The 143,675-nt window shown below is 47.6% G+C and overlaps 1 protein-coding gene across 3 annotated transcripts; it reads left to right on the top strand.

Annotated features, from left to right (window-relative positions):
- The first annotated feature begins 13,067 nt into the window (after window positions 1-13,067).
- Window positions 13,068-76,446, top strand: WNT9A (Wnt family member 9A). Of its 3 annotated transcripts, XM_067530392.1 has the most exons (5): window positions 13,068-13,205; window positions 53,876-54,135; window positions 60,791-61,053; window positions 72,443-72,726; window positions 74,124-76,446. In XM_067530392.1, the coding sequence occupies exons 1-5, from the start codon at window positions 13,111-13,113 to the stop codon at window positions 74,155-74,157; spliced, it is 936 nt and encodes a 311-aa protein (XP_067386493.1). In that variant the 5' UTR covers window positions 13,068-13,110; the 3' UTR covers window positions 74,158-76,446. The 3 variants fall into 3 exon arrangements, with proteins under 3 accessions (XP_067386493.1, XP_067386491.1, XP_067386492.1); XM_067530390.1 differs by having other exon boundaries at window positions 72,443-76,446; XM_067530391.1 differs by having other exon boundaries at window positions 13,074-13,205; window positions 53,920-54,135; window positions 72,443-76,446.
- The last annotated feature ends 67,229 nt before the right edge of the window (window positions 76,447-143,675 follow it).

Genomic DNA, 143,675 nt, shown 5'->3' on the forward strand with positions numbered 1-143,675 from the left:
CTTAACAAAAAGAGACAGTTAAGGAGTGATTTGATTGCAGTCTGTTAAATACTTGTCCCCTGTTTAGATACGTACAAATGGGGTCTTCAATCTAGCAGAGAAAAAGAATAACATGATCCAGTAGCTGGAAGTTGAAGCTAGACAAGTTCAGACTGGAAATAAGGCATACATTTGAGTGTAATTAACCACCGGAAAAATTTATCAAGGTCGTGGTGGATTCTAGATGATTTCAACCAAGAGCCAAAGCTGCCAATGTAATTCAAACAGATTAATTTAGGGAAGTCCTATGGCCTGGGCCATATAGGAGGTCAGACTAGATGGTCACAGCGGTCCCTTCTGGCTTTATAAATCAAGGATTATTCACATCTGACCTCTTTTATAACACGCTAAACCTTCCCAAAAAAATCAAACCAAACTATTGCTGCCAAAAGGATATAAGGCTATTATGTGCCACAGGCAGAAATCAGGAGGGACCAAGGTGCATCAGTGCCTGAGGCCCGTGCAATGGCAGGGAATTGATTAAGTGCGTTTCTCCTGGTCACCTAGAGGAACTAGTGGCAAAGATTGGATCCAGAACAGAGCTTCCCCAAAGCTCAGGTGAGCTGCGATCAAGGTTTGTTTTGGGCTCATTTCTCCCTCTGGGCTTGACTGGGACTTGCAGCCAGAGGGCAGGTGAACACAGAACTGCACCATCCTGGCAGGTGCTCTGGGAGCTGTTAGAACCTCTGACTTTCCCATGCAGGCTGTGGCCATGGTCAGCTGGGAGCACCTAAGCCTCCCCTCCGAGAGCATTAGCAGGGCATAATTGTTGTCCCCCATAAGTGGAGAGGGTGCAGAAGCTGGTTTCTACAAGAATGGGAGGGGGGACTGCTCCTTGCATGCCCATGGAGTGGGGCAGGAACAATCTCCCCCGCAGATATTATATTTTGGATTGACACACAGTCAAGGGACTCCATTTACTAAGACCCATCTTGCAGTTCACACGCTCAGGGCTGAACTCCTATGCACCAGCCCCGGACTGGGGTTTTGGATACCGTAGCAGAGTCATTTGTATGCTTCACGCCTACTTAAAACAAGTCTACTGAAGAGGAGTTCTTTATTAGGCCGAAAGGGATGAAAGAAACAACATGACCGAAATTGCCCTCTGTCTGAGTGAAGAGACTTCAGCAGCCCTGGAAAAATACTCAGCCCACATTCAATGGGTGGGCTTGATAGTGTGACTACAAAAATATTTTTGCTCCATTCACTTCTGGCTGTTTTGCAGCTGACGAGAAGCCAGATCTCTTGGCTGGATCCCGTACCCCTGGGGATGTGTGGGACCGCGTGCGAGCTACGCCAGCTGACTTGAACAGAAGCAGTGGATGTGGGAAAGGCCTCCGGTAGTTCTGCTACAAGCATTTCAACATTAAAAGCTACCAAACTATTCACAGTTTCAGAGGAGGAGGAGCGGCCCACAGCTGTTTGAAAGACATCCCAGGGCTCCTTCTTCTGGCTTTGAAGTTTGGAGCAGGGTGTTGGGGGGGGGGGGGAAGAGAGGAAGGATAGTTTCCCCCACGTTCAAATAAATGCATCTATCCAACAGGCAGAGCATAGAAGGAAGAAGGCCCGATCCCCTGGTGAAGTGGTTGCCATCCAAGCCCTGACACAGAGTGCTATTTAAAAAGTTCTCCATTCTCCTGTCCCAAAAGTCAACCCAGCTAACAGAAGCTCAGTGCTCACATGCCAAGTCTATCACTCCTTTCCAGAGACAGCTGGTTAAGGGAGGGGTAGAACAGTCTCCACTCTCACTGAAGCCAATCGGGGAGCTGGATAAGAATGAATAACAGCAGCTCAACAAAATCCATTCTCTCCTCTCAGTGCAGATCTGTAAAATCCCAGTGCAACACACATGCTCGCTTCATTCTCCCTCCCTCCCCAACATACATATACAAATCATGACTGGTCCTAGAGAAGGTAAATCAGGTACTGTTATCTACCCCGTCTCTAGGACAACAAGGGGATATCCAGTGACAGTGGGTAAGAAAATAAGAACTGATACAAGGAAACACTTCCTTTTTTTACATGGTGCACAATTAGCCAGGGGAACTCACCACCCCATGACATTACTGTGGCAAAGACCTCAGAAGAATTCAAGGAAAGGGCTAGATGTTTCTAAGAGAAATGCAAGCTTCCACTGTTCCATTAGTCTGGATCAAAGTGTACATAAACCCATATTACATAGCATAAGCCAGCTAACTTACCAGAAATATGAAGGAACTTCTCCCATGGATAGATGTGGCAAAGTTGCTGTTCCCTTCTGACTGGCTGTGGAACTTTGCATGTTTCCCCCAACTTCTTTTGACCTACTCCAGCCATAAGCGTGTCCTGGCCCTTCAGCCAGACCTCTTTATAGTGTCCAGCATCTGGCAGGGCCATAGCATCCTTTATCAACACCCAGCCCAAAACATACACAAACCCAGCTTTCAGCCTGGTTGGGCTCAGAAGCCAGTCAGCTCAGGGCAGCTGTGCCTGGATTGCTACTGCATTTCCTCCTCTGGGGTTCGATCAATCCCAAGAACTAGCACACATCTCCTATTACTCAGGCTTTCCAGCTGGCTGGAGCTTATCAAGGTCCCTCTCTCAGGCAATTTTCCAGATCACCCCTGCAGGAGCTTCTCTAGCCTTCTGCTGCTTAATTTCTCCCCAGCTGGCCTTTATTTCTCATGAGGCTGGGCCCACCCACCCGGTGCACCCAGGCCCATGTTAACCCTTTTGCATCCTGTGTGGAGTGAACACTCCATCACAGCAGGTTATTCCATTATGGGGTTTCTTGCTCCTCAACCCAAAGCATCTGGTATTGGCCACTGTCAGCAGTAGGATAATGGCATAGCTGGACCAAGTATCTCATCCAATCCAGCAATTCCTTTTCTAGCCGTTGGGGTTTTTTTGGGTTTTTTTAAATGTATTTATGGCTCTTCCACTCCCTCTTTCCCCCTTTTTCCACTTCTCTTTTCCTTTCCTTTCTGGGGCCTTTGCATGTCCTTCAGTGAGCTTGTTTAATACATTTTACAGGTCAGTGACCCCTGATTTTGTCATTGCCATCAATAACTGAGATATACAGGCAAGGTGGGTGACCTGAAGATAAAGGTCTGAGTTACCAGGGGCAACTGTCACTCTTACAGATGAGTTAAGCAAGGGGCATCCTGAGATACGTCCCTGTAAATATGTGTTTTATTTTTATTGGGGTAGAGCAGAAACACATTAAGGCCCCAATCCAGCAAAATGCTCAGCGACATGCATAACCCCACTGAAACCAGGAGCATTACGTACTTGCTTAACGTTGAGCAGCTGCTTAAATACTTTGCTGAACTGGTACCTCCAAAGCCCTCATGAGGCTTTCCATAATGAATAAAACTCTGCTTCCTTAAGTCAGTGAACATGATAATGTTAATAAGGACCCCAGCTTGCTATGGGGTTAATCACTGCAGAAAGCATTATAGACTAGATTTTTAAAAGGTATTTACATGCCTAATTCCCATGAATGTTAATTTCCTATGTCTAATAAGGGCTGTTTGAAGGATTGGCTCCATAGAATGTGCTAATTAAGACCCACCCCATCCTGCAAAGATTTGTGCACCTATTTAACTTTAAAGAGAGGAGTAGTCTATTACACTTCAGTGCGATTCCTCACGAGCTTAAAGATAAGCATGCGCATAAGTCTTCGGAAGATCAGGGCGTGAACCAATAAAGGACCTGATCCGAGCTCGTCCAAGTGAATGGGGGGGTGTCTTTCCTTCCACTCCGACAGGCTTTGGAACAGCGCGCTATCATCCATCGCAGTAAATGGACTTCAGTCTTGCCTTCAGAGGGACTTGAATCTGGGCCGAAGAGCCAAGATCCAGCTTTCGCCATGCACCGGTGGGAAGCGTTGCATTTCCAAGTGGGGTACAATGGCTTCGGGGGGCTCGATTTTAGGTTTTTGCGATTTAAAAAAAAACAAAACGGAAAGCGGTTTTTATAAGCTAAACACACCCCTGCAGTGGCGCAGCCCAGCGGCCTGGGCTCATTGAGGCAGGGGCTTAACTCTGAGTGTGTGCTGCAATCCTGCGCTGGAACAGGTGCTGGAACAGGATACTCTGCCCTTTTATGAGCCTGGGACCAGCCAGCCCTGTTCTGATGTAGAGAGCCCAGGTAAGAATAGGTTGGGGTCTGGTAGTTTCCAAGGGGTCAAGTGATGAGCGCCTGATTCCTATGAAGGCTGAAAGCTCAAGTGAGAAGAAGAGCTGTTAAGAACCACAGAGACTCTGGCAAGGAAACCCTAGGGCAGGAGAATTGTTTAACTGTTGGATTCAATGTTGAATTGTTTTATTTCGGGGTTTGGCTGAAAACTCGTTGGGGCATTAAAGGAACGGCCTGGATACACTCTGGCCGTGGCACTGGTTCTTTGCTGGGCTGGGAAGACAGCCTACAGGGACCAAACTCAACAGCCTACGGCAGGTCACAAGGACCAGAAGTGAAGCTAGCTAGAAACTGTCACAGACTAAACGAGTTAAGGTTTGTAATTCACTTTGATCTCTACAGGTGCAAAATATGGTTTGGGTTATTACTGGAGATTAGCCTAAACCCTGAGTGAAATACTTTACAGTAGTAGTGCAGACTCCTGTTCCAGTGTGAAGTTCAACTGAATTAATTATGGCTCTGCTTGAGCACAGAGGCCCATGCTAGAGGATCTCATGTAGGATCTGAGCCTATACTAACTGAAAGGGATCAGTGTTTGCCTGGTTCCCTAGCCTTTCAGCAGGTGTTGATCTTGCTGGGAAGCAGTAAGTGTATGCTGCTGACTCACTATTGTAGATGACACAATTTCTCCACTTGGCTACAAGGGAGACGGGAAATAGCGCTCTACACGGAGAGGACCGAGGGTGTGGGCTGAGCAGTCCTTGAGGAGGACCCCTAGGAGCAGGTAAGCCTTGGGGTGGATTTTGTATTCCTTTCTTTGGAATCTGTGTACATCTCAGGGGAAGGCATAGTATGACCCTGAATTCATTTTTTAAAACAAAATAAAAACCCGATTAATACAATTTCAAGCTGATGGTTTCATCTTAAAACACATGATGCACAGGACTGTCCTTCTCAAGGTGGAGAACTGTTCTTTCTGGGATATAGCTGAAATGGAAGGTTGGAAATCAGGATGGAGTAGCTAAACATTCTCAAAGGTAATATGTCCCCGCCACTCCAGACTCCATAAATGTAAGGTATGATAAATTCCAGAGCATCTTTGGGGAATCCAATAACACCCCTCCTCTCAGTCTCTCTCTGTGACGCACCAGGAAAACGACATTATAAACAGCTGTTCACAAATTGTGAGTCAGACCCCTCTCCAAAAAATAATGAGATTGGCTTAAAAATCATAAGCCTTTACAAACTTTTGGTTCTCTTGATTTGCTTCCTGGTTCGCATTTTCATGCCTTTCTCTGCAATCATGAGAATGAGAAATTTCTGACTTTAAAAAACCAGAAACCTGAGGATCAAATCTTTTAACTGTGTCTGACTCCAGGAACTGGGGCTTTACAAAAAATCATAATTATTGAGAGACTTGGGATAAAATTGAAAGAGCTTGCAACACTGGGAAAGGATCTGAGGGAGACCATTATGGTGTGTTAGGAATAGTGATTGCTTGTCAGCAACATTTAATGAGGGTTAACAACTGTGTAACAGACACTCATTTAGGAGTGCAACCCAGTAGTTAAATCTGTTTAGATATGTCCTAATATTCACCCAGTAACAGCTGCCGTAACACATGGTGATGGGCAAAGTGGTGTGCTCAGCCTTCTATGAGCAGGGCTAGTGAGACGAGAGAACGCTTCCATGGTGAAAATTAGGGATGGTCAAACCTGTTGTGCTTTGAGGTTGTGTGAATGAGGATCTTGCGAAACGACTTAGAGTCCCTGTAGCTTTGTCCATGTTATGTGCATGTTATAGCCTGGTTCCACTTACAGGAGTCGGACTTACACCTGTGCAGGTGAGCTCAGGGTCTGTATGCATTGTTAACTAGAGGCAGAAGAACCAGCACAAAATCTGGGTTGACACAACTGGAGGATCAGATTGTACCCGCTGGATCTGCTTCGGGAGGGTCCCCTCCCCAGACAAAAAGAGGGTAGGGGATCCTGGAATTTCCACAGAAGGTGACATTTGCTCCTATGCAGAGGTCTTGCATAAAGGCACTCTAATATCCCACTTTAAGTCCTTAAAATGGGGAATGGGGGGCAGTTAAGTGATGTAGAGTGGTGAATTTCAATGGGGAGGGCAGACTGGGGAGGCGTGAATGCTGGGCTGGTGCAGGGAGTGAAGAGGTTGGAGCAACTGGGGAAGGTGATGAGCGGTAGCCCGTTACAGCTCCATGACTCTCAGGGCAGATTTGTACCATCCCTAGCCCTGGCATAGGCTGGAAAAGCGTGGCTACTGCTCTAACTTCCACCAAACTGGCACGGTCCCTTAGGGACTGTACACCAGCTGGGTATAACTGGAGCACAGCACATTCTGATTGGGTCCCCTCCTCACACACGCCCACCTGGGTATTGAGTGTGTCTGGTGGAAGGTATAGCACAGAAATATCCTAGGCTGGCTTTGCGCCAGTTCCAGGCTCCCTGCACTGGGGAGAATTCTTAGCTATGCAGATCTGGCTGCTTTCTGGCTGACGGGGGCTGGAAAAGAACTGAGAACTTTTTCCCCATCAATACCTGTCCAGGAATATTTGAATAGTGGAAACACCCTGGGGGGAACAATTGTTCAGAGGTATGAGCAGGCGTCACATGGTGAAAATAAGCAAACAGATATAGGATGAAGATCAGGGGGGAAAATTCCTAATAGTGAACTCTATTAGACTGTGGAATAAACACTAACAACGTTAAAATGATTACTCAGTTGTCATGTGTAGGCTCACTGACACCTCAAACACAGCCTGTGAGATAGATAACTGTCATCTCCATTTTCCAGCGGGGGAAACTGAGGAAGGGAAGTGTGCGTGATTTGCCTCGTAGGGAATCTGTGCCAAAGTAGAAATGATAGGCCAACTACCCCACACCACCCCTCACTAGACTGCATCGCTAGAGTCTTTGCAAACTGGAACCTAATACTGAATATCCTGCAGGAAACCATGCTGGATTGGCAAGTGGGGATGAACTGTGTGACCTCATAGGTATTTTCCTTTGCTCTGACTTCTGTGACTCAACCCCCGCCTGGAGCTGGAGTCATTGAATCAGGGAGGTTTGGTTCACGCTGTCAGGACTCTGACTGAGTGGCTGCTCGGAAGAGCTGAGCGGTTGGCGCTTTGGTTTCTGCCAGGAAATGCCTTCAGAAAGAGAGAATGTCTCGGGTGAGCTCGACGGAAAATAAACCCAGGTGAAAGGAACGAAATCGGAAGTGAAAATAAAACGATGAGAGTTCAGGCTAATGTTTTCCAAAGGTAGGACAGGTCGAGTTTCGTGCAGTAGAACAGAGCTTATCCTCTTTGGAACAGACCACTAGACAGCGATCACAAATAACTGAACAGAGCTGCCATTCCATCCAGTGGAGGGCAGGTAGGATATGTCTTCTGTGAAGTAGGAAGTGAGACAAAAGGGGGCGGGGGGTAGAGGGAGATTCTAGGCAGAATTTCTAGCTACACTGAAGTAGCGTGGGAACATGGCGAGCCGATCAAGTTCCATGCCGTTGTCCCAGTCATTCTCCATAGACCCTTCTGGCCCCAGTCCATTATTCCAATGATAAAGGACTGGTTATTTATTTTATAATTCCTTAGCGGCGCTACTGGTGGCTTTAGATGTGGTTGTAAGTGTGTTTTTTTCTAAAAAAAATGCTGTTTCTCGAAATGCTGCGTGGTTGTTTGCTCAGGCATTTGTTTCAGGCCGGCTCTTGTGCGCCCACTGAAATGCTGCAAAATATTAGACATTAAAAGGCTTTTAAAAAAAATGGACGTTCATTGTTTTAATGGCTAACACCTCTGTTAACACCTTGTCATATGTTTGTGCAGCACTGCTGCCCTCTGCTGGGTGGAATGTCAGACCTGCTCAAATGAGTGTCCTATATGTGCTGCTATGGAGCTGGAAGCCCATCATTTAGTTTAGGACTGCAAATTCCTAGGGCAGTGATACTTTGAAAATCCTGGGTAGCCATAGGTCTGTTTCAGAATGGCCCTATTCCTGCTATCTATATGTGCTGTGCATACAATGCACCCTACCTGTATTCATCAGTGGGTAGGCTCACCAAATATACGCTATCACACTGCTATGTGCTAGACTGAAGTCATTATACACTTCTTTTTTTAATAACACACACTCTAGTATGGAAGATCTTTGGGTCTCAATAACAGTCTTATGAACAGGGGACTCTGTATAACTGGAACATCAGGAAAAGGGTTCCAATAGATGGCTTAAATCAGCAAGTGATCACCAGCACAATGCAAATCCACCACCTAACCAGTCAGCAGAGTATTCAATCAGGAAAGACATTAGTTTGGGCAAACATGGAGATGCCTTGCATGTGCTTTGCATCTGCTTCCTGAAAGCAGAAATCTTCTTGTCAGCCCCCGTTTTGCAACTCCTGAAAATGCCATCTGCTGTCTCAGTCATAAAAAAGTCATGTGTCGTCTGGACTTTAAAGTGAATCGGCTTTGTTTCCTTACTCAGACTCAAGTGAGAGAGGAAACAGCTAGATGTGATGGCCACTCCCCTTTTCCAAGCCCTCTTGCCATTTGCATTGACCGCATTGCAGATTATCATTCCTTTCTGCAATCAGAATCTCTCTCAAACGCACAGGTCTGTTTCCTTATTCTTGCTCCTGTTTGGGATGAAGATGGAGGATGATCAAGTCCTGCCATGCGTGCAGGGGACTGGACTAGCTGACCTCACAAGGTCCTTCCAGTCCTACGATTCTATGAGTCTATGATTTTTAAAGCATCTTGTCCATTGGTTGAAGGATTTGTGCCAACCCACCCAAAAGAGGCATCTGCAGCCTCACTTGCAGCTTTTTAAATGTCAGCTGTTTTGTAGACCTCTCTCACTTAAATGATGAGAGGTCAGCAGCACTGTGGAAGCAGAGGCTCATGCAGTATTTCCCAACCTCTTATACCTGACACCAGCCTTTGGACCTCACGCCTTTCCTTAAGACTCTTTGGTGGGGCCTAGGGTGAAACTACTGCCTGCTTCTCCACTGGGCTCTGCACATTGCAATTGGCTGTGGAACCTGGGCTGCCCTGAACTTGTCCCTGGAGAACTGAAGGGGGTTAGCGCTTAGTGGGGGGCAGCTGTCTTGAGTTTCTTTAGATAACAAGGGGAGATGGAACATTGGACCATGGAAGAAGGTTCCATGACACTTAGAAAATATTTTTGTTCTCTGTGGCGTCTCCAGCTAGGCAAAATGCAGTTGGAATGTGAACTGCTCTGAAAGTCACTGGAAGACTAGCTGAGGTCTGCAAAGCTAGGCTGACGTTAGGAAAAGCTCAAAACCCAGAAGGTGTGTGTGTGTGAGAGAGAGAGAGGGACTACCTAGTGGGCTGGTTTTCCATGAAACTATGCATGCTGCAGGAGTTCGCTTGGACCGGTCTGATTTGTGCAGCCTGTTTTTAGCTCATGAAAATAAAAGGAAACAAAACAGATTGTTTGCACAGTCCTAAATGGGAGGGAGACAGTGCTGGAGCCGGCAGATTCCCAAGTGGAAATGACAGATGGGTGCATAGCTTCCTTTGTCCAGAGGAGGTATGTAATCGTGGCCAGTATAGTACATGTCCTCATCTGTGCCTGAATCACAGACAATATGGGTCATATTCAGCTGTTATGGCATACTGGCACCTTTTTCATATTGCCTTTTTATTCTCCAGTATTTAACCTTTCATTGTATTAAAAAAAAGTATCTAGCTGCTGAAAGAGCCTTGAAAACAAAAGCTGGGTGTGACTGACACAGCGACATCTGCCTGTGTTTGCAGAACCTGAACCGATAACTGAGAAGTGTGACCTGCACCGTTCATCTCAGTGAATTCCAGCTCAGATACCTTGACATTAAGGGATTCACTATTTCACTGCTCATCTAAGCAAGTACAGAAAGAGAATGGAGAATAGGCTGAAAATCCACCCAAGAGCATGAATAATCATAGTCTGAACACTTGCATAATCTACTGGAAGTGGTGTCTTGTGGGTGGAGTTTATTTTGTAGGTGGAGCTTGGAAATGTATTTAAACCCCCCTCATTAGCTCAAGCTGCAGAGACTTGTGTTTTCAGCTCTGGTTCAATTGTTGGTGTGTTGTCCGAAATGGCAGCCGCTGTGTGACCCCTACGAGAAGCTGTAAACGGAGGCAAGGCTTGGTTGCTGTGGCCAATGCTATTCCAGTGCTGCTCGCCCTATAAGAACCCTTTTCTTGAGCCTTTATGGAGGTAGGATTTGGCTGGCGTCTGCTACGTTCAGTCTGCATGGAGATGCTTCCTTCTAGGCCCCCACTCTGCCAACTCCCTCTTCAAAGCACTTGTCTTCCTGAGGACCGCTAGAGAGCCGAACTAAGGTCAAGAGTAAACCATGCAGGCTTCAGGGACAGGATTTGCCAGGGGAGAATGGCTGAGGCCTGAGTGGAGAGGGAAAGGGAGAGAGTGGAATCCCTTTGCCAGCAGCTGTGCGGGGAGTCCCTCGCTCAGGTGTGAATCAACCACCTGACGCCTACACGCTCTCAGGGCACGGGGTGAAGCAAAACTTTTCCCAATAAAGTTCCAATTCGGAAATCTCCTGACAGATAAATGGCAGGGTCTGAGGGTTTTGTCGGTTAACAATACTGCAGACCTCAGCCTGGCAGTGAAGTGAAGGGGATGGTTAAACTTCTGGGCACTACTGCATATGAAGCGGGGATTAGCTGGCACTGCAAGGATCTTAATGTAGAGCCATACGATTTTCTAAAAAGTTTCCCGCTCCTTTACTATATAGCAATTGCACACATGTACACGCACACAGGTGCATGCTCTCACCTACACTCGTAAACATGAAATCATCACTGACAAAGTTTGCAGAGGACACAAAAATCAGGGGCGTGGTAGATAATGAAGAGGAGAGGTCCAATCTCTATAACTCGTTTTAAACTGGGCAAAAGCAAACGACATGCATGTGAATACGGCTAAATGTAAACGTACACATCTAGGAACAAAGAATGCAGGCCATACTTACAAGCTTGGGGGACTCTATCCTGTGAAGCAGTGACTCTGAAAAAGATTTGGGGGTCCTGGTGGATAATCAGCTGACCATGAGCTACCTGTGTAACTCTGTGGTCAAAAGAGGGAATGCGATCCTGGGATGCGTATACAGGGGAAGCTCGAGTAGGAGTAGAGAAATTATTTTACCTCTGTATTTGGCAGTGGTATGACTGCGGCCGGAATCCTGTGTCCAGTTCTGGTGCTCACAGTTCAAGAAGGATGTTGATAAATTGGAGCGGGTTCAGAGAAGATCTACAAGGATGATTAAAGTATTAGAAAACATGCCTTAGAGTAACAGACTCAAAGAGCTCAATTTAGTTATCTTAACAAAGAGAAAGTTAAGGGGTGATGATTACAATCTATGGGTATCTACACGGAGAACAAATATTTAATAATGAGCTCTTCAATCTAGCAGAAAAAGGTAAGACACAATCCAGTGGCTGGAAGTTGAAGCCAGACACATTCAGACATAAGAAATAAGGTGTCAGTTTTTAACAGTGAGAGTAACCAATGGCGTAATTTACCTAGGGTTGTGGTGGATTCCCCATCACTGGCAATTTTTAAATCAATATTGGATGTTTTTCTAAATGATCTGCACTAGAAATTGTTTTGGGGAAGTTCTCTGACGCGTGTTACACAAGTGATCAGATTAGATGACTACAGGGTTCCCTTCTGGCTTTGGAATCTATGAACAGGATATAGTTTGGTTAAATGGGTCTAGTTGCCCCCAAAAGTTGGAAAGACCAGAACATTTTTTCTATTTGGATCTCAAGGAATTTCTTTTTAGTTGTTATGCTGACAATTTTATGATTATTTTATTTGGACAATTTTTATATGATATGTACCTGTAGGTTGTAGAAGGTGCATTTTACACATGGAAAAAATAAGTCCATTGAAGTATAACCCCCATATCCCTGGACATCATGCTTCTTACTACACCAGTACGTTCATTCACATAATGTGTTCACTCTTTGTGTCTCATTCACACTCATCCACCACATTCATGGCCATTCATGCTTATTCACATATGCAGTTTCCGTCTAACTCTCACTTATTCACACATTTCATACCCATATTCACACACACTCCATCCACGCGCCTGTCCACAAACTCACATGCCCGTTCATTCAAACACAGGAGGGACACACGTCTGCACAGTGACGCTCCTGCACAAGTTCCACCTGCTCAGGCGCACAGCCACGCAAGCATCCGGTCTCACATGTCCACATCTATCACACTCCTGCAGTCACACTCAAGCCTACATGTGCACTCCACGCTCATGCTCACCGTCATGCTCAGGCAGCTGATTCTCTTGCTGATGTGCACAGTCCCGCTCATGTCCCTGATTCTCACGCAGGCACAATCACACTCATACAGCTGATTTTCACACTCATGGGCACAATCACACTCATGCACCTGATTCTCACGCTCACGAGCAGTCTCTCTCTCTCTTCTTTCTCTGTCTCTGTCTCTGTCTCTCTCTCACACACACACACACACACACACACACACACACACACACGCACGATCACTTCCCTCCCGCCCCGCCCGCTCTCTCCGCCCGCCCCTTTCCCTGGGAGCTCCAGCCTACCCTGTCTCAGCTGCTCCCGTCCCGCCCCTCCCCGCCGCATGTGCCGGGCCGGCCCCTGCTGGGGGGGCGGAGCCTGAGCCCCTAGCCCCGCCCCTTCCCCCGGCGTCCCCGCCCCCTCCTCGCAGAGCCCTCTCGGCCAGTGGGCGGGGCTTGTAGACGGGGCCCCGCCCCTCTCCCGGCTGGGCAGGCCCCGCCCTGCCCCGCTCCCGGCTGGGCACTCGCTGCCTCCCCGGCTATAAGAAGGCGGCTCGGGCAGCCGGAGCCTCGTCGGGCTCTGCGGGGAAACGAGATGATCGGCCCTGGCGCTGCAGCAAAATGCTGGATGGACACCTCCTTCTGGGATGGCTCTCCTCCTGCGCGCTGCTGGTGCTGCTGACCGGCGCCCCGGCCCCCTGCGCCGCCTACTTCGGGTAGGTCCGCCGGACCCCCCCGCACCCCTCGGCGTCCGCTTCCCCAGCGCGGCTTCCCCCTGCCTGCACCCCCGTGTCGCTCTCTGTGCGCCCTGCACCCCCAGCTCCCCATTGCACCCCCACTTTAGCGCGCCCTGCACCCCCGTATAGCTCCTGCACCCCCTCAGTGTCCCCTGCACCCCCACCTCACACAGTGTAGCTCCCCTGCACCCCTACCTCGGTGCCCCCTGCACCCCCGCCTCCCCAAGGCAGCTCCCCGTGTCGCTCCCCATTGCACCCCATCTGTGTCCCCTGCACCCCCACCTCTGCCTCAGTGTAGCGCCCCTGCACCCCCGCCTCCCCAAGGCCGCTCCGCCCTGCACCCCCTCCCCCTGCGCCCCCCTCTGGGGGCGCCCTGAACCTCCCGCCTGTCCCCTGGGCTGCATTCAGCCTCCCCTGCACCTTCGCGGTGCCCCCTGCACTCGCCGCCCTGCACCTGGCACCCGGCCCGTGCGCGCCGGGAGCTCCCCTGGCTGCACCTTGCGCCCCCCCTCCCCGGCTTTGGGAAGCAGGCTGGTCCTCGCGCTGCTCAGCTGCGCCCCGGGCCCCCTGCCGTCTCTTGCGGGCTGGCCAGCCGGGGCGCCCCCACTCCCTGCTCTAGCCCCCCCCCACACCCTCCCTGCCTTTGCGCCCAGCAGCTGCCCCATGCACCGGACTGGGCGAGCTACCCTTGCAAGCTGGGCGAGGTGTCCCAAGCGTCCCCCCTCCCTGCCCCGGCTCTGGGGCTGGGCTTGTGCTGACGGGATGCAGGGGTAGCCAGGATCTCTGCCCCCCCGGGGTCGGGGGCAGGGGGAGAATGCCCCGGCTCTTCGCTCTGGGTGCAAGGACTGTGACCGTGCCCCCCTTTCCTGACTGCCTGGGGTGCATCGGGGCTAGCGATGCAGCCCAGATCTCCTGTCTGGGGGACCCCCCCCCCGGTGAGCATCTCACCTCTGGGCTAAGAGGCGCTTGTTATTCCTTCGCATTTTGTTCTCGGTGCGGCTGATCCGCTCCGTACCGAGCCCCTCCGGCCCCTCGCCCTGCAGCGCGGGCAGCCGGCTGGAAACTCGCCTCCTCTGGCCCCGGCGCTCAGGACACTGCTTCCCCCCTTGCGTGGCCGGGTTGTCACTCCTCAGCGGCAGGCTGGACGCGGCAGGCTGTTGCTTGGAAGCTGTTTGTTTGTGTTTCAGTGGGATTCCCCCCCCCCCCATTTCTTCTAGTAATTGCAGCCGAGTTGTATTTATTGCTCTCTTATTTGGCGTCTGCTTTGCATCTCTCCCCGTTGCCTGGGCAGACTGACTGAGATCACTTCAACTGGGGTTTATTTAAAAAAAAAAAAAATGGTGCTGATTCTGGAGAGTCGGACTGTGTCTGTCCTGTGATGTTAGTGGTGGGTAACAGGGTAGTCTCCCAGCTGACATTTTTCTTCTGGTTGTGGCCCACCCTCCCCCACCCCCTTTCCTCTCTTTCTGCATATAGTGCAACTTAAGGGCACATGTTCTACAATGGCAAAAGGCGGGTCGGTCTGTCTGTCCTAGGGATCCTGTCTGCGTTGAGCCCTAGATCTTTAAAATCAAGTTACTCTTTATCTTCACAAACCGGGACTTAAACAATTGGCAGTAGCTGGGAAACGGAGCGAGAGAGGAAGTGGATTGCTTGGGAGTCGAGAAGATGAAAATAGATGTGCACACTCCGTTAGGTGTCGATTGGTTGTTCAGTTGTACTAGCAACTTGGTGTAACATCAGGGGAAGCCCCATAAACGCTCTTCTTGGAAGGGGGAGTGGAGGAACAGAAGCCATGTCTCTTCCCAGCGAGATAATGACACTTAAAAAATGCACTTGCAAAATCCAGATGTTTGCAAACTGTTGCATAGAAAAATAACTCGGAACCCTTGTTTTATTTTCCTGGCTTGCTGTTCTGCAGGAAGTGTCAGTTGTTATAGCTGTTATGCACCTCCTGTAACTGATTTTTTGGGTAGGAAATGAAAAGAGCAAGAACAAGTTGGTTTCTTCCTGTATTTCAAGACTCCCCAGTCTAGGAAACGGGGGGGTTTAACGTAGTCTTTGAATTGGGATTTTTCTCAGGTTTGTGCACACCAGATTTATCGGGTTCAACTTTCCTAATTCTAACTTCTTAGCTTCCTTTTTTAAAGAACTGATCTGCGATCTATACTCGCCAGTGCCATCAAAACCCTTTCTAGTCTGCAGATAACGAACCGTGAGACCTGGGGCAGGGGGCTGATGTTTGCAGCTTTCACTGTTCTTGCACGCAGCTTCATTTGCTTCAGGCTTAGGAAGCACAAGACTTGTTCCTGTTACTGCAGCTTCCCCTGTAAGAGCAACGTGTGGCTTTTGTGGCGTCCTTTCTTCACTGCTCTCTTGGAATACACGTTTGCAGTGTGGATTTGGTGTGCTGCTAGCATGGGCCGTTTGTAGTCTAACTTCCCTCCGCTTGTCACCTGTTACCTCTTCTCCCCCCAGTTTCAACACAGAGCTGTGCATGCAGTTTTACCATTGCACCAGCAGAGGGTTCCGTTAGCCTATTAATGACGGCTCTGGAATTGACTGGTGCAGATCTGCAGGTGTATCCTGTTCTCAAAGAAAATAAAATATTTTCATGGGAAAGCTTTTTTTGGGTACTCTTTTTTCTTTTTTCTTCTCCCCTTCTCTGGGAGGATCCATTCTCTCTCTCTCTCTCTCCATATGCTGAATCAGAGTTCAAAGCTAACCAGACGAAAGGAGGACAAAATACACTTATCCTACTGGAGAAGAAACCAGATGCAGAAGACCTGCCTTTCCATTTTAGCCATCTATATGGCTCCTAGTCTTGCTTCCCTTTGCGTCAGTCACTGGGCTAAAACCTTGTAGTAGCAAGATCAACGAGTCTGTTTCAATGTCTGAAGTCCACATTTCTCTACCATCTGGGCGGTTTAAGTCTTTCATGCTTTGTCAGACCTGGTGTGGTTCCACTCCACGTGACTGGGGGAAGCTTTGTGGGGTTATTCCTTGTCTGTCAAAGAATCTGTGTGAAATGGGATCCTCTTGTAAGGAGGAGAGGGAGTGGGGTGCAAAGAGCCAGTCCAGTAAAGTAACATGAAATCTATAGTGACACTCTAGGTTCTGCCTGGAGGTTTTTATATTCCTGCATCTTCAGCCACACAATCCCCATTGGTCTGTTAGTAAACCACTCGGTTTTCTTCTTCCAGTCAGACACACTCTTGGCTTTTAGACTTGTCTATTGTCTTGCTCTGTGGTCTGGCAAACTTCTTGGAACACGATAGTTTGCACACTTCCTTCCTAAACCTGTGCATTTAACTTTTTTGTTACTGGGCTAGCGTAGAGAAGCTGAGCCATCTCCTTTTGTGAGGGTCTTGTGGTAAGACTTTGCAGTCCCATGAGCTCACTGAAGTGTTCGTGCATTCTGCAAACCACATGATGCATCATCTAAAATAGCAGACGGCACGAAGCGTTTGCAGTCTCTACTGGCTGGGGATTGTGGTGAGAGAGAGAGAAAGTTTGTTTGCCTAAACCATTCATTGCTGATGCTGTAATGCAACAGGTAGTCTACTGCAGCTGTTCAGCTTCAGGAAAGGTCAGTCCTACCTCCAAGGGTTAGTTTAGATTATAGGTACTTCAAAACAAATAGCCTGGGTCAAGTGAAGGGCACAGTTAACATTGCACCTGACTTAATTCCAGATTCCCTTCTTGATCTTGGGAACTTCTTGCACGGCTGAGCAGAGAGGGACTGTTGTGTTGCTACCTGAATTCTCCAGACTTGGGGTTGATTCCTAAGCCTCTTGCAGGGTGGGGTGGGGGGAATGCCAGCTGTTCTTTCCTGCTAGATGAGCATCCCAGTTCCTTGGGATTTTGCTGTGCAAAATGAAGTTGGCTTATGTTAATTAAGCATCTTTTCTGTTTGGTTGGAGCACTGCAAAAGATTAGCATCTGCTGCTAATCTCGTCATTGTTCTTTAAGAGGACTAAAGCAGAGATCATGCTCACTGAGCCTTCTTACACACAAGAATATTCAAGGCCATGGTTCATGGTCCTTCTTAATCTACAACAATGCCTGATTTATTGTGTGTGTGTATGGAAGGTAAACTTGAGTGTGCTGCACTCTTTAGTCCAGGCATCCCCACCGAGAACGGAAGTGCTTCTGCTTTCATCCAAATGCTAGCTTGTAAAAGACACCCAGCCAGGCTCTTGGTGGCTCTCCCGAAGGCTGTAATAAGGGCACAGACCCCAACCTCTGCTGCTGGGTGCCTGTTGATGACAGCCTGGCTGCAGCAGCTGCTGCTCTAATATGATTATACAGTCTTCAGCCACCCTGACAAACATGCATGTGATTGATTCCCTGGGCAGGCAGCCTGGGCAGCATGGTCTCACCTTGGACCACCTCAGAGAGCTGATCGCCTTCCTTTGTGCAAACGTGCTTGCAAAGATCTCGTGTGCGACTCTTCACTTGGGTGTGAGACGGAAGTGAAAGCTGCACTAAGGGGGTGTGTGTGGGGGAGGGGGGAGGAATTCTCTGGGTCAGATTCTGCTCCTGGCTCTACACCAGATTAACCAACATACTCTGGATTTACACCTATGTAGCAAAGCATAATCCACCACCCCCATCTTCAAGCAGCTGCTTTTAAAGCACCAAGGTGTCTAGTGTGACTCTAGCCTGGCTGTCAGAACCCATCCCGAAGTGGCAAGGCTCCTTTCTTGGCTGTTAAAATTGACTTCACTGTTTTTGTGGAGCCTTTCCTAGGAGCCTTAAACACTTCAGCAGCGACTGTTTAACGTCTCCATGTGCTGGGCAGGGAGAGGCAAGCAGCCGAGTTAAACAGATGGCACCCTAGAGCGCCAAACTTGGCTGCTCCATCCTGCAGTCTGAAAAGGCATTGAGACAGCTGCAGATGATGTCTTCTCTTCTCCCCTCCCCACCCTCTAGTCCATCCAAACTTATTGTTTCAGGGAAAGAATTCAGTGTTTCCAAATGTGTGGCCTGCCCAGGAATTAGCACACTGGGACAGAAATTGTGCGTGGTTATGTGTTAATGTGATTGTGTCAGCATGGAGTAACGCTGGTGTCTGCCTGCTTTGGCTGGTAGCAAAGGAGAGACTGCAGCAGTAGCAGGGTGGCCTAGCAAGGATGGTGGGGATCCCTCTCGAATGTAGTAAGGACATTACTGTAGTCATACCATCAAACTAAGAATAGGGCTCCTTAATTTTCTTCTCTGGAGCCATGAAGGCCCCTCTCTCGTGAGACTGATGCATCGGGAATTGTAGAGTATCTGAAAAAGTGGTTGGAGTGGGAGAAGGGGGTAATAAATAAAGCCCTGTTTTTCCTGATCTCAGTTAATCACAGTGCCTTGCTTTGTGTACATGATGTGAAAGAATCTTAACTTGTTAGAAGTGCATAAGATAGTGGAGTGGTCTTTTGGTTATTCAGCGCTCTGTCCATAAAACTCAAAGCTCTTTACAAAGGCAGAGTCAACATCATCCTATAACAGAGGGAAAATGCATGAGCTATGGGCTGGCCTGAGGTTGGACTGCAAATCTGTAGCAGGCTGGAGCTTGGATCTCTTGACTTTCCCTGTCCCTTTAATCCTAAATCTCATCTTCCACTTGGAGGAAAAGCAGGTATTTGTCAACTGATGTGCTTGGGCTGAGACTAGATCGGAAGCGATGGGTCACAAACACCATTCCTGCAGCGGTGTTAATGTGCTTCCCAAACAAGTCTGAATTCAGACACTAGAGATGGGGGGGGAATACATTGTGATGGCCTGAGGAACTAGGAGTAGCCATGCTCCATGGAATAAACTTAGACAGTTAAACTGAATAATCTACTCTGTGGTGATAAGGCTTCAGTTGGGTATTGTCCCATTCTGCGCACATTTCGGGAAATTGGACTTTCTCCCGTTTGTCCACAGACATGAGGAGAGCAACAAAAATTATGAAAGGTCTAGAAAACACAACCTAAAAGGAAAGATTGCAGGGGGAAAAAGTGGGTTTATTTTAGCCTGGAGAGGAGAAGACTGATGGGGGACATACCTTTTCAACTATATAAAAGGTTGCTTCTTGTCCTATCCTCAGAGGTTAAGGAGAATAATTTTTCACCCTAATCCTTGGAGCAATGGTCTTAGACTGCAGCAAGCTCAGTTTAGATTGGATACTTGGAAAAAACTTCCAGTGCTTAACTACCCTGACAGGTAGGAACAAATTGCCTAGGGAGACTGAGATTTCACAGTTGAGGTTTTTAAGAACCAGTTAGGTTGAAAACCACTAGTTTATTTACCACTGTGGGCCACATACAGCTCTGTTTGTGGGCTGCATCCACACCATCTGTATACTACCTGCATGGTCCTGAGGCTTTCACATGGGCTGCCGCTGTGTGCTGATCAGGCTGCAGGCTGAGAACCATTGGATTAGATGAACACCAGTCAGGAATGGTCTTAATTCTCATGTAGTCCTGCCTTGACTTAGAGGTTCCTTCCAGTCCTACACCTCTATGAATACAGAGTAGGGGGAGTGTGCTCACTCTCCTGGAAAAAGCTTTGTAATGTACAAGATCAATGTGTCATCCATATGCCCGTTTGTTCGGAGACCGGCTAGGGCAGGGCTCGACAAACCGTGGGCGCCAGGTCGCCATGGCGCCTAGAAATTGAGTTCTGGCACCTAGTAGTTCTCTGCTGGGACCACGTTGTCTGGCTCCTTCATTTTTGGGCTGACTCCTAGCTCAAAAGCAAACTTGTCAAGCCCTGGGCTAGGGTTTTTCTGCCAATAGGCTAACTCTTCAGATCTGTCCCTTTGCCAACACTCAAGCAGACAAGGTAACCACAGATGTAATGGTTTTGTTAGTAGTGTCCCTCTTGACAGATCCCAGTGTACTTAAAGCTAGCTAATGTATACTCTAGGCTGGGATTGCTCCAGCTACCCCCAGAATCAAGGTGGCTGGCTGGTTACAGGCCAGTGCTGCAGATGCTCAGGAATGTCTTCTCTGCTCCCAGATGCAGGCTGACTCTCCTTCCACACCCCAGAGGATGTCCTGTACCTACCGTCAGTGCTTCTCCTGGGTGCAGCTGGGAGGTGCTTCTGTGATGTGGAGCAATCTTTTTTAATATTCCCGGTCCAGTCCAATGTTCAGAGCCACTTACTGGTCCAGAAGTATGTCTGTCCTGGCAAGTCCTGAAGCACTGGCCCTGTAAAACTTGGGTATTGCCTGATTCTGCCACTCCTACAGAATGGCCCCCCAGAAGTCAATGGGGCTACTGTCTGGGTACTTGCATAATTTTCTTCACTGTAGCATCTTGGGTAATGAACAGAATCCTTAGTCTTGTTTCTTTGCGTTTCCAGTTGCCAAAGATAATGTAAAAATACTCGAAATGCTACCCCCAATATTGCCTGTCCATGTAGGGCATCTTCGCAGCAGACACGGGATGGTAGTGTGATCACGTTGGTTGGTTGGTCGGAGAAGTGGTGCGTAGGATCAAGGAGTTGCCCGTGCTGCAGGTTCTCTGGGCTATAGACTTGGGACTAGACACAAGTACAGGTCTGAATGTTACAACAAATGCCATAGGCCGGTGAGTCCCAACCTGTGGACCAGGGGCCAAAAGTGGCCCACGGTCTTTCAGAGTGGCCCACAGCTCCCCTCCCGCTGGCTGCAGAAGGGAGCCACTGGCTAAGGACCCAGGCAGAGCACGTTGCCATGGGGCTACAAGACCAGTGCAGGCCCCTTGCTGTGCCCACGGGGACAGGAGATAAGCACTTCCCTCCCCTGGCTCCAGCAGGACAAAGCACTCTGTCTGTGTCCCTAGGTGCTGGGGTCCCTGCTGGAGCCCAGGGGACTGGAGCACTGATCTCCCGTCCCCCTGGCTGCAGAAGAGAGCCACTGCCTAGGGACCCAGTTGGAGCACATGGGGCTACATCAGGTGTGAGGTTTCCCTGCTGCAGCCAGAGGGACGGGAGATCAGCAAGAAGGCAGCCTCCTTGCTAAATTCCTTTAGTCTGGCTGCAGTGGGGGGGGGTTCCAGCAGAGCAACCAGGACTCAGCGTGGTTGAGGCGGGGCAGGACTCTAAAAATCAGGGCCTTCTGCTTTGGCCGGCACTTAGCAGGCCACCCACCATGACTTAGCTGCCAGGCTGCGTGCTTCGGTGTGTAGTGACTGTCACTACACACCAGAGTGCTTTGTCTGTGAGTGTGACGTGCTGTAGTCATTTGTAGGTGTGAAACAGTGAATGTAAAAACAAGCACAATAGCATCACAATGTTTACTTTAAATACGTCGTGATTTGCGGTCCTCAACTGTGTAGACGTCAACTCATTTTTATGAGTTGATAGACGGGTGGCCCTTCAGGGTTGTAAAAATATTTGTGGCCCTTGAGCCAAAAAGGTTGGGAACCCCTGAGAGAGGCTATTTCATCCTCCCCCTGCGTGAAATGCAGCAGCTGTTCAGAAAAAATGAGCTATGAGGGCAAGTGATGAATCCTGGATCCAGTTGAAACTACAGCTGGAATTTACCTAGGCAGAATGCGATTTCCCCAAATTGGAATCTGGCCCAGAGTACAGGTCTAACAACTCTCAACACTGTCTAATGCTCCCCATGGCTAGAGCCGTGTAAATCTGTGGATATAATCTGCTCATGTAGATATTCATGGACCATTTTTGCAGATCAGATGCAGATGGATATTTTGTAGCCAGACAGGGCTCTACTCATGGCACTTTTTAACGACCCCAGTGGTCCGTACGGAGTCCTCAATCCTTCAGACCCACATGTGTGGTCTTGGAATCCAAACAAAGACCACAATCAAAAGTCGCAAAAGGGACTAGGAAAAGGTATGAGATTCTCAAACACTTTTCTCCATGGGATGCCAGATCAATACTGCGTTTCTTCTGTGAAATATGAGCAGGAGTAAATGTGACCAAGTATTAAGCTTGGTCCTCAGTGGGAATAGTGGTTTCTTCACCCCTCAAAATAAGTGAGATGTGGTGGGTTTTTTAATAGAGATGAGCACCAAATCATGGTCTCCGGTTCCCAAACCGTAGGCTGTGACCTGGGTGAAATCAAGCAGCAGCTTTTCCCCCTTTCTGCAGAGGGAACTACTTACACCAGAGCTGCTGCTGATTATGATGAAGCATTTGTTAGCCTGCTTAATATGAGTACTGGACTGCATTTGCAAAGTGCCCTGAAGACAGACCAGCACCAGAAGGGCATAGAAGGTAGCTCTCAACCATACACCCAAACCAGTCTGATCTCGTAACAGACTTGCTGTTGCTGCAGCAGAAAGCCAAGGCCATGCTTTCAGACCTGGCTGCATAATCCATATGTGCGTGCTTTAGTTAGAGGGAACCTTAACTTCCTGGATATCAGCAAGGAGGCCAGGGAAAGATTGCCCTGCAGTCTTTGGAAGGGAAGCACGCCCTTGCACTTAATGGGTTCAGGAAGCTTGATTTCATTCCTGGCTCTGCCACAGGCTCCTTTTTTGCCCTGTGACTTAGCCCCATGTTACAGAAGGGAAACTAATGCATTTGTCTGTTACTTACCCTGATGCTCACCGTCTTATAACCTTGCTCACTAGGTATGTACAGCACCTAGCACAGCTTGGCCCCAAACATGAGGAGATCCTCTGCGCTGAGGACTTTAGTGTCTGACTTGGCAGGCATTCTTTTCTCTCTGCCTTTCATGGGACTGGCTGTGGAGAACCTGACACTTGAAATCTATAGGAGTCTAGCCTGCTAGTGAAGGGGCAGGTCAATGATTAACTTGCTTTTTGGAAGCTGCTAACCACAATGAAAGGAAATCCAGTTCACAGCCCTACAACCCCAATACAGAAAGCTGACGAGTGTTTAATTATTAAAGGGCTCATGCTTTATCACCAAGGGGCCTGAAGCTTAGTCAGTGGCTGGTAATTGAATTAGGTGGTTTTTTGCAGGGGAGGGGTGAATAGAAGGGGTTTACATTGAACAAAAAGACAAATCTGATACACTGTCTAGGGAACTAGTCCACCAGACTCTAAGTCATGTCAATGTTTGCTTGTTCCCCCTCCCCTTCCAGCCTGTTCATTGCCAGCTCCGGGGATAATGTTCATAATACAGGGTGCTCCGCTGGGCTAACCAACGTAAGTGAGCTCCTTTAAGGGCAGAAGAGAGGAAAATGGGGGTCCTTTCTGGGATAGGTTTTGTCAGTTCTGTTTTTCTCTATCCCATATTTGAGGAGAGGGTGACTCTGAAAAGCAACTGGGGAAGAAAGGAGGGATCACTCATGATCAGTTGATCTGCAGTTCCCAGGACGATGCTTTGGCCAAAAGGACATACTGGGCTATATAGATAGGGGAGTACTAAGCATGCCATCTGTACGTGGTATTGGGGATTCCACTACAGGAATGTGTCCCATCCTAACATCAACTTTTTAAAGATGTTAAATAGGAAAAAGTTCATGTGTAGCTCTTCTGATGCATAGTCTGGAAAATGCACCTTGCATCTTACACAAAACTAAGAGCTCAAGCTTCTCAAATCATCAGACGGTTAAAAGATGAGTTGACCCATCTAGAAGTAACTACACAGGGAGAAGATGTGCTCAATCCAGAGGATGCTTTAACCTAGCGGACACAGATAAAGGAGCCAATACATGGAGGGCTTCACTTGCCAGCCAAACTGGAAATATGGTGCAAACTTTGGGTAACAGTGTAGCAGCTTACCAAGGGATAGGGTGAATTCAGTTATTGGACTTGAGGTAGGAATTGCTGGGTGAAGTTCTCTGGTCATGCCAAATCATAATGATCCCTCTTAGCTTTTAAATCTACAGGCCTCAGATAATGCAGGCATCTTTAGCTGTTGTCACAGGGCAGCAAGAGGTTGTCTCCTCCTGAATGGAGGTGACTCAAACCAAACTTGAGACTTCTAGGGTCCAATCCCAAACCCACTGATGTCACAGGAAAGGCTTCCATTCGCTTCAGCATGCTTTGCATGAGGCCCATAGTGAACGTGAGTCTGCTGGAAGACTACCAGACTCAGTCGACCACTTGTATTCAACTCTGATTAGCATGGCACAAATCGGCAGAGCTAACTCTCCACTCTGATCTGGAGTGAAAGATGGAAGAACAAAAATCCCAGCTCTCAAACCCAATGGGGGAAACAGGCATTCAAACGCCTACTCCCTCTCCCTCCCGATAAACACAGGGGGAAGAAACCATGTTAAGCATCCATATTAATTCTCAAAACTGAGAGCCCAAGAAGTCTTCCAAGACCACATTTTCAGACTGAAACTTGAGCCTTTGGACCTAGCTGTGAAGAAACCCCCTTCTGTCACCTGAGGCTTGTTCATTGCTGGTACCGTGCCATGCCACACACCACTGTCCTGATTCTACAAGGGTGACAGTACAGAATGCATTAGGGCGGGCAGCCCTGAGGTTCTAAGTGGGGCAGATGCAATTGGACAATACAGTATCTAGAAGCTTACGATCTAGAGCCTCTGTGCATCTTGGACCACGTGGTGGCAGAGACCTTGTGATGTGCTCTGAAGACTCTACCACCACTAAATAGTGAGCATGGGGCAGCTCTGGCCGGAGCCAGCCAGTATACACCTAGATCAGGATGAGTAAGCTGATCCATTTGAATTCAACTCGTTCTCCAGCAGTGGGGTCGGATGGAACCCAAAGCAGTGGAGTGTGGGAGAGCTAAAGATCTCCAATGCAACTGTCTTGGTCTAAAACAAACCTTCATTTGGGAGGCTGGAGAGTGGGAGGATAAAGGCTGGGTTTTGATGGTTTCTGGATGGAAGGGGTGAAGTGTTAGCCTTTTTTAGACAGGGCTTTTCAAAGGAGTCTATTGTTGCTAGACTGGCTTGAAAATCCTGACTAGAAGTCCTACTGAGTCATCTCTTTAGGTAGCCGCAATTGTTTCATGACTTTTTATATTAAAAAGGCACTGCTACTGCTAGTTCCAGTGTCTAAGGTGGATCAAGGTGACCTAGTCTAAAATTTAGTTTGATATCTCATATTTTTAATGTCAAAGATGCTGTCCTGTTTCTACAAAATGTAGTTGTTGCAAAACTCCCTTTTACTTCTATAACGGAGACTGCAAAATAAAAAGCTATTTGTATCTTCACACTCATGTGGTCCCCAAGTGCAATCTAGATCCAGAATCTGACCTCTGCTGGATAAAAAGTTGATCTTGGGTTAAAATCTAAGACGTTTTTTGTCTACCGCAGTAGGCGCTACTCCTTATGGTAACAGCACAGTGCAAAGTAATAACTAGAACAGGGAGCATTTCATGATTTTTACATAGATAAATATATTGGTGAAACTCAAGGGACTTGCTCTGGCTGATGGAAAAATCAGTAGCTTTTTATAAAGCTCTTGCAAACACCATATTTGAAATGGTCAAAACAACTTTCTGACGTGCGGTTCTTTGCTTCTGCTTCCAATAGTAAATCATTCTTCCAAAAGAGTCAAGGGAGGGTAAGCATCTTTATGAGAACTTGAGGGGTGAGGGGAATAATTAAAAAAAAAAATATATATATATAATATATAATCACACATATACACACACACTTCAGCTTTTCTCACTATTGAAACTTGGCAACCGTGTACTGTATCAGATATATGGTAGATATTCTATGAACTTTTGTCAATTGGAGTTGATCTGGTGTTAAAGCTCTGTTTGTACTAACTTTGAAGGCAGTTGATGACATCTATACTAGTAAACCTTACGGTATTACTACACATTCCCAAGTCAACCTTTATATTGAGTAGCAAGCCTTCATTAGAAATCCAGGTTGCTCATTCTTGAGTAGCTGTTACAGGAAGAGACTGGTAAAGAAGTCTCATTGGTGTCTTTCATTGACTGACTTACCCATCCAGCACAGCTACAAGATCATTGATATCTTGGGAAGACAAATAAACTCGCTTTTTGACCATGAGTAGCTGCTGCAAAAATGCTTCCCTACACTGAAAGGCTGTGCTTGAAGGCTCCCAAGACTGAAATTACTTGCACTATGCCTTTTTAGGTTAACTATGTAATGACCACTTCTCATTGCCCCACCACTGTTGTAGAAGGATGTGTCGACCTGGAGGCAGTACCTCCAAGGATGGGTCATTAAGGAGCTAGCAGGACTAAATTCTGACACCTGTGTTCTTCAAATAACTGTAGAAGGTGTGAAAGAGGACTAGCTTAACCTGGTACTGGGAGTAATGGTCTGAAATTGAGCAAAAGGGAGACTTTGCTGAATAACAAGAGACTCCCCAATGAGACTGCACAAAAGTAGACTCCCAAGGGAAGTAAACCTAAGACATGGGGGTTCTGGAATTCTGGACTAGAGAAGATCTTGCATTGGCACTGGGAGGGTGAATTAGTTCCTTTACTGTGACTTGACCCACATAATCCTTGGCCCTTCCATGAAGTACCAACGAGGTTACCACTTGAGTGCCTTAGTCCACTTTAAGGAATAACTGTCAATAATTCTAATCTCTTGAAGATCTCGCTACTCAGGGAAGACTTTCTAAAGTCCCTCAGTGATTTTGCAACAAGTCCTCTTGTGAATCTGGGATTTGTTCTCATATTTTTAGATAGTCCTGAAATATCCTCTCTCCCCTCCCCTTCCCCCCACCCATTATCCTCACCTCAGGCTGTTGGTCATTCTCATCTGGCATAAGCAGATGCTCCCACTGACTTCAACTGTCCGTTAACTTGTGCCTGGATTGAATTGGCTCAACTCAGACATTTCTTAGTAGGTGATCCTATGATAACCTCCAGTCAGACAAGCCTTCCAACTCCACCTTCATGAGGTGCCTTATTGAAGGCTGGCTGGCTGCCGATCAGGTCTATAAAATAGACTCTTGAGGGCAATATTCCCCAGCTTTGTGGGACCATACAGTGCATTGTTGGAGCTTGTGTTAACATGCGGGAGTGGTAGCTGACTCCTGCATGGGGAAACATACAAGAGCACGCCTCATAAAAGTGCTTAGTTGTCGTCTCCTGGATTTGGGCATGCTTAACCCAAGTTATTGTACTGAGCTGTGTTCAGCACCTGGCAAAAATCAGGCCATACCTTCATGCGAGCTGCTGGAAGCCTATATCTGTTCTGCACAGCTTGTACTACTTTCCATCGACTTCCATGTGCAATTCCAGGTGTTGGTTCTGCTCTTTGAACCCCTCTCTGGTTTGGTTTCTGGTGACTGAGCCATGCCTTGAAGTGGGTGCTCCAGGCAAACAAGTGTTGCATAACAAATAGCAGCTGCCTTTAAAAATCTCACTGGTTGTGCCAAACATGCCTGGACTTCAGGTACCTCTAGAAACTTGCCTTTTACTGGAGAATTCAGATTGAATGCACAGCATCCTAACCAGCCTGGTTCTGTTCCCACAGCCCCTTGTGGACCCCTACGGTCAAAGGCTTTCTAGCCACTGTCAGCTCTGCTTCATAACTGCTGGAGCTATGTGAAGAGACCTTCCCCACCAAGCACGCCTTTCATAATTGCTGGCAGATGCCAGAGAGCCTGCAGGTGACACAACCCTTCCTAATCTATCACCCTAGCTTGGCCCAACGAGATCCCTTCTATAAGACGCACCTGTTTGCATTCAGGCTCATAGGTGGTGTGCAGTCAAGTTGCTATGGTCTTCCCTGGCCTCTCTTGAATGGGCACTACCAGCTTTTGGTGGGTCTGTTGGCTTGAGGGATCATTAGATTGGGTCTCTGGGCCAGGAGAGAGGTGAAAGAACCCTTCTCGAAGAGCATAAGATGGAGCAAACAAGGGTTGAGCAGGTTGGTCTGTCAGTGCAGTGTAACCTCCTCCTCACTTCTCTGCAGCTAGAGACCTCATGGTTCAGTGCACTACAAACTGTCCAGGGTGAAGAACCCAATGAGGGGATCATATGCACTTGGGAAACTTGGTCTCCTAGCTGGCTATGTACTCCACCACTTGGGTGGAGGAGAGGTTCTCAGGGTTGGGGGGAGGAGCAGGCTACAACTTGCATCCATGCACGGACTAGTCTCAAAACTTACGCACGTAGCAAGTGTGTGGCGAAAGGAATCTGACCCAGATCTTGTAGGCATTATGCCTACATTAGCGACTGCTCTTCGTTGTACACACATTCTCCTGGTACCTGAAGCTTTTGGGTCTTGGTGATTATTTCCCTCGGATTTACCCCTTGGTTATTCTTACCTTCTTCTACCACATGCCCACACAGCTCCCAGCTATGTCCGTGGGAGTTGTGGGTGTCGTCCAGGTGAGAACTTTTTGTCTTTAAACACTTGTGCATGGGAGCAACTGTTACACCCGGCTGGTCTTATCAGCAAGCGTCTGAAGTGAGCCTCTCCGCAGTGAGTGCAGAAACACTCCCGTGTGGAGGGTGCTGACCAGGAGGAGGAAGTGGGGGGATTGCTAGGGTGGCATGTGGCCGGGAGAGCTGACTGCTGTGCTCTTCTACTTAGTCAGAGCACTCATTCAGGATGGTCTCCGGAAGTGACTTGGCTCCCTTCTGGAAGAAGCTCCACCGCATCTGAGGCTACTAGACCTGCTGATGTGCTGTAGTGGACTTAAATGGTTGGGTGTTTTTTAAGGCCAGAAGGGACCATTGTGGTGATCTTGTCTGATCTCTTGCATAACACAGGCCATAGGAGTAAATTCAGAGAAGCCCTGTGTGAACTAGTGATCTCTTGACATTTCCAGTAGTGGACTTCAGGGCATCTGGACAGGAAAGGATGCAACATTAAGATTCTGAATTGCTGTCTTGACCTGGTTCCGTTTATTCCTGAAGTCACTTGCATATCCCTTTTTTTTTTTTTTTTTTTTTTTTTTTCCCTCCAAGGGTGGAGCTGCAGAGGGGGTCCAGAATAACACCCCTATCTTTGTAGCTTATTTGCCATTCCTGTCTGAATTTACAGTAGCTGTGATTGGGCCCCACTGGGCAAGGTGCAGTACAGAGTCCCCCAGCCCAAAGAGTCTGCGATCTAAATAGACAAGCTGGATATAAAGAGGGGACATGGAGGCACTGAAGTGACTACCTGAGGTCAAAAATGGGTCTGCAGTGGGGATCCAAATTAGGTCTGAGGATCTGTTACCGATGCAGCCCTCTTCCCATGGGGTAATGTGGGATTATATTTCATTGAGCAATTCTCTACTTCCAGCCCTCTGGATTGGGCAGACTGGAGCCGCAGTTGGCTGCCCTATTCTGCCACAAGAGAGCACGCTCCAGGCTGTGAAGAGTAAGGATGCTGGTGGCTCTGTCTGTCATGCTCTTGTTCTTGCAGTTATGTGGCACAGCAATGTAGGAGTAGTCAGACTTGCGCTGAAGTCTGAGGGACAGGGCTGAACAGAGAGGAGGTGACCTGGAGCTGAAGGATAGCTTGGAAGCCTTTAGGCCTCCTGAAGCAGCACGTGCTGGCTTGCTAACTCCCCAGTAACTGTCTACACGCCAGGCCGGGTGTCCCTCTTGTGGCTGGGTCCCACAGTGAAGCACCTCCGAGGTTATGGGGCTAAAGACTGAGGAGCGGGCCCCCGTCTCCGCCCGCCAGCGGTCTGGGGGGGGAGCGGGCCCCCGTCTCCGCCCGCCAGCGGTCTGGGGGGGGAGCGGGCCCCCGTCTCCGCCCGCCAGCGGTCTGGGGGGAGCGGGCCCCCGTCTCCGCCCGCCAGCGGTCTGGGGGGAGCGGGCCCCCGTCTCCGCCCGCCAGCGGTCTGGGGGGAGCGGGCCCCCGTCTCCGCCCGCCAGCCCGCCAGCGGTCTCCGCCCGCCAGCGGTCTGGGGGGAGCGGGCCCCCGTCTCCGCCCGCCAGCGGTCTGGGGGGGGAGCGGGCCCCCGTCTCCGCCCGCCAGCGGTCTGGGGGGGGAGCGGGCCCCCGTCTCCGCCCGCCAGCGGTCTGGGGGGGGAGCGGGCCCCCGTCTCCGCCCGCCAGCGGTCTGGGGGGAGCGGGCCCCCGTCTCCGCCCGCCAGCGGTCTGGGGGGGGAGCGGGCCCCCGTCTCCGCCCGCCAGCGGTCTGGGGGGGGAGCGGGGGTAGCGTTGGCTAAAGAATACCAAGACAGATCACCACAAAGCAGGCGTTCAGTGTCAAAGCAGCACTCGGCGCAGCCTTCGCGCACTGCGGACTAGGGCGAAAACAGCCTCCTGCGGCAAGAATGAACCCTGTGTTTGTTCTGTAGGGATGGCGTTGTCTGGGCACGTTCGAAGGCATGGGAGGGAGGCGGGAAGGGGCTGGAGGTGGCCTGTTGCTGCCTTGTACCAGCTGTCATTTTGTTCACCTCAGAGGTGAAGAACTAGCGATCAGACCGCTGAGCCACCTGTTGTCTGACTAGGTGGCATTCTGGAGCAGAGACGGGAGGGTATGTGCAGGTTGACCCTGTCGGCATTTTGAAGGGACACCACTGAACAAGTACAACCCAACAGCCAGTTGACAGCTGTAAATTCACCTTCCCTGAAACAGAGGGAGACCAGACCTCTTAATCACAAGACTATCCTTCCTCATGTTAAGACACTGCATTTGGACTCTGGAGATGTGGGTTTAGTGCCTAGCTCTGCCACAGATCTGTGACCTCTGGCAAGTCGCTTAATCTCTTGTAAAACAAGAATTCTGTTGTGTACTTAAACGCTGAGCTCTCTGCATTGGGGACTGACTTTGTATATCTAATGAACTTTGCATAGGGCTCTAGTCTCACGTGGGAGCTCTGGGTGCTACTGGAATAGCAGTGCCCCCCTCTCTATATGCCTTGCGAAGCAGAAGCATGCCGCTTGCCGACTGCAGCTACTGTTCCCATCGCAGCATCTCACGGAGTGCCAAGAAAAATACTGGAAGAGTTTTATCTATTGTTAGCTTAGGCCACATGATCAAAGCCGGAATCTCCCCCCAGCCTTGTCCCAAAGTATTTGGCCTTGCATCAAGTCTGATGTTTAAAGCTTCCGCTGCTGGGGTGTAGCAATGAACCTACTTATGGGGAAATGCATGGTTGCGATGATGGAGATGGTCTTGCATAAGACCTAAGCCAAGGCTTGCTTTTTAGCTACTGTCAACGGCCTGAGAGCCTCTGTTTAGGTATCCTAAATTTGAAGGCTGGAGAGAAGAAATCTGACCCGTGCAATGGAAACCTTCAATTCTTTTCAGTCTCATGAGGAGAATAGTTTTCAGACTGTAGCTAGGAATGAACTTCAGTTGTACACTACCTAGCCCAGCCAGGAAGACCAGCCAAAAAATATATCAACAGTTCCATTAAAAAGTCTGCTGGTTTTGCTAAAGTAGTGAAATAAACATACCTGTAGGTTTAAAGGACTGAAGCACACAGGAAACTTTAACTAGCATGAACACACACAGATGTGTCCCTACACCCCCTGTATATCTACCAGGAAAAAAACCCCACTGGACTTGCATGGTAATATGTAGATCAAACAGCAGCCGTGTGGATTATGGTGTAAACATAACTTGGTGGTCTGAATTGGAAACTGGATTTTGTAGTTTAGGTCCATCTGAGCAGTATTTCCAGCCCAGTTCTGCAGAGCTGGTTGCTTTAAAAGCACTTTTGGTGCTCATAAAGATTAAGTATCCTGTTCTGTTCCCCATCACTATTTCACTCTTCCACTGCTGGGCAGTGATTCCCAGTAAATAATAGGAACGCGCCACAGAGTGGGCACATGCCAGGCTGAATTCTCCTGGTCGATTACAGACCCTGTTTAGGTCAGGTTTGTCAAAAGGCTTGAACCTTGCTTTAATTTAAAAGCCTTAAGTGGAAACTGCAATCCTCTGAAAGCAGCTGGAGTGATGTGGAGTTTGGGCCAGTCCTCCGTTTGAGGATTGGTAGATGAGATTTAGGCATGAGGGACAAGAGACCTACAAATCTCGGAATGAAAATTTTGTTGGCACAAATCTAGTGTCCAAATGACTGGCATTATGGTGTGGAGAATAATGTATGTGCACGGCACTTGCATCTGACGAAGTGGGTTGCAGCCCACAAAAGCTTATGCGGGCAGAAATTTGTTAGTCTTTAAGGTGCTACAGGACTCCTGCACTTAGAGTCGCTTCCATCTGCTGGAGTCAGGAATACGTGGTGATTCCCTACCCACAAAAATGTTAATGTTGTTGCTACCCTCCCTGAAGGGGATGACCTGCCCCAGATGTGTCCTGCTCTCTCTCCTTCACACAGTAGTGAAATAAGCTCCCGTGCAGCTCCATCCCCAAGCAGATTAGGCAAAGTGATCTGACTACTGCAAATTAAGTAGATACACTGTGATGATGGTATGTGCACATCCAGGTGTGGTCAGTGTAGTCGGACACTCAAGTACATTTATATGAAGACTTCCTAGCCTAATGAGAGGCCGATGAGCAAAATGCTCCCATATTGAAGCAGCAACTAAAATTTAGATGGTATGGGGTGGCTTTTTTGGAGGTGTTCAGTCACTTTCCTCTTGCATTCCCACTCAGTTACATGTTCTCTCTTCCAGATCCTGCATCCTCTTGGCCACGCTACTTGCATTTTCACTTAAATCTAGGGCAGCAAGACACCGTTTCACTTCTCTGCTGCTTTAGCCTGCTGGAGTAAAGTGAGAGTAAAGTGCTCCAATACCAGTACAGGGCCCCTCTTGAGCCAAGTGTCGTATCAAACTGCAAATGGAGGGATCATTAAAAGGAATCCTGGTCACTTGTGTTACTGCTTAGCCCAGGGGTGTCAAACATCTGGCTGACAGGCCAGACACAGCCCACCAACCTTTTTGGTCCAGCCCCTGGCAGCAGCGTGCTGCCATGACATCTCATGGCATTCTACTCTCTTGCACCGCCACCGCCAGATCTCACAGCGCCAGATCTGTGTACTCTGGCAGCAGTGCGTGGAGCGCTGTGTGCACGAGACACAGCGCTCCAAAAGCGGGAGAGGGACAGTGTGGTCTTGGAGCATCACGCAGTACTATAATTCTTAATCCTTGATCGATTCTTTAAATTGTAAAATAGTCGTATTGTAGAAGTGAGTCTACTGCAGTTTTTATATTGCTGATATCTAGCAAATAAACTAGAATACTACATAAAAACAGTTGTGCCTAGTATTTCAATTTATAGTCTGTACGGCCCACTTGAAGTACATTTAATTCAAATCTGGCCCGCCAAAGCAAATGAGTTTGACACGCCTGGCTTAGCCCTGGTCGTGGTTTCCACATTCGAAATACCGGTGAAACTGACTCTGATGGCTCCTAGCTTCAGACAGCTGGTGTGAGGGAACAGGATTTCTTTCCTCTGAAATCTTACTGAAAGAGCTGAGAAGCAGGGGAGGCGGTGGTATCCTGTCAGGTATGGGGTAACTTTCCAGAAAAGTGGACAACTTAAACTTCAGCTGCTGTCACAATACCTAGCCTTTAATGGTATCTCTCTCTCCCCCCCCCCCCCCCAAAAAAAAAAAAAAAAGTCTGTGGAACATTGAATTCACCTAAGTCTGGGAGAGCAGAGGTGGCATGTGATGCTGTGGGAGATTTCTCGTCCTAGTCTTAGCAGAGGTTCAAATTCAGAAGTGTCTTCTGAGATACAGCTGTGAACATTGGCAAGAGACAATCCATGTCCTCTAAGATGTGATGGCTGCCATGTGAGGGGCAAGAATGAAAGGAGTGAGGTTTTCAGAGCAAACGCTTCATAATGAGGCTGTTTCCTGACATCTAGCCTTGCAACAGATGGAATCTTACTGAAAATCCTTCGGTGTTTAACAGCCACCCACCTCCCTGTGCTCTTGAGAGAGCTGCCTGGGCAGGAGAGCCTGCCTGTGAGCAGCAGTCCAAATTCCTGGAAGGTGGGCCGTCAGCAGAACAGACAGGCGTTACTCAGGAGCACTCCCCCTTGTTTCGATGTTCAAAGGGCAGCAAAGTCGTTGAGAAACCAAGTGTTAAAACCTATGACGAAAGCATCCGCAATCCTCATTGCTACTGTTCCTTCAGTCTGCCAGGACCGAGGTTTATTTTGCCAATAGTTCTGTCACTTTCCAATCTCCCATCTCTTCCCGCCTGACATATCTCAATTCCTGTTCTCTGTTCAGCCCCATTTAAGAAATATGTGGACTGTTTGGGTGCTCATGGGAGCAGCTGGCAGTTGCACAGATGCTCTTCTGGGAACAAACTGCCAGTTTGCTTCGCTCAACCTCTTCACCTCTCTAAAGAGCCCCCTACAGGCATGACATGCTATGAAGAAGGGAACAGACACTGGGAACCAGTAACCCAAAGATTCCATCATGTTATCTTCTCTTGGGGGGGCCTTGAATTGCCTCTGCGGAGTGATCTTTAAACTCAATGCTCTGTAATCTCTTTGAGAATCTGCTGCATACCCACCAACAATGTGTTGCTTACTCATGGGCGTGGGGGGTGGATGAGGTTACCTTGTGGACTCTCTTTAGTCAGGCTTTAAGAAATGTTCTGGTCTTGACCCACATCTTGCTACTGAAGTTCTTCTAACTCTGTCAGCTTTCTTGACTATGTACACAGCATGACTTAAACTTTTGGCTTCAGGGGTTGAAATTCCTTGGTGGGATTCATCAGTGCAGAAATGGGTGGGTAAACATGGTCGTGATGTTAATACATAATTGCCTGGGTGACTTTGTTTCTATTCATGCTCAAAGCTCCTGAAGATCTTTGGTTACTATGAACAATAGTGCCTTGAATGTCCACTTTTGCCGTGTTCAAGCTGTGTTGGGTCCCAGCATCTGAGAGATGCAAGGTGTGTGTGGAGGGGTAACATATCTTTGACCAAGAAGTCGGTCCAATAAGATATTACCCCACTTTGTGACAAGAACATCTTGAGACACATGGGAGGCCAAGAACAGGCTTGGTCTCACTGGAGTTTGGTGGCAAACCTCACTGGATTGAGCAGGGTCAAGAGTTGGCCCAGCATGTGTCAGAGCTTTGATTAAACGAATGTTGGGCTGGAGATGATGATGATAGATGCGGTGGAAGGGGAGGGTCATGCCCCCTCAATCTGCAGTTGGAGTCTCCTTCCTAGTCACTGACCTTCTTCCCTCCTCCCAGCATGCACAGGGGCTGGGCTACATATCCAGCATCTTTAGAGATCCCTCAAAGGGTGTCGCATGGGGCCACAGTGTCCTGGGGAATGAGGAGGTATAACAAAAGCAGCAGGACCACGGGGCAAATGTCAGTTCTCCCTTCCCCCCACAAGAGCTGCAGAGCTTCATTGCAAACACCTCTTGATATCTTCAGATCAAGACTGGATGCCTTTCTAGAAGCTAGGCATTAGCCATACACCAGTTACTGGGCTTAGTGCAGGGGTAACCGGGTGGAAATTCTAGGAGGTGTGATATACGGGAGGTCAGACTAGCTGATCAGCTGGCCCTAACCTTTTGAGAAGGTAGCATAGCCTGGGGCGGTTGTAGTGGCTGACCTGCAGAACCGCCTTCCTGCAGTGGGAATCCCTGGGTATGGCAGCCCCAGGACCAACCTTCCCTCCCCGCCCACTTAAAACCAGTAGACCATAGGCACTGGGAAAATTCCACCCTACTGGAACCCTGTAGGAGAATCTCTAATGGGATTTTCTAATTAACCCCCTCCCCCCTGTAGTCCCTCTTAGGACAATGGGAGGGAGTGATCTGTATCTGCTGACTGAGTACTTTTCTATTCTACGTAAGCGGTATCTTACTGATGTGACCTGTCTAGATCTGGGCTGCCCTGCTTGGCTGGATGATGCAGATATAAGGCCCAGGCTTGTGGTGGTTTCAGCTGCCTTCAGTCTGTTAGCTTGACACAGAAATGACCTGCTGTGCTACACCGCTCCCTAGATGGCAGGGAGCGTGCTGGCTGTGCCACAGACACTGAAACAGAGCTGCTAGGCACGCAAAGCCCTAGCCTTCTCGCACACCACTGCTTGATGGGGTCCCACAGACGGAAGGGGTGGTTTTCCATTGCTGCAGTAAATAATCCCCCTCAAGAGATGGTAGCGAAGTCAGAGCAGGCAACTGCTCTCTTGGAGGCCACTGCACCCTGATGTGCCGGTTCCATAGCCCAGTCTGGCCTGTGGCTGTGTTGGCATGAATCCCCTGCCTGCAGGTTTCCCTTGAATTGCCACCTGTCGTGGCTACCACTGGAGCCCCTTGCTAGCAACAAACTGCTACTTGGCCTTTCGTTCCTAGTTCCCAAGTTGCCCAGCCTTCTTAGCAACCTGCTTCCAGGCTGCTACCACTCGCCTTGCTGCTTCTGTTCATGCAGCCTCCGGCTGATAGAAATTCAAAATGATGTGGAGGAAATGGTCCAGAGTTACTGCTTCCCCAGGCTAGGCCATACGTACAGGATGGGAGACTACATTCGTTGTTCCCATTGTATACGTTCACATTTAGACACATTGGTTGCTTGTGCCCCACTTACCGAGCAATCCAGATGGCTCTGAATCCAAGTCCGGTCCTCTTCGTTATGTACCGTTGAGCCAATTTTTGTGTCCTCTGTAAACTTTATCAGTGATGACTTTTTATTTCAGTGTTTTCCTCTGGGTCACTGCTAAAAATGTTCAATAGAATAGGGCCAAGAACCAAGCTGAGACCTCTTTGTTTGGCCAACAATACCCCCAGAGTTACTGCTAGGCCATACATACAGGATGGGAGGCTACAGGCAACAGAGGATCCCTGCAGGAAACCGACCCGCTACATGCCCATTCCCCATTTACAATTATGTCTTGAGCCTATCGGTAGCCAGTTTTAATCCACTTAACGTGTGCCATGTTCATTTTAGGGAGTTTTAGTTTTATTAATCAAAATGTCATGTGGTACCAAGTCAAACTCTTCACCGACGTGGAAGTGTGTTGCATCACCCCGATTACCTTTATCAACCCAACTTGTCATCTCACCTTGGGAAGGAGCTGGGACTCTGTCACTTAAGAACAGCACGCTGTCACTTTCCAGTGTGTTCAAATGGCTCCCTACCAACAAATAGCCATGTGCAGGTCTTTCCAGCTAGAAAAATCTGTCTCCTGTGGAAACCCTCCCCCCCCCCCCCATGCTCCCTCCTTTCCCCAAAGGGTGGGGGGGCTACAGAAACTGCCTATCTCAAGAAGATCCTTCAGTCTGTAGGGCAATAGTACAAATCCAGCCTCAATTGGTAGGGATGGTGGGGTAGCTGAGCACGCTGTTACTTTCCAGTGTGTTCAAGAAATGAATCCACTGGTAGTGCCTGTGCAGTCCAGTGAATAGGACGCTAGACTGAGTGTCTAGATACCTGGGTTGTTTCTGGCTCTGAGACCTTTGGCAAGTCACTTCACCTCTCTCCTGTACCTTGGCTTCCCCATCTGTAAGCTCTGAGGGGTAGGGACTGCCGCAATATCCTGTCTGACACATTGGGCCGTGGTCTCTCTCTGCTCTAAGTGCTGCTGTAATGCAGATAATTCAGACCAGGCAAAGACTAAACTGGCCTGAATCTGCCACTCTCCCATAGGTGGTCTGGGCATAAAAGGAAAGGATATAGGAGAAGGCTGGAGGGTTGTACTGTTGCCTATACTTGGTTGGAAAAGACTTATTTCCAGGGCTATCCAGATTAACTTGTAGTGCCTGGGTGCCCTAGTCCTAAACCAGGACCTCGTGGTGCTAGGTGCTGTACAAACACAGAACAGAGATGACCCCTTCTTTGGGCAGAACAGATACCCTGCTTAAAATAAAAGTTGTGAACCAGTTTGATAACCCAAGGGGCAGTTTATTTGCAGGCTGGTGACCAGATGACTTTACCTTGGTCTTGTAGTACAAGGCTTACCTTGTGTCTAAATGATCTCATCCCACCATATGACAATCTTCCTGGAATAGTGTCTCCTTAGAAACAGTTTGCTCCGCACACAACCTAAGTGTATTAGATGCTGTGTTATAGGAAACCCTGAGTGCTACACATATTGACTGACCACTCAGTTGGATCACATGCATGACTTTTTCTGGTTTTCATAGCTCTTTAAAATCTGAGCAAACTACAGGTCTGACTTATTTTCAAGCTGTCCACTTCAATTTTATCACTTAAAATACTCTGGAAATGTAGAGACTTGTATTTAGTTGAAAGTTCTTCAATGTGGAGGAAAATTCCAACTTGGCTAATATTTGGTTTGTGCTTGGATTAGCTGATGGGGAGGGAATAGATTTGATAGATTTGCCCTTTATCTGTTCACATGGATGCATGAATGATCCAATAGCAGAAAGTCTCTGCTGGGATGGAACATCCTCACCTGGGTCCCAAAGTATAGCAGTAAGCTTGTAACACACAAAATCAATGCCTGGGAGTCTCAATCCTGGCTATTAACTATAACCTAGGGTTTAACTATTCACTTGACTCCTTTTATCAACTCCAGTTCCATTCATTCATCCAGTTGCCACTCAATACTGCTTGTTATAAGCTGCCGGGACACTTTCAACTTCTGCTGTTTTGAGGTTGGGGGCCAATGACAGATCCCTTTCTCCACCTGGAAAACCTGGCGTATAGCAAATGGGCAAAGTGGCTGAGGTGTTGCTGTTGGTTTTTGCTTGGTCTGTGATTACAAGTGTAACTTGCACTTGCAGTGCTTTGAGGAAGTGAGGGGGTGAGACTTGTAGGTGAACTCTTGAGCTTGGGGAGCAGGGTAAAGAATATTGGAGGACTCACTATCTTCAGTGTAAGGAGAACCCAATGAGTGCTGGTCCTTGGAAGACCTCAGCAAATCCAAGCACCACTATAGGGAGGAGAAATGAAGATGGGGCTGACTCACTGAACACCAGTTACACTGGATATTTTCCAGTCCAAGTGAAGAAAGAAGCCCATCTGGTCCAGGTGACCAGTGACTGATACAGAATCAGAGCTCTTTGGTGCTAAAAGAGCATTGTAATAAAACTGAACTATTGAGTTGTACTTCATGAATCAAATAGATACACTAGTTTCTAGCAGTTTGTTTTAAAGCAATGAGGCTTCTACCATTTCCTTGGCCTTGTCTATAAACTCGCAGTATCCTCCCTCTGGTTTTTGCTTTTTAGCTAAAACTTGTTCAGTTGGTAAAACTTCCCCTCAACCTGTATTTACACCCTTGCTCTCAAATACCACCGTACCATTGTGCTACTAACACCCTTCAAACATGTCCATTAACCAGCTGTACTACGTATAGTTAAACCTTCCCTGTGTCTCCAGCCCCTTGACCTCTCCTGTGAACACGCTAGCTTTTTTCTGGCGTTGACCCGAATGCTATGTTCCACATCTTGTCATCCTAGTCCACGCAGGAGGATAGATTTCATAGATTTGTTTTTAGGAGGGGGATTGTTTCACGGCTTCTGGTTACTTCCTTTTTGGCATTATGGCTTTCCAGGTTTTGCCCTTTTTAATCATCTTTCCCTAAATGCATGGTATAACTAATCTGAATTCCTGCCACCGTCTCCAACCTGTCTAGATTCCTTGTCATTGTCCCTTGCTTGCTGGGGGAGAAGTGGGAGAATTCTACCTTCTGCCCCACTGAAAGGAGGGGAATGTTGGTATCTGTCCAGCAGCACACAGCAGTGACAAGTACAGAAGACCAGTGAAATGCCGGCTCAGATTGCAGTAGCTGACTGGACGTGTCTCACTGTACCGTGTATCTGTTATTGTAGAGCTGGTATTTGCAGAAATGGCATCCCTTCTGGGGAGAGTGGGGAGGCATTTCACCCATGGGTCTAGGGTAGTGATTTTCCTCTTCCCATACTGTGACCCAGCTTTCCATTCCAGGAGTCCCTCCCTCTTGCTAATATTTAGATGGTAGAAATGAGGACAGCAGTACAGGGTGTCCAGACAGTTTTATCCCCCCATTGCTTTGTGGCTCACCAGTAGTCCATGGACAACAGCTTGTTGGGTGGGTAGTTTTGGGGGCAGGGAGAACCTGCACATATCAACATTTTAGGCCTTGAAATCTGAGGGAGGTGACTTAGGCAATGGGCTAAGAAAATACTCATGTGAAGTGTATTTAGGTGTAACCCCCATCAATCCAGCTGAGTTCCTTGTCTCCCTTTGGCAGCTGAGCCAAGGTCTGTTTGCTACCATCTCTTGAGCTGTAGGACCTGCTCTGTTAGGTGAAGCAGTAGATGCTCATGCTCTTATATCCGAGCTCCCCAGCTCAATCTCTACAGACCTCTTCTGGACAGTGCCACCCCGGTCGGGTTCAGGAAGGAGGAGAGTTCTCACTTCTTCTCTGCAGAAGATTGGATTAACTAGCTTGAGAGGTCTCTTGGCTTGTTGGCAAAGGGCCAGATGCTACCATCTGATAAAAGTGTACAACTCCGAAGACTCCGCTGGGAGTTGCACACCTGTATTAAGGGTCAGAATCTGATGCCAGGTGTATAGATTTCCCCCCCCTTCCCTTGACATGGGCACTCCTTGAAATCCTGCTAGTAACTTTGGCCCACCACCTTCTAAATGGGGGGAGGGGGGGGAGAAGTGGGTGTTAAGGGTATACTAGTTTTAGATGGTTCAGGTTTGTTCCCAGGGCGCATAACTAGAACAGCAACCTTTAGTGGGAGTATGGGGACATGTCTCATGAAAGCTACTGGACTGACATTATTCTTTTTGTGTTTGAAGGGCGGCTATCTCTGAAAAGCATCTCTATAGAAATGGCCTGATGTGGTTGCATGTTTGCTGGGTCTCCTGGATTTCTTGCACACACTGCATATAAACTGTTTTTATCTTTCAATGACTCTTGTGTGATCTGTTGACCCTATTTGTGCATGCACTGGTGTCAGGGAAAGCATGATTTGACGGCTGTGAGGTAACGCTGTTGGCCTAACAGAGGCCTAATTTGGCCTGCAGAGCCTCTCTTGATGGGGGGTGTGTGGTGGAAGGGATCCAGCTTGATGATGGTCTGGATGTGTTTATGGGGCTGGGCTCTACAGGGGCAGATTCTTGTAACATGAGGTGAGATGTAAGCACTGGCTCCCACAATATATGTTGCTGGCTTCTCCCCCTTGAAAAAAACAAATCACTTCAGGGTAGAACCTCACTCTAAGGGAAATGGCAGAAGCACCATATTTTGAGAGGTTTGGACAACTATAAGGAACAATGCTGTGTTGGAGTGGACAATGGGTAACTTTGTAATAGGGCTTTCTCATCTGCCATTTCTCACCCCTTACACACCAAGATTATGAATTGAATGGGCTGTGTGTAACACAACCACCTCATGGCCTCTGTATTTGGGTTGATCTAATTCAGGATGGCAACGGTCCCTGAATCAACAGCTTTGGGCTATTTTTAGGTGGTGAAAATCTGCCATTGGCACCGCCAAAGGCATTTACAAGTAGCAAGCTAATTATGTAAATGTACATTGTCCACTTTAAGAAGGTTTTAACAACCTCCCAATGTGGTTGGGAACTTGCTATGTTTAACACTTGGTTGATTCTGGTTTGTTTGGATTATGTAGCCAATGTATTAACTCCCCCCCTGCCCTCAAAAAACCATACAGGAAGGCAACGCTTGTCTTAATACATTTGGTCTGCATGGTTTTGGATAATGGATCTTTCATTTTGACTGACCTGCGTACAGGGCTGTGAGCATATGAAATGCCGGGCAACTGCAGACCCGGTGAGACGCTTCATGTGGAATAATGGGCAGCAGTTCATTCCTTCCATGCTGGAATTAGGGCTCTTTATACAAACGTGCTAAGTAAGAACCATCCCTGCCCCAAAGAGACTTCTCTGGTCAGATCCTAGAGAGACTAAAGGTAGGAGAAAGGGGGTGTTATCCCTATTTTACAGGTAGACGGGAGGGGGAAATGAGGCACAGATCAGCCTGACTATTTTTTTCCTCCCCAATCCACCCCCCAAACATGCTGAGCACCCAGTGAAGTTCATGACCAGCCCAGCTGTAAGCACTGAGCACCTCTTGAAAATTAGATTAAGTGACATGCTCAGGGTTGTCCAGGAAGTAGCTGAATGCTTCAACCAGATTATTTACTTTTACTCTTCTCCTTGGCTATGAAGGGTGGGAGTGGCTTCTTGTGGCAACAGCCAGCATCTGGGGGGTTGGGAGGACACCTTTTTTTCAGTACCCAGCTTCACCATCAACTTGGCATAGGGTCCTTGGCAAATCATTTCACCTCCTTTTGCCTTCTAGACATGGAACTCAGTCAAGTCAATGGAGCTACTAGCAAGCTTAAAGGTGGGCATCCACTGGAGCCCTGCAGCGGGACTGGGATCCCATGGGTCCTGCAGGACCCACAGCCATAATAGGACTCCCCCGCTCCTTCTCCAGGAGGCTGTCGCTGGATTTATGTATTGGTGGTTACACCACGCTCATGACACGTAGGTGAGCACCTTCTAGTAGCTGATTTTAAGTGATGTGCTGAACATCGGCCCTGTTCACAGCGTTGCTGTCGCTGCGTTGGTCCAGGAATGCTAGAGAGACCAGGGAGGTGACCATTTTCAATGGACCATCTTCCGTTGGTGAATGACCAGCTTCTGAGCTACACGGAGCCCTTCTTCAAGACTGTCTCACTCAAAAGCTTGTCTTTCACCAACAGAAGTTGGTCCAATAAAAGATATTGCCTCACCTGTCTGGTCTGTCTCATCTGTCACCTATTTCCCACTTTCTCTCCCCATCTCCTTACGGGGAGAATTGGATGGGCACTGAAGTGGTTTTAGTAGGGTTTTGTGTAATGCTGCTCCATGTGTTACAGGTTAAAGTGCATCTTGAACTCAGAGCCAAAAAGGGGTGAGGTCTGTTAGTTCTTTAATTCCTGAGTGAGTTCATTCCCCAGTGCAGGACTGGCCTCAAAGCTCTGCTTCCTGCACAGCTATTGACTCTCATTAGGTTGTCTTTTAGAGTAATGGGCTAGGTCTTGAACTAGTATAACTCAGTAGCTCCATTGACTGAATCCACTTTAAGTTTACCCAGAGCTTGACCAGACACAGTAGGGTGCATATGATTTTGCTATATACAATTGTTAGTAATAACGCTTCCACTGATAGCATCAGAAGCTTGTAAAGACCCCTTCAAGGGAGACTGGTGTATTAGTCTCTGAATTTCATCTCCTGACTGAGTGAGGCGAGAACCAGATACTGCACTTGTAACCCACTCCCTTCTCGGGTTCAGTAAGAAAAGCCTATGCTATCCCCAAGCCGTAACCCCCGTTCATGCAGCCTATTCTCTCCAGTGCCCCATAGGTTTGTTTTTTCACCTGTTGAGATTTCAGACCTGCCACGAGGATAATATGACATTCGAGTCAGTGGCTGAGTGAAATAGCTATCGCTGCTGTGCAGCAGAGGAATTGCAGAACTGTAAACTGCTCCCAAAATAGAGCAGATGAAGTGTCAAACTGCCCAACCATCCAAATACTCGACGATCTGATCTCCATGGGCCATAGGATGGGGAAGGGTGAACAGCTTGTGATGGGGCTGAGTGGGATGGGACTTAGCGGAACAGAAGGGGGTTATGTGGAAGTCTTAAGGCTCGAAACTTTTCGGAAGGATCTGAAATGTCTGGATGAATCCTATTGACTCTTCTTTCCCATCTCCACTTGTGGGTCCCAGTTGGAACATAAGTGCTGAATACAAGAGGAAAGCCTGTTGAAGTATTTCTGGGCCAACCAAAACCTGGGGTACAGGCTTAGAAAGCTCAGAGCCAAAACTTTTGAGACTTCATATTGCCACAAAACCTTACCTTATTTAAACTGTTGTGTTCTGAGCACACTAGTTAAGCTGAGGATATCTCTGGTTGATTCAAGGAAAACGGTTACTTTTGCTCCAAGGAATCCTCCTGCGAAGTTCTGGCTGAGCAAGGGCTGTATAATTATCTGCATCTGAATAGTTCAAGCTGTGTTCAGGAGGAGAGTAAGATTTATGGCCTGCAGATTTGGGGAGGGTGGAAGGGGAGAGGCCAGTGCTTTGCATGACGTCCATCATGGAGCTGTTAAATTTGGGAGGCGAGGCTTAACAAAAGGCTGGCTGAGGTGTTAGGGAGACAAATGAGTGATTCATTACAAAGTCAGATGTGTTCTTTGGCACCGCAGCGGACAGAAGAGACTGACATTAACACATGGCGTGCTGCAAGGATTATTGGAGCTGGGCCATGAACATGTCCTGAAGAACTGAGGGTTGGCTTGATTCATAAAGAAATCCTCTGGAAATGCAGCAGAATTGCCACCAATACAGTTCCTCCATCTAGTGTCTTCTGTAAGCCAAGCAGCAGTGACTCCCAACCACTGTCTCAGTAGCAGCAAATAGCCAAAAGGCCTATCCAGATGTGCCCTTAACATCTTACAATTAAAGTAATGGGCCACGGGAAAATAGCCATAGGTGATGCCTAGCATCTTGATAAAGGTGACTTAAGTGGGGACGAATCATATTTGGATTGTGGCTTATCCAAAGCTACACCATAAACTAGTAGCAAAGATTAGAAACCATCTCGGCCTTCTGATTCCTAAGCCTGTCTCATCCACTGACTACACAGGGCAAGAAGGGAAGCATAAAGCATCTGTGGGTAAGTCCAGTCACTCACTCTGCTGTTATACACCAGCCTCTACTCTCATTTGCCCAGAGCTGTGTGGTCTTTGGAGGGCTAAATTGTGGCATTCCACTGTCTTGTGTATCAACACTTCTTTGTGAAGTAGAGTTGGGCCAGTGTGCAGATCTGGATAGGGTGGGGGTTGGATTGTGGCCTCTTTAAGGGTCAGATGCGTATACCCTGGCTTATGTCCTTCATACCCTGCTGTGTCCTTTGTAGCCACATTGGAGAAGAACTGAAATCAAAGTGCCTTTATTTTACGTATGAAACAAACCATGGAAAGCTGTTGGGCTAAAATCTGTCGTGGATTATACTGGTGGAACTCCATTGTCAATGGAGCTGGACTGGTTTGTACAGCCGTGGGCCATGTCATCTGCTGGCATATGATCACTACTGCTGTGATTGCTCATTCTTGTGAGATCTCTAGCCACAAAGCTCCCATCAGCCTTCCCTTCTCTTGGTGAGTCAAAGGGGGAAGGGCGATGACTCTTGTCCCAGCTTCTACTGCAACTGTCCATCTCCCACTGCACTTGCTCTGCTGAAGACAGCTGTCAATTCTGGAGCCTTTGTCCCCAACAATGGGGTGCTGAAGGGGTTAAATTCCTTCCCCCTCCCTAGGGGCCCATTGCATCTCCCTCCACTGCTTTCTTCTCATGCTTCCCTGTACCAACACCCTCTAGCTACACATTGCCTATGATCTAGTGGGATCCGTGCCAAAAGGAATGATGTTAAGCCAAAAAAAGTAGTCGGTGGAATAATTAACAGTACCGGGTTGCTAAGAATTTTTCAGAGTGGGGAGGGAGATATCCAAGAAGCTGTCCAATCAATGCAGGTGAGAGGGAAAAGGCTGAGGTGAGGAATAAATCCTGGCGCACACTGCGGAGGGCGAAGCTAATGCTGTCTTAAATTGGGAGTGAAAGCTCTCTGGCCCACGCATTCCACTGGCACCAGAGTTCACCAGTAGGTTTTAAGTTGAGTAAAAATCCTCCATAAATCTAGCTGATGGTTCTCATTCCTGAGAGGATGAAAGTGGGGGGTGGGGGAACGGCAAAACCCTACTCGCTTACAAACAGAATGGGTTGTTCCAGTAGATTTAGGTCACTGGGAGCTGTGGGTGCCATGCTACTAGAAGCTCCCAAATGAGGGAACAAATGTAGTCCTCGAAAAACCAACTGAAGAATGCGGCAGTAGTTCCAAAGCTGATATGTGGCAGGGAACTGGTCAATCCTCTGGTATGAGCTGCACTAAATGCAAGACAATGTTGCAAAGGCCAGTTGAGCCAGAGTCTATATGCACCCATGTCTCATGTTTCCACGCTGGTGAACCTCCACTCTGCAACCAAAATTTCAGAGGGGAACTTAAAATAAAGGGCTCTTGTGAAAGCAGGTGGGAAATTTCCTGAACAAGGTCTTCTGTGAAGACTAGAAGTCTTGGGCTGGGCCTACGCTTAAAATTTAGGTCCACATAGCTATGACACCAAAATCCTCACTCTTGAGCACCATATCTGTTGACCTAACCCCGGTGTAGATGCAGTTAGGTCGATGGAATAATGCTTCCATTGACCCAGCTACCGTTGCTTAGGGAGATTGCTTTTCTACAGCAATGGGAAAACCCTTTCTGTTGTAGGCAGTGTCTATGCTATGGGCTGTAGCTATGCTGCTGGAGCTTCTATAGCATAGAGAAGTCCATTGCCTTATTCACAAGGCTAAGTACCGGAACTAGCAGTCCTGGGTTTGGTTCCTTGCTCTGCTGTTTAAGTATCTGCATGCATAGAAGATGAGGATTGGAAAGGACCTCAGGAGATCATCTAGTCCAACCTCTGCTCAAAGCAGGACCAACTCCAACAAAACCATCCCTGCCAGGTCTTTGTCAAGCCGGGCCTTAAACCTCTAAGCATGGAGACTCCACCACCTCCCTAGGTAACCCATTCCAGTGCTTCATCACCCTCCTAGTGAAAATTTTTCTTAATAGCCAATCAAGACCTCCCCCACTGCAACTTGAGACCATTGAGCTCCTTGTGCTGTAATCTGCCACCACTGCATGGGCTTGTATCTTCCCCATCTGTAAACAGGTGATACTGTCCTACCTGAAGGGAGTGCGGTGAGGGTTAATGCTTTATTTGTAAAGCTGTTTTGAGGTTCTACATATGGAATGGGCTATGGAAGTTTGAAGTGTTTTCCATCTGGTTGGCAGGAGGCAAAAATCTTGCCTTAAGGCGTTTTGGTCCTGCAGCTCCTAAGCAGAAATGCACCCTAATGAGAACTTCAGGGATTCACCATCTCATTGGAACTGAAGTGAGGCAAAAGTTCAGTTTTGTTGGCTCATGCAGTGAAGCCTCTATGCTTCAAGGGCTAAATTTAACCCTCCATCATATACTAACCATCCACTTCAGTGGTTTGCATAGGGGGAACTGAGGGCCCAGTTTTGCCCCCCTGTCTTTGTGCTTTACATTCCAGAAGGCACTTAATGGTGTTAGTTTTTCCTACTCTACCTAGGCCAACAATTGTTTGGTTGACACCCATTCGGGTCTGATCCCCCTAGTGGGAATTGCAGCTGAACTGGTCCAATCCAGCTTCTTACCAATGTCAGACGGCAGCTCTGGGCTGGAACAGGTTCCAACCTTTTGAAATATAAAGGGAGGGGAGAACGAATGTTTGCTCCTGGGTCTCTTGCCCAGCATGTGTTAGGCAGGCCTATTTAGAGGCAACATGGCGGAGTTAGGTCTTGAGAAGCAATTTGGAGGAGAAGCTTTTGACCTGGCTCCAGAAGGGTATTCTGTTCACAATGCCAGCTTCCACTGCCCATTGCTGGCAGAACACCTGGGAAGGGTGGGTAAGCAGGGTGGAGCTAAGCTGTGAAAGGCTTCAACGGTAAGGTAGCTTATATTTCTTGAGTAGAATGGGGAGTGAGTGGAGGGACTTGAGGAAGGAGAATGGGGGTGACATGGCCAGACTAGGAAGATCCTCTTTGCAGCAGTGCTTCGAATATACCTGACTGGGGCACGGTAGGTGTTGGGAAGGCCAGAGAGGAGGTGGTGGGTCTAGTGAAGAAGGAAGATGAAGGTCTGGATGAGTTCCAGTGGTGTAGACAACGAAGTGGCTAGACTTGGAGCTTGTCTGCATGGAGACTTGGCTTGCATCAAGCCAGGGTGCGAAACAACAGCACAAGGCACTATGAACTTTCCACGTGCAGAAGCAGGGTTCACACAATGGTTGGGCAGGAAGCCAGCTACTGTAGATTTACACCTCTGTCTGCCGCCCACTTAGTCTCTGTATAAACAGTCATGTGGGTTTGCTGAAGCTATGGGGCTGGGCACTTGGGAGGATAGAGGTGGTGACAAGAAAAAGGAGGCTGTGGGCACTTTAGGAGGCAAAAAGATGAGCTCAGCTTTAGCCATATTAAGTGTGTGCTGCTGAGAGCTCCTCCATGAGGAGAGGTCAGAGACTGAGGGAACTGGGTGGAAGTGGACAGGCCAGGAGGGGAGAGGGGAATCCAACCACCAATTTACACAGAGGACTGTTCAAGTCCATGGAAGAAGATAACCCTGATGGGGGGGAGGGGGCAAAGAGAAGAGGAGGAGGCCAAGGATGGAGTCCTGGGGGCATCTCGAGAGTGAGGGAGGACCCTCTGAACAAAGGAGCAATTAGGAGGCTAACCATGAGAGAATGGAGATACAAAAACCAACGCCAGATGGGATTTTGTGAAGCCGATGAGTCATCTGTGTCAAAGGCCATTAAGAGGTTGAGGATGGAGTAGAGGCCCAGAGATTTGTCCATCCTAAATTGACTGAATTTGGTAACTTGCTGGCTAAGTGCTGTGTATTGCTAGGAACACATGACACTAATGCTCTATGATCTGCATTTAGCTGCCTGTTGGTCAGTGGAGTTTATAATGTTGGTTCTGACCCCTAAAGCCCCAACTGGTCTGGGATCTGTCTGCTTGCGATGTCCCCTGCTGTGGCAGTGTGACACAGGGAAGAATTGATAGGGGCATTCAACCTAGCCCTCCCTTAGCATATAACAGAGGGAGCTCCTGACAGAATGTTCTTGAGGAGCATGGTGTTTGACTTGCACTGAGATCCCCAGAAGGCCAAGAAATCTGGGCTGAGGCTTGGAGAGGATTTTATTTGGGGGGAGGTAAGAGGTTTTTTGTGGTAACCAAAGTGGAAAAGCTTCATTTTTGGGCTCAAATCTGGAGAATGGTGGTGGTTTGCTACTTCTGTTTGTGATGGATTGTGTGGGTGGGGTGGTCCACATTGGATTACAGCTGTCATGAGCATCTACATTCTGGGATAAGCATCTCGTGTTCTAGAAGCTGGCATCTATTTAATGCACTAGCTGGCTGGCTACTTCTGGGAAAGTTATGAAGAGGAGGGAAAAAATCCCCAATTTGGAGTTGCCTGAAGGCTGGAAGGAAAAGGACATGTGGTCCAGTGTGAACTAGTGTCTGGCTTTCTCTACTTGCTGAGTCACTGGGCTGTGACAATCTCTCATATTGGACCCAGCAGAGTTGCCTCTCAAAGCATTTTTAGACAAAAGGGAAGGGCAGATAGGAGGGCAAGAGGTGCTGGTTTAGACATTAAAGCTGCAGGCAAAGTGGGCTGGTGGGTCAGGGACTGGACTGGGAGTCCATGCTGGACTGGACTGGGAGTTCCATGCTGCCCACTGTGACGCTGAGCAAGTCACTTGACCGTTCTGTGCCCCCCTCCCTCCTTTGCCTTATCTTGTCTTTTTAGACTAGGCTCTTTGGATAGTGACTTGTTGTTCCTTTCTCTACAGCACCTGGCACAACGGTGCCCCAGCCAAGTTTGGGGCTGTCGGGCACTACAGCAATGCAGATAATTCTAGCAGAAATCTAGGGTGTAATTGAGAGTGGAGGCGTTTCCCTGAACAATCACAGCTTCTCCTAGGACGAGATTATTATTATTGGTGGGTGCTGGAGGTGGACTGATATTAGTCATGCTTCACCATGCAGCACGCATCCTACTGTTAAATGCATCATGTAGTTGGGAACCATCAAAACTAGTGTCTTCCTTTTTAGAGATGCCAGCATTAGACCTGATTTAAATATTGCAATCAATTCTTGGCTCAGTTGTGCCCAGTCCTACTATGCAAAAAGTTTCCCTCTCTCAGCTCAAATTGCAGCGATCCATGCTTCAAGATTCAGCCCTGCTTTCACTAGGAAAACTTCCAGCTCACCATAGCATGCATCACACTGACAGCCAATAAGTCCCTAGGCGGCTGTGTTTCTGTGGCAATGTGGATTTGCCTGATCTTCTGCAGACACTACTCCCAAAGGAGCCTTGTTTTTTAGACAGGTTCTAAGCCAAAGCCTTAGTTCCCTACCTAGTAAAATTATTTAGTGTGACCAGTCCAAGAGGCAGGGCATCTGCGGAAGCTAGCAAGTGCACTCCCAGGTTTGACATGATTGGGAGTTGCCTGAGCCCTGCCACAGCCAAGTTGAGCTACGTTTCAGCAAGAAAATAACTCTGCCTCCCCCGTACCAGGCTTGCTGAATTCAGCATTCCACTCCCAGAGGTACCTTCTCTGCAGGGCTCTTCTTCCAAAAGACACTTCCCTACTGTAAATCTCGACTACTTCTTCCCACCCCCATGATATTTACCAGTCCTTACAGGAAAGGAGCAGTTGGGAACAATCCAAGCTTCAGTGGACAAGCATTTTCCCCTCCCAGCGCCCTCAAGCCAAAATAACACAATCCCAGGTGGCAGTTTCTTTACGAACACCGATTTGGAAGGGGGTGAACTCCTCTCGCCTTTACAGAGCCCTGGACTCCTTTGGTGGGAACAGCTCAGCCTCTGTGCAGAGCTGAGGGCATTTGACTCTGACACCGTGGCCTCACAGGACCCCACTCAGTGTAGGTTGAATGAAAGGGTTTGATGGGATTAGGAAGGTGCCATGCAGTGGCAGCTCTAAGCCAGCGTTTCAGGCAGGGGCATTGACCCTCCTTGGGGCAGAGGGGGTGTGTGTGGATGGCACTTTTTTTTTTTAAATGCCACCTCCGCTCTTTACTATGAGGGTCAGACACCACAAAGTCCTGATACTGCTAGTTTGATGCCCCCGACTGGAATGGGCATAGATCCTGTGCTACGGATACCTATTACTGGATGCTGCATCACTTGCTCCATGGGAATTCTTCATCTGGAAGAGTTTCTTTTTAACAGCTAGGAGAGGCAGACTTCATTTTACTGGATTTCCCTCCCCCCACCACTCTTTTGTCTGATCTGAATCCTTTTTTGGCCCAATAGCTGCTACTGACTGTAAGTATGCGTCGTTTATGAGGTGCCCTTTTTTGCTTTGCTCTTTCTTTGGTTTAGGGTTGTTTGAGGCCAGTGAAATGGTTGTGTGAAAACGGACTTGTCCATTACTCACTGATCACGAGCCTCACTGAATTGAGCGTAACCTGGGAAATTTTCTAAAGCTTAGGCCTGGTCTACAGTTAAAACTTAAGTCGGTGTAGCTGTGACACTCAGGTGTAGGGGAAAAAAAATCTATACCCCAGAGCCCTATGGCTATGCCCTAAGTAACCCTAAATCTGTCAACCTAGCTACCGTCGATTTTGGAGGTGGAACTCCTACAGTACTGCAGGGTCATAGCAATGGTGCTGTCATAACTCCCATCATGTAGCCAAGCCCTTAAGGTCAGAAGTCCCTCCTGAAGTGGTTGGAGGGAAGTAATGCCAGAGCCTAGGCTAATGAGCAAAGAGAAGGGCCAGCAAACGGGCTGAGATACAGAGAGTTGACTGGACACAAATGAATTTTTCTGCTCCTCCCTAGAGGAGGGGGGAGGGTCCTTCCACAGCTGGACTCTGAGTTAATGTGTGGCATGGCGGCACTGCTGCTACCCTGTTGCGCTTGCATGGTGGACAGTGATGTCTATCTGGCACCTTTCCCTAAAACTCTCTTGGGGGTGAGCAGGCAGCAGTAGTAATGGTAGAACTAGAGTTGTGGTACCCACCTTGGCTGTAAACTGCAAGCCCCTATGGTCAATTCTGGCAGCATCTGGGTAAGACACTTTGCACAGAGTTGTTAAAAGACAAAGTTGAGTTACACCTGATCCACTTAATGCTTCAATATTTCACAGTTTCTTTGGCTTTCCCAGGCACTAATCCCATGCAGCTGCTAGAGGCCTGAACGGAGTCTCGGGGTTTGGAGTGCGATGCTATCTCTGTACTCTTTTTAAAGGCTGAGTGTTTCAAGAAGTGACTGACTATTTCAGGAGCCTGGATTTTTACTTTTGCTCCACTAGACACCTTGAATGCGTCTTATTTTCAGAAGATGCTGAGCACCTGCCCTCAAACTCTGTTCTCTTTAAGGTGTCAAGTTGGGCCCTGGGAAACTGAGGCACCAAAAGTCACCAGTCACTTTACAAAAATCTTAAATACATGGATGGTCTCAATGTCCATGGATGGCTGTGTCCATCACTGTAGCATCTGACTGCTACACAATTCGTGTAGTGTACATCTTCTGGAACATTGCATGGAGTGGTACCAGATCAAGTAGATGGGTAAATGGAGACTGACTTTGATTTTAAAAAATGTTTCACTCCATCTTTCTTGTCTTAGATTTGTGTATACCTCTTGAGTTGTTAAGTGTAGAACAACCTTTAGAGCAAATAGGCTGATGGATCTCAGGGGTCAACTGACCCATAGATTTTTATTGCAGCATTTAAATATTGCATGTTCCAGTAAACTGTTAATTGGCTTTTTTTAAGAGGTGACTTTAGAGCGTCCCACAACTTGCCCACTCTCAATTAGGTGAGATGCTCCTTTTCCTCAGTAAGTAGAGAGCCCTGAGCATGCATTTTTGTAGCCCCATTCAAATGAACGAAACATGGTGGTAGAGCTGGCCTCAACTTTTCCAAAAAGGCAATTTTTAAACAACTTTGTTTGGAAAGTGTTTTCTGGGGAAATACTTTCTTGAACTTATTGGTTTTTAAAATCACTTTGTTTTTTCACTTAACAGTTTCCCTTCCTTTATTTCTTGCCCCTGTTTTTCCTTCAGTCACTTTAGGAAATCCAAATACTTGGAAGGTGACCAAGAGGTTTTTTGGGGGGCAGGGGAGAGCAGAACCATAAACAAAAGAGCAGAAACAACTTTGGAAAAACAAAATGGGTCCATTATCGAATCCCACGGAAGGATAACTTTTGACTTTTGTGAAATGGCTTTCAATGTTTCAGTCCCCTTTACTGGGTGTGAGGGCTTAGATCAGGACTTTGAATACAAATCTCCTTGTAAAGGAATATCTTGGAGTTTGTGCCCCAGCTGTTGGCTCGGGGTGAGTGCCTGCTTGGTAGAGTGAATCTTAAGGTATAATATAGGGTTCCTCCTAAAAATTAAAACAAGTATAGTTGCTGCAAGACAGGAAACTTACCGTTCTAGAGCTGTGCTATTTTAAACTAAGGAAGTGATGGCTCTTCTCCCTGCCCTGTCTTTGCTTCTATCCTTTCTCCCCTCATCTTGAGACCTGTGAAAGGTCTGCAAGTTTTGAAACCAGCAGTGTGTGCTTCAGTGAAGGCAAATGCCCAGCCCTGCACTTGCTCTGTGTCTGTGCGGGGCTGAAATTTTCCAGCAAGTTTTTAAATTTTGGCTTCAGTAATTCTGCCTTTTTGGCTTGGGGGGTGGGGGGATGTATTTTCAGATCCCTTGAAACCCCACATAGTGATTCCCATTGACTGACTGCATTGGCACCTGGCCGGAAGAGGGCAGAACCAGGAGAGCAGGCTACTGCAGAGCAACCAACAAACTGCGTACGCTTCCAGCAGATGTTCCCGCAGCTTCTCTACTGCCAGCCTGGTGATGGGCCAGCAGCCAGTCCCTTGACACTGGGAAGTCTGCTGGCTGCTTTTGCTGCACACTGTACGAGTCAAGGACCTTGTGCTTGAAGGGGTTGACTCTTATTCCCCCGCCTTCCCCCCCGTAAAGCTTCCAAATCTCTTAACTTAGGGGAACAAACCTGAAAACTAAAACCTCTTGGCAGCATCACCTACAAGCGAGGCCTGAAGCGGGGTGAGTTAGGAGAGGTGATGGCTCAGCGGGTTCTATACAATGGTTGCAGAGCCATAACTCCGTATGTGTTCTGTGCCTTTCCCTCTGCCCCCCAGCTCCTGTGGGGCAGGGCGTCTCATGCCAGCAGCTGGCACCAGCGAGAGATGTTAGGACATAGCTTGTGAGAACGTGGTAGCTGTCTGTTTTCTGACGCGGCCTTTTTTTCCCCTTCCCCAATCCTGTGCCCTGGTCTCGTCACAGGCTGACTGGGAACGAACCTCTGACCATCCTCCCTCTGACTTCAGAAATGGAGGAAGCGGCCATCAAGGCCCATTACAAAGTGTGCGACCGCCTGAAGCTGGAGAAGAAGCAGCGCAGGATGTGCAGGCGGGATCCAGGGGTGGCAGAGACCCTGATGGAAGCCATCAGCATGAGTGCCCTGGAGTGCCAGTACCAGTTCCGCTTCGAACGGTGGAACTGCACCCTGGAGGGGCGCTACAGAGCCAGTCTGCTGAAGAGAGGTAAGCAAGGGTGACCGGGGGGAGGGGACTTCTTCTGCCCGCTCGAGAGCACAGTGGGTCACTAGATCGGGTGTGTTAACAATGGATGCAGTTGTATGCTCACACTCTTGCTACCACTCTACTTCAGTGGCATTTCACAGATGGGCTCATTGGGCTAAAATATCTGCCTTCTGTGTGGTCTCTCACCCTCCTGGGTTTAACAGAGTAGAATTTACAATCGTAGAAGATTAGAGTCGGAAGGGACCTCAGGAGGTCATCTAGTGCAACCCCTGCTCAAAGCAGGACCAACCCCAACTAAATCATCCCAGCCAGGGCTTTGTCGAGCCAAGCCTTAACCTCCTAAGGATGGAGATTCCACCACCTCCCTAGGTAACCCGTTCCAAGGCTTCACCACCCTCCTAGTGAAAAACTTTTTCCTAATGTCCAACCTAGACCTCCCCCACTGCAACTGGAGACCATTGCTCCTTGTTCTGTCATCTGCCACCACTGAGAACAGCCTAGCCCCATCCTCCCTGGAACCCCCTTTCAGGTAGTTAAAGGCTGCTATCAAATCCCCCCCCCCCTCGCTTTTCTCTTCTGCAGACTAAACAGGCCTAGTTCCCTCAGCCTCTCCTTATAAGTCATGTGCTCCAGACCCCTAATCATTTTTGTTGCCCTCTGCTGGACTCTCTCCAATTTGTCAGATTTCTCTCTAAGGTAGGAAAGACTCCTATTAAACTATGGAACTTAGAGAGATGCCTGAAGAATACTCGCCTTACAGACCAAAATGCTTTGTGATGAATCTCCTCCTTAAAATGAAGGCATGAGAGCAGGATGTGCCTAACGGCTTCAGTTTCATGAAAGGGAAATAAAGCCCAAATGAAAGGGTATAGAGGAAATGCTCAGTCCGCTTTGCCATGTCCTAGTGGAAATTAAGTGGCAGTGACAGCATCATTTCATTCAGGCCTAGTTGCCCAGACCTGGAACAGTTAAAGGACAGTATGGCTGATTAACTTATGCCTCTCATTCTGCTGCTCTGGAGAGCAGAAGTTAAGAGGTGTGGATGGTGGTGAGTCTTGGCATTCATGTAACCATGTGTGAAGGGAGGGAGCCAAATCTGACTGATACTCCAAACACGTGAAGCTAGTTGGAAGAGGCAAAGATCCAGTTCGTTTCCCTAACTGAAAATATGGTATCTTACAAAGGGCTCAGAGATCCCTGAGTGAAAAGGGGGTCTCTGGAAGGGCAAAAACCCACTTTAGACTTTTGGTGCCCCTTTAAAGTAGCTAAGAAATGCTACACCCATCTTCCAGAGTCAGACACCAGAGACTTTAAGTCAAAGGCCATTCCATCCACGAGAGAGCTGGCAACGGAACCCAGGCGTCCTGACTCTCAAATATGTGTTTGGTGGCGTGCTGACACGCTCTTCTAGCCAGGCATGCAACTGCACATCTGCATGCAAAATGACATCCTCCAGGCAGCATGACCTTGTGTGACGTGTGCTCACGCTGTGTGAAGGATGCCATTTTGTCTGGGGGTTGGATGGAATCATTCTGCAGGCTCGGCCGATCCTGGGGCACGAAACGTGTGCTGTGCACACAGGAAGGCCACGCTGCTGCATTTGCCCTAACCCTGAGACGCGGCCCTCCTTCTCACCCATCTTCACGTAGTACAAAATGTAACGACTCGAAGCACTGGGTCTAAACTGATGTGCTGCCTTTGGCTGTGTGGAGCAAGGAAAGCCCTACGAAACCCTAGATGCGGAGTCTGAACTACGAGACGTTTAACAAGATCTCGGCTTGCCAGAAGTAGCCCTGGCTAATGGAGCTAACAGCACAAGCTCTTTCTTCTACTGACATCTGGAGGCCGCAGCCTGCTCCTTCTGGCTGAGGGCTGGCTAGTTGGACAGCCATTATTGTATTAAAGCAGCTTGAATTTTAGCAGCCTTAAAAAAAAAAAAGGCTTTGCCTACCTGGCAGGTTCCAGTAGTCTGCCGGCCGCCTCGTTGCTCTGTTTGATTTCTTTGCAATCATCTCTGCCCTCCATGGAGGCTGTAAATCCTGCAGATGTTGTTCCTGTAGCACAATGTGCTGCCCTTTGAATCTTTCACTCCTCCACATGGAGTTTTTTGGTTCCTGTCTCGGCGTTGCAAGAGCCAATGCCCTGGGGCAAGGAGGAACGTGCGTTATCTAGCAGTTACTCAGATGTGCCAGCATGGGGATTTTTTTTTCCCCTCCCTTGGAGTTACTGCATCTTTGAAGGAGGAGAGAAACTTGCCTGTCTTCTCCTCTGTATCTTCTGTTCAGTCACCAAAGTGCCTGATCGCTGGGTTGTAAATTCCAGATAAGTGGTCCTTTTTTCACAATAAAGTCCCTTTAACTGTATCTGTTATCCTCTTTGGATACCCTTTTTGGAGACTTGCAAGTGATCTGGAAATGGCTGAAACTGGATCGCCGTGGATGAGTCTCTCTAGACACTTGAGGTTAGAATGCCTGCATTGATTTAGAGACTATTATCTTGTTACAAAATATCTTGGTGCAATCAAATAGTGTGCTGCGGAGATGGCTCGAATTTTGGCCAGAGCCAAATGTCACATGAACTTGACTGAACTGGCTGAGCTGAGAGTGAGACGATACGCAGGCCGATGGGCATTGGGAATCTGAGTCTCAAAGGATGGAGGAGGGAGAAGTGGAAAATAAGCTTTTATACCTAATGGGTTGGTTGTGAAATTGACCTAAAGGAAGCAAGCTTACACTTGAGTTTGTCACTAAGCGCTGTTGTGGCAACCTGCCAGCCAAACGATCCCTTCTCACCAAATTCATTTTCAGGCAGTGTTTTGATGGGCCCTGCAGTGCACAGAGCCTCGGCTGTTTTATCTGGGGCTTGTTGCACTCACAGCGCATCCAGGGCAGCGTTGCATTGTCAAGGCTGAGAAGCCAGATGCAAAAATGCTTGTCTCTTTTCTAGCATGGCGATCGCTGGCTGTTTCATGGTGGTTGTGGCTAGAGATCCTGGGGGGAATGCCATCCACAGAGTATCTTTAATCTCCTGTTCCACCGAGTGCTTTATGCCATCCTCATTTCCCTACTTCACTGCCCTGACAGTGGCATCAGCAAGACTCCGATGTCCTACTCAGAAGCATCGGCCTCTCTTGTGAGCTAAAGGCGGTACTTTTAGCCATATGGAGCCTATGACACACAGCCGAGCCGTTTGGAATCCTGCTAGTGGAAGGCAGCGGTACCAATGCAATCTTATTTGCATGTTATGTGTACAAATGGTCGCTCCCTAGAGCGGAGTGTTCCTAAGACCCTTACAAGAGCGTGTCTCGCCGTGTATCCCAGTTGTCTGGATTTAAATACAGAACCGCCCCAGAGAAGGCTCTGTGGTGGCCAGCCCAGCTCACCCTACACACCTAGTAATCTCAGCCAAATCCAGATTATCCTCTGTCCTGCTCACCGTCTGATGTGAACAAGTTGCCACAAACCCATAGTGGGGTGTTGAGGGCTCCCGTTTATTTTTTGCATTCTGTAATGCATAATCTTTTTCCTCCTAAGAAAGGGGGGTCTCCTGTGGCAACTGAGCCGACCCCTGCCATGATGTGAGCGTGTCTGCAGCTCTGATATGTTAGCCTGCTTGAGATGGGCCAAATCGGGGGCTCTGTGGTCTGAGCAACTGTCCCCTTCAGCTACTGCCCCCTTGAGTGTTTTTGGGTCTTGTAACACATCCAGAGTCGAGCCCGGCTGTACCGAGATGAGACAAGCCAGTGAATGCTGCAGCATGTGGAACTGGGGTTTCAGGAGGTGGCGTGCCTCTCTGCATCCCGAGGTGGGGAAAATGTCCCTGGCTAAAGATGTTTAGCTCCGCATAGCCTGCTTTAAAAAAGGGGGGGAATGGGGCAATGGAAGTTCACTCACCAAGAACTCTGCCTTCTCCTGGCTAGGCAGGGCAGAACTGCTTTCCTGCCCTCCGTGGTGGCGACGTCTCTCTTCCCACAATTCAGTGCTCTCTCCACAGCTCAGCCTTCTGGCTAGGTCCCCCACTTCTGGGGTATCCGTCTCGCAGGAGCAGTTGTCCGGAAAGTGCCTCCCACAGTCATGTGCTACTGCCCGATGGCTGGTTGGGGAATCCCCAGGCCCCCCCTCCGCACTGCGTTCCAGCCCAGGGACTCACAAGCCAGCCGTCAATCCCTACACACTCCTCTTCCTTGCTGCTGTTCCCTCGGCTTCTTCCTACTTTGCCCTCTCAGTCTCTTTCCCTGCAATTCCTCTGGGGTTGACCCTTCCAAGACTAGGATCCCAGGGCTTATTCTCCTGCTCCTCCCCCGGGGTTTCCTCCTTCCTACCTCTTCTCCCTGAGTGACTACAGCCTGTCTCCTGCTACTACAAACTTAATCCCTTTCCCAGCTTCTCCTGCAGCTGGGCTTAATCAGCCATTAGTATTTATAAATCCCTGGGCCTCCTATCAGATCCTTTTAGCCAACCTAACCCCTCCAGTGTTGGTGTGGGCAGTACACCCCATCACATAAAGCTGTGATAACTTAATACCTAGCTCCTATTCAGTGCCTTCCATCAGCAGAGCTCAACATGCTTCTTCAATCTGTGTTGTGTTTATCTTCCCAATACCCCTGTGAAGTGTGTGTGGGGGTGTTATCCTCATTCTACAGATAGGGGAACTGAGGCACAGAAGCCAGTGATGTCATGCCCAAGGTCACACAGGAAGTCTGTGGCAGAACAGGAAATGGAACCTGTCTTTCAACTTCAAGGCTAGTACCACTGGACCCTCCCGCAAGCCCCTGCTGTCAACCCGTCTCTTCCAGGGATGGAGCGCTGTGGCTGGGAATGTTAAGGCAATGCGAGAACTGGTGTTGGGCCGGTGCCCTGTAATCTTACTTCTGAAACGACAGCTTTGAAGCTGTACAGGACTAGAAGTCATCTGGCAGTGTCTTCATGCATGTCCTCAGATGACACACCAGCCACAGCCACCCTCCCCTTGAGTTATTGACAAGATAAGGATTCTTGAGTCGGATCTAGAAACAGATGTCTGGGGTCTGATCTCAAATATGCCTAGGTCCCCTGCTATCCATTCACGTCTCCATCAACTCCTTGCATAATCTTGGGCCAAATGGCTTAACCTGTCTGTGCCTCAGTTTACTCTACCTGTGAAATGGATATAATCGCTACATATAAGGGGGTGTGCGTGCGCACAAGACTTTCACCTGCACATCTACTAATGTAATATGTGCCAGCAATGCCCCTCTGCCGTGTACATTGGCCAGACTGGACTATCACTATGCAAAAGGATAAATGGACATAAATCAGACATAAAAAAAACATCCATAAACCAGTTGGAGAGCACTTCAATCTCCCAGGGCACTCTGTGGCTGACCTGAAAGTTGCTGTACTTCTCCAAAAACCAAAACCCTTCAAAAACAGACTTGAAAGAGAAACTGCTGAGTTAGAAATGATCTGCAAACTTGACACATTCAAACTGGGTTTAAACAGGGATTTGGAATAGCTCTCATTACAAGAAGTAATTTGCTCTGATCATCCATTCTCACCTCCTACTCAATGGTTGTAATTAGGCCTCAAGTACCCAGCTTTTATCCACCTACCCCATTTTTATCTATGCCCTTGGTTATGTTGCCTATGTTACCTATTTGCTGTATCATTTCTATCAACTGCATCTGAGGAAGTGAGCTGAAGCTTACGAGAGCTTGTGCCTGCTGAAATTAAATTTGTTAATCTTTAAAGTGCTACCAAACTCTCGTTTTTACTGTATACAGACTAACACTGCTAGCCCTCTGAAAAAGACTTCTGGGAACTTTCAAATATGGCAGTGCCTCTGGTAATGGGCTGGTTTGTGTCACTTTCCCTGCTCAACTCTCTTGGCTAGAATAATAACGAAGACTTTGCTAATTGTTTTGAACTCATACACTGCTGCAGCAGAAAATCATGTTCACATTCCCCCCTGTAACCATTTAACTGTTTTTTGCAGCAGAGCCACTTGCGATCGTGGTCACAACCCTTGCTGATCCCAGAATTGCCATACATGTATTACTGCACCTTGATGCTGGTGGCTTTGACTATTCCCCCTCTCTCCAGCCTATGTCTGTTTTTGGAGGCTGGGGATTTTAGCAGATGCCCCCACACAACCTATACTATTTTCCCTCCTTCCTCTTTCAGACTCCGACGCAGGTCTGGTCTGCATTTAAAACCTCTAACCATCACACCATGTGCTGGTGTGAGTGGTGTGGTTTGTTTTAACCGACATAGCTATGCCAATGTCAGCCATAGTGTAGATCCAGTTTATACCAGTATAAAAGTGCCATTGCCGACATAGCTTGTGTTTCTTGGGGGAAGCTGAGGTGAGCTATGCCAGCAGAAGACAGCTTCTACCAGTCTAAACTGCAACTATACTATACCACCAAAAGCTTCCTAGTCTGTGTGGCTAAGGCCTTGTCTAGGATGAGAGCTGCTAGTTGAGTTCTGATCTGTCTTTTGTCTGTTCTCTGCATTATATTCTCCAATATTTCACCCTGTGTGGTAAAATGTGTCGTTATGCCTTTGACATGACTTAATCCCTTCAGTCCAGTCCCTTGGAGCTATGGGCCCATAAATGTGTCCAACAAAGCAGTCCTGCCCCAACATAACACTGTCCTCTTCTTTTCCTCTCCTAGGTTTTAAGGAAACCGCCTTCCTCTATGCCATTTCCTCAGCGGGGCTCACCCATGCCATGGCCAAGGCGTGCAGTGCCGGGCGTATGGAGCGCTGCACCTGTGATGAGGCCCCCGATCTGGAAAACCGGGAAGCCTGGCAGTGGGGTGGCTGTGGTGACAACCTCAAGTACAGCAACAAGTTTGTCAAGGAGTTCCTAGGGAAGAAATCCAACAAGGACCTGCGAGCCAGGGTGGACTTTCACAACAACCTGGTGGGCATGAAGGTGAGGTGCTACTCAATCTCCATGTGGAAACAGGGCCTTGGAGTGAAGGTGTGGCTGGAGTTAATTCATTATTGCCTTTCACCTCTCTAGAGTTGGGTCTGAATTGGAATCAGAAGAGGAGTGTGGTGGTTATTATCCCTTATTCTTGAGACCATCTCCCCTCCCCATCTTCTGGACTTCAGCAGATCTTGCTGTCTCGATGTTTTTGATACCATGGCCATCACCATGGTGCAGGAGCGCCTTCCTTCAGAAGGAGTGGCATGGCAGGGTGTTGCAATCAGGACTCAACTGCTCCCCCCGCACCCCCCCACAGCTTTGCAAGAGACACTTGCCACCTTTCTGCAGCAAGAAAGACTTTAGATTGGATATGAGGATCAACTTCCTGTAAGCGCTGGAGTAGGCTTCCAAGAGGGTGTGGGAACCCCCCATCAATGGTGGGTTTTTAATAGTTTAGACCAGTGTTTCTCAATTACATTTTGCCGCGGCACCCTTGCGCGGCCATGCCATACCCTCCGCCGACAAGTCCAGGAAATCTTCCCCTTTTCGGCGGCGCGCTCTCGAAGCTGTTTTCGGCGGCGCGCGATTTCTGTTAATTTCAGCGGCGTGGTTCTGCTTTTTCGCAGAACCCTTCAACTCAGCGTGAAACACTATTTGAGAAACACTGGTTTAGACAAACCGGTCAAGGATGCTCAAGTATACTTGGTCCTCTCTCTGCAAAGTGGGATGGACTAGATGGCCTCTTCAGGTCCCTTCCAGCCCCACCTTTCTATAATTAAGAACATAGCTCAATGTGGCCAGGGCAGGGGAGGCAAACTGTCATTCAGTGATACTGTAGAGATGTAGACTGGAGGCTGGCTGGCAAAGCGAAGTGACCCTTCTTTTGGTCCCAGTAATAGTTATTGTGCTAAAACATGGTGACCGCACCTATTGATATCGTGTGGTTATAGCAGCTCTTCTGTGGTATGAGGCATGCTTTCTGTAACCTGTTTTCCATGTGTCCATCTTCTCTCTTCTCCATGGAGCTGAGAATCAATTCCCATGGATATTGAGGGGTAGGTGTACCTGTTGAGGGAAGGATTAGAATCCCATTTGAACCCTCCGCTTTGCCAGCCTCTCTGGGTTGGCATCACACTTGGTGAAGGTAGCAGGATGAAGGATTAATCAGTTCAGGATTCAGCATGCTTCTTTGCCATCTGTTTCTTTCCCCCCTAAAAAAACTGGATGTGGTTTAGTGGTCCAGATTCCTCAGCCATTGTCTAGCCTTGGAAGCTAAATCGATAGCTGTGAGGGAGGTCTGCTTAAAAAAACAAGTCAGTTTGAGCCCTGACTTAGTTAAATTGGTTTAATTAAAAAAAAACGGGGAGAACCCCCTGTTTCAAGATGGGGGAACTCTTAATCTGAATTAGCCGAAGCCAACCAGAGACACTACAACAGAACTAAAATATCTAAGGCACCTGTAGGACCCCTCTGACTTCAGTGTCTGAGCATCTCCCAGTCTTTTTAACGTGGTTACTTCACGGGGGTGTTATCTCCATTTTACAGATTGGAAAACCAGCAACTTGTCCAAGGTCACATAAGTCTGCAGCTGAGCAGGGAATTAAACTTGGGTCTCCCGAGTCCCAGGTTAAGACTCTAACCACTGGGCCACAACTGTCCGCACCAAGAGTTGCCCTGGTTTTAAGAGCCTCCGTTTAGTTAGGCCAGTCACATCCGGGCAGGGCACAACAGAGCCTGCCTTGGGTTTGAGGTGGGCAAGAAGCCTCCTTTCTCCCATAACTTGTCCTAGGAGACTGCTCCAGGGTTGCCAACGTGGGGTGGAGGGTGGGTGGGGCTGTTTGTTAAAGATACCACACAGGCTTTTGGGAGTCTCCCCACTTCTCAGTGGCATGGATTTCTCCCCCACTACTCCCAGTCCTGGCAGAATGGGTCACTGGTCTCCTGAGACAGCACAAGGAACCGTTGCCAGCTCAGTGAATTAGGTACAAACTCTAGTGGTCTTCCAGTCAACAGAGTAACTTCTCGATGGACAAGTTACCAAACACGCCCCCGTATTCCTAGGCAGTGATACTACTCTCTGCCTCTTCTTAAAAGAGAAGAAAAATAAACCCTAGTTTTAGTCTCTCATGGTAGAATTTCTGACTTCACTTTTTGAAAGCCTTGGTGGTTGGACTTGCTGCTAGTGCTGAAATCATCCCTGAGCCCGTTTTTACCCATTCTGCCTTGCAAAGTGCTTCCCATATGACCTCAGTTGCTAATGAAAGGGCAAGATTGTCTGGTGTGAGGATGAGGTAATTTAGACTGAGGACCTCTCCAGCCTCCTCTTTATTGTGAAGCAGGAGCTCTGAATAGCCCACTTATTAAAAAAGCAATTTCCTTTCCTCTGCCAAATCTACTCGCGCTCCCTCAGCTATTCTCCCCGCGCAGCCCCCGCCCCCTCCCCCAATGAAAGGAGTCAACTTCGTAAAGCTCCATGGCTGGCAATGAAGTGGAAGTCGCTTCATTATATTACATAGCGAGGCTGGAGTCTATTCCACCACCCTCTTCGCCCCCTCTTTTGTAAGCCATTAATGAAAAGTCAGAAGACTAGAGCGCTCAATTAGTTCCACTGGGCTTGAGTAAGTGACGTTTTAATTAAATTCACCTCAGCGAAGTATCATTAAACATGACTTTGCAACTACCTCTCTGGAGCGTTGCTAAATTCCTGGAATCCCACACAGGCCTGACCTTTTTCCTGAGGTATGTTTGGTCAAGTATGCCTTGCCGATCAGAGGGGCGCTATTAAAGGAGGTGCAGTTACCCAGGAAGAGGGACCATGTTCTCAGCGCCCCCCCCCCCCCCGTCCTCCCAATCAACTGAAAGGGAAGGCAATGTGGGTGATGGTGTGTTAGGAGGCTGGTTGCACCACAGAGGATGAGAATACAGCGAAGGAGGCAGAAAAACAGCACTGCAGAGTCTTCCTACTGATGTCTGTTTTTAGACCATAAACCCTTCAAAACTCATTTTCCCCCTTAGACAGTAATTTTAAGCTTCCTCCATTATTTTGGAGTAACCCGGAAGGCCAGTGGGAGGGGTTTTTTGGCCTGCTGAGACCATATACAACTGCTGAAGGCATTCCTGAACCAGCCACTGACTGCTATAAAATGGATCCAGCTTACTTCAGGTCTCTGCATTGCTTCATGCTCATCTTTGCAAGGGAAAGAGAATCCCACCAGAGACAGTGGCATTAGCAGCGGGTCAGAACCTTTCACCTCTAGGCCCACAGGGTACGTCTGACCCCTGTTGGGAATGACTAGTGATAGCCCTACTGTCTAACACTGCTTGGATTTCAGGAGGAAGGCGTTGTCAGCTCCATTGTAAGTGGCCCAATTCCTCCAGTTTTGGGAACATCCAGAAGCTGCTCCGGGACTGAATGCATTTAGCTGGCTTTCCCTCCTGCCCTGGGAGGTGGCCTCTCTGTATTAGGCCTGCAGAGAACCATGAGACACAGCACATTGCACATATAATTCTTTAGGGGTGCAAACTGTGCCTGCATTTTCCATCCACAACAAATCGCACATGCAAATACTGGCATCTGGAGAGCTAATGACCTGACCAGTACCTGCAAATCAGAGCATTAGTAAGGCAACGGCAAGTGGAAAGATAGAAGCGCACGTTTTATTTTTCCATGTTCAGATTGGTCTTGCAGAAAGCCTTCTGAAAAGGAAGGCCTGCAACTGAACTTGCCCCTAGAATCTTTCCAAGTTAACCCCTTCAGGAAAAGTTCTTAGCCCTTACATCACGCTTTTCATCTTCAGAAGTGCTTGCAGACGTGAATAGCTTCCAGATTCTTCCTGAAATCAAACTTCCCTGCAAAGCACCGCTTTAAAACTGGGTTACCTTCGAAGTCTCATTAAATTGAAGGGGTTTTGGATTTTTTTTTAAGGGGGGGGAGAATCAATCCAGTTGTTTCGAGAATGCCCGTCTAAATGGAAGTGCCGTTGCAGTCATCGTGTATCTCTTGGCTTTACTTTCCATACTCTGAACACTCCTCTGAATCTGCACCTGGAAAAAAGTGAGTAGGTTGTTCTGGGTTAAGGGAGCTGCAGGCTGGGCATGAAGAATCAGGCAGTCTAAGAATTCCCATGATGGTCTCTAGCTTGAACTGCTGCTCTTAGACCATTTATGGTTTAGACCATTCCAGGAGCTGGCTTAAAACCGTTGAAGAGTTGATTGCCCAATTGGGAATGAATGGGGAGCTGTGCTCAGTATTTCAGCTAAAACTGAAAGCTTGTTTGTTTGCAATGTGTCTAAATGGATGTTTACTGGGCTTTAGCTGGCTACCAAGTGCAGGCTGCTGTTGTGGGGAAGGATTACACGCTATGCAGCGATGCTCTGTAATCCCTCTCCTGGAATCTGTAGCAGTGTTTGGCAGCGGAGTCCTCCAGTGCCAGCCAATCAGTTTGGTTCTCCTCTGTTCACACAGCAGCGCAGGGCAATAGAGATGCTCCAGATTCTTGAAGTGTTGCTGTGTACTAATCAGTTTCCCGTGCATCCTTAAAGGGATTAAGCAAGAGATGCCCAGATAATCCGGGCAAGTGACCTGCTAAGGAAGGCAAAAGGTCCCCCAAGGTCACTGCCTATCTGACTTGGGAGAAAATTCCTTCCCACTCCACATACCACTGGTGATCAGTTAGACCCTGAGCCTGTGGGCAAGAACCAGCCAGCCACCTTAGAGACCTGGCCATCCCTGATGCTTCATGGGATGGAGATAAAGCTCTATTAAATAAAGTTGCTTTGTTTTTCCCCCGCAACAAGTAAATCCGGTAGTTTTATTTGAGGCAGTGTGATCGAGCCGATTAGGCGAAGGCCTGGGCACGAAGAGGCTGGGGTTTTGGTTCTGGGTCTGCCTCGACCCACTTGGTTATGCAAATTCGTGCTAGTTTTCACAGCTGAAATTCTTCTGATTGTAAAAGGACCCCAGTGGTAGATGCAAGGTCAGTAAGTCTAGGCAGGATGGAGGTGTAGTTGGTGGGGATGTGGGATTCAGGCCGCCCCAGGGGCTGCCACTCAACTAGCTAGTACATGTTACAATTGATGCTCACTTATCTAAACTACAAGGTGTTAGCTAACCTCATCTGAGGTGCTGCTTAAATCTTATTCAAGCCGAGCTGCCAGCCCCTTGAATTAGCTGGCACTGTCCCAGCTCCTTCTTAGTGCTAAGGGACAGAAGGGCAGCTGACAGGATTCTCCAGCACCACTCAGACCTGTCCATCAGCAGATGCCCTCTCTTGGCTGCCTCCTTTTCCTGTACCTTCCAGGACAGAGCAGAATGAGATGGACCAGCAGCTGCGCCCCCCGCAGCGCTGGGAAAAGGAAGAGGAAGGGCAGAGAGCGGTTCAGTTTAGCTTATGGAAGGCTTGCGGTGTGATTGAAACCCATAAGCCGTGCCTTTCCGTGGAAGGCTTCCATGAGCAGCTGAATTGTGACTGGCAGCTAGGGAGGGTGGCTGAGGGGAGGAAGCTCACTAGGATTTTCACTGTAGCCGCCTCGTAAGATTCTTGAGTTTTCACAAGCCCCAGAAGAGGGGTTTTTAGTGGGAGCTCAGCATGTGTCCCTGTTACGCACCGGCAGTGTAAATGCACCGTCCTGCAACGGGGGAACTGGTGCACTCGTTTAAAAACAGGGGAGTGGAAACTTAATGATCATGTCAGCACTGCAGCTGTCCGAGCTGAGGGTAACCGTGGGGGTGGGTGGGATTGGGGATCCCGTTGCCAGGTTCGTCTGGTGGCTTTAATATGTAAAAATATGCAAAACTACTATGTTCCTTCTCCGTCAGCACTCTCCCCACCCGCATCCAAGAAAAAAAACCTCACCCAGATGGCATAAATCTACTCTCCCTGGGGTGCTAGAGGCTTGCACCCATACAGCCTTGCAGCCCGCATGCTTTGGGCTTGCCTGTCCTCTAGGGGGCATCTTGCATTTCCTCCTGGGCACCTGCATGCTGGCAGAGATGGGGCCCAAGTGGTCAAATTGTCTATCCTGTCTCATGCTGCTAGAGTCTCATGCACTGGGTTGCTTACCTTTCCTCCTGAGCTTGCTGTAACAGTAGGGGGAGTTGTGGGATTGAGGGGGGAGAATAAACAGCCTCTGAGGCCCGGTCCAGGAGCGTGAAGTGACTGCGACGCAGACTATGCAACCCCCTCATCCGCTTTGCCCAGCACGCTGGTGGTCTGGGCATGAAGTCAGGTCTAGAAACTTGTTTCAGTTTACACTGGTTGCCTGGGGGGGCAGGGAACCAGTTTGAAGTGACAGCGGGAGAGCTAGAGCGAGCATAGGCTCTCATTTGAGTGTGTTGAACGGTGTTCTGTGCGCTCTTGTCCCACGTTGTCGGGTTTCTTGCAGAGTTGGCGAGACAGTTTGGCATGGAGCGTGTAACCGCTTCTAACCAAGCTGGCCCGGCTGTGCATAGCCAGCAGCAACACATCTCCCTCTGTAACCTGTCACTTGTCTGAATGCTACTGTGTAGTATTGGATTGCATTCGAGAAGGTCTTGGCTGTCGCAGGAATGAAGTGTGACCATTGGCTGGGGTTTGCTTAAGGCCGTATTATGCGAAGCATCTTTCTAAAAATGACTGTGTAATACCAGGATTGGGCCAGGCCCCAGTTCCCGAGTCCATGACCTATTGCAAATTTGCATGTGGTGCTTGGGATTCGTGCCGCCAAGTAACTAAACCTGATGGTCGGGGAAATGGATTGGAGCCAGTCATCTGCTCTTGTGGGCTGTAACGTAGGCAGACGCTGTAATGGGCAGTGGAGGGGAGGGGACGTGATGGTTGATTTCAAGATCCTGAATAAAGCCAGCTGGCCCAAAGGAAGGGTGCTCAGCAGTGGTACCTTTACAGGAGGGAGCTTATAAAACAGACTGTGTTTTTGCTTTGCTATTTTAAGGGATGGTTGTAGCGTGTCCATTTAAAGTAAAAACAAAGTCTCTCCAATGGAAAATGTGGTGCCTACATTATATTGCCCTCTGGGGAAGGGGGTAGAACTATAAAAATATAATTATGCAGTCCACAAAAGTACAGGCTCCCTCTGACTATCCAATTAAGGTGTCCTCTCGGTTTTCCCAGCAGCCATAAAGTAATTGCTAGGATTACACACATTTGCAGAGAACAGGTGGAGAAGGTTAGCTAGCCCTTTCTACAGCAGATGGGCTCCAATAGTATGAAGTCTGCTTACCAGAGTGCCTTCAAATTGGACCAGAGCCTCAGCGGTGTAAATCAAAGTCAATGGAGCTATGGTGCTTTACTCCAGCTGCGAATATGGCCCTTATTCGTCTCTCCTTGCCTTCGCCTAGCACCAGTCTCCTGTTCTCTATTTAAATCATGTGACTCGTGCAGCAGCCGTCTCTTCTGTAGCACCTGCCTTTGGCAAGAAACACAGAAGCTGTTCCCATCTCCCCCCATCCTGGGTCTCCTATGACAACATATTCCTCCCTTTGCCCAGCCCCTACGCCTATTTAACTCTGAATTATTGGGACATGCAGTTAGTAGGAACTGTCCCTGTACAAATGAAAGCTGTACCTGGAAAAACTCCCTACGTAGAGTGGTGTGCATGCACCTTGGTAATACTGTTTTCTTCCCTCTGGTTCTTCCGAATGACATTCTGCCTCTGATTTCTCCATCCTCTGAGACATCAGCCTTTCTGCAGCAATGGAGTGTGATGGGAGAAGACTAGGACACTAGAGTAAAGAAATAAAAACAAAGACTCCAGGCCAAACTCTCCCTTTTAAACCCATTGACTTCAGTGCTGGGGCAAACAAGGACAGAAGCTAACACGAGACCCCTATATGAAGGTGTCACATTTTTTTTTTGTTCCAATTTGCAGGGCTTCCCAGCATCCTTATCCTCCCCCCCCCCCCCCCCAAAAAAAAAAAAAAACAAAAACAAAAAACAAAAAAAAACCACCTCGGAGTTTGAAGAACTCAAGTGGAACCGCCCCTCTTTTTGGGTTGAAATCATGTGGTTTGTGGCCCGTTGGGCTCTCTATAATGGGAATATGATCCTGATCTTTGGGTCGCAGGATTGTGCAGATTAGCTCTATACTGTACTGGGGGGGAAGATGCTCCAAGATTTGCCCAACTAGCGTACATTGGAGAGACGCAGGGAAGGGGACAAAGGACAAAATAAGCAGCGTAAGCCACTGTGGTGTCTCGCAGGTCTGCTGAAGACATCATAGCTTGCTTGTGGCTCTGCCACTCATGAGTCCGACTCCTTGTGAACTTGTGGCCTTTGATTCTTGGTCTCATTTGCCATCACACTTGGGATCAAATCCTACCCTTGGAAGGGCCAGAAGAGCTTAAACTGGTTCTCCTGTGGAGTGGAGGCAGAACACAGCATAGGCTCCGTGCAACCTTCATCCAACTGAGATCTGTAGGGGTCTCCTCATTGCTATCCCATAGCATATGAGGTGCTCATCATGATGGGTCTTTCCACGTGACCAAAATGGTGCATAGCGAAGGAGTAGCAGGCTCTATTAATCTGCCTCTTCTACAAAGCCACACGCTTCAGGATTAAAGAGGAGGCCTCTGTCCCTACCCAAATTCTTCATAGTTCCCACTATTTGGGATCATTCAGACTGAGGCTTGGACACCCGTGAGCCTGATCCTGCTCTTACACCAACCTGAATGTTGAGTAACCCCATTGAGGTCTCTGGAGTACCATACACAATGATACTGGGAGAAAAGCTGGTTCTGAACAGGTCGCTACACATAGCTAGTGACGTATGCAGGATTGAGTCTGAAGGCTCTAGGTTTTTAAGGACCCTTTCATCACCTGTAGCATTAGATACAGGAATTCTTAACCCCCATGTGCTGACAAGGGCTGGGCAAAATCTTTTTTCACTGAAAAATGCAGACTTGGGTTGACCAAAACATTTTGCCAAAGGGGGTCCATCTTGGAAAATGGCTTTGGAGAGGATTCAGAAATGTTGAAATGGTTCATTTAATCCTTTTCTGAAACAAAACGTTCTGTTTTTGTGTGTGACGCACTAGATTCACAAGGTGTTTGTAGGAGACAACTGCGACGTGGTGGTGCCCCTTAAGCCCTGTGGTTAGCAGTTTCCAGAGCAGGGATTCAAACCTGGGCCCTGCATCCCTGGGCCCTTACCCAAAAGCTCACTGATCATGGTGGTGGGGGAGATCTCCTTCTCCAGTTTGTTAGCGGTGGTGCCTATGTCCCCTTGTGAATCTAACCCTTTTTGCTTCCTTTGCCAAAAATTTTGATTTCCATTTGACCCGAAGTAAATTTTCTTTTAACTGCCAGTGAACCAAAAAAATCAGTTATTCGCCCAGCTTTGCTGTGGCCACAGTGAGATCATTGTGTTCACATATGCGAATGTGTTCCATCCTTTCCCATCTGAACCTCTCCTTTTCGAGAGGCGGACAGAGGGGCATCCTGGGGTTTCATAGCAAATTACAGCATGGTTCATTAAGCCTGCACTTGGCCAGTAAGCAGTGATACTTTGTGAGAACACATGTGTGTTCATGACTGCTCGCTGTAAAGTTCTGGCAGCTTTTTGGGTGAGCTGTTGATTTCCGGAATAGGATCCTGAACTGGAGGGAACCCTTGATGACATTTTTAGGGCTGTCAACAAAACACCTTTGCATAATGTACTGAACTGACTAGTATCTGTAAACCAGTGGCTCTCAAGCAGCGGTATGCAGAGATCTTCTAAGGGTACATCAACTAATTTAGATATTTGCATAGTTGTACAGCAGACTACATTAAGAAGCACTAAGTCGGTAGAAACTAAAATTTCAGACCATCGCTTGTTTATACTGCTTCATATACTATACACTGAAATGCAAGGACAATATTTATAGTCCAATTGATTTATAATGATATAGTAGAAATGAGAAAATAGGTTATCTTTCAGTAAGTGTGCTGTGACACTTTGTTTGACTTTTCTTAAGCAAGTTTTTAAGTGATGTGAAACTTGGTGGTACACAAGACAAATCAGACTCCTGAAAGGGGCCCAGTAGTCTAGGAAGGTTGAGAGCCACTGCTGTATACCATGGTATCTGCTTGCTGCAATCAGAAGTGCTCACCTGTGTTTCTGTAGGCCCTGCATGGCTAATGGATGTTCTGTACCCTCATGGGATAGGGGCCCTATACTTTCTGGAGCAAGAAGATTGGGGTTCTGTCTCTGCCACCATCATGAAATTCTGAGTGGCTTTGGCATGGAGTGTCATGACAGCTGTGATGTTTGAAGGAGCTATGGAGTTGTTGCTTCCTCTCTTACCCTGCTTTAAAACACTAACTTGTTCTCAGTCTGCTTGTCCTGAAAACAGGACATTTCACAAGGTCTTAAATCCCTCCAGAACCTCCTGCCCACAGGACAGTATGTAGTGTGGTCTGAAACCTAGTGAGCTGCTTCTCTGCCGTTCCCAGGTCCTGCCAACTTGAAAGCTAGCATCCTTGTCAAAATGGGCGTTGTCACACTAAAAATACTCCAGGTGACCCATCTTAAACTGGAATGAGGGGGATCAACGTCGTTTTGAAGTGTAGCCCTCCACGCCCATAGGTGCTCCTCCTATTGACAGTTGCCATCTAAGCACTGGAAGACAGGCCAAGAGTTTAGTGGTCTTTAATGCAATGTAGCTGCTTGGCATAGAGGAAAGCCTGCACAGCATGACCGGCAAATGAAGTGCAAACCACTGATGGTCCATAGACCATCGTGACAGAAAGATGGAACTAAATGACCTAATAGAGCTTTCTCTGCCATCCCAATTAGGCACATGGCTACTGTAGCTAATCTAAGCCTTGTAACGAAGGATTACATTTAACCCACCCTAAAGAAGAGTCATAGAAATACTTTTTTTGCTTAGCTGTTGGTGACTTTGTTAGTAACTCCACTGTGGAAGGGTAGACAATGGTAAGCAAGGTGAGCACGAATTCCTATTATAGTTACGTTAATCATGAGTGAAGGAATGATCTCTCTGTAATAGACAGCCTCTGATTCATCCCAGCTTCAAAAATCTACCTGCCCAAATGTGCTACCCATTCACTCAAAGCACTTCACAGATCTTAACTAACTGAGCACTGGAACTGCTCTGACAGGCCAGGGAAATGAGGTACAGAAGAACCATAAAATTAAGGTTTGGAGTGGACCTCAGGAGGTCCTAGAGTCCAACCCCTTGCTCAGAGTTAAATGACTTGGCCAAAATCAGTGACAGAACCAGGAAAAGGAACTGTACGCCCCCAGATTCCTGCTCCAGCCAGGAGATTGCCTTTTGTAGTGCCAAGATTTCATGGTTTCACAAGGTAGCCTGTAGAGCATTTGCTGGCTCTGTGGTTAAATTTCTCCTGCTCTGTAAGTGACTTTCTTTTTGGCTGGCTTCTTCTGTTTGCAGGTCATCAAAGCTGGCGTGGAGACAACGTGTAAGTGCCACGGCGTATCCGGCTCTTGCACCGTCCGAACTTGTTGGAGGCAGCTGTCTCCTTTCCATGAGATCGGCAAGCAGCTGAAGCAGAAGTACGAGACGTCCCTCAAAGTTGGCAGCACTACCAATGAGGCCACAGGGGAAGGGGACATCTCGCCGCCCAAGAAGTCCACCCCTGGACACAGCGATCAGATCCCAAGGACTACAGATCTTGTCTACATTGACGATTCCCCCAGCTTCTGTCTGATGAGCAGGTATTCACCCGGGACTTCGGGAAGGAAATGCTACAAAGACAAGAACTGTGAGAGCATTTGCTGCGGCCGAGGTCACAACACGCAGAGCAGGGTAGTCACACGGCCGTGCCAATGCCAGGTTCGCTGGTGCTGCTATGTAGAGTGCAAGCAATGTACTCAAAGAGAAGAAGTTTATACCTGCAAAGACTAATACAGGCTCTGCCGAGTGGAGAGCCTCTGTGATGGGAGATTATGATCTATGAGAACTACACATGGAGACAAACAGGGTTTGACTGAGGTTCTAGGATCTGAAAGCTATGTTGAGACATAAGCACTTTGTAGGGTACAGGTGACCCAGCTATGTTGCTGTGTTTTTTTGTTTTTCCTGTAGATTGACTTTTAACCATGAGGTCCAACTGTGTGGAAATAAGTGCCTGTCACGTTGGGGTTAGGTACCAGTAGACCCTCACCCAAAGCCATTCATGAACCCATCAGCTTGATGGATCACTTTATTTTGAAGTTTTGATTATTTCACCAATCCACCACAACTCCTGGGCTAATTTTTTTTCCTTTGGGATAAATAACCATATGACCTACAGTATTTATTCCTGGAAATCTTCCTGGCTATCTGGAAAGCCAAGCAAATAACGGGAAACTGATATAGGCTCTTTTGCATTGAAATGATGTGGTCATGGTGGCAGTGGCTTTTTCTAAAGCTAGGGGGAGGGCTGGGTGTGGGTTAAGTGTAGAGTACCAATTGTTCCTCTAGTGGAATTTCTGCAGCTCTAGCATACAAAGCTCTGACAATGAGACCCACTTTTGAGGGGTAACGATCTTAACTCTGGCTCCATATCTGCATGGTTTTGATCATTGAACATGGCTTCCGAAATGTTTGGGATCTGCCGGACTCACCAGGTTGCAGACAACAAAGATACACCCTCCCAGACCCTTCAGCCTGATCAGACACTCCTCTTTACATGTTCTTCAGATGCAGTTTCTTGAGCACTATCACTGTCTTAATTTAAAAAAAAAAAAACCACTAAAAGGCCTTTCATTTTGTATGGGATTAACTTCCTTTTCACCGCTTGTTAATTACTCACCCTATGGAGGATGCTTCAAAAATCCAAATGAGGACTTTTTTTTTTTTTTTTTTAAGCCTTTTCTAGGCTGAATTTGAACAGGTGTGTGTTTCTGATAGTTGGCTTATGACCGTATCTGTTCCGTTGCATCTCAGAACGCAAGGCTAACTTGACGTGCACATTGTATAGCAGCCATTCTGGACTGGATCGGACCTTTTTTGGGAGGAGAAAATCTTATTTTACTAGTCAGCATTCCATTCACTCTAAAACATGGCAGTGGAACGTGGCACAAGTTCTATGCAGACCCGATGACCTTAGCTTTTTATTTTTAACCACTAGATCGAGACCGCTGTTTTTCAATACAACTGTTTAATGGTGACAAGCGATGGGATTCCAGACGCCCAGTCAACACATGGCTACACCCAAGGGTGGACAAGGAAACAAAAGCCAAATTCAATGGCAGGCTGCAATGCTGTGAACTAGATGACAACCTCCATTATTTTACAGAGGATATTTACAACCTAGTACTTGATGTGGTGATGTTATTTGGTCATATAACACTGCTGGATCAGAAGCGGCTGGCGAATGCCTTAATGAAGCTTTCTAAGGAAACACTGGAGAGTGGAGGGCTTTTTTTTTTTTTTTTTTGGTAGCAGTCATTGATGAGCTAGTCGTAACGATTCTCACTAGCTTATAACCCATCTCTGGCTTTCGAGGGAGGAAGGTTAGCTGGCTACCTACCAAAAGCCACATGACCTTCCAAGAGGGACTATCCTTATCAGAGCTTCTTTTTAAATAGTAGCCACTAATATTTAAGCTGTTCATGTGCATCTACTGGGAGGGGATTTTTTTCCTAATCGACAAATTACTGCGGTCTGGCCTGGCCAGTTGTCATACTTTCTTCTGGGTGGGTGAGTGTTGGGGTGGGGGAAACAGTGCAGGAAGAAAGGTCTCTTCCCCCCCCCCCCCCCTTTAATAGCTCTGATCCTGCAAAGCCTACCAGCTCTTTCTTGTACACTTCTGGGCGCACTGGGGAGCAGGTGGAGGGGAATAGTTCTGGGGCACCACCTGACCTTTCTGGTGACTCTGCATGGCAAATGCACATTGACGCGTTGAATGCGAGAGATGAGGAGGATTCAGCAGCTTCTGCTGGAAGCACCAGTTTGAAAGTTGCACACAAGCAGGTTACCTGGCTGTTTAAAAATAAATAATAATAAATAGACTGAACAGAAAATTAGTCAGTGTGGATATATGCATAACTTTATATAAATATGGAACACACTTATTTATTGTAAAGCCTTTCAGAAGGACCTTATGGTTTCAATGTGGTATTACGTCCAATCTCTCTCACATTCGCAAACTCATTGCAGTAATACTTTATGTTTATAACACCTCTTTTTTTTTTTTTTTTTTCAAAAGAGGCTTAAACCCAGATCCAAACACACCCAAAACTTGAGGCATTTTGTATTTGAGCTCCTGGCTCTAGACCTTAAAGTGGGACAGTTGCAAACTGGACTTTTTTTTTTTTTTAGTTTTTTGTAACTATGGGGGTCTGATTTTTTTTTTTTTTCCCCTCTTCATCTGTGTATCTATCTGCATTGACCTCGCTGGGGTAATGCCACACTTTCCTCAATGCCAGAGGACAAAGACTGATGTGTGGAGAGGGTATGGCGTTGATACTGAGTTTGGGGGTGGTGGGTGGGCCACATTGAATAGGGTAGCTTGCACATGGCATTTATTTTCAAGCGGTGTGTTTGACAATGGGGCTGGGGTGGGGAAATAAAGCAGTCTGTAAAAGATCACATAGAGGTGAGAGGCAAAGAGTGAATGAACTACTGAGTGAAAGAGCTCTTCTGTGTATTAAGTCACGCACTGAAGCCTGGATGCTTTCTGTAAGTATTTAAAAACAAATTGTATTTATGTTAATGTGGATATATTACTTTCCTGTTATATATTGTAAATAGCAAGATTTATTCTTCTGTGGTTAAACAAAACTATAACTAAAATAGTAGAGAGGCACATGCGTTAAATGTAAAGGCAGTGTATAAAATCTGCAAACACCCTGAAATCTGGAGGTCTTGTGGCGTTGACTTAAGGGGACATAGTGTGCACGCATTTTTTTCAAATGCCAGGGTTTTCCAAGGGTTGCCTCCATTTTTAAAAAAATAAATGGATGGAGGGTGGGGGAAAATTAGATCTCTCCCTTATGGAAAGGTCCTATTGAACTTAATTCGGATGGAACCAGTAGCGCGTTTCAGAAATTCCTCTTTGAATTTGAAATAAAAAACACGTAGCAAAGCGAGTTAGAAGCTATTAACCATTCTAAACTGTTTTATAGCATTTACAAGGGAATTGTATCCCTGCTACTCCATAGGGTAGTTCAAAAAGATCTATGATGTATTGAGTTTAATAGAGAAGGTTTTCAGCATAACCTCCACCAACCCCTGCTGGCTTCATCTTGATCATGTTCGACTTTTCCATGAGGGCTAGTTCTGCTGTCAGTTATGCCTGTGTAACTCCATTGCCAGTGCTCGCGCTCTCTCTAAAACCAGTATGAGAGAGCGGAATTGGACCCTGACTATCATGGTGCCATTTTCCAAAGAAAATGAAGCTTAGACTTTTTTCTAAAATACTCTTGCAGCAGATTTAACTGGAGAGGGATGGTGGAGAGGTGTGTGGTTGGGGGGGGGGGGGGGAGGGCGGCGGAGGTTTCTGCTTTCCCATCTCCTTCCTCCTCCCTTCCCCCCTCCCCTGTTTAAGGGCTGGTTCACCTTATATGATCCAGAAAGACTTGCAAGGCAGTGAGGGGGGGAGGGTGCAACCATTATTTATATAACTTTATTTTAACTTTTTAAAATAGAGAAGCTAGCTGTTGGGGGAGGGGATTATTTTTTATTGAGCAGTGCATTTAGTTAAGTCAGAAATCTAAAAGTATTTTTCTAAACAAGGCAACCTGAAAAGGTTTGCTGTTTTATATTAGGATTTTTTATTTAAAAATTAATAAAAATCCCATACAAATAATTGTTGCACCCATCATCTATTTAACAAGCTTCTGAGCTTTGTGCCTGACTTCCACATACCGGATGTGAAAAAGTGCAAAACAAATCCTAAATGTTACATTGTTCTCTTCCAACTTCAGAGGCCTTAAATTGGAACCCAAGTAGTATTTATCTTAAGGTGGCAATGGTGGTTCATCCATTCTTTCCCTTAAACTGAAACTGGAATTTCTGGTAGGAGTTGAAGGAAAGCAGAAAGTTACAGTAAAGACACCCAGACCTAAAACTTGTCGTCTGAACTTCTAAGACCAGGGCCATAGAAGGTGAAATATAGTAAATCAAGGGCCAATACCCCTTTCACTGTAACTTACCAGGGCTTTTGCCACTGATTTTCAGTGGGAGACCGAGAGGTGGCTATTATTGAAAGCAATGTGAGAGAATAAGAACATATGGAAGGGTTTAAACATCCAGGACCAAATTCTGGCCTATAACATACACAGCACTCACTGACTTCAGTTAAGTAGTTGCTGCATGCAAATGTGAGGCTGGAATTCAGTCCCGTGGGGCTAAAGACACTTTTTTCAGCTCTTCTTGGGTGACAAAGGTTAGTGGGGCCTTTTTTCAGAGAGTCATGACTTACCAGAGTTCCCTACTTCAGAAACGGAAATGATGGGCATGGGGGAGATTTAACTTCTAAGGGACAGCTCCATTCTGTCCTCCCAGCCTGCCAGCCACCCGCCTTCCCATAAGAAACACAGGGCTGGGCGGCCTGTGAACTTACTCATTCATATGCCCCACTTTTGCCATGGGCATTCGCCATTTTCCCAACCTTTTGCCAGGTGTCCGAGTACAAACCTGCTGAGGGAAAAGATGTCTAAGGGCCATTTGCGAACGCCAATTTCAATTGGTGGGGAAATGTTCGCAACAGACAGCCCCGGAGAGTTGAGTCCTTTCTGCAGCCCAGAGAACAGCTACAGCCTGGGTGATGTCTTTGCTAGCTTCTCAGCTGCAGCAGCTACACATGGGTAGGAAGAGAGAAGTTTAGTCTCCCTTTTCTCTTCAACTGCGCCCTCCTCCCATTCCCAATACATAAGCCAAAGACTGAAGGGGTGTCTTTGTAAAATAGGTGTCACCTGTGAGGTGCTGAATGCCTTCCTCTCCTATTGATGTCAGCATCAGGTGGAGGACACTCAGCAGCTCGCAGGGTTGAGCCTGTAGACGTCTGGCCATGAGGACCTGGCCGGAGTCACTTACTTCCATGTAGGTTACCAGATGGGCACTGAATGGACTTTAAATCCAGTCACCATCACTGTGGGCTGGAATGGAACCAGCCACTAGGGGGGAAAAGGGTCCATAGTACAGAACACCTTCAACCTCCAGTTGCTTCTCAGCCCAACACTAAAGGAGTACCTTTGAGTAGAAATTACGCTGCTCCAAAGACCGTGGGGAGGAGTAGAACAGAAATGTGGACAGCACCTTAACTAGGGCGTCATTTTGTTAGCTCTTACATTAAAGGCATCATTCTTTCCAAAGGCTTGTATGTGAAAACTTAAATGAATGCAATACATGGAAATACAGGTCAATAGGTACTCCACCTCCCCCTGGGTTCTGTTTAAATGCATGCAGCTCAATGTTTACTGAAATCTGAGCTTTGAAAAGTCCCTTTCTCACCAAGGGCACAGCATGTGCCACGGGAGAGAACATTGTAGGGTTACGCTGGACAGGTCGTCATTCAATAACAAGAGCACAGAGACACTTGCTCTCTAAGGAGCAGGAGAAATGCACTTAAGTAACACAATTCACAAAGAGGTCTGGGCAGGAAGTTGGGTCCCATGTTGGATCTATACCGGCTTGGCCAGCTCTAAATGAACCCAACCCAAACTGGCGGCCCCATCCTCTGCACATGAGCCCCCCCCCTTTCCCATTTTAGCTGCAATTCCCTGTGAGGTCTGAATGTGGAGTCTAGGATTTGTTTTGTGCACTTGAGAAGGGCATTTCCTTTTGCAAGGGAGGTGGGGACTGAACACTAACAGATGAAGGATTAGTATTTTTCTTTGAGGTTTTTTTTTTTTAATGTCTTATGGGAGCCTAAGTTATTTTTCTCTACCTCATATGTACAGCTTGTAGGTATAAATCTGATTCTGAGTGACTGTTGAGAATGTATTTAAGTTATTTAACATCTTTGTATAACAAAAGCCAGAACAAATGAAACAATAAATGTATTTTAAATTATACATGATGGCTGCTGCCTTTTCTTCACCTGGGCTGGATGGCGTCGGATACAAACTCCCGTGACGGCTGTGGTGTTGGATCCTCTCAGCCTGAGGGCCAAACCTATTTCAATAAAGGTCAAGTGGCCGCAAACAATCCTTGGGGGGGGGGGGGGGGTGATTTTGTCCCGTTTCCCACTCATTTCATGCTGCCCTTGCCCTGCAGCAGGTGACCAGCAGGGGGAGCTGCATCAGGGCAGGGGCAGTAGTTACGTGGTGCTCCCAGCTCATGTCAGAGTTGCTCCTGGAGCTATGGCGGGGTGAGGGAGGTCAGCAGGCTATGCTCGCTCATCTTCTCTGGAACGATGAGGCTGAGCCAAACAATTTCAGTTTAAAGAGCCTAGAGCGTGGCGTGGGAGGCACCTCTTAATTAACACAATAGCCCACCTAGGCAGCAATTTATAACCTCATGGGCCACAACAAGGTGGATGGCTGCTGCTCGAAGATACAAGAAGACAGCAGGGGCCATTAGTGTTTAATCCTGCAGCTCCCCCTCGTTTGAGTTAACCCATGTGAGTTAGGGTTGGACAGGCCTGGACCCTGGGGTCAGATTAGCTTTGCCCATCTGCTTGGACTTCTGTTTATCTCCTGTGTGGGGGCATTGTATTGAAAATTAAAATACAGCAAAGGCTGGTGCAGGCGGATACCCTATGCAAGCCCTTACCCGAGACCATTCCCTCTCAGATTTGCCTTGTCGTGCTCTAAATCCCTCAGAGCAAAGTGAATAATGCACAACAATCCATCTCTTTATTTAGACAGAGATGCATACTTGAAAGAAATGGCATGCAAGTCAGCAGAGCTAAAATGGAGTATATGGTCTCTGGATGATTACTTGCAGAAAGATGATGAGACTAAGTGGAGGGGGGCTGACCACTACCAAAGATTCAAACCCAGGTACTTGAACGTCTGTTAGTACAGGACAATGGCGAGCTGAAAGACTCACTTCCAAACAGAACAGGAAAGTCATGGGTTAAAGGAGAGAAGCGAGTGGAGTGATTTGTGGTAGGAGATCCAACTGATAAGATCTACGAGACTAAGTAGGCCTGCACTCTTGTATGGTTCTGAATGCTGGGCGCTGAGGAAGATATGGGAACGGCTCTTGAATACAGTTAAAATGAAAATTGTTAAAATGGGTGGTTGGAATTATAAGGATGGACCATGTTCGCAATGAATTAATTATAGGAAATGTGAAGAAGGGACCAACTGTAGAAGCTGAGGCTGAGATGATTTAGGCACGTGAGAAGATCAGAAGAATAAATAGATGTGAAGGGTAACACTGGTTTCCTAAGTCTAAGGGAAGGGTTAGGAGACCCACCACTTGCTGGATGGATGTCCTACAAAAGGATTGGATTAGCTGTAGAGTTTCTGAGGAATTGCTTCAAGACTGACTGAAATGGAGGAGGACTTGAAAAGTTGATCCCATATAGATGGGACTATGACAAGGAGACGAACTTGGCTTGTTCTCTGCTGCTTTGTTTGCAGAATATCTGCTGGTTGCTGACTATTCCTCCCCCCCCCCCCCCCCAACTTATTTGTCTCTTCATGGTGTTGCTTAGTCAGACTTCAAAAGCTAGGCTTACTAGCCTGGCACTAAATGCCACCTTCCATATTTTTTACCCCAATAGGATTTAGGTCTTCAAGAAGAGAATCTCAATGCATACCTCTCTTCAATAGCTCCGAGACTCATAGGTGCATGAAGGATGACTATATTCATTGTATATCCCAGCACATGTGCCAATTGGAGAAATAGAACCATGTGAACACTTTGCTACGGGGTGTTTAGAACAGAGACAAACATTAGTTTGGTATAGCAGCCCTAATTCTGGGACTACTAAAGGCCTGTCATGTTCCTCTTGGTTGCCACTCCACAGTCTGAACAGGTACATCTACTTTGCAATTAAACACCCGCAGTTGGCCCATGTTGGCTGACTTGAACTCACAAGGCTCAGGTTGCAGGACTGTCAAATTGCAGCGTGTATGCTGGGGGAATTCCACACCACAGCCAGGTGCAGAATTCATGTCCCTCGCAGGTTTTTTTTGTTTCCCTGTGGAATAACGGGTTCTGACAGGGAAGCAATGGGAAGCCGGGAGATGGGTTAGGTACCCCTCCCCAGCAGTCATCCCATCAGTTAGTTAGGGCATTGGGAACAGCCATGAGAGAGACAGATCACCACGGGAGGCAGGGGGGGAGAAGGAGAGAGTTTCAGGGCTGAGCATCCATGCCATATTCTGTCCCCCTCGGTCGCTATTGCCACATAATTCTATTAGGTTAGTTTGACAAAATATGTAGAATAGCATGCACAGAATCTTTCATTTGTTGGCACAGAGCTCCCCCAGGAGTAAGTGTAGACCAGAGGTCCCCAAATTGTGGGCCGTGCTCCCTGGGGGGTTGTGGAGGAACATTGCGGGGCTGGAGCCTAGGCCAGCCAACCAACCCTACTCTGCCCTCAGAGGCAGCCCCAGCTTCTTTGGCCCTACTCCCTTCCCCTCCCCCTGGCTCCTGATTGTGGCTTCTGACAGGCGTGGACCGGGTTGTGGTGGGGTGACCTGAAAAGTTAGGGGACCACTGGTGTAGACACTAAGGCTCTGGCTGCAGACTGGTCTCGGGGACCCTTCCCCCTCCCAGTTTGAGCTCCAGATCATCTGCACTGCAATGTCACAGCCCTGTAGCCGGAACCTGTGACAGCTGACATGGGCTGCAGGGGCAGGCGGGGGCAGTGGTGTAGACTGAGGCTCTAAGGAAACTCGGAAGGCACGGGGACATGGTCAGCTTTTTTTAGGTGAGCACAGTAGTCTTCACCTCAACAAAAGAAGCCTTGACACAGTAGGTCAGTGGCATTTCTGTGGCCGTAGAGTGGCTCAGATCCCCTACCTGGCAGCAGCTCAAACTAGGGTTGGCCAAATTTAGACTGGTCTAAGGGCAATCATTTGAAAAATTCTCATTGGCTGCCCCTGCCTGTTGTCCTGCTTGCATCCTCACGTGTCTTTTCCCACAAGGCCTGACTCCACCTTGTCACTTATCTGACATCGTAAGGCTTTTAAATAGTAAACGCCTCTCGGTCATCTCGAAGAAAAGGGAATGACTTAAAAATGCAGCTCGCCCGTACATTTGGAGATGCGCGCTTCAAAAGACTTCTACTCCTCTCTCTCTCTCTCTCTCCCAGGATTTTTCTCCAAAGACCATTTCCTTTCAGCTCAGGGGCATGCGAAGGTGACCTTTCGCCATAGGGTGGCCTTTGGCACTCGGACAGGGTGCCCAACGGCTGCAAGGAGGTGGGGCAACTGTGGGGAAACAGCGAAAGCATAACTGCTGGAGGGAGATGTCCCGGTAACTGCTGTGACTCCAATCAAAGATCGGTGGGTGAGTGGGAGTCCCTGATGCTCTTTTTGCCCCACTCAGGGCTAAGGTTGGGGCTTCTCCCACCCTCCTGTGCAAACCCCAGTCCAGGAGCAAATCCCTGGTGTTCCAAACCACCCCCACGGAAGCACGATGCTCATGCACGGGGGAGATAGAAGAAGCTTTTCCTCTGACCTCCCCTCAGCCCGTCTCCCTTCCTCCCCTGTCTGCTGTCTCTATTGCTCAAGGGGTTTGCCTGCTTCTTCTGGCACTAAAAATCTTACTGTCTTATCCAGACGCCCCCTAGGCTAGGATACAAAACTGCCCAGCACACAAATCCATAGCCACTTTGTAGAGTGAGGTAGAAAGGCTAGTGCCAGGGGGGATGCTGTCAGGGGGTTTCTGCCTGCTTCCCTTTTTTTTTCTTGCATGTTAGCTCCAAAGTGGAGAACTGATGCTTATCGCTTTTTGGGGGGGCCAAGCTGGCTGCACCAGCAGTGCATTAAATTGAGGAAATGAAGTTCTTCAATGGATCGATACTTCTATGGGATGATTTAGTCAGGGTTGGTCCTGCTTTGAGCAGGGGGTTGGACTAGATGACCTCCCGAGGTCCCTTCCAGCCCTCATCTTTTCTGATGAGCTCTGATCGCTGCTCCAGGCTGGCTAAGATTTGCAACACGTCCTATTGTTTTTGTTAGCTTCTCTGCCCCATCCCAGCCTGTCTATGCCTCCTCCATCTGGTCTGTCTAGTCGCTTAGCTGGTGCAGCTCCTTGAGGCAGGAATGGTTATTTACTCTGTACAGCACCCAGCATATTGGGGGTCCAATCTGGTTGGCCCTTGGGGCCTACCACAATCTAGACATTGGGTAATCTCACAACGTCCTCAACACTCAGCGGTCCCCACGGGGACCCTGGATGGCCAGATTTGTTCAGTATGCTGACGCTTCAGGCCCTGAGTGCTGACGGTGGTCGGAAAATTATCTCTACAAAGCTTCTGGCTGTTAATGGGTGAAGGGTGATGGTGGGGAGGGGTTGTGAATCTTAACTATTAAAGCCTGTTTGCTGGGCAAAGGCTGGCAAAAGAGGTGCCATTTTAGCTCTCTTGGGTTGAAAGCTGGGCCCAGGGGGGAGCAGCGGGTGTGAGGAAGGGTTTTGGAACATGGGGCTTTGGATGTGGCCCCGAGGACGGAGATTAGGACAGAGTCGGGGGAAGGAAAGAGCAATGAATTTAGTTAAATTCCAGAAATTTATTAAGACTGGAGACCACTGAGAGGAGAGAGTCATGCAGTGAGTAAGCTCTGAACCCATGGATCTTCCACCCCCACTTTCTCTTGAGTAGGAAAACCCTGCAGAGCCCTTTTTTCACTAGGAGGGTGGTGAAGCACTGGAATGGGTTATCTAGGGAGGTGGTGGAATCTCCAGCCTTAGAGGTTTTCAAGGCCTGTCTTGACAAAGCCCTGGCTGGGATGATTTAGTTGGGGTTGGTCCTGCTTTGAGCAGGGGGTGGGACTAGATGACCCCCTGGGGTCCCTTCCAACCCTCATCGTCTATGATTCTATGAGAGCGTATTACAGGGATTCTGGGAGTTTACAGTGGATGGGCTTTACCCGAGTGAAGATCAGTGCAGTGAGGGACGGTGTGGCTCGATAACAGGGCTGGCCTGACTCTGGGTTTTCTCCTTTCCAGGGGTGGTTGGAGGCAGTGCTGGTTAGAGAGGAAACCGGTGTTAGGAACCAGCGTGTGGGTAATCCGGTTCAGGGGTTAGAGCCATAGGCGGTCAGGCCTGAGGGGTCACGGTAGAGTTGGTAACCAAGGTCAATAACTGGGGACGGGAGCCTAGGGTCGAGCTGGGGTTGCTAGGCAGTAACGGTATCCAAAGGGGATGAGGGGACACGGGGTCAAGCCAGAGGCAACACCCAGGACCTGGAAGGCAGGGTAAGGAGGCAGGAACAAGGCAGGGGTGGTTTTAGCAAGCGGTCAGGGATCTGCCTTGTTGCACAGACATCCTGGCAAGGCTGATGTGGGGGGAAGGGGAGACAAGTGAGCCCCAGCTCCAAGTTCAGGTGCCCTGCAAAATATCTGTGTAAAATCTTTGCAATTGCTTTCAACTGGGCCTGTTTCCTGGCTTTAATAGTGGGTGTGGGCCAATCAGAGGTCATGGGACGAGCGGCCAGTCATCTCTGCCACGGGCAGCCCTCCCTACAGTGACTTGTTTTCTGGGCTGTACGGTGCAGTCACTGCGGCTCTGCCAAGGTTGCCTGGGGGTGGGGTGGGGTGGAAGCGCTCCCTGCCCTCAGACCTGAGTTCAAGTCCCACGAATCCTCACAATCTCTGTGCATTTCCATGTTCCCCCAAAGTGCATGGCCCGGTAGCAGCTGCTCTTAGGATGGAATCCATGGCTCTTGGAAAGTTGCTCCAAACCAGCTGTGTATGTGCGTGTCTTCTGTATGAGCCCATCAGTTTGGTGACTGGGAAACTCAGTACTGAGAGACCTTCATTTCCGTAGAGGTGGTCAGACACAGCATTCAACAGAGGGACTTCCCATAGATCCTACTGAGGCTATTCAAAATACCTACCAGCTTGGTGGTGGTGTCGCACTAAACTGGAGAATTCTGCTTCATTTCTCCAAAACAAGAACTGCTCATTGAATTCCCCTGCCCTTCAATTTATGCACAAAGTGTTGCTTTTTTTTTTTTTATTTAAAGCCCAGTAGCAGTCTGCTAGGATATAGGCTCCTAGTCCCCTCCGCAACCCAGTTCCATTAGGAAATGCATCCCTAATACCACCACATTCCCCCTGTAATGCACTGTGCCACCACAGTTCTTCCCCCAAGCTGTAGCTGCCCATCAGTACAAGTATGATACGTTTGTTCCATTTCTCTCCGCTGCCATGGAGAGAACCACAAGGCCGGAGAGTATGTTTACACTGCACACTAAATTCGGGTTCTGGCTCAGGTTTGAATCCATACCCACCCTTCCGTCCACACACGCGTTGATCTCACTCGGGACTCGGGTCCCTGGACGCTGCTGCGGGAGGGGCCGAGTCAGAGCCCTGCGGTGACTCTGCTCCGAGCCCCGTCACTTTGCAGTGTGAATGCAGGATAAGCCGCAGATCGGAGTCAGAAGGGCCGTGCGCTGCAGCATGGACGTGCCAGTATGCCGGAGAGACCGGGGTCCAGCAAATGCAAACCCAGGTTTGCAATTCAGGATGGATGCGTAAGCACGGTCTTGGCAACACCAAGTTCACAAGCCTGGATCCCACAGCCCTGGGGTTACAATGCAAGGCAGGCCTTCCCTGTGTCCAGCAGCCTGAATAAAGGGTCCCCTTTATCTTTATTATAACTGAGCTCCATCGCTTCTCAAGCAGGAGGGCTATTGAAAAGGTGTTGGGGGTGGAGGGGCATATCCTTTTTTTTTTTTCCCAGCCTGACCTGTTCAGCTCCTATATTTGCTATGGCAAACCTCCAAAGGACATTCATTTCACCTCTTCCCTTCTGTTCTTCGCAGGAAGTAACCTGGCAGCTGGAGGAAAATCCTAGTTGTCTTCTCTTGGCGGAGACCTGGAGCCTTGGTCTTTATCTTGAGCTGTAGCTTTTGGGCCTGGCGCGCTGGCCGGGGATCTCTGCAGAGGAGTGAATTTCACCTGTCACACCGTTCCAAAACCTGCGCTTTTCCCATGTCTGCACCAGCCCCGGCTCAAGTGAGACTCAGCCCAGTGAGGACTGATGCTGAAGCAAAGAGGGGGGGGGCTAAATGAGAGGGGCTGGGAGGTGGAAGCCAGGGGAAGGATGATGGGCTCTGTTGCTTATTTTGCGTGCATCTTGTTAGACCCCCTTTGGGGTTTGGTTTGGTTTTTCCCAGGGGCGAAGCACTGAGTTAGGGATTGTGGGATAGGCCGGGGGGGGGGCCGGGAGGTCAGCGTTGGAAGGAGGCTGACTGGAAGCAGTGATGGTTGAGGTTGATGGTTGATGCCGCACAGGGGCAGGGAGGCTAATCTGGGCCCGGGGGACATGGGAGGGAGCACAGAGACAGAAATGAAGGGAGCATTGTGGCGCGCTGGACTGACGAGTGAGGCAACAGCAGAGGAGGGGAGGTATAGGAAAGGCAGGGGGTGAGCTGTGATGCTGGAGCCCAAGTTATGATGGGGGTGTTTGTTTGGGCAGCCTTTTAACAGGAGAGAATGGAAGTGGAGAGGCGCTGGTGATCCGAGCAGGAGACCGCAGGGGGCTAGCTCCGGGCTGCCTCCTACCAGACCGGCCCCGTACCTCTGTGTTCCCATCTGACCTCACGTTGCACTTCCTGCAAATTGAGTAATGAGACCCGTTGCAGGCTGCAGCCTCCACCAGACCCTTAAAGAGCTGCTAATGTGAATCATAAAGCCGCAGTAGCTGAGGATCCAGCGGCGTTTTGACAGCTGTGCCAGCAGAGGAAGTAGACGAAGCTCGAACGCATATTGTAAAAATCTGGGATTTTAAAAAGACCCAAAAAAACCCCACGGAATTAGAGACTCCCTCTCAAATAAAATGAAATAATTCACATTAAGGCCCAGCCCATGTCCCTTAGACCTTAATGAGATGATGATTTTAGCCCTAATGTGTGGAGTCACGGATCTGCTGAGAACAAAGCGGAGCCCAGTATAATGTGGAAGTGACACTTCAAATGCAAAGACTTGGCATGGGTGAGTCACAGGCGTTTCTCCGTGCAGCTCTCTAGGACAGTGGTTCTCACCTATTTGAGCGCGCCTCCTCCCTTTGTGTCTGTAGTAGTTTATGCCCCCCCTGCACCACACAAGTACATATGCTGATTGAAAAAAATCAACATGCAACTCTCACTCCATATTAAAAACAGCAAGGCCTTGATTCAAACAGAGCCCACGCTCCATTGTAAGAAGAGCAAAGGCAAAACTGTGAGTGCGGGCGATGCTGACAATTAAATGGGCGCAGCGCCTCGTAGCAAACGGCTGAATGTACCGATGGCGGCAGCTTTGTAGAGTGCTATGCAAACTTAACCAAAATCCATCAAAATGCACAGTGCCCCTTTAGGAACAGATATAGCTGGAGGAATCAGCTTTGCTGGTTATTCATTGCTGTGGGGAAAATGTGTGCAGCATGTTTTTTCTCCCCTAAAGCTTCTCACCCCCCCCACCCCGAATATGTTGCATGCCCCACCCTCCGGGGGACTTGCCCGCCTGTTTGGGAACCTCTGCTCTAGGAAACTAAGGGATGCATTAAGCCCCGAGGGGAGGGGGGTGAGGGTGTGTGTGTGTGTGAGACAGAGATTATGGGGCAGATTTTGAAAAGAGCTCTGTCCCCATTTAGACAGGGCAGTCCGTATGTCGGGTGACAAGCTGGCCCGTACTTTGTGACTTGGACAAAGGAATTGCTGGGAGCCTGGCTGTGAAATGACCGAGGCAGGGTGGGATTCAGATCTTTATTGCTGTGATTGGCACTGCTCCCAGCGCCTGCCGGTGCGTTTGAACAATCCCACCTGGAGCGTCTAGAAGAGGCCCAAGGTGCTGTGCATAGTTAAGAAAGAGACCCTGCCCTGCAGAGCTTACAGCCAAATAGACAAGACAGGCAAAAGGGAGGAGAGGAAACATGCCCAAAGAAGCAAAGTGACTAGCCCAAGGTCATACAACAGGCCAGCAGCAGAGCTGGGAAACGAACCCGGAACTGTTAAATCCCAGCCCGGTGACCTGTCTGGTATTGAAGGTGTCTGGCCCTGTGAAGGGGAATACGCACAGTCACCACTGCCCTGTGGACATCCATCCTTTCTGCAGCTCGGTCCTCTGGCCAGCTCACCTTGTCACATCCACCCCTTTTAGGGTCTCTCTCTCTATATATAGAGAGAGAGTCCAATAACTGGGAAGTTTTCAGGATCCAGTGAGGGAATCAGGGCTTCCCCATGCGGTTGGGGCCTTTTGGTCCAGACCCTTGTATCTTAAGAGTCTTCTGTCAACTAGTTTCCTGGACGAGGTATAGGCTTTAGTAGTTGTCTCCCTTTAGGGGCTGGGAGAGGAGGCTGTGATTCAGAGCCCAGTGGTAGGCAGGTAAACCCTGCACTTTGGGGAGCGATGCAGCTACCGCCCAGGATTGCTTCCTATGGCGTCTGCTCTTCTCACAGGGAAGTTTCTGACCTTCAAAGGTCCCTTCTTTGCAAGCGTGGTCAGGTCATGCTCGCCCGGCCTCAAGCAGCAGGTGCTCTACCTGCTCCGTCGACCTGCCGCTGAGCTCCTCTGCTTCCCGTTCTAAGTTACTCCTCCGGCTTGTGCAAGCTGGGGTGGTGCAGTGGGGCAGGGCTACCTGGGCCCTGAGCAGCCTCCTTCAGCCCTTCTTCTGCAGTGTGAGGTTTGGACAGCCCATCTCAGGATCCCGCCAACCGATAAAGCAGATACACAAAACCGGCCGCAACTCTGAGCCACATTCGTACACTGCCCTTCTAGAATGCCTTCCAGCCCAGGCGTTCAGAGGGCTTTGTCCCATGTGCCACACCTGTGTTCATAGAACCACAGGGTGGGAAGGGACCGCCAGGGTCATCTCATCTAACCACCTGCCCAGGTGTGGGGCGTGTGGTATCTAAACCAGCTGAGACAGGGGCTACCCAGCCTCCTTTAGTTGTAGGGTTACCATTGTTGTACAGGGGGGAAACTGAGCTCCAGGGAGATTTGCGTAGGAAGGTCAGTCGTAAAACTGGGACCAGATCAGTGAACTCTGACTCCTGCGCCTCAACCTCAGTGCCGTCCTTTCTCCTGTTTTGCTCTAATCTAAAGTGCCGGCGTCAGTGTTTTTGGAGCAGTAATCGCCATGGGCTCCACCACAGAATAGTCATAGAGTTTAAGGCCAGAAGGGACCACCAGATCATCCAGTCTGAGCTTCTGTCTGCCTCAGGCCACCAGGACCACCCAGCACTCGCACACCAAACCCAACAACAAAGCTGAGAGCCAAGTATTACAGCCCACAGGAGACCAGACTAGTTGGTGCCACAGACAGAGAAAAGGAGGTTCACCAGTGCCTGAGGCCCTGGCAATGGCAGGGAAATGACTAAGGGAGAGATGCCCAGATAATCCTGGCAAGGGATCCACTCCCGCCTGCAGCAGAGGGAGGAGAAAAACACCAAAGATCATGGTCCATCTGACCTGGCTTATCAGCATGCAGCCAAAACACCACCAGAGCTTGATCGAGTCCACAGTCAAAGAAAGAGTAGAGAATGGGGTGGTGTCTTCTTATCCAGGCTCCAGGGTTTCCACTGAAGTCAACAGAAAGACCTCCGTGGACCGACACTCTAAATAGAGAAAAGTTCCAGCGGGGTAGCCGTGTTAGTCTGTATACAGCAAAAACAACGAGAGTTCTGTAGCATCTTAAAGACTAACAAATTCCTGCAGGCATAAGCTTTCGTGGGCTGCATCTGACGAAGTGGGTTGCAGCCCACGAAAGCTTATGCGCGCAGGAATCTGTTAGTCTTTAAGGTGCTATAGGACTCTCGTTGATTTTACTCTAAATAGAGAAGACAGAAGCACAGACTTGCTCAAGGTCACATAACAGGGCAGTAGTAGAGACAGGATCAGAGCCCAGGTCTGCTAGATGCCTTATTCACTAGACCGGGTTCTTACAGTCTTTAATCTCCTCCAGCATTCCAGGCAGTTCCACCAGAATTTTGCCTAATCAGGAGAATGATGTTTCTGGTCTGACAACATTTTAGACTGTTGTCTTGTCAGCTTCCCTGGTCAATGTTATCTTCTGAGGTGTAAATTACAGGAACACATGTTGTGAACTGTCCCTCACGGCTCCCGCTCCTGTATCAGAGAAGCGCTCACGGACTAGTCTTATTAAAATAGGACCCTTCTCTCCCAAGCCATGTCATGGTCAGCAGAATTGTAGACCTGTGCTGGGAGTTCTGACAGATGAAGCTCAGAAGGAAAATGTGTGTGTGGGGGGGGGGGGGAATTCAGCTCCACAATGCTTCTGGGGACTTCTGGGGTCTTCAAAATTGATTTGGAAACCTTGTGATACCTGGTTCTCTCCTTTGATTTCAAAGCTTTATTACTACCCCTATTTATTGTGTCATTGGGGAGATCTGGTGCTTTACAGGCATAGAAGAAAAGTCCATCCATGCTACCTAAATAGCACAATATGGATGAGGCAGGGAAGAGATGTCCAAGTGGTCTGACTTTGGAGTGACATTGCATGGCTTCTCTATAGCGCCTGGATCACTTTGGAGGACGAGTATGGATTGAATGGAATTGGGTGGTGAAGCACTGGAATGGGTTACCTAGGGAGGTGGTGAAGTCTCCATCCTTAGAGGTTTTTAAAGTGTGACTTGACTAAGCCCTGGCTGGGATGATTTAGTTGGGGCTGGTCCTGCTTTGAGCAGGGGGTTGGACTAGATAACCTTCTGAGGTCCCTTCCAACCCTCATCTTCTATGATTCTATGGGTGGATTTACTGTGCCTTTGGCCCAGGAAAGATTGTTAATGTGGCCATTGAGTTAAATGGGAATGCTGGATGTAGAGAATATGAGAAAGGAAAGAGATTGAACCGTTATGCTTGGTACTGATCTAAGAGAGAAAAGGTGGGTGAGATGATATTTTTATTGGACCAACTTCTGTTGGTGAGAGAGACAAGCTTTTGAGCTTACACAACTCTTCAACAGAAGCTGGTCCAATAAAAGATATTACCTCACCCACCTTGTCTCTCTAATATCCCAGGCCCAATGTGACTTCAACAACAGTGCATGCACGGTACTGATCTTGTTAGTCCCAAAGAGGCTTTTAGTTATTGTTTTGTTGTGGGTTTACATTGCAATGCCACCTGATAATCCGAGTAAGCACTTTGTGCGGGGGGTGGGGAGAGCTGAGTTTTTAGTCACGTGGTCAAGGAAACTGTATAATTCAACTTCCAGTTATGGCTTGAGGCTGCAAGAATGGGAACTAAATAACATTTTATTTCAGAAGTTTCAGAACTTCCTTGAGCTTTGTAAAGGTTTGGTAGGAGAAAAGGCATGGGAATGGGTGATCTTGTCAGAATGGATCTGATGGCCATGCTAGTTCCTGGTAGTGTGACCAGATGTCCCGATTTTATAGGGACAGTCCCAATATTTGGGGCTTTTTCTTATACAGGCGCCTATTACTCTCCACACCTTGTCCTGATTTTTCACACTTGCTATCTGGTCACCCTATTTCCTAGAGCTGACTGGGAAATGGGTTTTTTCTTTTGTGGATAATTTAGATTTTATTTTTGAATGAAAAATTGTAGACCAAACTCTTTCCGTTTGGATATGAGCCATGGTGCCTCAGGGGAGTTGTAGTTTGTGTGTCTAATACTCCTATTCTCCTCTGTCAACTGGGCTCCCTTCATCTCTCATGAGTACATCTCCCATGATGCACCATACTGTCCCTTTTGGTGCATCATGGGAGTCCCTTCATCATGGGAGATAAGGTTTGTCTGGGGGAGCCCGGCCCATAGAGGAGAATAGGGACATGAGACACTTGAACTACAACTCCCTTGAGGTACCATGGTGACATAGCTGAATTAAAATATTTTGGCTCTCAGGTGTTCATGTTTTTTTCCTGAAAAATCAATATTTTCTGCAAAAGCAGACGGTTTTCTTGAAAAATGCCATGGAGCTGAAAACCAAACTTCCCACTGAAAAGCCGTTTGGATGGAAAATTTTTGATCAACTCACGACGGCTCCATTCTGATATTTGTGCTGTCCTGGAAAGATCCCCCTTGTAATAGCATGGACTCCGGTTTTCAGTGCCCTGCCTCCCACCACCTGGGACTGCCCTCTGCCCTCCACATCCTGAATGACTATCTGCCTCCGTTTTCCATCTCACCCCCAAAAGATAGCACACTGCTGGGACACTGGCTCAGAGGAAAGTGCGTCTCCTGGTGGATCTCCATAACTCCCTGAAGTGCCGTGTGTTTTATTGGTAGTACTATTTTGTGGAGACACTAAGAGGGGCTGAGGCCCCATTGTGCCAGGTGCTGTTCATACCTATAACACAAAGACAGTACATGCCCAAAGAACTTGCAATCTAACAATCAGAGGAAAGACAACAGGCTCTTCCTGGCAAGTCTCCCATCCTAGCAGCCATCAAAACAAATGTTTCTTAGCTTGTAAGACGTGACGAGACCAGGGTTATAATCACAGAAGTTCTAGCAGTTAATGCTGGCTCCACATTGCTCCTTTCCTAGCATTTCAGCTGGTTCTGGAGTCAGGGGGGACTCCAGCTGTGTTCCCCTTTTGGTTGGAGATGCCCTTTGCGTTATTTTTTTTCCAAAGCAAGAGGGGGCAAATGTTGGGTAAAACGTAGTGCTAAGCTTGTGTTTGCATGGTCATCTCTGGATTCCCCAAGTGACCTGTCCCAGTGGGTGGAGGCTAGCAAACAGCAAATGGCATTACATTTCTGGTGGCTGAAGGTTAGATTAGGACAACATCTGCCTTTCTGACCTGTGTTTGCCAACAGATTCCAGGCACATATTATCTGGCTTTTTTGTTAATACGTGCTTGGGCCGTTTATGGAATAAGTGGAATTCCAATGGGTTGGAACCTCGTGCATGAGTTGGCAGGGGCGAGGTGTTTTGCTACGTTTTTTTTTTTTTTTCTTTCTAGAGCTGCATCAGAATGTTTTTGAACCAGGCCTTAGGCATGCTGCCATTAAGCAAGTACTTCATTCACTCGTTCATGGAGCGTCTGCCAAAGATTTCCCTCCTCCAGGCTCGAAGCTTCCCTTACAAGTACCCTCTACCCCAGAGTGAATCGGTTTTGAATGCTTGAATCAGATCTACGCCAGTGTTTTGTGGGGGAGGCAAGAGCCCTTAATAGAACTGAGCACGCTCTCGTGAGAGTGTCCCCAGCAACCTTGAACGTCGGTGGTGGTATTTCTAAGAAGAGTTATGTAAAAACCCCTGGCATTTGGAGTTTAGGTTTGCACACATCTTACTGAGCTAGCTAGCTACCAGAGCTGGTCCATGGGTTTTTTTTGTTCATGTTTTGATATCCAGAAAAAAGTGGAGAGATTTTTTCACGAGATTTTCTCCTTGATTTTTTTGTTTTTGAGCATCTGTAAAGCTCGTCTAATTTGTTTTTAAGTTTTAAAACGGGAGATTTTCAAAATTTGACAAAAAAGGGGAGGGAAATGTCAAGGAATTTGTTTCCTTTATTTTTTTTATCAGCGCTGTCTGTCCCTCTATCTAAACTGACATGTTCCAGAGGGACTATGTGTAGGATTTAATGAAGGTAAACTGTGCATCTTGGGGGCTAAACGTATTGAGCATTTCAATTTTGTCTTTGAATGTGGAAACCAGAAAATGTGACCGCGTGCTGCTTTTCTGACTGTCCTAAATGGTGAGCGTCGCCTCTAAGGATGGGGCGACCTGCATCGTTTGGATCAGGGAAAAGGTGCCCCACTCTGGAGGTATTTAGATCCAGGTTTGGGGTTTGACCTATTATAGGGATTGGGGTCAGCCACAAATTTCAGATGCAGAGCCTAGCTCTCTCAGTGTCTGGGGATGTTGGTGTCAGGCCACTTGCAATTTGCCACCATTTATCATTATGGAAGAACCAAAAGTCCCCAAATGAGATCAGGCCCCATTGTGCAAGGTGCTGTACAAACACATAGAGAGAGATAGGAAAGAAAGAACTGGGCAAAATTTCTCAGACAAATAGGTAATTTGCTGACAAATGCAGTTTCAAATCAACACCAAACTATTCGTGAATTTGACATGAATGGTTTTGGCCATTCACAAAATGGCTGGCTGAGGAGGAGGAGGTAGTCATGGTGATTGTGATGTCACTGCCCTTTCTCCTCCTCCTCCCCCTTATAACTTTTAGCTTGTTTAGTCTCACCAAAAGAAGGCGGAGGGGGAGAAATGAATGCTGCCTATGAATACACCCGTGGGATAAATGCCAGGGAGGGAGAGGAGTTATTTAAGTTAAGCGCCAATGTGGACACAAGAAAAAATGGATATAAACTGGCCATCAAGAAGTGTAGGCTTGAAATTAGGCAAAGGTTTCTCACCATCAGAGGAGTGAAGTTCTGGAGCAGCCTTCCAAGGGAAGCGGTTGGGAGGCAAAAAAACAAACTGGCTTCAAGACTGAGCTGGATAAGTTTATGGAGGGGATGGTGTGATGGGACAGCCTACAATGGCATGTTGCTGATCTGTGACTACTAGCAACAAATATCTCCAACGGCTGGTGATGGGACATGAGATGGGGCGGGTTCTGAGTTATTATAGAGAATTCTTGGCCAGATGTCTGGCTGGTGGGTATTTCCCATGTGCTCAGGGTCAAATTGATCACCATATTTGGGGTCGGGAAGGAATTTTACCCCAGATTAGATTTGGCAGAGACCCTTGGGGGGTTTTCACCTTCCTCTGCAGCATGGGGCATGGGTCACTGCAGGTTTAAACTAGTGTAAATGATGGATTCTCTGTAACTTGAAGTCTTTACACCATGATTTGAGGACTTCAGTGACTCAGCCAGAGATTAGGGGGTCTATTACAGGAGAGGATGGGTGACGTTCTGTGGCCAGCCATGTGCAGGAGGTGAGACTAGATGATCATGCTGGTCCCTTCTGACCTGCCAGTCAAGGAGCTCAATGATCAGGTCCCCCCTGTGGGAAACCCCAGTTCAAATCTCCACTCTGAAACAGGCCTAAAATGGACGTTTTTTTGATTCACGAAAAATTCTGAAAGGAGCAACCTGATAAGTCTTCCAATATGTCAAAGGCTGTTATGAAGAGGATTGTGATCAATTGTTCTCCATGTCCACTGAAGGTAGGAGAAGAAGTAATGGGTTTAATCTGCAGCAAGAGAGATTTAGGTTAGATAAATAGGAAAAACTTTCTACTGTAAGGGTAGTTAAACTCTGGAATAGGCTTCCAAGGGAGGTCATGGAGTCCCCATCATTGGAAGCATTTAAGAACAAGTTGGCCAAACACCTGTCAGGGATGGTCTATGTTTCCTTTGTCCTGCCTTAGCATAGGGAGCTGGACTTGATGACTTCTCAAGGTCCCTTCTTGCCCTATGATTCTATGTTTCTTTCCCTACCTCACCCCCCTGAGAAAAATACTAATTGGACACCATGATCTATTTTGTTCCACCATCTTGTGGGAAACCGGTGACACCTCTGAATAAGATAAACACTGGACCTGATCCAATTTCTATGGAAGTCCATAAAAAGACTCCCATTAACTTCATCATTTACGAGGGTTCTTGGCCACCCAATGAATAGTCTCCTGAATTTCAGGCATGGGACATGTCATCAGGTCCAACCACTGCCTAAGAAAATTTTCTCATAGTCTTTGGAGGTTGGGAGGGTCTCAGAAGAAGCACACAGAAGGGGCAGCCAGCTCCAGACCCTCCCTGTTGTCTCACAGCACTCTCTGATCCATCTCCATTATTATTATGATGATAGCTCCTGGAGGTGCAAGCTGAGATCGAGGCCCCATTGTACCCCAGGTGCAATACAGAAACATAGCAAGAGAGAGTCTCCGCCCCAGAGAGTTTACAGTCCAAGGAGACACGACAGATGAAAGAAGGATTTTTACCTCCATTATACAGATGATGAACTGAGGCCCAAGGGGGAAGAGGCACAGCTGGAAACTGAACCCCCAGTATTTCCTGAGTCCCAATTCAATGCCTAAACCCCAAGTGTATCCTTCCTCTCCACCACTAGATGGGGCTACAGGAGAAGAACATGGTTCTCTTTTAAAGGACCAGTGCAGTGCACCCTGGGATTATTACCAAATCCATGCATCTGACTCTGAGATGTTAATTATAGAGACTGTCAAACAGCCGCACTGAAGTGACCCAAGACTCTGGAAAACCAGTAGATTCATTTTCTTCTTGCTATTAAGAAATATTCTTAGAAAAAACAAAAGAAAAAAAAAAAAAGCCAGGTTTGGTCTTGTTTTCAAACAATTGTGTTCAGTTGAGGTGTAAATCTTCTTTGGAAACCAAATAACCCACCCGTATTTCAAAGGCAACCTGTCAGCTAGGAGGGAGAGCTAAAGCCGCATTATTATTACTGCTGTTTATTTTGTGCATTTGATAAAAGGTTTCATGCCAAGCATGGCGGGTTAAGTAAGCTGAGGCTGCGTCGATGAAAGGAAAATAACGCATGAGTCTGGAGTTGAGATAAATGAATAGGGGGAAAAAGGCTTCCTGCAGCTAGGGTAGAATTATTCACTGTCCTTTATTTACTTAATCTGTTATTGCAAACAATTGTTGTATGCCCCTTCACCCTGGTAACTAGGCATGTTACACAACTCATAGAGTATCAGTAAGAGAGACCTAATACCTGCAATTTGACCAGCAAGTAGGAGAATAAGATATGCATCAGTTGGGAAGGCCTGGGCATGGAGCGGCTTCTGAAAGAGGCCATGGTTGTGCTGAATATTATTACGCCTCCTCATTGGTGGATCAGCACAAGCAGGCAGAGTCTGCTGGATAACGACACAGACTCAGTGAACAACTGAACTGCATCTGTTTATTACCGGAAGAGGGTAAAGCAGTTCTCCATATTGCCAGCCCCAAGCACTGAAAGATTGTGAGTCAGGCCCCCCCCCAAAATCATGAGATTGGCTTAAAAATCATGAGATTTAAAAATAAAAAAATTGGGTTCTCTTTATTTGATCTCTGACCATTGGGATGCTCTTGTGTCATGTTTTCAAGGTTTTCTCTCCAACTACAAGGACTTGAAATTTACATTTTTTTAAAGTGGAGATTCTCATGCAAAGTCCTGTTTTCAACAGTTGCTGATTTAAGATAAACACCAAATATTGTGAGACTCACGAGAGTTGGTGACACTGCAGAGGTAGCTCCTCTCCTGCGGCTGGTGTTGATGTGGGAAAGACATTGGCTTTCTCTCCCTATCTCCCCAACATCAAGAAACACAAATGCAACCCCTACCCCAATCCGAATGTCCTCAGACAAGGGCCTTTTCCTTCTGGGAGAAGCCCACCTCCTTTAGGGGCTGTCCATAGGTGTGCTTCTTTCACTGCCACCTCAGAAACTCTTGCAATAAACATTTCTGCATCAAAGGTATTACTAAGAGTGCTTCCTTCATGGGACATTCAGGTCTAGTGGTTGGTTTGGTCTGGTTCCAGGTTCTCCCAGCCCAGATTCTACTTTGCTGAATAAGCTGGAGGCACAGACGCTATTCCCCTGTAACGATTGCAACCTGATGTGTTGGTATTATTTTAAACTGGATGTGACCCCGTGTGCTCTTGTCTTCACCTCTCATTGGAAGAATCCTGTCCTTGGTTTCCCTTGCAGCAGGATCTAGTGGCTTCCCTTTTGTTTTATTTTGAGTGCTCTCTAAGATATATTTTAGTTCAAAGACTTTCGTTCAACTCCCTCCCAGCTCATGGATGTGAAGATGGTGAGAAGAACACCAAAAAGGAACTCTGCCGTTTCAAAGCTCTGAAGGGTGGGTTTATTTTGGAGAGTGACTTTCTGGGTTTCCATGTTTGCTCTGTGTCTCAGTGGTTCCAGTGAGCACATGTGGTCTGTTTCCATTTTACTTTGTGGCTGTGCATCTAGATTAGGACCATATGGAGTTAGGTGCTACACAAATACATCTAAAAAAGACAGGGCCTGCCCTGAAGAGCTTAGCTGTGTTCTCTTATCTCCTAGCCTTGCAAACACATCAGCTCATCAAACTGGGTCCTGTCCATCTCGTGCCTCTTGGGAATACAGGAAATACCAAAATGGATCAGACCAGGGATCCAATTTATCTAATATCCCATCTCTGTTGGGTTCTTTTTATTTGCCTCATGGTTTCTGAGCCATTAGGTTATACTAGAGGGCATGTTTTCCAATCTTTTTTCTGCAACTGTGAGCAAAGCTGGGCAGAAAATGATCATCAAAATAGCTTTCCATCAGAAAATGCCAGGTTTTGCGAGACGGTAGAGATTTCCACAAAATTTCCCACAGAATAGAAATTCCAAATTCCATGAAGGCTAGAAACTTACTTAGGAAAAAAATAAATAAAAGAAAGCTGAGATTTTCTGGTAATCACCCGTGTCCAGGAGCTGTGGCTTTCAGGAAAACATCAAATGTGACTGATGACAAAAGCGGGACGGCCGGCAACACTAGGATTTGGTGTTTAGAGGTGGGCCTGTTTCTGATAAATATCATCAGAACGGCGGAGGAAAGGAATAGGGGGTAATAAGAGAATGCTGATGTTTCATTTCAGGTGTGATATGGCACAGATTCAGATTGGGCTGCTCTGTGCATGCGTATCCGGGCTTGGTGATTAAGGTTACTTAGATGCTCATGCACCCTCTTCTTTACGTCTGGATGGAGAATCCCAGACAGCTATTTATTCTTAGTTTTATTCTAAGCAGCACCTATAGGCCCCAACCAAGATCCAGGCTCTGCTCTACTAGATATTGTATGCACTCTTAGAGAGAGAGACACTATCCCTGCCTCTAAGAGCTTACAACCTAACTAGACAATGAAGACAGAGGCACTGAACGGTGAGGTGATTTGCCTAAAGTCAGCGATGGAGCTGAAAACAGAACCTAGCTCTCCCGCTCTCCAGCCGGTTTTCCTATCCACTGGATCACGCTGCGTCTCTAGCATCTTGCCTTGGCTAGATGTGAATTTTGGAGAGTCTTCGCTGTGGAGTTTGTCAATGCTGCAGTGCATCTGGACAGAATAGGGTGTTAATGCACAAGTACAACCCTCAGTAGAGAGGGTTGAAAACGTTCCATTGTAACCGTTTTCTTTTGAAAAATGCGGATTAGAAGGAATCGAAGCATTTGGTGGGAACGTATAGATTTAATCGAAATGATCTAAATGGTTTGGTTTTTTTTTAACTACATCACTTCATTTTGACATTTGATGTTGGTTATTTAATATAACATAAACATTGAAACGTTGAACTATAAATGGTTGAAATGATAAATTGCAGATTTTGACTTTTCGTTCTATTTTGGGACAAAAACCCAATCTTGGAATTTCCCCCAGGACCAAGGTTCTGATTTTCAGTCAGTGCTCGCGTTCAGTGTGACGAACAAAGAGGGATGTGGTGTGGTTGCAGTGGTGAGTTGCTTCTTGGTCCGAGCCTTGGAGACAGGTGTGCATTAGTTGGAACTCTGACAGTCAACTCACCTCTTGGTAGGTTTGTTAATGTTTTATTGCCATCTTTTTGTTCCAAGGGAGCAGGATTTGTGGACAAGTTCATTCCTGTGCTGAAGACCTATATTTTGTGAGCTTAAGTGGGATAGAAGCAGTGCGTGGATCATGGAAAAAACACCTGCATGGGGGATGCATTTCACTCTTGGTGAGCAAGGGATGATAAAAGTCATTTCTGGCTGGATTGGTTTAGCAGTGTCCCTAAAGGGGGAGGAACATCAGAGCAGGGAAATCCACACTTTCCCCCACTCAGCCCCTGCCAGTCAAACACAATATTTAATAGGAAGCCAGTGAGAATTTTTATTGAAGTCGTTTTTTGAAATCCTTGAAACAGAGTGAAATTAAGGCAATGGGGGACTTAGGCACAACTCATATGGGCCCACTTTGTCCCCCATCCCATGCTGTGTCCCCACCCCTTCTTGGACAGGCAGCCGATTTCAGATTTAAGATTCATAGGGCAGCTCATGCCTCTTGGAGTTATTGTTTCAGGCTCTTTGCAAACTCAGGCAGGCATCAGTCACACATGGGTCAATGTTTTCAAATTTTCCTTTGCTTCCATGAGTGCCGGGAACAGAGGATAAAATTTGCAAAAGCCTAAGTGACTTAGGTGCCTAAGTGACATTGAAAGTCAGAGAGACTTTTGAAAATTTTACCCATTTGTTGTCATTGTTTCAATTAACACGAAGACTCAGATCTCACTTGACTATGGGACCTCGGCCCTAGGCTTATAGTGTCTATGCCTTAACCCAGCCTTGATTTAAAATTAAATTGCTAAAAAAGATTCCCTGAAGCTCCCTCCTTCTGCCCTGTTAACGATGGCCCTTCATTCGCAAGCAGGCTTTGGAGAGCCAGAGTATGCAAACAGATGGGCATTCATGCGGGTACCACACTGTGCCAGCAATCATGCACATCTTAGTAATGAGGAACAGAGTTTGTAGGTGCCCCACCTCAATGTCAATTATACCCAGTGTGAAAATGACACTGAGTATAAGTGAGAGAACCATATTTCTTCCACACACCACCCGCCCGCCCACCAGTCAGTATTATTTACACACAACCAGGTTGCATCTGGTGGTTTTTCCTTTCACCCAGCTGTGCCATCCAGCTTCACACTGCTTTTATTTCTTTTCCATACTGAATGCATTCTTCCTAAGCCCTGTGGAAAAGGCTCTGGGGGCTAACACGGAGGTAGCGTAGGTAATAAAATAAACGTCATCAAACACTGTGCAAACAAGTTATGTCACACTATTTACTAAATCTGTTTTTTTCCCTCTGACTGTGGAAAGAACCTGCCCTTTCAGAATGCTGGAAAGTCTAACGTCTACCTTGTTTTCTTGTTTGTATTTAAGTTAGCTAGCCTTCCCCTCAATTCCTCGATCCTTTGCTAGGATCCCACACTAATTATCTTTGATTTGGATGGTTGTTTGGTAATTGATTGCGAATCAGTATCTCTGTGAGCAGAGCACAACTCCCCTTCCCCCTCCCATCACCCCCCCGCCATCCTTAGCACCTGAAAAAACTGATGATTACTAACATGAGCTTTATTTTCATGGGCATCTTCCAGACCGGGAACTGCCCAGTCTTTCCTTGAAGCCCAGTTATTAATTAATACTAGACAACTGACCGTGCAAGCAACTGCTATGTGCAGAATACTTATTAATCAATGCCAGAAAGCTTAGCCGGCAAAGAATGTGCAATGAGCCCTTAACCTAAGATGGGAGCCAACGAGATAGCAGAGTGAATTATTCTCAATGGTAGTATCTGGAACACAGGCAGGAGGAGGCGTTCCAAAGGGCAGACTTATGTATGTTTCATTGATAAGATGTGAATACAGAGCACATGTGCCACTGTGTTTGATATGCACTTACCTGGGGCCAGATCAAATAGGCTTTGGGTCTGGCCCCACGTCAAACGAGGTTTTTTGGCCCTGAGTCAGAGCCTCAGACCGTGTCTACACTAGAGAGCTTACAGCAGCACATCTGTACCAATGCAGCTGCACCACTGTCAGAGCTCTTGTGTAGCTGCTCTATGCCGATGGGAGAAGCTCTCCCATCGACATACTGCTGTGCACACCAGTGCTTAGGTCAGTGTAACTTATGTCACTGGGGGTGTTTTTTCACATCCCCAAGCGACATAAATTGTACTGATATCAATGGTAGTGTAGACGTAGCCTTAAGCACGTGCTAACTTTAAGGACCTGACTAATCCAAGTTACATATTGAGTACCTACATGCTTAAAGTTAGGCACAGAGCTAAGTGCTTTGCTGAATTGGATAGGATCATAGGAAACCGATAATAATAATACATTGATGCAAGTATAAAAGCCGAAAACAGGCAGTATAAAACCATAGGAGAAATAGAGGAGTCAGCCCTGCATAAGGAATATTGAATGTACCAATTAAAATGGCCAATACCCCTTTATTAAAAAGACATCCTTCAATGGCATTACAGGCATTCTCTCCTGTGAAATGCATTCCTAATATATGAAGAGCTGAGTAGTTCAAGTCCCTGGAGAAATGCAAATCAAAAGGCTATTTCTTATCGGGATATTACACGGGTACTTGTACATGCCTTTAATTTATCGCTATGCAGTGTCGCTGTAGTTGTGTCGGTCCCAGGATATCAGAGAGTTGGGGCGATAAAAGATATTACGTCACTCACTTGTCTCTTTAATTTATGGTGCATTGTTGTTACGGACATAAGAAAAGATTTTGGACTAGACTTTCCAGGAAAGTGGCAGAACTTCCCATTGCTTAAGGCGTTTCAAAGTTGGTTTGACAAAGCCCCGGGGAATATATTCTAGAGCTCAATTTGACACTGGCAGGCAAATGGACTAGTTGACCTAAGAGGTGTTTGATATGATTCCATGAAAGGAGGACAAAATGCTTATTTTGGTTTCAGAGTTTAATAAGCTTGGAGATATTTCAAGCTACTGGAGGCTCCAAAACTAGACTGTTCAGTTCAGAGATTGCTCCCGTCTTAGGAGAAGCTAGACTAGGCTGGAAGGAAGGAAGGAACAGCATCACTGAGTTAAACAAAACCTTTCCCACGTTACCTTTTGACTTTGAGGCTAGGATCACTTTTTCAGCTGGAGACTGCATCCTTTATTTTATTGCTTTTCCTTCTCCCCTGCCCTGCTACTGAATCCTTCCAGTCCACTGAATCCCCATTAAGCACCAGGCCAGAATGATGAAGATAACGTTGAATAAAAGAGAAATGAGGTGCCTAAAAAAACATGAATTGTTTTGTTTGTCGCTTTCTTTCACCAGGATCATGTCTCACGGAGATCCAGGTTTTTCCCTTCTCTTCTTTGTTTGCGTTGGCTGTTGACACTTTCCCAGTGTTCTGCAAGCAGCTCTGTTTTCTTGCGACTCCAAAGACTTCGCTTTCTCAATTTTCCGATGGCATGTCAGGAAGCCTGTGTTCTTGGAAATGTCGACTCAGAGGGGAAACAGGTGATGTGAACTAGCTATGAGTAAGGCTGGAGCAGCGGCTAGAGAACTGTTGGATTCCAAGTGTTCTGTATAAATATAGACCTCTTGGAGAATGAAATGACCCTGCTCATCCTCACCTCCTTTCATGGTGTGTGTCCTTTTTATTACCCAGCGGGGCTGTGTTTTGGATGGCGCTCTCCTGCTTCATAGACGTAGATGAGTCCACCGAAGAACATTAAGAGAGCAGATAAACCTTGGGAAACCTCTGAATCCAAGCATGAGTCATCACAAGAGTTGAGTTGAAAGGACAGCTGTACTAACATTGACTAAGATGCCTGTTAAAAATATTGGCAGCCGAGAAAGGATCGCTCACTATTTGATCATTCATCCTGGAGATTAACCAAACAATCTGTAGAGATTCTGAATAATATTTTCATGTCAAGATAAGGACTTTTCATTTGGGACTCTTGTGATTTCGTCTGTATTTTGCTCAGGCAACAGTACATATTTGAAATGCTCCTCCTATGCTCAGATGGCCTTTTTTTTTAACCAGACAAACAAATAAACAAACACACAGACTGTTTGCATGAGAGACTTCCTCGAAGTCCCCTTGTTTTTCTCTTTCCAGCTGTTCTCTTTGCCCTGGCGACAGGGGGCTGGTGCACAGCTGGTTCTGGTAAATGAGGGGCTAACTCCAGCCGTTCTTGGGTCCACTTTTATTACTGCCCCCATGTCTCTTTGTGCCCGGGATGCAGAGGAGCTGTAGGGTAGCTGGGGAGTACACCCAGCAAAGATGATCCCCTATGTGAGGTGCAGAATTGGTGCGGTCAGCTACGCCTCCGCAGGAGTGCGCCTGTCTAAAGGGAAGGAGCAGGTGTCTGCAGCAGAGCCAGTCTCTGGGCAACCTAACAAGTGCAGCTGGCATGTAGTGGGGTGGGGGCGAAGAGGCAGCAGATCAGCTCTGAAGCCCAGCAGCAGTGTGGTGGCTGCTCAAAGCATTTACCCTGGGCTGTGACAGCTCCTGTTTGTTCCCAGCCCTGCTCGTGTCTCGGACCCAGGCCTATTCCTGTCCTGGACCTAGCCTTGCCTCACTCTAGGTAATCCGCCTCTGTCCCTTGGCTCCGACTCCTGACTTCAGCTCTGACCCTTGGCTCTTGTGTCTGGCCTCCCACTCTGGCTATGGCCCCAGGATCCGATTCAGGATGACCAACTCCTGCTCTAACCACTAGGCATGGCCATCCACGTCCCGGTCTCCAAAATCAGGGGTGTGTTAGGGCCAGGCGAGGTGGGTTTGGGGCAGGCAGGCCTAGCCAGGGTGGACCTGACAATTCTACACCCATCAGGGCCCCATGTGGGGACAGCACCAGGGCTCTCTGAGCCCAATCCAGGGGCTGTATTGGCCCCTGACAGCTCCCGGAAAGGCTGGGCTCCCTGTGCTAGCGCCCGTGCAGGGATGATTCTAGCCCTTCCCTCACGGGCATTGCTTACGTTCACTTGCTTTGATTTCTGGTGACAAACACGATTCCTTGAGGCAAATCACCTTGCTGTGTCCACTAGTCTTTAGATTCTGCCAACTCATCCCGCCAGCTTTTTGCATCACCCCAACAACCCCACCCAGAGCTGGCACCCTGTACCGTAATGCCCCTTACCTGCCTGGCGGGAGGCTGCCAGAGTCTCCCATGATGTGACTATGTGACTCAGCCTGGATCCTTCAGCTCCCGCACACCCATTCATCCACGTGTGCTGAGCGGAGCTGGCTGAACGTTATTTATTTCGCCAATAAAAATGAGGCTTTTGGACTCTGTGGACGTGTGCATTCTGGTTAAATGAGGCTTTTGGACTCTGTGGATGTGTGCATTCTGGTTAAATGTGGCTTTTGGACTCTGGTTAGATGTGATTAAATGTGGCTTTTGGTTAGATTGAAATGTTAAATGTGGTTAAATGTAAACATTTTAAAATGGTTACATGTGGTTACATGTGGCTTTTGGACTCTGTGGACTTTTACGTTCTGGTTAAATGTGTTTGGTTTTCGGATGAAAAATTTCAAAAATTTAGAAAATCATTCGTTTAATTTCTATAGGGAACTCCCTCACACTCTCCCCCACTATTTGTAGTTGCTGCCACACCCATTTTTCCAGTGGGGAGGAAAAAGGGGGACCATTCCCCCACTCCCACCAATATAAAATGCAGTTGAAAAATGGAAAAAAAAATTATTATATTTTTGTTCCACAAAATATACTGACCTTGTTTTCCTGACCAGCTGTAGTGGTGACCCTAAAGCTATCCCATAAACTCAGGTCTCCCATATAATCATAATCTCAGTAGGATATGGACTAGACTCCATCTTATGCATCCTGAAAGACCTGTACAGAAGACTCCGCACTGATGGAAGCGGGGGGGGAGGTGACACATGGATTCTGCCTGCTCTGCGTCTGGTTTGGCTCTCAGTATTAATTAGAGTGGTCATGAGAACATAACGGCTATACTGGGTCAGACCAGTGGGTCATATGGGGTCAGACCAGTGGGTTTTACTGGGTCAGACCATCTAGCCCAGTATCCTGTCTCTGACAGTGGCCGGTGCCAGACGTTTCTGGCGTTTGGAGTTTTAGGGACACGGGGAGCATGGGGTTGTGTCTGCGATCATCTCAGCTCATAGCCATTGATGGCCCTATCCTCTGTGAACTCATCTAACTTGGCTTTTGAACCCGTTTGTGTTTTTGATTTTAATGACATCCCCTGGCAACAGCAGCCACAGGTTGACTGTGCGTGGTGTGAAGAAGTCCTGCCTTAGGTTTGTTTTAAACCCGCTGCCTATTCATTTCATTGGTCTTGTGTTACCTGAAGGGGGTAAATAACACTTCCCCATCAGTGGCTCCATCCCAGGTGTGACTGTATAGACCTGCTCTAATAACGTGCGGCAGTCTCTCTACACCTCTCTGGGGGCCGGGCAGAGTGCAGGGGTATGACCCCTCCTACTTCTGTACCCAACCCCACCCCAACATGCTTCCCACTTGGGGCTGCGGGAAACCATGCCCACAGGCCTGACGTAGCTCTCATGCCAGAGGAACACTCCTTTGGGCTGCTGTGATTTTGCCATGGCCCATCTGTGCAACTAGAGTAATGTAAACGCTGGTTCTGTGTCCTAATTCTGAAGCTCCATCTATTAGACTCTTATAAAGATGCTATTTTGTTCTTTCCAGGCCAGGAAATGCTCCAGAATGAATGTAGCCTCAGAACTGTCAGGTCATGCTGGCATGATCCTCCTCGTTCTATGGCTGGGGGAAGCTGAGGCACGGTGAAACCTGATCCTGAAAGGTGCTGAGTATCCCCTGTTCCAGTTGACTCCAGTGCTATTTGAGGGCACTTATCCACTCTCAGGAGGGGCTTAGTATCTCTTTGGCCAGATTTGCCCAGCACGTTGAGCAAAGTGGTGAATCTCTCCCTCTTTCCTCCTACCAAGAACAATGGGAGGCTTTGAGGGACTTTCCTAAGGTAAAATGGGAAGCCTCTGCCTGAGCCTGGAATAGAGAATCCAGCTTTCATTTCTCCTAGAGCGTTTGCTTTAGCCACAAGAACATCCAGTCCCTCTTTTACCCGAAGACATTTGATCTTACTTACTATAAGATGATATATTGTCCCCTAGTGCTCGTGCTGACAATCAATCAGTGAAGGTTCTTGGATAACAAAACAGAAAGCTAGTGGCACCCTGGTCTTTCCTGAAGGAACCAAATGCAAGAGTATCAACTAACCCACCAGAGCCCACCCAGCAAGTTGCGGTCTGGTGCATTGACAAAATCCAGATTTTGAATCTTGGAGACGGGCCCTTTTAATGGATTAAACATCTTTGTATTTTGCGGTTGCCTCTTTAGAAAGTGGATCCTTCAAAGAAGCAAACTTTTTGCGTGGCTGGTGTTTTCATCCTTCAAATTGGAGTCATTTCTCCCCTCCCCCCCCAAGGCCCCTGGGCACATAAAGAAGTAAATTTTGTCTCCGTTACATCGGTCCCCATGTTGTGTATTGCACATATATTTTAAGGCTTGGCCCAGGGCTCACTGACATACGGCAGCCCAGTGAAGTAACAGGACTAGTGTTAGGAATAAAACAGCATTGTTAGTATCTGCTTTCACCCCCTGCCAAGCCCCGGCAGTTCTCCACAGGCCTCAAGGAAGAATTTGCTTTGTAGAAATGCCCCATCCAACAGCAATCCTTTCTCGATGCTACATCATTAGAGGAAATGGATTCATTAAGGAGAATGGCTCTGGACTCAGTGAGGGGAAAAGCAACCCAAAGAAGACTGGATCCTCCGCTGCTGTAAACTGGTGTGGCTCCATTTACACTAACAGAATTATGCTGGCCATTTACTCCAGCAGGAGGTCTGTTCTGTAGCCTCAATGATGTTCTTCATGATCTTCTGAACCCTGAGTATATTCAGAGTTTGGAGTACTCCATGCCCTCAGAATGGAAATACTCATGGTTTCCTGGCCGAGGTTGCTGGATATTACAGAGGGAAATGTAAACTAGCTGTAAGGGAACAGAATCCAAAACCCAGCAGTTGGTATAGGCTTAATACAGATTACGGCAGATGGCTAAAGCACAGGCCTGGAAGTCAGGTGATCTCGGTTAGACCCCTGATTCTGTCACTGATTGGCCGTGTGACCTTCCGCAAGTCACACAGGGCCAATTTTTTTCAAGAGAGCTCTCAGTTTTGTCAAGCTCCAGTTGTGGGGTGCCCAGCTTTAGACCCCTTTGGGCCTGGATTGCAGAGGAACTGAGCACCCGTTGACTTCGATATGGGTTCTGTGGCATTTCTGAAAACTGGACTGGAGCTGTCTCGGTTTGAGGTACCCAGAAAAAAATGGAGGCACCCCTTATTACAGGCCACTTCAGAAAATCTGTGCCTCCCTCCCCCACTTCTGTAAAATTGGGATAATAATGCCCATTGAGGTCAACATGAAAGGACTGACTTTTACCCAGCCTGGCTGCATGACAGTACCTGAGATTGCAGTTATTCCCAATTTGAAGCAGAGGCGTTGGGAAGCCCGTATGGGCTCCTGGGATAAAACTGTCTAGAAATTGTGAGGAAACCTCACTGAGACGTTATGACTATATAGAAAAAAAAAAGACAGGCCAAAAGTGGCACCTTCCTACTAACCATTTATTTGCCCAACGCAATCCCCTATTAATGTTTATGGCACATAAATACCAGAACACCAGACAGCTTCATGTTAATTAGTGGCTGGTTTGGATCTTCCCCTTCAACACAAGCCAAACTAGAGTGTTTTAAGAGGTTTGGAGGGAAAATAAAATGTGGATATCTTGGTTTTGTTTCTTCTTTTAATTTCCATGTGCCTCTGAATAGACACTTTAATTCAGGATCTGACGTGCTGAAATATTCTGAGAAAGGCCTGGATCCTGACTGCTCTTGAGACCAGGGATCAAGTCCAAATCTGGCTTAAACTGGCACAATTCCCATCCCAATCACTGGGACCTGATCTTGCTTTTGGGATGGTTGAGTTTGACCTCCCCTTCCCTCCATTTGCCCTCTTGGCAGCTGCGAACAGCTGTAGTGTTCCAGCAAACAATCTGCAGACACAGGATCCTGGAGGCCAGTGCCTGGGAACTTTTGGTGCGGGACCTTTTAGGGCTTGATCTGATATCCATAGAAGTTAATGGAGATGCTCCCATTGAGTCTGGAAGCTTTTAATACAGGACCTTTTAGAGCTTGATCCGATGTCCATAGAAGTCAATGGAGACGCCCCCATTGACTTCAGTAAGCATGGGATCAGGCCCTCCCTCTGGAACTCCCCACATTGGCATGGTCCTAGTTTGCTCAGCGTCAGGCAAGGCTGGTTCAAGCAGATCAGGGCCCCTCTGTGGAGTTGCCTGACTGGATACCGGGTCACAAAGCCTACGATTCCGTGTGCATCTTTCTTTTGCCGCAACCCAGTCTCCTCTTCCATGCCAGACAGAAGAGGGGAAGGCCAGTAGAAAGTGGGTCCAGAACTGATGCACTGCCCTCAGGGGTTTCAAGCTGTTCACACAGAGCTCTCAGTCAGCCCAGATCCACTTGGGTACCGAGATGCGTCATCCCATGAACCACATCCCTGGTGTGGTGGGGTCCCCTGGAGCCTGTCGTTATGGCTTATCCCTTTACCGAGGCCTTTGGGCAGAATCTGGGCAGGACATGTCTTGTACCAAGCTCATCCCTGGGGTGTAACTCAATAGGAGTCAGTGGAGCTACCCTGAAAATTAACTTGACCCTTAGCGCCCGCATGACTGATGGAGGACGGTGTTTCTGAAGGCCTTTAAATCCTGGTGGTTGTCAGTAATTAATCTGGGGATTATCTCTTTGCTGTCAGTTGTTGGCAGGTTTTTTTACTCGTTGTGGGGTGGTTGTTTTTTTAAGAGGCCTGTGTGATGGGTGTGTGCCTTATAACTGCAGATAATAAATTAGCCGGCGATCTGACATCTGAAACTGTAAGACCTGACAGCAGATGGCTCCAATGAATTATTGGCCGTTGGAAAGGAAGAAGACGTAGTTCTCTGTGCATTGCAGCTGCTAGTAAATCATATTGAGGTCCAGCTCCCAATCCTTTTAGGTGTTAAGAGCATGTCTTGGGTATTTTGTTACTTTGCTGTTTGGCTATGCTCCTGGGCACGCCACAACGTTCCAATCTAGGGCATCCGGGTGTGGGGGACTGGAGCAGGTGACCTCTTGAGGTATCTCCCAGTTCTACACTTCGATGATTTTGCATGACATAGCTGGTAAATTTGGCAACTTTTCGAAGGCACCTAAGGGATTTGGGAGTGAAAATCGTTGGGGAGATGGGAATTTGACTCCCTTAGGCACCGAATCAAATCCCAGTCTAAATATTTAAGCTCAGTTTAGGTGGGTCTGGTGTGACCGCCCGGGAGAATGAAGTCCTACGTATGCTGACAGAACAATTCTGCACACAGTCCCAGTGCCGTGTTCTCCCACCTTACCCTGCCAGCGAGCTGCCTGGAGGGACCACCTCTAGAGAGAGTCTCTAAGGACTGTTCCATGCCCAGCCTTTTTGCGAAGACTCCCAGCAAGGCAAACCCGTGGGCCTCAACCCTACAATCTGCTGCTGAGAACTTCTAGTGCCAACGGTGGAGGTAGCTCATGTTTTGCCACACCACAGACCCACTTCTGCCTCTCTTCAGTCCCAAACCTGCCTTGGGAGACAGTCAAAGACACGGTCAGGATGCGCTCTGAGAGATGGGTTTAAAGCACAGCTCATGAACTTGAAGCAGGTGGGCAAAGAAAATCACAGAGATGACTAAATAACAAGGTGGGTGTCTAACATTAGCCACCCATGGTTTCAAAAATGTGTCCTTTTTTGGGGCCTCTAGATGCTACTGTAGTAGAAATAATCACCAATGATGATTATGATCCCTGTTTCTTTAAAGATGTGAATGTGCTTGGGGCTTGTAGATGAGCTTAAGCGGGCATGGCAGGGCAGCGGCCGTCCCTCAGTGTCAATGTCAGAGGCAGGCCACACCTCCTGGCTGTCGCGCCCTGAGTGAACAACCTATCTCAGAGATTAGCAGTCCTTGGGGTCCCCCGGCTGAAGATGACAGTTCCGATTGTTCCTCAGGAGGGATGGGACCAGCAGCAGACTAACACCTGGGCCTGTAGGCAGGGCAGGGCAAATGCAGTAGCCTCTATCTCACAGGCAAGGGGATGAGCACAAATTCAGGCCTCCTGGCCCAATGGGGTGTCTGCCGCACCAGGGGTGGTGTGGTGGAGGGATAGGAGGATGCGGGCCCCCTTAAATCCACCACGTCCCAGCCCAGGGCCCTAACAGTGGGGAAGCATTCCACCACTGTGTTGGCGGGGCTCTGGCCGAAATGCACCGACTGGTGGTCCAGGCCCAGCATAGCCAGAATGTGGTCGGGGATCCCTGGACTCCTTTCTACCCACCCCAAAGAGTGCCTGGGTCCCAGGGTCATCCTCCACCTCCTCAGGTCACACAGCCAGTGGTAACCCCAGCAGTCCTACCAGTGACTCTAATAGTTCGGGCTCATCACTGGAATTGCAGGAGTCTGTGGTGGGATCAGTGGCCAGCAGGAGGCATCTGTCTTGTTGGAAGTCTCACCCTCAACTGAGGTACAGGGCCCGCCTCTTATACTCCCTGTTCCTGTCCCGCCCCTCTGCTTCCAGTCTGGTGGGTGTGGACTTCCTGGTTCCACCCATCAGGGGTGGATGGCCCTACCTGATTGTGAATCTTGGAGGGAGGCCACACCTCCTGGCTACAGAGCTGTACAGTCTGAAAAATGTAAGATAGTCCTTGTCATAAAGAGTTTCTCATCCAGGATAGAATGTCAACTCCTGAAAGACAGGCTGCACTGGGAAATGCAGAAGTTGGTGTAAACTCACATCTTGTGGCCATCGATGAAGAAATGGACTGTTACAAATATATATGATAGGGTGCTCTTGCGGTCAAGGCCCTGCTCTGGGACTTAGGATCTCTCCTTTCAATTCTTGGCTTTGCCACAGGCTTCCCATGTGACCTTAGACAAATCAGTTAGCCTCTCTCTATGCCTCACTTCTCCAACTGTGAAATAGGAATAAACGCATGTCCTTTGTCTGAAAGCTCTTTGGGACAGGGAGTGTTTTTGTTACTATGTGTAAGTACAGTGCCTTGCAGAACGGGGTCCGATCTCAGTTTGTGCTACCAGAATATAAGCAGTAATAATAATAATAATACTGAAGACAGCATGGTGTTTTGGTGGGCTGTCTTGGGGAATGCATTCAGAGTGAAATTCTGGCACCACTGAAGTCAAATCAAACCTCTCATTAACTTCATTGGAGTCTGCATTTCATCCTCCACCTAGTGGGGGCAAAGCACCAAGGGAGGAAACCAATGGGCTGCGGAGGAAGGTCTCATTTTTCCCTTTTGGTGATTGCGTAGTGCCTTTAATTCCCAGCACAGTCCCACTCCTTTAATTTCTCATCCCTCCCACGTAACGAAAATCAAATAGTGCTGCAATACAGAAACCAGTTCCATAGGGCCAAGCCAAAGCACAGAGTAGAAATCTGGCCTATCCCTGCTCCTAGAATGATTCATGCGCCACCATGTTGTGAGAGTCTTTCGTGAGATGAGTTGCCTACTTGGGAAAGCTGATTCCAAAAGCACAAAGAAACAGAAAGGTTACTTCTAGGGTCCTATTGATCCCTTTCGAATGGGAAAACTAAGCAAAATACAATAAGGTGGCTAGGGTAAGGCTGACTGAAGGTATCACAGCGATAAATGATGTGTAAATAGAAGCATGTCTTCCAGACTAGAGCGCACCTGTGGATCACAAGGGGAAATGCTGGTGTGGTTTGTGCCATTCTTGGCTGTGTTGGTACCTATTAAGGGATAGAAGACACCCTGACAGCGATCACTGCAGATGGCATGACCTGCATGCACTGTAAAACTTTTATACAACTTTAACATTGTGCCTTCTCTGGAGAAGGGGAGTGTGTTTGGAGCAGGAACTCAACGGTAGGTCAAGGAATTCACCCTGAAGGGTCAGGTACAGAACTAGTGGGGAATTTTTTATGAGATGTTTTTTTGTTGGAAAATGTCAATTTCAACAAAACTTTCATTTAGCTTGTTTCTCAGGACCAGGATGGAATTTCTGTTTGGTGAGCCTGAATCCCCAGAATAGCCGAGTGGTTAAGGCACCCAGAAGACCCAGGTTCAAACCTTTGCTCTGCGTGACTTGGAGTAGGGACTTGATCCTGGGTCTTCCACATGCTATGGGAGTCCCATAGCACCAACCTGGGGAGGGGCTTTCTCACTTCTTGCAAAAAATGTCCAAAGGTCTCTACTTTGTCTCAATATGAAATGGGACTTCTTTGAAATCTCAAAAATTTTCATGGGACAGGAAAACCATTTCCTGGTCAGCTCTAGTTTGGGACTGCGCTGTGTCTGACGGGTCTGGCCTTTATGTATGTAGAAGGCTTGATTTTTATAGATACACTGAAGGAAGAGATTGTGCAGGACAAGGGGAAATTGCAGCATGGAGATTTGGCAGACCTGGTTATGAATGGGAGGTTAGCAGGGGAGATCTCTCTTTCTGTGCCTGAGAAGGGAGAATCCTGCTTTGGTTTTACATTCGTATGTGTATGTCTGTTTATCTATATCTATATAAGGTATATATATACATACACACCTTCTTAAAAGTGTTTGTATGCTGCGGTCCAGATTCTGCTTGGACTAAACCCCACCCTTGCAGCTCCATGGCAATCTCTCTTTGTTTTTACATAGGTGCCTATCATCTCAGTATCTGAGCATCTTTGGTCCTGCCTTTCCAGATGTGTCTGATCAGAGAGACACTGGGTTTCGGGTGTTTTTAGCCAAATTCTGTTCCTTTTATTGTTACCTCCTCCTTTCCCTCCCCCACATGTCTACGTCAACCAGGGCTCTCCAGGATAGTGACTGTCTTTGTTACTTGTCTGTAGAGTGCCTAGCACGCATGGAGATCCTTGTCTGGAGGTTCCTAGGTGCTGCCAAATGCATTAAAATCATCATTGTGACGTGGCTGGGTTTGGCGTGTGTTGGATCTAATTCTGGCTGTTGGTGTAGGAGTGGCGGGGTGATGTTGATGACATGTAGTGTAGCAGAGGTCACCCTGGATGATCTGTTGGCCCCTTCTGGCCTTAAACGCTGTGATTCTATTGGCCCGCTAACATTACCAAGCAATACTACATGGGCAAGTTCTCTAGTGAAGAGTGTTTGGAATTAAGACCATTGAGGAAGTTCCTCTTATTTTTGGCATAAACTTTTGATTTGCAATGTTTTAAAAATCTTCAAATATGAAGGATATTTGCTCCCGGTATTGCACTATTTTCCAAGGGAAGAATCCCAAACCCACTCCCTACACTTTTCGCTCTAAGAGCACCCAGGGCTCTTCATATGCCGCACCCCTTCCCATTCCCCCACAAACCATTTTGGGTTGACTTCCTCCAGGGCAAGTTTCAGGTTTCATTCAGAAAAACTTGCCCATTGTTCTTGTTGCAAACCATACATTGACAGAGAAGCTAGGGACCGACGGGCTAGGCAGCCGTTCTGCAGAAAAGGACCTGGGGGTTACAGTGGACAAGAAGCTGGATATGAGTCAGCAGTGTGCCCTTATTGCCAAGAAGGCTAACGGCATATTGGGCTGCATTAGTAGAAGCATTGCCAGCAGATCGAGGGAAGTGATTATTTCCCTCTATTCGGCACTGGTGAGGCCATATCTGGAATATTGTGTCCAATTTTGCGCCCCCCACTACAGAAAGGATGTGGACAAATTGAAGAGAGTTCAGTGGACGGCAATGGAAATGATTAGAGGGTTGGAGCGCATGACTTATGAGGAGAGGTTGAGGGAACTAGGCTTGTTTAGCCTGCAGAATGAAGATGAGGGAGAATTTGATAGCAGCCTTGAACTACCTGAAGGCAGGGTCCAAAGAGGATGGAGCTAGGCTGTTCTCAGTGGTGGCAGATGACAGAACTAGGAGCAATGGTCTCAAGTTGCAGAGGGGTGAGGTTAAGGTTGGACATTAGGAAAAAGTTTTTCACTAGGAGGGTGGTGAAGCACTGGAATGGGTTACCTAGGGAGGTGGTGGAATTTCCATCTTTAGAGGTTTTTAAGCTGCAGCTTGACAAAACCCTCGCTGGGATGATTTAGCTGAGGTTAGTCCTGCTCTGAGAAGGGGGTTGGACTAGATGACCTCCTGAGGTCCCTTCCAACTCTATCATTCTATGATTCTATAAAGCCCTGGCTGGGATGATTTATTTGGGGTTGGTCTCCTTTGAGCAGGGGGCTGGACTAAATGACCACCTGAGGTCCCTTCCAACCCTCATCTGCTATGATTCTATGATCTTGGCCCACGCCATACCCACTCCTTGCTATTGTGGATATTTTGAAAAGCACTTTAAGGAATCACTAACATATTTTCCCATGCTACATCTCTAGCACAGGAGACACATATAGGACCAAATTCCCAGCTGGCATAAATCAGAGTAGCTCCAGTGAAGGCAATGGGGCAAGATCCCCAGCTTGTGTCAGCTTGTGGAGCTATGATAATTGACACCAACCGAGAATTTGGTATCCGACGTGCAACGGAGTTCAACAAAGCTTCTGTCCAAACATCAGTGGGTTCAGTGTTTGGTTTGGAATTGAACCCAGCAGCTAGATTACAATGTTTGGTTTAGAAGGGAAACCTGGATCTGAATTGCCCTCTGGTTTTGGCTTTGCAAAATCAAAACCCCGGGTCAGTGCATTAGGGAGATAGGACAATATCAAAGTTATCTAGACCTCATTCTCTTCTTACTTATGTCTACACTACAACTCATGCTGGCATAACTTACATTGCTCAGGAGTGTGAATAAACCACCCACCGAGTGACATAAATTACACCAACGTAAGCGCTGGTGTGGACAGCGCTATGTCGGCGGGAGAGCTTCTCCCACCAACATAGCGACTGCTGCTCACGGAGGTGGTTTTATTATGCCAACGGGAGAGCTCTCTCTCCTGTTAGCATAGTGTCTTCAGCAGACACGCTACAGCGGCACAACTGCATGGGTGCAGCTCCGCTGCTTCAGCACTGTATGTGTAGACAAGCCCTTACACTGGTGTAAATCAGGAGTAACCCCAGTTGCTGTACACTGAAAACAGTTAAGTGAAAGAGACACAAGAAATGTGAATACAGAAGTATGTTATAGCAAAGGGGAAAGCTCACAATGTGTCTGATTTGAGTCAGTGCGGGCAATAGGCACTCAAGTGCTACTGTGATGGAGACTGTGTATTTATGGTAGGTAGGTACGTCAATAGCTAGGATTCTAGAGGTGTGTGGGCGCTGGAATTTCCATGTTGTGGGGAATTCCGAGATGTTGACATTTGTTTCGATCTGAATCAGAACGAAAATAAAGAATTTCTGAATTTCCCGTGATGTGAACATTTCTCAAAAAAAAAAAAAGAAAGAAAAAGAAAATTGTCAGTTGAAATATTTCGTTTGGATGCAAATTCTAAATGTTGCGTTTCAATGTTGACATTTTAAAAAATTATGATTATAAAAAAAAACCAATTTCAAAACAAAATGTTGTTTCGTCATGAAAAAAATCAAAACATTCCAATGTTTTGACCTTATCAATTCCCCCCCCACACACTTTTTTTTCTTTTCTGAAATGAAATGTCATCAAAATTGACATGCTTCCACGAGAAGCTTTGATAAAATGGCATTTTCCATCAGAAAAATGTTCCATCTGAAAATTTCCAAGCTACTCTCTAGGAACCTGGCCCCTGGCCACTCTTTGGGCGTGATTCTCCACCGCCTTTCACTGTTGATGGCTTGAAAGCAACATTATCTGGACAATGATTGTGCTGAGCTGTGATTTAGCAGAATCCGTGTTCAGATAAGGTTGCTTTCAAATCCGGATTATTTTTTTCTTCTCCTCTTTGTTACAAAAGTCTCATTTACTGCTCAGATTTTCCCACTCTTGCTCCTTGCTTGCCAAAGCCCCCTTCCTTCCCAGCTTCCCCCTCCCCTCCCCACTGTGTGCGGGAGGCATAGCAATATCTTTAAGTAAGCTTATATCATTCCGATGACCTTATTGTTCAGTTACGTGTATCACACTTGCATGAAATCGGAGACTCTGATGTCCTCACCAATACGCAGGGAAAGAAATATTCAAGTGGTGAGATTACAGGGCAGAGTCAATGTGTCCTGCAGCTGCAAGATATCCTGAGGCCGTCTGAGATGGCCCCGGGGGCTTGCCTGCTAGGTAACATGCACAGAGGGATGGTTCTGCTTCTCCCGATGCATTCTCTGCCATCTTCATTGATGCCAGCGGGCTGGAGGGGCTCTGTGACACAGCGCCCTGCTAGTGCTTATCCCACACAGGCTGTATTTGCCTGATGGCTAGCTGGTTTGGGGAGGAGGTCATTGTGGTTGTGTGTGTGTATGTATGGGAGTTATAATTGTAATACACGTCTCGGGAGCCAACACTCAGCTCTTTAGAAATTTCCCAAGCCTAGGCAGCCTGACAGAGAAACCAACCCAGATCGGTTTTGTCCTCACCTTCCCGCCCTTCAAATGATCCCTGTTTCCTTTGGAGAGTGTAAATTCTGCACAATGGGTGATCTTTGCTCGTCTAGCTATCCTTCTATGGTTTTAACGCGCCGTGGAATGCGGGATTATGCGTTGTAATGCGGCATTAGGCTCCTGAAAGGTTAACATCTTGGTTCCCAAAGTCACTTTTAGGCCCATTGCTTTGCTAATGAAAAAAGTCAAGAAGGATTTAGGAACAGGATCCGAGGGCTCACAAGGGGGGAAAATGAAAATTAAAAAACATCCCTCCCAGGACATAAGACCCAGGAGCCCTTCGGCATTTGAGGGAGTCAGCAATTTAGTAACTAATCCATTTGGCAAATGCAGGATGGTGCACACGGCCATTCTTCCCAGCCTGGGGTTTTTGTGTAGGGAATGTTTGCTGAGAGAATTAAGGGAAGAGAGAGGAAAATGCCCCACTTGTTTCCATGAAGGCAGCCGAGAGCTCCCCAGGCTGCAGGCCCGGGAGGCGGACATCGCTAGGCCTCGGTTCCTGAGAGTCTGGGAAGGATAAGAAGAGAAGCTGCTGCCGGCTTGTGAGAATTCTTGTTTGCTTGTTGGCCCCGCCGAGTCAGGGAGAAGATAATCCTCTGACATTTCACCCATCAAATACAGCGTTGGCTGTGGTTCAAGCCAGGCTTAAGCGGGAGGCAAGAGAGAAAGGGGAATCGGATGGTGGGGGGGGGAGGAGGGTGGGAAAGTGCGAGACGCCAAGCTGTTGAAGCCACCTTGGATGGTAGGGGGGCCCTGCCGGAGGGCTCTGAATCAGCACGGCTGGTGTTTAGGAGGCAGAAGCGTGTCAGGGTTCACGTTTCCCTTATCAGCGTGCCATCCTATCTGGTAACGAAATGGCTTTATAGCCTCTTCTGTCTGCTATGCAGTTGTGCAAACATAAGAGAGGAAACCTGGCCTTGGGAGTTTAAAACCCCTGACCAGCCCTCAGGTGCCGTGGTTTCAGTGCCTAGCTCTGCCACAGATGCCCAGTGTGATATTGGACATGTCCCTTAATCTCTCTGTGCCTCAATTCCCCATCTGTAAGATAGGAAGAATAATGTTGCTTTTGTGTTTTGCTCCTATTAAGACCATAAGCTCCTGGACACGTGGCTGCATTTTATTGTATGGCCTTACAGCGTTTTCCACCATGGGGCCGTGATCTCGGGTGGTTCCTCTAGCTGCAAGGAATAGACATCAGATATAGCTGGCTGGGAAACGGAATTTCCACCCTGCACAAAACGGAGAGTTTTCAACAAAACCCCTCATCCGGAATAGGGACAAAACATAAAAAATCTCAGCATTTTTCCACAGGACAGAAATTCCGAAATATTTTGTTTGGGAAACACGGAAATGGCTTGGTAGCTCACCAGGTGGGTGACGGGAGAGGTTGGGAACTCAGAAAGCCAGGTGGGCTGGCAGCCGGCCACCCTGCCTGCATGCCTGGTTTCCTCTGAAAGTTTCGATTCCAGCAAATCAGCATTTTCTGACCGCAAAGGCTTCCCTCCGAAAATATCGGACCAGCTGTGATAAATAATAACAACAACAATACACAATCCAGCCTGGCTGGCTGCATTTGGAAGGAAGGTGATTATGCCTGCACTGAAATTATCCAGTTTTGTTCCTGAGCAGAGACCGGCCCCTGGACGAAAAGGTCCGTTTATCTGGTGATTGCAGTTCCGATCTCCTGCCAGAAAAGAAGGACGTGTCTGATAAACCAGCATTTCTTTCGGAGAGTAAGTAAGCAAGCTGGAGGCTGGAGGAGCTGCACGCTGGGTGTTCTGAGGAAGAGTGCACCTTCGTTTCAACCTCCCTGACTGATTCCGTGCCCGGGAACGCCAGTTTACACTGGCATAACGCCATTGACATCAGGGGAGTTATCCATGATTTATATCAGTGGGTAAGTCAGAGCAGAACTTTTGTGCTTTTGAGCAGTGTCCTAGATATCAGCCTTGTGTCCCGGGAGCTGGGAACCGAGACTGGATAGCCAGATCTCTAGTGCTGTGTGTCAGGGATCCTGTCAGCACTGCTGGGGTATTTATCCACATTGAACTCCTTAAGTCCCACCCCAGCAGGCACTGGGCTCAGTGTAAAACTTGGCCTGGATTATTTAGGGCATCCTTGTCTTTCTTTTTCCACAGCCCGGGTCAGGCATCTGGAGGTGACGTCCTCAGGGCATTACAACGAATGGTGCCCAGCCTGTGGACTTGAATGAGTTAAACTGAGCTGTTAGGCCGTCCAAGCTGTGTCTTCCTTGTCGCTTTTGCCCAACCATGGCAGGTATCATTAAAAGGAGGAGGCGTTTGAAATACGTTCCCCTGATTGATAGCGCTCATAGGGGGCAACACCCCTAGACTCGCTTCACTCTTCACAGGTCCAGCAAACCCTTGGTCAAGCCCTCTGAGAGCGCAGAGGAAAGGTGTTTTTTTTTCCACATTGGCCCAGAGTCGTCTCCAGGCTGAGCTCCTAGAGAGCCCTGAGCTGGACCACAAAGAGGCAAGACGATCATGCATTAATCTGAGCCCGACTCAATGGCGCTCCAGGACCCCGAGTGACGGCCACGCTAAGGTTTCTTTCTTGGTCCCCTGTCTGTAACCCACTTCAGGGCATGGGGGATCTTTGGGAGCTTTGTGACCTTTTCTGCAGGGCTAGACTGAGGCAGTCAATCCTTGGAGAGGGCATAAGTGGCAGCAAGGGGAAAGTTCTCTGCACAGTGCCCGGATGTCGAGGGAGCATCGGGCTAATTCTAATCTGACCTTTATTTCTTATTTCACCACCTGTCCCTTCCCTATAGTTCACACAATTTATGCATATATGCCTATAGCCAGTATGACATAATCACTTCCCTTTTCCTGGACACGGGTTGATGGGCAGGTTAGGAGCCTTGGATGTATCCAATTTATCAGGGTCAGGAAAGCAATGTAGATGGCTCAGAGGATAGGTAATGGGGTTATAAAGCCTGGGGCTGGGATGGTTTAGTTGGGGTTGGTCCTGCTTTGAGCAGAGGGTTGGACTAGATACCTCCAGAGGTCCCTTCCAACACTCATCTTCTGTGATTCTATGAGTGTTTCACCTCTAAGGTGCTAGGTTGTGTCTGGCCCAGGTTGGCTGTGTGCAGAAGCCTTTGTGTTCTGTTGATGACTACATGATGTGAAGTGGGGGTCTCGGTCCAGTTCTTAGTAGACAGGTGGCCATGTCATCAAAATCCACTGGCACTAACTCACCCCCTTCTTCAAAGGAGAGGCCTAGGTTAGAATGATCAGTGGAGAATGAACGGCTCTCTCTCTATAGGAAAATAGTTAGTGGTCTCTCCAGGCCAAGCTGCAGACATACTGGTCAAGTGAGGTGGGAGAAGATTCTGTCACCCCATCGGACCTGTTCTGCGGATGAAGCAAACTCCCCCTCTGTCAACGGAGCACCTGCAAAATGCAATAAAGTGAAAGGACATTTAAAAGAGGGCAGCCCAGGTTTGCAGAAATAAATCAAAAGCCTCTGAGAAGAGACCAAAGCAATGAAAAGATGTCGGACAGAGTAATCGCGACTCCTTCTCTGTAGCAAGTGCCCTTCTGTGCCAGCAGGAATAGAGACATGGGGTTGAGTCCTGATGAGTAAATGTGTTGTACATATGGGCCATCCACTAAAGACCATGGGAGCTCCATGCTATGGGTCTGACCTGAAGCGCATTAAAATCAATGGGCAATTTTGGATCAAGACCTATGAAGGATTGAGCCAAAAGAAATCTGATGAAGTTCAGCAGGGACAAGTGCAGAGTCCTGCACTTAGGACAGAAGAATCCCATGCACAGCTACAGACTGGGGACCAACGAGCTAGGCAGCAGTGCTGCAGAAAAGGACCTGGGGGTCACAGTGAACAAGAAGCTGGATATGAGTCAGCAGTGTGCCCTGGTCACCAAGAAGGCTAATAGTATATTGGGCTGCATTAGTAGGAGCATTGCCAGCAGATCGAGGGAAGTGATGATTCCCCTCTATTCAGCACCGGTGAGGCCGCATTTGGAGTATTGTGTCCAGTTTTGGGCCCCCCACTACAAAAAGGATGTGGACAAATTAGAAAGAGTCCAGCAAAGGGCAACAAAAATGATGAGGGGGCTGAGGCACATGACATATGAGGGGAGGCTGAGGGAACTAGGCTTGTTTAGCCTGCAGAAGAGAAGAATGAGGGGGGATTTGATAGCGGCCTTTAACTATCTGAAGGGGGGTTCCAGGGAGGATGGAATTAGGCTGTTCTTAGTGGTGGCAGATGACAGAACTAAGAGCAATGATCTTAAGTTGCAGTGGGGGAGGTCTAGGTTGGATATTAGGGGGAAAAAATTACTAGAAGGGTGGTGAAGCACTGGAATGGGTTACCTAGGGAGGTGGTGGAATCTCCATCCTTTGAAGCTTTTAAGGTGTGGCTTGACAAAGCCCTGGCTGGGATGGTTTAGTTGGGGTTGGTCCTGCTTTGAGCAGGGGGTTGGACTGGATGACCTCCTGAAGTCCCTTCCAACCCTCATCTTCTGTGATTCTATGATTCTAAAGCTTGAAGGTGATAGAAGCCATTGCTGTAACCCATGATCCCCATTAGGAACATTTACTGGCGTTTGTCATACAAGCACCTGCTAGTTGTAATGCTGAGGGCCTTGGGATTGATCATAGGAAGAACGGAGAGTGGGTTTTCTTTTTTTTTAATCTCACTCTCTCTCTTTTATACCTACAGCTGGATCATCATTTCTCCCCTCTGTCTCTCTATTCAGAGGGCCAAGCCAGGCCCCTGGGGTCTTTGCCACAACTTAGATCGTTAAGTTGGTTACACACAGGATACGTCTGCTCTCTCCTTGGGAGGTGTGATTGCAGCTCTTGAGGGTTGGCAGTTAGCCTGTTAATGATAGCACCGAAGCTGTGGCAGCATGGGCTAACCCCACCCAATACCCTGGGTACATACTCAAGCAGCTCATCTTGGAGGCCAGCGGATCTTCACTGCTATTGTTACTCAAGGTCGCTTTGGTCTAGCGAGGCTCAGGTGTGGATGTGTACAGCAGTGTAGACGTACCCAAAAGTGACTCCAGGCCTGAATGGATCAGAGACCAGTGTCTTCCCTTGCTCCTGTGCAGTGACCTCCCCAGCAAGTCCAGGGTCTGAATTTGGACTTTGGGGAAGTTGTGTCTTCGTGGAAGTCAAGTGGGAGCGGCCGGTGTGACTCTGAAGACAAAATGTGGACCCAGGTGTTCAGGTCTCTATGCTCACCAATTTCTTTTTCAATGTGGTATTCAGGTGACGGTCAGTTGGTATTATGCTACCGGTACACAATGTGTGAGCTAATAAAACCAGGATTTAAACGGGGGGAACGGGAAAGGAGGGGGACCCCCTGCTGCTATCAGAAAGCAGCAAATCAAAAACCAAACGTTAGTGGGGAAGCTGAGTGGACTAGCGGCTGGGACACTGATCCAGCCACTTCACTGATTTGTTCTGCTTCACACCCCTTCTCTGGTTCCTTTTTAAGCTCTTTGGAGCAGCATCCAATCTCAGTCTTGATATCTAGACCCTATTACACTAAAAATAAATCATTAGATCCTAATTTTCAGACACATATCGGGGCCAAATTTCTTTCTTGGAAGCGCAAAATTACAATATTGCAATTTTAAGCTATAATGTTTGGAGCGAAGGGTATGTCCTAGGTTGGAAATTCATGACCAGCCAGGCAGAGCTGAAGGTTCAAGATGCAATCAGGAACACTATTGCTAAGTAAAAATTTAAAATGGAGTGAGAGGAGGGGGAAGGTTGACATATTGGCCAAAAGCTGATCTCAGTCTCACTGGGGTAATTCTGTTGTCATCAGCAGAGTCACGCTGGATTTACATTCAGCATCGCTGAGATTAGATTCTGGGCTATGATTCTTTTGGTGGGTGATGCAGAGACAGCCGGTGTAGCTGTTATGTACAGGGTGTTCTTAGGGGATTCATTGCTCCACGGTTGGACAACCGCATGGCTTGAATCATCCTGCTGCATTCCATTCATCTTAGAATTTCCCATAAGCCTTGATCTGAGGCCTTTTGACCACAGGAGTTGGGAGCATCTTTTCCCCACCTCAAGGGTCTCTGGATGCTGTTGGCGTTGGTGCAATTAAAGGAAGGAAATATTAGTGATGTTCCCTTCTGCACCAGCTATTTCCCCTCTTATTTATAGAGAGGATTGAAGGATTCTATGCTTCGGTAGCTAGGACAGTGCATTTGTGGGTTAGAGGATCTAGATTCTAAGTCCAGCTCTGCTGCTGACACACTGTGTGAGCCTGGATAAATCACCCTGCATTTCTGTGACTCAGTTTCCCTAAGTGGGAAAAAAAATTCAGGTGCTAACATTCAACCTCGTTTTTGTAATGGGATCCCTCGACAGAAAGGGCTCAACGTTAGCATCCTTCTTAGCAGCTAGCAGGATGTGACCAATGACTTAGCACCTCGTGCAGCCCAATGAATTTCATGGCGAGAACAGATCTAGCGAGTCAGGCAGTGGCACTAAAAATGCCAGCAGTTTAACTGACTCCTGTCCCGGCACTTCAAGTTTCAGAAATTATTGGTCTGCTCATTAGCAGCTTTATTATAAGCCTGCTGCTTTGCGTGCCAAAGGTTGCTAGCCAGTGATTACCACTGGAAGGACAGGAGACAGCGTGACGGGAAGGTCAATATCAAAACTGGGACCTTGTCCAATGTAGCATCACATCTATTTTGAGGCGTTCGTTTATAGTTTTAATTAGGGAAATCCTTGGATCTTTGATCAGCCCCATGGCTTGGCGGCAAGCACAGGAGGTTTTTGATTTGGAGGTCACGGACTCAGCCTCCCCCTTGGCATGACATTAGTGAAATTAGTATTCTTTAAGAGATGAGTCATCTATGATCAGGGGAGAATGGATATTGGGGATTGGATCTGGCTGCTAAAACTAGGCTGGGAAGAGACGGGTTTCTCGCTGTAATTGGCGCCTTTTCCTACTGTGCTGTGATGCACATAGAAACAGGATGAGTGATATGGGAACAGCATAATTGACACATATACAGTGTGAGCGTTATCATGGAGTGATCCTTTGTGCTGTTAAACACCTGCCGGGCTTCACCCCAGAGGAGGCTGCATTCCAGTGACATGGGATCCCAATCTATAGTTTGCATTACAGTGTTCATTTGTAAAGTCCCTCCCCTCCTGGATCCCGTGAACTTGTTCAGCAAGTTGCCGCTGCATTTGGAAATGGTCTTTCTCATGCATTCCCAGCCCCACAGATCCTTGTGGTGTGTGGGGGCGGCGGGAGCAGGGAGGGGGATTGGATTGATATCTGGAAACCGTTTAACTGGCAGGTGGACACCAGCAGTGTGTGAACCAAACAGGGAAGTGATATGAGAGCAGCAGCACATGGCGATAGTGCCTGAGAGATGTGGAAATGGCGCGGCTGTGGTACAGTCGCCGTGCCAGCCTTAGCCGCTTTGGACGCTCAGGGCAGCCAGCTGTTCCTTATGGAATGCGCCCTAATTTCCCACCAGATGTTCCTGATCAATGACGCTGACATATCTGCTCCTTATTCTCAAGATTGATTAATTCCCCTGGATTCCAATACCCTTTCCCAGGGTTCCCCTTATAAAGGTGGCAGTAGGGAAACAGCCAGATGGGTTTGTATTTTTTTTTTTTATAGGATCAGGGCTCAAATAGCTAGTTTGGGGTTATTTTCTCTTCCTGCTTTCCAGGGAATAACTCCTCTGCACTGGCAGTTTTGGCACCTCATCGCTGGCATCATACGTCACATCATAAAAATCTCATTCCTGCAGGAGAGGGCTAATACACAAAGGAGCTTTCTACCACGCTGATGTAACCCACATGCTTTATTCTGCAGCACTCGATTCTTTTTCTTCCAAAGAATGGGACCGAGGCAGTGGGGAGGATGCATGGGTTTTAGTCGGTTGCTCTGTCTTTGCACACGCGCAGAGGGCAGGGCAGGACAATGCAGCCAAAAGGGCCCACAAACATCTAGAACTAGGGTGCAGTCGCTACTAGACATGCTCAATAGCTGTTGCGGAAGCTGGATCGGAAGGTTTAAGGAGTCCCAATACTTGTCATGCCTTGGCTACGTCCCCTGAGGATCAGTCTGCTATTTACGCAGGCTGCCAGCTCTGGAGACTCTTCTGAATGTTGGCTGACAGGGTTCTGAAGGATTTGGAAGGGACCTTTCATCTCAAGGTCAGAGGAGTCCAAGCGACACCCAATACATATTATGGCCACTCTCTAAAGACTGAGAAATCTTCTCTGAGAGAAGCCCAGAGGTGACCATGTTCATACGTGCGTGCGAAAGTTTGGAATGGTAAATGTTACGCTGGTCCCTTATCTTTAAATAAATGCAACAGCGACAAAGGGGGGACGTCTGTGTAAGGAACACCAGTGGATTTGCTGTCTAACGGCTTGCTTCCAAATTCCGTGTACATTTTCTGCTATTTCCAATGTTTTCAGTGTGCGTTAAATGTTCGTTTACGAAGGCCTGGTCTACACTGTAGAGTTAGGGTGACAGAAGGCAGCTTCGGTCGAGTCAACTATGGGAGTGTTTGCACTAAAATTTCACTCCCGCAGGCCGAAATGCCTGCTACGCCGACTTAATAACTCTATCTCCGTGGCTGGTGCAGAGTCAAGATCGAGGTAGTGAGGTCAACGCAGCGTCAGTGTAGCCACTGTGTTGCTTGTGTTGACTGTTACTGGCTTTCAGGAGCTGTCCCACGAGGCCCCACACGGACAGCACAATCGATACAAGCGCTCCTGGAGAGGACACCCACCACCCACACAAAGAGAAAAGTGTAGACACGCACAAGCGATGTAACCACTGCCGCGGCTGTGTGCTGACGTAAGTGAGGTTGACTTGATTTTGTAACGTAGACATGGCCTAGGAAACTGTCTGGCATGTGCTCTTTGGAGCTGAGTGGGAATTAGCAGCATCTATTTAGCAGGATTGTACATATAACAGCTCTGAGGTATAACTCTCTGTAATGCTGTCTGAAAAGCTCTGTAAAGACAAAACCCAACCCCGTGCCTCAGCAAAGAGTTAGGCTGGGGTGCAGGAAGCAGCGGAGGGTAGTGGAGCTGTACGTGTTATTGCCTCAGACACTTGTGCCTACTTCCCAGAGTCACTCCACGGCCCAGAGTGCAGGTATGCGTCACACTGCCCACTGGCTCCCGCCCACCGAAAAAACCCAGCACCAAACATCCCTTCCCTGTCTCTGGTTAGTAACTAGAAGCTTAGAAAACAATCAGAACATCGGCCTAAAATGGCGCCAAAAAAAAAAAGGGGGCGGGGAAAATAAAAGCTGTTTTTTTCCTATGAAAAATTTGCCTTTTTGCTTACAAGACAGTGAAATCATGTAGAGCTTTTAAGGCCAGAAGGGACTTTTATGGCCCTTTTGCCTGGTGTCCTGCATAACACAGGCCATGTGACGTCACCTCGTGATTCCTGCCCGAAGCCCGAATCTCATCGAAATGAGATGGTTGGTGGAACTGGATTGTTACGATGGTTTGTATCACGGGAGCCCCTCGAAAGGCTAACTGGCACGAGAACCCCGTTGTGCACACTGCTGGACAGATACATAGCAGGGCACAGCTCCTGCCCCAAAGAGCTCCCGATTTAGATAAACAAGGCGGACAAAGGAAGCCTTATTCCCCATTTCACACACAGGGAACGGAGACACGGACAGGGAAGGTGACTTTCTCAGGGTCTCATGAAGAGTCTGTAGCGGAGGTGGCCCTTGAATGCCTGAATCTTAATCCAGTACCTTAGCCACAAGAACCACCGTCCTCTCTGGCAGGGTCTAACATTTGATAACAGGCCTTTCTTCTGCGCGTAACCTGTTCGAGTCTAGCCTGATTTAGCTCAGACGCAAACCTGTAGCCGTCAGATGGCAGTTGGGTGCGCACAGCAAGTCAAGATGACTGAGGCTTGCATGGTTGCTGTGTGTGATGTCTTGGATCCCTACTGGTGAGAAGGGGATTCACACTAAACACCACCCCTGCGGCAGACTGCTTCATTTTGTATTGATCCTCAATGATAGCTTATATTTGCATCAACAGCTGGACAATGCAGCTCATGTTTTTTCTTTATGCCCCTGTCTGGCTCTGCAGGAATTGTTGCTAGGCAGCGGGTTGGTGTGTTGGGATGCACGCTATACTGGCCGGGCGCCTGGCCGGAGAGGAGCAGCCCTGTGCTGGTGGAGCAGTCCCGGCCAGCCCGCCAGAGCCCGCCTCCATTACCCTCTGTCCATGAGGGATAGGAAGAGGCGGGGGCCACACGAGGCGTAGGGTGGCAGCTGTGCCGGGGAAGGCTTAGCTTCTTGCTCAGGTAAGAGTCATTTATTATTATTAATGTAATGTAGTGTTGTTATTATTATCATTATTTGTGTTTATAGGGGCTATATGTCTTTATGGCTGGTGGGGGGGCAGCGCGTGTTTTACCTAGTGTTAACTCGTGGGGCTTTCACGCAAAAAGGCTGGGAGCCACTGATTTAGGGGAGCAAAAAGACTCCTGGGGTCCTTCACCTGGGAAACAAGTGGAAGGAGGGTCACAGCGTACTGTTCCTTTGGAAGCAGCGAATCTGTGAACGTGCAGTGGAACAGGGGATGGACATTTGAGGGAGAAGCTCAGGCTTCCTCACGCTAAGAGCAGCTGGGAGTGAGGTGCCTCACAGCCCTGGGTACCCTTGGAAAAAGTCACAACCCTTATGGGTCAATTTTTCCTACCTACTCTTGGACAGCATCGGCTTTCACTTCATTGAACCTCTGTGTCCACGTCCTGTAAAAGTTCTCCTTTAGCTCAAGTGGTAGAGGCCTGTCCTTTTGGTACCAAAGTCATGAGATCTATTCCCTAACCCAACAAGCACAGCATCTGTTGGCACATTTTCATGGCTTGTTACAAATTCAGAGGACTCTTTTTTTTTTTTGGTAAGAATATAGAGTTTGCCATCCTGGAGCAAGACTACTGCTCTATCCAATCCAATATCCTTGTATCTCACAGTGGTCAGAACTGGCTGCTTCAGAGGAAGGGTAAGAAACCTTATAGTTGACAATTATGTAAAGTCTCTTCCTGACCCTTGTTAGTTAGAGGACGGCTTGTGCCCTGAAGCATGAAGATTTGTATCCCTTCCAAAACTCTTTAATTAAAATCCTTATTATGTTTTAAATTAGGGTGACCAGATTTCCCGATTTTATAGGGACAGTCCTGCTATTTGGGGCTTTGTCTTATATAGGGGCCTATTACCCCCCTACCCCATATCCCGATTTTTCACTTACTATCTGGTCACCCTATTTTAAAGGCTGATTATTGGTCAAGGTAAGTTTTGGTTACCTAGATGAAGAATATAATAGCAATTACAGAATCATCATGGATCTACTTTTTCCCCCTCAAGTTAATGTCAGATCTTCCTCCCTTACAGAATTTGTTAAGCAATCATTTAGATCAGAGGCCATTCTGGACTTAGTCCTAAAAAGCAAGCCAAGTATGATAAATAAAGTAAAACATCTGGAGGTCTAGCCATCAGAATATCATCAGATATGAGCTGATTCTAAAGAGATGTTATGTACAAAAGGTAATAATCTGGAGAATTGGACTTTTTTTTTTTTTTTTTTTAAAGAACCTTTTTAAAGAATGTGGAATGGGATTAAAAATAACTGATCAGAGTTGATTGTCTAGAAAATTTACTATGGAAAATTGTGAGGTCTGTAAAGAATAGTTGGAGAGCTTTAATGAGTGTCTGGGCCAATGAACTCTAAACATATATTTAAAAAATAAAGATAACAGAAGCCAATCTAGCTATGCAGAGCTGTAAGGAACAATGCGAAGGATAAACAGTGTTTTAGGAAAAAAGGGCAAATAAGGATCTAATTAGTGGGAGGGTTGAGTAGATTATACAAAGAAGATAAAAGGGAGGAAACATAATTGGAAACACAGCAGCGTTGTATCAAACAATCTGAAGCATTTTATCTAGCACAAATGGGTTTTTCAGCTCTTTTCCTGGGCAAGGGCTGAATTAAAAGGTTGATGCTCTTGAGGTTTAGAGACAGGAAGCAGACAGAGGGAAAATCGTCAGGGCAAAATTATTAGTCTTGACTGAGCTGTCCAGTCTGCCGTTGAGTAATAGTGAAGTACGGAGCCTTTCACCTATCCTGCAAACCCTTAGCCATGTGCTTAATTCTAACCATGTGAGTAGTGAAGTTAATGGGACTACTCATATGTTTCTTTTTTGGATCAGGGACCTCGTTTGGTTGTTACTTTCTCATGGCTGTTTGATGGCCAATGTGAAAGGAATTTGGTGCATTTATTCCTAGGGTAGCATTCACAACGGCGTTTAGACCTAACTCCAGTTGAAATCATTACATGCCTTTTGGGATTCCCACCCCTCGTGGAGGTGTGACTATAGAAGAAAATACACTGCCACGATTGGCACTGATTGGCACCCTGGTTTTCAGTCTCACTGGAAAAATACAGCATGAAATGGACTTGACAGGTGAGATGTTATTTCTGAAATCTCACTCCCTCACCTTTCTTTTCAGGGCTCAGATTAGATCTGGGAAAACAACTTGTGGTGAATAATTTATTTGATGAATTTCACTGCGTTTTTATTTCTCCGACTATGATTTTCTCGAGTTAATTCGCTGGTGGTGACTATTCTCTGAATAACTTTCTGTAAATGTCTCAGTCCATGCTTGCTTGCAAGCGATTGGTTATGAGTATTGGGCGGTCCAAACTGGAGCTGTTTGGACGGGACATATTGGCCCCGGGTTATCGTTTCTGTTCCCTGACTTGACACGCACAACTCTTGCAATCAGTTTTCTAGGGTGATTTTGAAATTAGAAATTGGCTTTCTGCGAATATTCTGCAGTATTGGCTCAGCATTTCTGCGTGAATCCACCCCGCGGAGAAAGCCAGTGCAAAGTCTGTGGGTATGCCATGGAAACCATTTTGGGTTTTAGTTTTGGGCCGGCCCCTCTGCCCAGGGGAGATTTTCATCCTTTATGCACATTCCAACCAGCAAAACCCTCTTTCAAGAATATTCCCGGATCATGGGCGCAGTCAAAGGAGCAACCCCAGCAATGGAAAGCTCAACAACGAGAAAGGAGAACTCACTTGAGGGAAGGAGACCCAGGAGAGGCGAGCAAGGGGAATTCCCTCTCTCTGTGAAGAACCTGGTGGAGGAAGGCTGAAGACAGCTGCTGTTTCAGCTCTATGAGCAAAGGTGGAGATTCTATCTCTGGAGTCCTTTTGCTAAGATTGAATTATGGATCTATCATCTGGGTTGGTCATATATATTTCTGTATATCCCTCTGTTGATTATTATTAATTATTAATTGTGTTACTATAGAGCCAAAGAGCCCTCAGCATGGAGCATGGTGCTAGGTGCTGTACAAACACAGAACAAAAAAGACAGTCTCTGCCCCAAAGAGCTTACCATCTTAGTAGAAGACAAGAGATAAAATAGATTCAGACAAGGAAACAAGGAGAAGGTGGGCAGTGGACTCAACACACCCACACACTATATCTCAGATATGTGGCTTAACTTTTCAAGAATTCCTGTGGATTTAGGGTGCCTCCATTTTTTTTGCTCCCCCGTTTGGCTCCCCGTTTTCCCCAGAGAGTTGAGCACCCGGCCTCTGAAACTCAGGCCCCTTTACGGTATCTCAAATTAAGCTCCTGAAAACAGAAACAATCTTAATTGCTGGTCACTTTTGAAGATGGAGGCTATGGTAGAGCATTGAGGCAGCTATGCAGTGACACACACACAAAACGGCTGGGAGGTGAAAAAGCACGGAAGTGCTTGCAAAGTTCTAGCTGCAGAGCCAAATGCCCAAGCCTGGCCTCATAGCTTCAGCTCACTTCCAGCGCTCAGACACCTTCAGGGCTGTAAAGAAGAGAAGCAAAGGAAATGCGAATAAAACAGCACAACAAGTGGGGGATGCAACAGGGCATTTGCTTTTTGACGTGAACCTGGAATGATCATTAAGCCAGCTTTTCAATAGCTGAAAAAGAAAGGGAAATCCATTGCTGAAACGTAGCTTGGCTGATGTGAAGATGGTAAAGATCGCTTCGGAAAATGAATGCCCTCTCTCAGTAGCATGTTGGGAACTTGGAGGCTATCACCACCAGCCAAAGAAGACGGAGGGCTGCCATATGTTTGCCTGATAAATCTTCAGCAAGAACTGGAAAGCATTCCTCACTTGAGGTTTATATCTAAGGTACAGAGTGATGGAGTAAGAGAAAAATTTGGCACGCCGGCTAAAGGGCAAGAATCATGGAACAGACGCAAGTGGAAAGTTTTGAGGCTGGGCAAAGGTTACGACAGTTAGGAAGATGATCAGTTTGTCCTAGCATAAAGATTGAAGTGATATAACTAGAGGGATAACTATTTACAGTTGTTTCTAATCTGAATGGAAATGGGTTGTTTTTTTTCACTAACCAAGCAGAAATGTGCTGGATTGCTAAAGGGATTGATTTTACTGTATTGGGCTATCTGCCAAATCATTACATGTGTGAGACAGTTTGCTTCTTATTGCACTAGTGCTCTCCCCTTCCCCCCCAAAAAAAACGTTTTGCCATAAACGATACTGGATAATCTATTTTAAATGAGAGGTATAGTTTGGCTGGTTCACATAAGGCTAATATCAGAAAAGATCAGAGAACCTTCTTTAATTACTAAGGTGCTCAGATCCCATGGGGATGGACAGCCTTCTGAAAACATAGACGTGTTGTTTGCAAACGTGGTTTCGAAACGAAATGTTTCCTTTGGAGTTAAAATGTCCTTTTAATTTGAAATGTCACTTTGAAATGGAACGTTTTGGCTGACGCTGACTTTTCAAACCAAAATGTCTCACTGCATATGGCCGCTTTGGTAAATTGAAATAAATTAGTCAAAACTGGCATTTTTCTTGTGGAAAATTTTTGATTTTGACAAAAGGCATTTCTGGGACGTAAGGGGTGTGGCCATGGAATGCTTTTGTTTGTCCATCAACCAATCAAAGTGGCTGTAGGCTAGAACTTCCAGCCAATGCACTCAAAGAGCCTTAACCTACTTGCCCCCCTGCCCTGTAGGATGAATTTCATTAAATGTCACTGATCATCTCTAAAGAAAAAAAAACGAACCTCTGCTCTGCTGCAGACCGATGAAATTTGAAATTTCCAGGACAATGCCTGCTATTTTTGCACTCCTGAGGCTTTTATCTCCAGCCACCTTGTCCTCACAGGTTTTTCCAGTCAGAGAACTCTTAACATTCAGTAACTGCAGCTGGGTCACAAGCGATGCACATTAAATGAAGACCAGCGAAATTTGTAGCAAAGTAGGGTCAATTCCGGTTTCATTCAAAGCCAGGCACTTAAATACACTTTGCAAGAGAGGATTAAGTTACAATAATAAACTCAGCTGTGCTGGCATTCGGTTGCTTAAGGGGGAAAAAATCGTGCTCATCTAATTCTGTATGGCTTGGCAGGAGTTTGGAAAAGCAAAAGAAAAGCAGGGTTCCTAGCAAGTTAGAGTGACAAAGACTCGCTGCCTTTGAAAGCTCATCTGGTGTGTTCTGCCTTTTTTTGTTGGCTGGGTTCACACAAAACCACACAGGTCAGAAGGGATTTAGGTCAGTGTTTGCCACGGTGCATGGGGACGGCATCTGGTCAAAATGGAGAATTTCTGTTGAATTTTACAGTAGTTATTATTTTTATTTAACATTTCTATATTGGCAATCAAAGGCCCCCGGGTCAGGGCCCCGTTGTATGAGGCATTGTGCAAACACAGAGAACAGCTCTGCACTAGAAGTTCTACATGATGTAGTGAAGACACTCTAGGCTGACGGGAGAGCGCTCTCCCATCGGCATAATTACTCCACTTCCGTGAGAGGCCGGCATGGACAACGCTTAGGTTGCTCAGATGAAAAAAGATGTTGCCTGCCCCAAAGAGCTTCTTATAGTACTTTCCATTCATAGGGCTCGGTTGCAAAGGAATCAGAGTTCTCCTTACGTATATATCCCAGAGTCCAGACACCCATCACAAAACAGGGCTATGCCCTACTGCTGTGAGAACAGTGGATTTTCCATTTCATTGGCAATTTCAAAAGTAAAGCAAATTGTTTTGCGTCAGAACCAAAATAAAAAGCTTTGAAGAACTTTGTTTTGGGGCAAACAAAACGTTTTATTCTGACAAAATCGAAACGTTGCATCCTGACTTTGCCCATTTTAAAAACATTCTTGAATGTTTTGAAAATGAAAGTCAAATACATGGTGAAATGAAAAGTCGTGTCAAACAGAAAGATCAAAAACGTTCCTTTCCCCCCCCCCTCCCTCCCCCCCAAAATGTTGAAACGAAACATTTTAATTTTTTCAGAACTTTTTTTTGTTGTTGCTTTTTTCTTTATAAACCAGTTGGTGACATCAATACAAATTCGCCAGATTTCAACAAATTCACGTTGGGGTCCAGTGTTGTCAGTTGTTAGTTGTCACTATAGGCTGTGTGTGTGTGCCCCCGGTGTAGGTGCTGTCCCAGCTCTGTACAGGTAACCGAGATGGCGCTCAGGATCGAATGAATCGACACGACCACAGATTCGCTGAGCAACGAAGGCTCCCGGACCAGGTTTATTGCAGTTGAAGCACAATGAGAAGCGACCTACAGAGTATCTACCAGGACACTTCAAATACGAGTGCTCCGTTGCAATGAACTCGGCACAACTTAACAACGGGACTTTCCATTATCCCCTAGGCCGGACGACATCATTCTCTCTGACATCCTTTTTTACACACTGTTAGAGACAATTTCGTTCTGCCCCTTCGACGTAGGCAGTTGCCACCCTCTTGACGTAGTCTAATACCACCCCCACCTCCCCCCCCCGTCACCTTGCGCTGGATGGTTCGGGCAAAACATCTCTATTTATCATATTATAAGACATGTCTATCCATCAAAGTGTCATTTCAGGGGGTCAGATGGCCCTTGTTATCTCTTAGGTGTTAGGCTGTCTTGGTACCTTCTGCACCTGCTATATATTTTTAGTAATGTTTTGATATTAGTAATGTTTTGGAAATATGTGTGTTTGCAGTATCAGCTCTTCTCCATGCCAGTTTTTGTGAGTTCATAAGTTTACAGCCTGACTTCTGTTCATGGCTTTTTCCGTGTAGGCCTTATGCCTTAGCCTGTTCTGCTAGGTTTCAGGCCTCAGGATCTCACTTTCTACTACAGTTCGGTGTCGCCGAATCTGCATGTTTCACTGGGGGAAAAAAAAATATTCTGGACCAAAAATTTTCTTCCAGCTATGCACCCACTTACTGTCAGTGACCGGGGCGTGGGCAGTCAGGCCTAGTGGTTAGAACAGGAGTCGCTAGTCAGGAGTTGGAGGTCCGGCGCCAGAGCCACGGGTCAGATCCGAAGGGCAGAATTGGAGCCGGCGGTGTGGACTGTGTTAGCCGGAGTGAGACAAGGCTGGAACAGGGAATGGTAAAAGTTTCAGTTCCACCTCTGAGCCAGTGCAGAAAGTATCGTAATAAGGCCAGCAGCACATTCGTATCTCTCTGAGCGAGAAGGAAGCAGGGAGGGTGGTGAGCCGCAGGAGGGTGCTTTCTGGACTGGTGGAGCTTACACGCCACTCCTTGCTCAGAAATAGGTCGAAAGGGCCAGTCTACCCATAGAGCTCAAAGGACCTCACTAAAGCAAGGCAGTGTGATCACAGAAGGGGATGGTGCAGCTCCCCAGGTGATGGAGGCCTCCAATCAATTGGCCACTAACAACTGCTGACTGATGGGGGCTAGGGATAAACTTCCTCTATGGCCAGATTGTCCCATAATTGTCCATTGTGGCATTTCTTAGGCCGCCCTCTGTAGCATCTAGGACGGTACGTAGCTTTCATCTGCATCGATGCTCAGTCAAGCGTGTTCGTCTTAGACACTCTAGAACTGAGGGCCAGGCCATGAGGAAATTCAGGGTTGGATAGTCCTCCATGATAATGTCCACTCCAGATCAGACACTGAAAGTAATAAGCTCTTGCCAAGAGGGTGCAGCCTTCAAGTATGTGGCCCGCATCTTCTAACCAGCCACAACGGTAAAGGGGGAGTGACGAACACCCCGCTTGTAGTCGTTAGCAGCACATCTGATCACTCCACATCTGACGCGATGGAGCTTTACCCCAAAGATGGCGTGGAAGCTCAAAACCCAGGGGGCTGGGCTGTTGGATTTGTCCCGAGATAGGTATTGGCTATGTATGACGCTTGCTCTTGCCTTCTAGGAGGCCTCCTGGAGGTAGGTGGGCTACTGGTCTTATTATTATCCCTGGAAAGATCATGGAGCAGGTCCTTAAGGAATCCATTTTAAGGCACTTGGAAGAGAGGAAGGTGATCAGGAACAGTCAACACGGATTCACCAAGGGAAAGTCATGCCTGACCAACCTGATTGCTTTCTATGATGAGGTGACTGGCTCTGTGGATGTGGGGAAGGCGGTGGATGTGATATACCTTGACTTTAGCAAAGCTTTTGATACGGTTTCTCACAGTATTCTTATCAGCAAGTTAAAGAAGTATGGGTTGGATGAATGGACTATAAAATGGATAGAGAACTGGCTAGAGCATAGGGCTCAACGAGTAGTGATCAATGGCTCCATGTCTAGCTGGCAACCGGTCACAAGCGGAGTTCCCCAGGGGTCGGTCCTGGGGCCGGTTTTGTTCAACATCTTTATTAATGATCTGGAGGATGGGGTAGATTGCACCCTCAGCAAGTTTGCGGACGACACTAAGCTGGGGGGAGTGGTAGATACCCTGCAAGGTAGGGATAGGATACAGAGTGACCTAAACAAACTGGAGGATTGGGCCAAAAGAAATCTAATGAGGTTCAACAAAGAAAAGTGCAGAGTCCTCCACTTAGGAAGAAAGAATCCCATGCACAGCTATAGACTGGGGACCGACGAGCTGGGCAGCAGCTCTGCAGAAAAGGACCTGGGGGTAACAGTGGATAAAAAGCTGGATATGAGTCAGCAGTGTGCCCTGGTTGGCAAGAAGGCCAATGGCATATTGGGCTGCATTAGGAGGGGCATTGCCAGCAGGTCACGGGAAGTGATTATTCCCCTCTATTCGGCATTGGTGAGGCCGCATTTAGAATATTGTGTCCAGTTTTGGGCCCCCCAATACAAAAAGGATGTGGACAAGTTGGAGAGAGTACAGCGGAGGGCAACAAAAATGATTAGGGGGCTGGAGCACAGGACTTATGAGGAGAGGCTGAGGGAACTGGGCTTGTTTAGTCTGCAAAAGAGAAGAGTGAGGGGGGATTTGATAGCGGCCTTTAACTACCTGAAAGGGGGTTCTAGGGAGGATGGGGCTAGGCTGTTCTCGGTGGTGGCAGATGACAGAACAAGGAGCAACGGTCTCAAGTTGCAGGGAGGGAGGTCTAGGTTGGACATTAGGAAAAAGTTTTTTACTAGGAGGGTGGTGAAGCACTGGAATGGGTTACCTAGGGAGGTGGTGGAATCTCCATCCTTAGAGGTTTTAAGCTGCGGCTTGACAAAGCCCTGGTTGGGATGATATAGCAGAGGTTAGTCCTGCTTTGAGCAGGGGGTTGGACTAGATGACCTCCTGAGGTCCCTTCCAACTCTAATATTCTATGATTCTATGATTCTATGATTCTATTTGTATGCTCATCGCACCTAGAAGCCCCAGTCCTGGAGCAGTCTTGAAATGGCAATATCCTAAACCCCCGGATCTGAGCCACGCAGCAGATGGGAAGCAGAAGAGTCAAAATACAGCCTTTGATGGCCATAAGGTACAGCAGCTCTGAGGTTGCTCTAGCTTACGCAAATGAGAGGTGATATGGCCCCAGGGAGTGGGGGAACAGAAAAGTAGCACAAAACCACCTTGGTCCCCATCTTGGGTCCTGCCATGAGCAGAACTTGGCTGTATCTTAAGGCTATTGCTCTAAGGAGTTTAGACCTAGACTTCAAAGGTATTTTGGTGCCTAACTGATCTCATGGGACTTAGGCACCTCAGTTAATGGGAGTTAGGTGTCTAAATACCTTTCAGGATCTGGGCCTGACGATCGAAGTAGGCAGACAACATGAGCCACATTTGGAGATCTAGAAAAAACCTCTAGAACCAGTCCATTAAAAAAAATGGCAAATGTTTCCATAAATACAAAGGGCGAATTTGATTTGTTGTGATATTTATTATGTGCGGCTATTTAGACAACTGCCAGGTATGGAGGGAAAATGTTAACAGATTCTCAAAAGTTTCACAGATTTTACCATTATTCTTTATTATCCTGGTCAAGACAGTTCAGCCGTATGAGCAGCAGAAATAATACCATGTGACTTATTTGACCAGCCACATACAGAATAGCCAAAGCATAAAATCTGCAAATCTGTGGTCTGAAAATTGTCCCTGCACGCTCCATAAATGATGCTGACAAGAGCTGTAGTGTAGATATAGCCTAAGTGACTCTATTACCTCTGCAGGGGTTGAAAACTTTAAAGTGGCTTGGCTGAAGAGCCAAGTCGCCTGTACAGCCAGAGAGGGCTGAAGATGGTTGTGGGGAAACTGAGGCAGAGCTGACATGCCCAGCCACTAGGGGCTGAACTGGGGCGGCACCTCTCCTTCACAAGTTCGAAGGAGATTAAAATGGGGTCCATGGATATTCTGCTAGCTAGGAACAGGGCTAAATCTGTAATGAATGTTTTCAACCAACTCTTTATTCTTCTTTAAGTGCTTTTTCTCAACACAACTTTAACTATTGAATCTCTGTTCATACCTCCTATAGCATCCGCCTTGGAAGGAGGCCACACCACTTTGCTACACAGCCCCTCAGTGGTCTATACACCCAGGTCCTTGGCGGGACGGAGCAGTAAACTGTATCCAGGTGGTCCCTCAAGGAGTCTATGAGCCCAGGTCCTCGGGTAGGGCAGGGCAAGCAACTAATCTATAGCCCTAAGGTGTCACAGGCTGGGTGAGGCTGTCATCCCAGGGTTAGGGGGCAAAGGTGGGAGAGGGGAACGCAGGCCCTCCTGATTTATAGACTCATAGACTCTAAGGTCAGAAGGGACCATTATGATCATCTAGTCTGACCTCCTGCACAATGCAGGCCACAGAACCTCTCCTGAAATAAACCTCTAACCTGTGACTGAATTATTAAAGTCCTCAAATCATGGTTTAAAGACTTTAAAGTACAGAGAATCCACCAGCAAGTGAGCCGTGCCCCATGCTACAGAGGAAGGCGAAAACCCCCCAGAGCCTTTCTCAATCAGGAAAATTCCTTTTCGACTTCAAATATGGTGCTCAGTTAAACCCGGAGCATGTGGGCAAGATTCACCAGCCAGACACCCAAGAAAGAATTCTCTGTAGTAACTCAGGACCCACCCCACCTAACATCCCATCACAGGCCATTGGCATATCTACCACCAGTAGTCAAAGATCAGTCAATTGCCAAACTAGGCTGTCCCATCAGACCATCCCTTCCATAAACTTCTCAAGCTCAGTCTTGAAGCCAGCTAGGTTTTTGCTCCCACTGCTGCTCTGGGAAGGCTGTTCCAGAACTTCCCTCCTCTGATGGTTAGAAATCTTCATCTAATTTCAAGTCTAAACTTCCTGATGGCCAGTTTATATCCATTAGTTCTTGTGTCCACATTAGAGCTGAACTTAAATCATTCTTCTCCCTCCCTGGTATTTATCTGTCTGAGGTATTTATAGAGAGCAATCATATCTCCCCTCAACCTTCTTTTGGTTAGGCTAAACAAGCCTCCTCTCGTAAGGCAGGTTTTCCATTCCGTGGACCATCCTAGTAGCCCTTCTCTGCACCTGTTCCAATTTGAATTCATCTTTCTTAAACATGGGAGCCCAGAACTGCACACAGTATTCCAGATGAGGTCTCACCAGCACCTTGTGTAACGGTACTAACACCTCCTTATCTCTACTGGAAACACCTCGTCTGATGCATCCAAGGACTGTATTAGCTTTTTTCATGCCACATCATGTTGCTGGCTCATGGTCATCCTGTGATCAACCAATATGCCCAGGTCCTTCTCCTCCTCTGTCACTTCCAACTGATGCAGCCCAGCCCAGGGCCCTAACATGGGCAGTGAAGTAGGGAAGAGATGCTATCCCCATTTTAAACAGGTGGGGAACTGAGGCACAGAGAGATAAGGGTAGGTCTACACTGCAGCTCTGACAAGGGCTCTGACAGGGCTGGATAAAAGCATAGGCAACCTAGATACGTGCCTAGGCCCAATTCACGTTAACACATGGGAACATGGGGCACAGGCCCAGGCTCCTCAGCCAATTTAGAGGCCCCCTGAAAAAATCTCATGATGATGATTTAGCTTCTTCCTCTCCTTGTGGGGATGGGGAGCTCCCCACAGCCAAGGGAGTCAGTGAAATCCACCCCCCAGACCTAGGGAAATCCCCGCTACCTCAACACACAGGGACAGTCCCCAAGGAAATGCAACCCCCACAAACACACGGGGAGCCAAGGGGGGGTGGAACTCTCTGTTCTCCTGCTCAAGGGGGGAAACATGGAAACCCGCAATCCTTCCACCCACCATGGGAGCCCCCATTGCCTCTTCCTTGCCTCTCAATGTTCAATCACTTCTCTCCCCCCGGCGTCACCTCGTCTCTCCCCTCCTCTTCCAGTTCTTTTTTCCTGTGTCTTTTGGTGATTGCAAAATATATGATGAGACAGAGGCTTTGTCTGGGTTTTTTTAAGCCTCCACCCACAGTTTTGAGGCCTTTGGCTGCCCCATCCCTGCATCTCACAATGCAGCATTATTTACCCCATCCTAATATGTCCCTATGATGTAGCCCTATCTACCCCCATCGGCATCCTGAAGACCTTTGTGGATCCCACCTCCCCATGCACATGGTTCACTGCCTTGGGATTTTAGTGTGGCTTCTTGCCATGTCCAGTGTGATATGGCATTATTTACCCGCCTGCTCAGCTGATATGAGGCCTTCCTTAGTATAGTTCTCCCACCTTAGCATTGGACAAAAGACTATAGTGCTATTTACCACAGACTGTACTTTTAAGATCTTTGTGTGTATTTCCCACCTTACCCAGCCTGGACTGATGTGGCTCTGTTTACACTGGTCCACAGCTTCCAGACCCAACTCACTCAACTCTGAATTTCTCAAATGAATTGTGGCCCACCTAAATTGACTTAACAAAGATGGGCAGTGGAATCCACTGTTGTTATCGTCCTCTGTTGCTATGGGAATGCCAAAGCCTAGTTTGGTTGGGGGATAAAACATAAAAGACAAATCCAGATAGCTATGGAGGTGGGAGAAATTTGTCTTGTGGGGACGTTCAGTTCCAGTGACTTTTCTCCCTCCATTACACTGGTGATGAAGCATCGGTATAAGGGAGTGATGAATATTCTCTCTCTGCAGTATTATTGAAAAATGATATTCTCATTGGTTTAGTAACGACTGGACAACTTGTTATGTGCTCTGGCTAATCAGAACCTGGCCTGTTCTTAAAAGTGTGATTTGCTGTGTACATCTGAGCTAGTTTCTGATTAGCTGAAATAGTTAGTCCTAAAACTTAATTGGTAAAATGTCAACCTTCTCATGGTTTGACATGAGTTGCCTTTGGCGGAATGCCAAAAGAGTTACTTTGGTACACATTGGATTCTTTCAACAATTTTTTCATAGCTTATGTGATCAGTTGCAAACTTTGTTTTAAACTAGTTCTCACCTTTGGCTGAAATGTAAAGTTCTGAATAATAGAGTGATTTTACCACAGGTTAGGATTATTTCTTTTCATTAAGTTACTCTCTGGAATTGTGACTGTTGTCTTTCAGATACCTTTGTTTCTGCAGTCGAAAAAGCGGACTGTAACAGGATCGATAGGTGGGAAAAAAAATACATAATGGTCAGGTTCAAGAAAACGAGGGAGAGATGAAAGAAGCAGTGATTGACCTGTGAACGACTGATTCTTGTAACACCAGTGTTGTCCAGATTAGCAGTGAACAGCTTTGTGTAATGGGATGGATAATATGGAGTCATATTCATTTTCAGTATGGAAAAATTGAGAAGTTTATTTAGATATAATGAACTGGGAGATGATTTGCTTTATTATTGTGTAAACACTGAATGGAGTCTTTGTATTAATGTGTTTTGATACAATCATGTTTTTAATGAGGTGGTGTGTGTGTGTGTGTGTGTGTGTGTGTTGGGGGTGGAGAGCAAAAGGTCTTTGAGCCCAGGACCCCAACAAATCTTCATCTGCCTCTGATGATTGGGGGGGGGGGGGGACCCAACCTGAGCTCTGGGTGGTCTAGTTCAGGTATTGGTGCGTAGCCAGCCCCATAGCAGCCATGAGAAGCAGCGCTAGCCAGCCAACTCATATTTGGCCCCTGTCATGATGGGGGGACAGAGCAGGGCCAAAATTGAGTGAGTAGCATTGAGATCTGGTTCACAGGGATGCCAAAGCTACTCACTCAATTTGGGCCCTGCTGCCTTCCCTCTCCCCCGCATGACACAGGCCCAGTACAGCCAAATGTGAGTTGGTAGCCTAGCACTTCTTCTCCTTCGCACTGCTGTGGGGTCAGCTGCTGCACCAGTACCTGACTCTGACTGGCTGCCACTAGACGGAGAGCTGCAGTGAGTACCCACATGGAGGAGCTGGCTGGCAGAGGGGTGCCAGGTTTGCTTACGGCCCAGTGATGGGTTAATCCACCTCCGGGTACTGCCACAAGCTGAAGCCCAACCCTCCATGCCTGTCACACACTGAGCCGTTGGACACGTGCCTGCATGTCCTCAGAGCGCATGCTTGCAGGCTCACCTGGGGATAGAAGTACAAGCTCATGTCACGCTGTAGCACATCTCTGCCTGCCCACCTTGCAGTCAGGACGTAGCTAGCCAACGTGTGACTGGGCTTTTGTCTGGACAGTCCACCAATGTTATCCCACAGTTCCCAGGGCTTGTGTGTTCTGGCCCTTCTACCTCCCAGCTTCCCACTCGCTGAAAGCAACCACCTGATTGCAATACAGCCTCTCGGCATTAAGCCCTTTATTGCACTTGGTCTGCTCAACTTTTAACACAGCTAAGCCTAGTTCATTGCAAGAGACAGGATGCCCCCTTCCCCCCACCCAGTGTGCAGCTAGCTGGCCAGAGGACCACACCAGGATTTTGGTCAATCTGTGGTGTGGGGACTGCGAGGCCCACAATTTTGGCAAAAGCAGCAAGCTGCATTTATATGATGAAATCTCCAGGAGCTTGGCAGACAGAGCCTGGATCAACTGGGAAGCTTTCCATTGCAGGGAGTGGATCAAGCCCCTCAGTCTGCCAGTCCCCAGTTACCTGCTCCTTCTACTTGCCTGCTTTGGTTGGGTCTTCTCACAAAAAATAACATGTGACCGGACGACGAGCAAAGTTACCGTAGACCGTAAAGGGGAAGAGATGCAGATTGGGATAAGTAAAGAATATGTCAGAGCTCTTCTGATCAGTTTGAGTGAATTCAAATCAGCAGGATCTGAGGCTAGTCACCTGAGGGTGCTGAACGAATTAGCTGAAGAAATCTCAGAATTACTGGCAATAATATTTACAAACTCATGGGCAACAGGAGAGGTCCAGGAAGACTGGAGAAAGGCTAACATGGTGCCCATCTTTAAAAAGGGGAAAAGGAGAAGCCAGGGAACTATAAACCAATCAGCCTGACCTCGGTACCTGGGAAACTACTAGATTAATGCATAAAACATTCAATTTGCAAATACTTGGAGGATGAAGGGGTGATCATCAGCAGCCAGTGTGGATTTACCTAGAACAAATCATGCCAAACCAGCTCGATTTCCTTCTTTGACAGGGTAACTGGTTTGGTGGATGGGGGAATGTGGTGGATATAATATACCTGAACTTCAGCAAGGCTTTTGACACAGTCCCATATGACATTCTGATAAGTAAGCTGGAGAAATGCGTGCTTGGTGGAACTACCATTAAGTGGATACAGAGTTGGGTAAACAACTGCAAACAAAGCGTAACTATTAATGGAATGGCGTTAGGTTGGAGAGAAGTCTCCAGTGGGGCTCCACAGGGATCTATTCTGGGTCTGGAGTTGTTTAACATCTTTATTAATGACCTGGATGTAGTAATAGCGAGCGTATTGATGAGATTTGTGCATGACACACAGCTGAGGGAGAGAGAGGGCAACACTTTGGAGGATAGAGCTAAAATGCAGAGGGACTTTGACAAATTGGAGAACTGGGCTATAGACAACCAAATGAAATTCAGCGAAGATAAATGTGAGGTGCTACACTTAGGGGAAGAAAAACCTAATGCAGAAATACAGACTAGGGGGATAACTGGCTTGGCAGCAGCACTGCTGAGAAGGATCTGGGAGTTGTGGTGGATCACAACCTCCACATGAGTCAGCAATGTGATGCTGTTGCAAAAAAAGCAAATGCAATTTTAGGTTGCATTAACAAAATTATAGCATGCACAGTGCTGGTCAGGCCTCGGTTGGAGTACTGCGTCCATTTTGGGTCACCAGTGTACAGAAAGAATGTGGAGAAACTGGAAAGGATCTAGAGGCGAGGGACAAAAATGATCCAAGGGATGGAAGGCAAGCCGTATGAGCAACGGCTGAAGGAAATGGGTATGTTTAGTTTGGAAAAGAAACGATGAA

This window comes from Emydura macquarii, unplaced genomic scaffold (genome assembly GCF_026122565.2).
Source record: "Emydura macquarii macquarii isolate MOO-44397 ecotype Brisbane River unplaced genomic scaffold, CSIRO-AGI_Emac_v2 contig_3080, whole genome shotgun sequence".
Taxonomy (NCBI): Eukaryota; Metazoa; Chordata; order Testudines; family Chelidae; genus Emydura; species Emydura macquarii.

Excerpts from the sequence above, each read along its gene's own strand:
- WNT9A (XM_067530390.1), top strand. The coding sequence starts at position 13,111 with ATGCTGGATGGACACCTCCTTCTGGGATGGCTCTCCTCCTGCGCGCTG. Across the intron at positions 13,206-53,875 it reads CCCTGCGCCGCCTACTTCGG|GCTGACTGGGAACGAACCTC; the intron begins GTAGGTCCGCCG and ends GTCTCGTCACAG. Across the intron at positions 54,136-60,790 it reads AGCCAGTCTGCTGAAGAGAG|GTTTTAAGGAAACCGCCTTC; the intron begins GTAAGCAAGGGT and ends TTCCTCTCCTAG.